This window comes from Aquila chrysaetos, chromosome 3 (assembly GCF_900496995.4).
Source record: "Aquila chrysaetos chrysaetos chromosome 3, bAquChr1.4, whole genome shotgun sequence".
Lineage (NCBI taxonomy): Eukaryota > Metazoa > Chordata > Aves > Accipitriformes > Accipitridae > Aquila > Aquila chrysaetos.
Window position 1 is genome coordinate 2,804,412 of NC_044006.1, and position 110,449 is coordinate 2,914,860.

Below are 110,449 nucleotides of genomic sequence, written 5' to 3' on the forward strand. Positions count from 1 at the left end.
AAGCAGTGGAGAGGTGAACAGCCTTCAACCTGTCCCGATGCCTGTTTTGTACTGGGGTACCTGTGTACTGGTCTAAGCCTGTGGAGTTCCAGGGAGGTAATGGTGGTCAGCCAGCTCCTGAGAGCGCCAAACGGGTGTTGCAAAAGAGGCCAAGACTCAACTGGAATAGGTAGAGTGCACGAGAAGGAAAACCAGGACACACGCCTGTGCCTGCTCGGACACCTCAGAGGGGACAAATGTTTGGTTCCTGAAAATCAGTGAGTTGTGAACCCCAGGAAACCCAGTCAGTCATCTTCTGAGCCTGCATCTTCTATGAGAGCACACGTAACTATAAAATGGCAACAGCTTAAACTGAACTCGCTCATGTTACTGGGATCAGAACGCAAAGGCGACAGCTGTGAAGGGACAAAGAAATGTTTACCCAGCAGAAAGGAGTTGGACATGGTAACTGTAGTAGTGATCCGTTCTCCCTCAAGTCAATATGGTATTTTCTGGTCTACAGACTCCGCTCTTTCTACCAGCTTTTGCTGATTGTGCTCAGCTTGAAGTTCAGAATACACATTACTGCTTTCCATGGTGTTTTGTGTGTTTCTAGGTCATTGGCCTCCATATGCTGTCAGAACAGAGGGCCAAAAACCTCCCTCCAGAACCAGCATATCCTGTTTACTTGAAGTAATCCCAGCTGAAAACTTTGCATCCAACTCACAGAGCAGCCCTTAATGCAGGACATTATGGCAAGAACAGACACAGCATATCAGTGGAGTAATACCAGTGACGTTACCAAACCCAAATGTCCACTTTTCTGTGTAAGAATCAATAAATTACTTCTACAAGGCAAGTAGGATTCAGTCCTGCTGACCAAGAATATAATAAAAGATATTTTCAATTTACATAAAACTCAGTGTGGTCATCAATCATCTGAAGTACTCACATGGCTGTTTGGCCAGTGAAGCAAACTGAAATCTGAATGTGAAGCATCACCACCAGCTGAAGGATTAGTCAGAGGAATCTCACTTCTTGGAAAGGAAAACTGCTTTAGAAGTTACCTTTTTCTCCTGCGATAAGTCCCTTTGTAAACAAGCTAATAAAAATCTCAGAGTGCAGAAGTCTATTTGCAACCACTTCAATTTCTGTTATATAGTTCTCTTTAAATAAAGGAGGCAAACAACATTGTCTTAAAACTGCTCCCAATTCAAATAGATCTCAAATAAGCATTTAAAGTTAGACTATGAAACTCCAACGAAATAGAAAGATGATACACCCGGTTTTGGCTCTGTCATCAACACTGGCAGCTTCCTTTCTCCCTCATTACTGGCAGTGATGAATATGCATGACAGCAGCACATCAGGACATACGTTCATGCCATTAATGTCAGTTACTCTCCTCCAACATGAGAATTTCATACTTGTACTTTCCTACTTTCTTAATTATGAAGCATCCCATTTTGAGTTTACTCTGAGATGCTAACCATACCAAGAACTTCCTTCATTCAAAAGGCCACATAAGCTATACTAATGCACATGGGTTTAAAATTAACTGAAGTCTCCTGAAAAAGGGCTAAACGCCATTCTGCTCCATATCTCTTTGCTTTATTATAATGCTCTTTAGAAGATGACACTGCAGTTCAAGTCCGGTACCACTCTACAGAACAATGAATAGTGTTCACTGAAATTGCCATTCCTGTGAACTTCACAAAAAACACATCAGGAAAATTAAAGATACAGTACTCCATACTGACCAAGTTTCTGCTGGCATGAAAATGAAAGAGGGCTCTACAACTAGAGGTCACTAAGCCATTACAATCAAACTCTAATAATGGACATCAAAACATTTCTTGATTTCTGTTTAAATCACTGATTGCTCAAGCCTTTCTGAACAGGGTTACTGAAATTTAGTATTGCCAAAGTAAGTGAGAACTGAAATACCTTGGTAGACTGCTATTCTTCAAGAGGACCACTGTATCTTTAAATGTATCCTGGATTAAACAACAAAGGTTTTACCTACACTCGTTAAATTATTGCACAGATCATTACACTGATAAATACATTATGAACCCATGGAATGTTACACAGTCTGGCCTGGAAAATAAAAGCAGCAGCATTATCCTTGAGGTCTGAACTATGAGGGAGAGCTGGCCAAGCACTTCTTGAAATGTTATAATTTTTAACAGGTTTCAAGACACAAATGAAAGATTTTAAAATAATCCCTAGCTCCTAGGATTAGTTTCCTGGTTCAGGAACACTCTCTAAGACTTCCGCTCTTTTGCAAGCAGCACTTAGTTTGAATATCTTGGAAGTTTTTCTTATTTCAGACTACCTGTAGGAATCCAGCTGCTCTGTATTTTCCGAAGTTGAAGCCGTACAAAGGAATAAACCAGTCTGAAACGCTAGGAAATTTAAACTAAACATTGCAATGTCCAGTTGTTGCAGTAGTCATTTCACTTTCTGCACTCTCTCCTGGCAATTTGCTTGTAGGACTTAAATTTTTTATTAATACACGGCGTGGGATTGAAAGGAAAGTGGAGCCCTCTTCATCCACCAAACAGGTGAAGTACACAGTGACACTAACGCCTTGCCAACCCACATGCTCACTTAGATTCAACGGCCATATCTTCACTTCAGATAAGCGGCCTCAGCTCCAGCAGGCTGCACTCGGTACCTCTATTTACAGTGCTCACAATCAGGCCAAAAAAGGAGGATTTGAGGAGAGGAGGAGGAATTAAAAATAAGTCCAATTCATAAACACTTGCTCCACACATGCACCTTGATTGCATGCATTCCACCAAACTGCAGAAACTTCCCAGCCATCTACACTAAAAAAAGTAAAATCCAATAAAACAGAGGCTTTGCAGAAGAAAATGGCCCCATTTCATCCTCTCCTCTGGAAGACACAGTAAAACTTTCAGATTCAGACAAGTCATAAAAAAATACCAATTTGCCTGTCAAACTGAGACCAGTTGACACACTAGTTCTGTGGCTGCAGTTACACTTTTCTGCCATGTTATTGGTTTTTAGTATCTTCCAGTAACACCCTTCTGGGAGGTGTAGCATTTTGTTGCATCTCTACAGCACTGCAAAAAGAGAGACAGCAACTGTTCTGTCACCGTCTCCTCAACTGGAAGAAAAATTGTTACCCAAAGCTTCTGCCTGAGTAGGGCTCTGGCTGTTTAGTTTCATTTAGAACATAAAGACTCAAGAGATACAAAAATAAAACCAGAAGAACAAACAAATGGCTCATGCCAATTGTAGCTGCAAGTGATATATAAATAAACCAGTTTTCTCGTAGGCAAACCACACAGCTGAGGAGAACGTACGCATACACATCACAATACTGTTGATTGAATGGTCCGAAATAAAGCTTATCCCGCTACGAGCTATTTCAGGAGATTTATGAAAGAGAAACTGTAATAAATTTGTACACAGGAAGCTGAATCAGCTTCACATCACTCCAGACAGACACCAGCAGTCAGACAGTGCAACCCATCGGATGCGTTTTGCCGTCACCGCTACTGCAACACTTCACAAAGACTAACCGTTAGTCGAGGACTAGGCAGTGCCACTTCACATACATTACACAGCACCGCCTTCAAAGTACATGCATTACAGTTTCATACTGGGCAGCAGACAAATGACAAGTAAGCAACAGAGGTGTATGCATAAAAATACAAAGTTACGTTTGACATGCAATTAAGCTATGACAAAGGTATATCTGGAACTGGAGAAAAAGCAGAACAAAATCCTTGTTTTATAGTCAGGCTGTAAACTTCTGCCAGTGGTACCACAAGCAGCATTGTAAACCAAGATCTCTCGTGCCTTCGGCACTTCCAGAGGGTCAGCGTGTCAGCAAGAACGCCTCGAGCGCCTCGCATGGCTCAGCCTAGAGTAGTGCTTGGGTCGCGAGCAGCACCGGGTCCTGCTGCACAAGCTTCACAGAGACCACGCTATCAGGAGAAGCAAGGGGAAAAAGAGAAATCCCAACTCTTGCAGGACAGGACCAGAGAAGACTAGAAAAATATTTTGTTCACCATCTGAAAGATCCTACTAATAGAAATACAGAATCAGGCTATAAATAGAGCTACTTCTACTTAGACTTAAGCCTTTAAAATCTGCTACTTTTGAGGTGATCCATGATTTTCCTTCCTTTTTAACCTCTTGATATTACTATAAGCTCAAAAACCTCTGTGAAGAGAAAAAGAAATGAAGCGTTATTTAAGGTAACTTTGACAACTTAGGTTGATTGTTTGCTTGAACAAATTAACTGATTTCAAAAATAAAAGGCTTTTTAGGCATGTATTAAGATTTACAGGGTCCACAGTAAAGAACTCCATGCTGGTAGTAAAGCAGACTACGTAACGACATCATGATTTGAAGTGTTCAAGTGAGCTGATTGGGTTTGGGCTGAGTGTACATCTACAACACACCCCCAAAAAATAAAATGGGATACATAGGACACCATTGTCATTAAACTCACAATTCTTCTGTAGAAGTTATGGTTTGTGTCGTGCAAAGCAATTCGTTGGGTCAAAACTGAGACATAACTGAATCTTCTATTCCATTCCTTAATGCTGACAAGGAGTTTCTAAAGTTTTTGAAACAGTGTTTCTTTAACAAGATCCAGGAAGAAAATGTGGAGAAATACACGATAGAAACAGAGATACAGTTTGATATATTAAAGATTAATTTGGAAAACATCTGCTTAATTTAAATTTTACTATTAAATCCAGACATCTACTCATCTTGAGAGGGGCTTGCTGCCAGCCTCTCTCCTCAATGTTCTCATATTTTCCACCCATTTTTTCTTACAGGAATCTTTTTTATGAATTTGTTTCACTGCCAAGTTGCCAAACTGAAGTCCAAAAGGCCATAAGCAGCAGAAAGATTTCATTTTTATCAGAACAGATAAAATAGATGGGTAGAAGGAAGAAAGAGAAAAAACAGACTATACAAAATACTCAAACTGGGTGAAGGGTTCAGGTAAGGAAGGAGAACACCACAGCTTTACATTTTATCGTTGTTGGAGAGCTGCACTGTGCAAACTCTTAACCCATTGAGCAAGAATGGCAAGTAGAGCTACTCTGAATATCCCTTGATAGCTCAGGTCAAAGCTATGAGTTTACACAAATAATTATCTAGCTCTAGATTCCTTATTAATTCTAAGGGGAGAAAATCAGTTTTAAAAGACTAAAAAAAAAAAAAAAACCAAAACCTTCATAAAAGTTTAAAAACAAATCTCCAATATAAAGTATCGTAAAGACCATCTTGAACTGCCAGACTTAATATCATCAGAGCAATCCATAAGGCATTTGAACTAGATCTATTCAACTGCAGTTTGCTTATTTAATGGCTATCTTTTAAAGACACACCCTGTCCTTTGTTTGCATTAAACACCTCAGGTCATCTCAAATTATATGAAGACTGGATGAATATCTATTAACCTATACATGCAAGATTGTGCCATGAAAGTGTACTTGCACTGATTTTTTTCCTTTGAACATTCATGTTAAGAAAGTCACTGTAACCAGCTTCAATAGTGCAAGGAGATTATATTTATCACTATCCTTAAAAACCGGAGAGCCACCTTTATGTAATAAAAGATTCAGATGCTACTTTTTTTTTGTCCTAAACTGGGATAGAAGAAAGGAGAATGAATGGGAAGCACAAAAGTAACAGATCGGTAAGGTCAACCAAGATACTCCAGTTGCGTGTAAAACTTTCTCCCCTCAATGAGCCAGCATAGCCTCCCTTTCCTAGCTGTGCAAAACAGGGTTAACAGAGTTCTACCAGTTCTGGTTATCCCACCCATCATCAGCTGAAGACGCCTTTTTTGTTGCCTTAGGAGGTTTTTTGGTCTTGCTCTCCCCTCCTGTGTTTTCCCAGTTGGTCTCCCAATTTTCCCAACTGTCGCTGTTACTGTTCTTGTTGTTGGAGACTGTTCCTGAGCCCCACACGTCCCAGCTATCGGAGCTCTTCTTCTCTGTGGAATTGTCCACATAGGTCCAGCTCTCACTGCTTGGAGATTTATGAGCTTTCGGTGCATCCGAGTTGCCAAAGGTCTCCCAGAAGCTTTGATCTACGGTATTGTTCTGGTAGCCCTCCCCTCCACTGTTCTGGTAGCTGTCTCCCTCAGCTGGCCTTTTACGGGGGGGAAAAGAAAGGAAGGTAGAAATAAATTAGTTATGACAAACGTAACAATAAATGACCACAAACAAGGAAAATTATAACGCTACTGCCCCTTGCTTAAACAAAAACTGAGGATGAAGGCAGAAGAACTAAATATATTGGTCCGAATGGCATAAGCTTATATTCTAATGAACAGATTTTTGTTAACAGCCTAAAGTACTAATAGGCCTGGGGTGGGGGGTAGATATGCATTTGGAAAAAATTTAAAATCAAGGTGCCATGCACTATTTTGTTCAGCTTAACAACTGTCATAAACAAACAGTTAGATTGAATTCCTTCCATATTACATACAGGAGGATTACTAGCAAAGACAGAATAATTTCTTCATATTTAAAAATTACCTGCTACTACTACACTGCAGAGGACATACAGGAGATAAAATTTTGTGTTTAGAGAGACACAGAAAATAATAACAAAAAAATACCTTTCAGAATTATCATCTGGTTTGCCAGAAAAAAAAGTGGTGACGTCTCGCCATCCCTTACTTCCAACTCCCTGAACCTAGAGAAAAAAAAGACACTCCATTCATCCGGACTGAACCAACACTTCTTCCAAGTCCAACAGCAAGAGCCACAACACATTCCTCCACTTGTTCAGATGAAGAGAACACATTTCATCAGAAAAATTTCTCTCATAACTTACTAATATTTTTGACAGGCAGTTACATGGTTGATGTAAAGAACATACATTCAAACATTTGACAGCATCGTGCTGCTGGAAGACGTGAAAAGTAGGCCGAGTTCAGCTTTTTCAGTCATCATTGTCAATAACCGCTTTTGAATTCTCCCCTAGACTTCCTTGACAAAAATGCTGGAATTACTCCTTACAGAAAATTAAACTTAATGAGAGCACTGACGTTTTGATGTTATGATTCATGTAACTAGTATTTACATTTCTACTGTTCTACAAAACTACTTCCACCCTGTTTCAGTAGTATTATTTCACTGCCCATGTAAAAGAGGCCAAAAGTTGAGTTCTAGAACAAACATTACTGCTAGGAGAATCCTTTTGAGGTTATTATATTGAACTGGCATTGGATTAGAAACACAAATTCTGAAGTGACACCCATGGAAGTTACTACTCTAAGTCACAGATACAGAGGATGAATCCCAGAATTCAGACTTAAAGTTGCTAGGCTCCAAACAGAACAGGTAACATCACTTATTTTATTCAAATATTCCCAAGATTTAAGGCACTAAGCTGGTACATGATAGAGCTTCCAGAGCTGACTTTCACAGTGCTGGAAAGACAGACCCTCCTAGGTAACACCATACAAGTTATCAAAATAGGTACTAGATCGTGCAGGACTTCTGTACTTAGCAGTTTTAGGCAAAACTTACCACATTACCAAGCCATGATAGCAAAAGATGACAAAGAAAAAAGGTACAGAACATTAGTAAGTTTAACCGTACAAACGTAATGCAAGCTGTCTCCATATTCTCTAGCAGGTATTTTCTTTTTGTATTTGGGACACTGGCTGTCTTGCAACTCTACATCATGCCCTCGGTGAAACTATTGGAGGACGATCATCATACCTGTAGAGCTTTTTAACACCCCAACAGAAGCACTGCATACTGAAAATTACACTTTCAAAATTTCTGTATTCAACACAAGCAGAGACTAAAGCTGCATTGTGATTCTGTTTCACTACAAACTCTTCATAAGAATATGGAGACTGGCTTACTGTTTGGCCTCCTCAAAGGCAGGCAGGCCACTTCATACCTTGCTGGCCAACTGTGATACCCCCATGGTGACCTCCTCAAATATTTTCCCCTCTTTCACCTATGTGAATCAAAGTATTGGCAATTAGTCATTAAACAACGTATTATTGAAACCTTAAGACAAGTTTGCTTGTGCTTAACAGATAAAAACAAAAAGTGTAAAAAAAAAAAAAAAAACCAAAACCAAAAAAACCACGAAACTGAAAGTTAATCAAAATATACTTAAGTCAAAGCTAACAAAGTTAAGAAAATGACATATAAAGTCCAGTGATCTCTAATGGAGTGAACCTCAGTCCTTCAAAGTTTGTGGGAATTTTCTACTGATATACATACAGTTTGAGGAAGGTATCATTACACTAATGCCGAGCATAAAAACACCAATACAAAAATCCGCAAATGTGACATTTTATAAATACATTTTACTACAACATTTGATTTGGAGAGATTAGAAACCTATCCGATCCATTTTATTCTCTATCTTTTATACATGCTTATCTAAATATTAAAAAGGCTTTGAACTTTGGTCAACCAGAATACAATTAGTGCCTTTCACCAATTAATAAATGGCAGCTGTTCCAAAGCAAGTGACTTTATATAACCATATACGTGCCAGGTAGTGATCACTGAACACTTAATTCAGAAAGTAACACTTATTTAGTAACATTTATTTAGACCTAACAGCACAACATCCCAAGGGAAACAGACCTTTTTTTATTATAGAATGCAACATTCCTCATTAAATTGTCCTACAAAATAAAAATCAGCTCAAGGAAATGCACCCTAAAAATAACCCTGAAAATAATGCATCGAAGCACTCTGAAATAAGTTGTGGATAATTCTAGGGAATAGGAAACCAATTAGAGTCTTCTCCTGTGATTTGAAATGCTATGTAAAGAATGTTGAATTAATAAAGGTAATGCAAGACAAATTAATTTGTAATGTGATTAAACAATTCTTTTCAATTTGAAAATTAATCCATATCCCAAAGTGGTGGTACTGCTTCTCTTGCAAGAGCAAAATTAGTCTGCTTCATCAAAACGAATATATTTTGGGAAAGGTACGTAGGTAAGTAGAGCACCACATTCTCAGAAAAGACTTCATCAAAATTTTGGAGCTGATCCAAAATTCTAGAAGCACAGAATAAACGCACACCAAATGGGAAAGATGTAAAAGTACATTTTTTTAAACATATGAAACAGGAAGGCAACATTTGACACTAGGGAGAATCTTTGACTAAAATTTCTAGTATCAGTGATCACTAGTCACTTATGAGGACGGCCTTGCTGTTTTTATATGCCCACTAGTGACTATCTGTATTTACTCAGGTCAGCACGTGTGCTTTCTTCCAACTGCTTGGTTGGAAGTGCCATTAGCCACATGTTTTTGGTCACTAAAAATTGTAAAGGGAAGGTGCAAATCTGCTTCAAACTAGTTTCCTAGAAACGACACAGTAACTAGAACTGCTAATCAAAATTTTACTTTAGAGCACACTTTGCGTATGAATGCATGAAAAACTTGGTTTTAACTGACTACCAGAATATTCTGAACGAATACCAAATAAAGGCTGCAAGAACATGTTGCTTCTATTGATAAACTGACCCCATTCATCTTAAAATATATACTTTGCCCCAAATTCTACTGCCTCTAATGAGGCAGCAGATGAACTACAGTTGCTCGAAGATGCTTAGCTGAATTAAAACAATACTGGCAGGCAGATGGGTAAAATACTATGAACTTAACACTCAAAGATACTACTAATAGTTTGGGGTTTTTTTTAATAACTGATTTTTATATCCATTTAGGGTGCATTTTCATCTTGTACCATCTTCCATTATTGAAAGCATGAAATGTATAAAATAGTATCTAATGGGGAAGAATACAGACTCTTGCGGACATGGGAAAGTTTGCTGGATGGAAATACCCTCATTAACCCTTCTTTGGTAATATGCTAGCTTTGAATTATTTGATGTTTCCCCTTTGCTACTGTGCTAGTATATGAAAAAACAGAAGGACGCACTGACAAACTGGGCAGTTGTGGCAGGAGGAAACAATCACTCCCTAAGTCAGCATAACCATGTTCTGCAAGTAATTTACTAGTTCCAAAGTTACCTTTTCCTGTGCAGGTTTGAGAACATTTTCATTTAATGTCTGACCTAACTCTGATGCCTATTTAAAAGCAAAACAAAAACAAAGTCAGTTATATTTTCCTTTTTAAAAACAAAAAACAAAAAACACAGCCAACGTCTCCTGCAGGCTAATTTCTCAGCAGTATCTCCAAAAACACATGAAGCCTTAAGCTTTGATTCATACAAGCAGAATGAGCTGAAAAGCACACGCAGTACAGCGCTGCAGAAAACATTAAAAGAAAATAAATTAAAAACAGATGCACATGGCAATAGGTTGTTGGAGATGCCCAGAGTCCAAGCAAAGTCTGATCTTGCACTGGAAGCAGAAGCAATGGTTCAACCAGCAATAGCCTAGAAGATGGGCCCCTTCCTTGCTAATGCCTGCAGCTGAGTATTTGGAAGAACTGACCTCATCCGCCCTTATTTTTCCTTACTAATGGAATTACTTGCAGAGTTAGATCTTTTGGGCCAATTTTTCACCAATTCTTCTGTCTTGTAGTGCTGCAATTGTCATCTATTAATAACAGCCCAATTGTTTCCTAGCAATACACAAGAGGCAAAGCTGAGATGGAAGACTTTTGTAATCTTTTTTACAGCTCCAGGTTTGCAGGGAGAGAAAACAATGAACTTCAGAAATCTATTGCAATCCAGAACAAGTACAAGGACATTGTACTTCAGAGGCATCTTACAAAAATGTAAGCCCACAGTATAAGTCACAAAATTACTCTCATAAGATGATATTGACACAGACAGCAGGGTTTGCAAATGGTTCATTTGAAATCATTCCTTTCCCTACTACCGTAATAAGCCTTTGACTGATTTAAACTTTTCTTCAGAATTGCTGTATTATACTGATTACCTTCTGAATTAGCCCAATTAATCCACAAGGGCCAATTTGCTTGCGAGGCAAACATTAATCCTAAACATTAGTAGAGCCTAATGAAGTTTCATTTCCTAAGGGTTTATATCTTATCACCAACATTTGTGAGGGTGTGAGCTTTCATTCATATTCTTCCTGGGGATGGAGCACCTTGAGCATCTTCCCTCTACAGATTCCCAGGTGTCTAAAAAGCTTTTCCCTTAGCCACAGCACTACTAGGATCTCCACTCTCTCTACCCAACCACCATAATCTCTAATACTTCTACTCCTCATCAGTTCAAAAGTTATTTGAGAAGACAAAGGCAAAAGGTAACCCCATTTCCACCTAGTAAGAAACATGAATGCAAGTCACATAAGGCTTGTTTCCAGTGGAAGTGAGGCTAAGATGTGTTTAAGAAAAACAAGAAAGGGGTTTTTTAATTTTTTAAAAAAATCCTTCAGAGTCTCTTAAACCTGCCAAACCGTTTATGTTCTATAATAAAGAGTGTAATACACTAAGACTAACAGTTCAGGTATACTAAGTGAAGTCATTGCTAGAATCAGGAATAATTCTCATATTATCCCATTTATTCGGCCACATAATTTTGTAAATACGGAAAGATTTGGGTACAATTGTGTTTCCATCTGAATGCGCTTCTTCATCTTTACTATTGTTGAATTTAGGATAGCATCCCAACCACCATTATAAACACTACATAATGGGGCATTTATTAAAGAGTCTGCCTTCAAACAACACCCCAGGGTAGTTCTTGGTATACTGCATTCCTGGATCAGACATGCAAACAGAAATCCTGAAGTCATCTGTATTTACGAAGAGCATGGACAAAAGTACAGTGTGTTTTCTGAGAGTGCAGAGTTTGGATATCTCTATCCAATTTAACCTATTTTAAATAGGTTTGAAGAAACATTACCGTATGAAACACACAACATTATTCTAAACAGATTTGACTTAAGGCAAAAAAGAAAAGACAGCTCAAGAGCAAATGCACATATTCAGCACGAACAGCGACAAGGAGTCCATGCACAAGAATATATGTGAGGGTGTTACCGGCTCTGGCTGCTGCTTGTAGCCCCAAAACTTTACCCAGACAGCAAAAGAGAAAGAGCAAGGAAGGTAGAAGCAGCTTTTAGCAAAAAATTGGCAGCATTTTTTCAGGCAAGTTAAGTAGCATGAACCTTTTCCAACTTTAACATCTACTGACAAGACAAACAGTGAATACGTTTGGTCACTGGACACCAAATACACTTTTAAACAACATATTACATCAAAAAGATGTTAAATCTGTTCTACAGAACAAAAGTTCAGATGTTTCAGGAACAAAATTTAAGCTTCAGTAACACCACTTAGACTCTAGAGCACCATGTTACTGTGGTCCTTGTCAGTAGATGTGATGAGCTTTTACACTTAATATTATATTTACATTTGGTAATAATACTAAAAAAAGAACAGTTTTCTAAAAGGGAAACTCCCAGAAGGGGTGAAAGAAGACTTGTAGGACACTTAGTTTTTCTTACGTAAGCCAAGCAGCAAATACTTTAAAGCTTCTACGTATCAAGTTTGAGTGCTTTGACAAGACATTTTTGTTGCAAAACATGCACAAGTTTGGCTTGCTATTTGGAGTATTAATATCCTACTGCATACATATGTCTGAACACCAACACCTGCAGTTTCGCATTTGTTTTGAGCAATAGCACCCTACCCATATCAGAAAGCATGCCAGGGTAATGCTATACATAGAAGAAGAGTTATAAGTCAAAGTAGAACTCCCTATACCATATATTAATATATGTAAGCCCTCTCTCACTCAGAACTCTGGCACATTAAGAATCCTATTCTTTTACACATTTTCACATTTGAATTTAAAACTTTTCCATGCAAACAGATCTTGCTGATGTCAGGGCTCTGGGTAATTCATGTCTGACTATCTCTCTTTTAACCCTAGTTTGAAAGAGGAAATGTTTTTGTAATTGCTACTTTTTAAAATACACACAAGCAAGTTAATTTAATAACAATATTAAGCAGTTCACATTTGTAGTATCTTACTAGGCTTTAGTGATGGAAAGATGGCTTGCATTATATTTTATCACCAAGAAAACTACTTCAAAATAGACCACATTTAAGGTTCACAGAAATAAAATAAGTGTATTTTAAGTTTGCAAGCATGCATGAATTAAAGCATTTAATTCTACTGCCTCTCCAATACACCTGACAGTTATACACAGCAGAGTATCACTGTTTATTTCTCGCTTAATTTGATCACTGCAGTTGATTGCAATTCCCATGGAAATAAAAGCTAGAACCTAAAAATTACTGTGCACTATGAAGGAAAAACACAATGGTCTGTTGATAATCAAGTCTAAATCAATTGGTGCAGGCAAATACATGACATTTAAAGCCAATTACAGTCAATAAGACAGAGCTAAATCTATAACCACCTTTTGACTTGCTTGAGATCCAAATCTGGTAGCCTGTAAAAAGAAGCAAATACATTCAAGTTTACTAGGAATAAAACCTTTGATTTTTAAATACACGCATTTAGAAATGCCGCATGATCCTCTCCAAGATGAGTGGACCTTTGGCAGAACTTCATAGTGAACTGAGAATATCCGTATCGCCACCTCTGGCATTCCAGATCGCTCTGAGGAAGCATTGGTCTTTCTCAACTTACAACAGGGGGAAGAAAGCGTCTTCAATATAGGCTAGACCTTGGTGGGCCAATGCGGATTAGTACCAATACTTTTGTCTCTCATAACGTCACCCGAAGTAAGAGAACTGTTATGCTCTTAAACTGTTTAAACTTAAGAGATAACTGTTACGCTCATAAAAGTTCGGAAAAATACTACGCAAAACTAAAAAAGTTGTAATGCATTATTTTCACAAAAATATTTAATCTCTTTCCACCATCATCTATGTAAAATGTAGTAAATTTTTATTTCCTCTGGTTTTAGTCTACAGTTAGTTGAATGATTGTCATCTAAGTGCATGAATTTGCAGAACATGCAGAGCGTGAAGATCATGCCTCAGTTTTTCCCAAAGTGTCCCTCTGGGCACAACCTCTGCCCAACAAGCTTTCTATTTAAATTGACAAAAATGCTGTAGTTAGAGAGAAGTCAAAGGAAGGAAAAAATATAAAACCATCAGCAGTTTGTAACTTGGTATTAAATTCCTGCCGAAGAATGCAATTTGGCCTTACTTGGCATAGACTGAAATTTCTGCTTTATAACAAATATTTTTGAGTTCTTTCTTGATGCTTACATCCGGTGGACAAATTTACAAAAATGTCCATTCAGAAACGTGAGAAATAGTTAAGACAGAGATCTGCATTCAATATGGATCTATTTTATATGCCATAGGCAAAGATACACAAAGAGCAGGATTTAGTTTGTCTTGGTAATACTTTTAAAGATACATCACTATTAGAACACTAACAGATTCTCTGAGTTTACAAGAATTACACTGAAATACATTTTGGTTACTTACACCCTCTTTAGCAGCTGAGGCAATTTTGCTTGCTCCAGTCGTGAAACTGCTCCATCCCTTTAAAGAAAGTGAGAATGTCACAAGCTATGTGAATAATAATAGTGAATAACCAAGTGCACAGTATCACACGTTCAATTAAGTCAAAATGTTGTCCAATACAGCTCATCCTGTAGTCATAAGAACTACACACTAGTAAGAGCAAAAATTATAGTCTCTCACTTAACTGTAATATAGCAATGAACTTCCATTATTTATGTCAAAACAGCTGCAATTTGAACAAAGCTCAGTGCTTCAGATGTTATTCTACTAAAAATGGCTACGTGAAAAAAAACTCCTTCCCACCCCCTCCCCCCCAAGAAAAGTTAGAGAACAAAAAAAGACATTAAAACCTTAGTAAACAGAGATTGGCTTGTTAGCAAATAAGCATGGAATGGGGGAAAAAAACCCCAAAATTAAAAACAACAAAAAAAAAAAAAAAAAAAAAAAAAAATCAATGAGCAGCTAAAATATATGCCTGGAAAAAGTTGAAGAGCAAACAAGAATCAGTGCTCAAAAACATGAGGCAGCAATTCATAAAATGCCCATTCAGCAATTTTTTGTTTCATAATAAAGCTTCAATCTGCTTCTTCCCTGCAAAATTTATCTTTAAAAACAAAAGAAACAAAGCTTTATTTTGCCTTATTGGTTCTTGGAAGATCTGAAAACCACTGGCCGTTTCTTAAAAGACTTTTCTGTAATGAATCAGAAAAGATTTCTTCTAACTACTGATTGTCAGACACTGATTAAGAAACCAGCTAAAAGAAAGTGGAGTGGGAGAGTGATTCTAATGATTTAATTTTATTTTTTTTTTTTTGCAAAATCATTAAAAATCACTTCACAACTGCTCAGATTTCAGTTCTTGTAAGTAACTCATTCATCCAGCATCTGCCCAAACAAGTAAAACAAGTGGGGAAAAACCCCACCATACTTGAATGGATAAAAAACAGAAACAAATTTTAACATGTCTGTGGTTCTCCTTGTATACAATAATGAATGAAGAAACAGATAGAAGTCTTTTTTTTCTTTGCAGATCATCATCCCCTAATTTTAAGCTGTGCGACAGAATCTTGTAAACACAGTGCTACGAATGCAAGGTTAATATCCTTGTCTACCACTGCCTTTTATCAATTTGATTTCCATCAAAGTGTAGATATTCTGTTTAAAGTGTGGATGTTTTGGTAACATGTTACCTTTTGGGTAGATTTCCATACAAAGGCCGTGAATGGTAAAAACTTTTTCTCATTATCCCTTCTACTTAATTTGACTACACCACATATTTGGGTTGAGGAAACATCTTTTAAAAAAAGCAGCAAAAAGTATTTTTTGCCTATCCTTTTGAACTCTCTTCATTAATTACCCTTCTTGTCCCATGCTGAAACATTGAAAGATGATTATGTCACCAATTGCAAAAAAGGCAAAGTGATGTGTCTTGTGGTTTTAGGTTAAGCAGAGTCTCAAGGGACTCAAGACAAAACCTAAACCGCCATTACATCTGTTCCTTACAGATCAAGTTGGATAGCATAGTCAGTGTGAGTTCTCAGAAAATGCTCCTTCTATGTAACAGCAGAAAATAATGTATATACATAAATGTAGCATGTGTGGAAAAAAACCAATCATACGCAGTGGAAGGAAAATTGGTTTCCTCACCAGGATGAATATGCATGCAAATATTCAGTCTCACTATAACAAACAACTTAAAATTGCACTGTAGTATGTATCTGTGGTCACAAGGGGGCATTTTAATCATGTTTCAATGGGATCATGTATTCAAATAACAGTTGACAGTAACTTGGACAACACAGTGTCATCTCTCCTTTGCTGTCTTAGCATATCTGCAATACATTATAGATGTGGTTTCTAACCTGAACTCTCTGGCCTACAATCTATGACATACCTAGACATACCTAGAAAATATCATCAGACGTATACTAAGCACCCTGTGGGATCACCTGGAATACTGTTCAAAGGCTCAGGCATTAGCTTTTTTTATTATACTCTAATGAAATTATTTAAGGAAAAAAACAACAAAAAAACCAAACAATGGAACCTGGTGTGGATATTCAGACTGACGAGGCTCTACAGAAAACTACTGGCCACTAACCCTAGTAGAAAACCTTACTGTATTTCAAAGTGACTCCAAATCCCAAATATTGTTCAGCACTGTTACTCTGCAGCCTATCAAAGCACCAGTATGTCTCTGACTGCCTCCAACTTTATTCCCATTTTCCTTCAACAATGCATCTTTCACTATCTCTACTTTAATCATGACAACTGTTCAACCATATGCTGTTATCTCTTCACACCCTGTCACAAGTATTTCAAATGTTTTCATCACTACTCAGGGCTTCTGGCACCCATGTACACACACATTTCAGTTGTTTTCCACTGAACATACCCAATATGGTTAAGCTATTTAGAGTGTTACCAGCCTAACTGCTATTCCCAACAGGTAATTACTTTTTTTTTTCCCCTCCAAGCCCTGTTGAGTAATAATTCTTAATCCATTGCTATATCCTAATTTTATTATTTCTATGAACTGATACCAGACATAATTCCTAAGTTTTGCTCAAGTTTCTCCCTTCGTTTTGCCTTTTAAAGTCCACTGGTATCTTCTTCACACTGAGAATACAACCAATATTCTACATCCCTCTGTATCTACCTGCAGCCTTTAGTTTCTCTTCTCCGTTTATATTCTCCCATAACAGGATAAAATAGAAGAAAATAGTAATTCAGGTCACAGAAAGCTTCAAGCAATTCCTTACCGAGTACAATGAAGACATAGCATTATTCAGGAAGTCATCCTCTTTTTTCGGAGGGTTTACTGTGTTTCCAAACCCCACGTAGCGATTCTCTTGGCCACTACCATAAGAAGATGAATAAACAGTATCTGTATTAGCATGCATTCATTAAAACCATTAAACAAAAACTGAAAAGCATGGAAGAATGAGAATTGTTTAACAGACTTCAAAATACACCTGGAAAAAAGTCCTAAAGCACCTAGCACCCAAAATACAAAACCCCTCACTTCATAAAGACATAACACCAACAAGGATCCACTGGGGAGTCCTTGCAAATTAACGTGTCCCCTACGCAAGCTAATGCGGTCTTAATGATTCTCCAGGTTTAACAGATCACTGATATCAGAAGTCTGAGTAAATCCTAATAAAGTGATACATGAAAACAAGAAAAGGAAAGAAAAGAAGAAAATAGTGTTAGCTTTATAAATACCCCTGTTTAACTCAAATCACTGTAAGATACTATACACACTAAAAATTCCCCAGTTCGGAGCCCACCACAGTAACATTTTGAATTACAATTTCTTTCTTTGGTGCTATTCAAACATTTTTGTTACACGAATGCACTAAGAGGCACTTTCCTTCATCTTATTCTTTATCATATGTTATCAAGGTATTTTTAATAGTAAACAAGTGTAACTGTTAACTAATGAATCAGGACCACAGTTGTGTGGATGTTATACTACATCCAAGTCTTTGTTATGCTAGAAAGCCAGGCACTCGAAAAGTTAATAAATACTGCATTACCCTTGGTAAGAGCTGACATCATCATTTAACCAGTCTTCAAACGCCTTGTCAGAAGAGGCAGTTGCAGTCTGAGATTGTCCAGCAGAACTACTGAAATGACAGATTTACGAATCAAACTGCAGGCAGCAAAACCCACTAGCTCAGCAGTGCAGCTTGACATACATCATCATAATACAGGTGCAAAATTGATTATTTCTTTCGCCTATCAAGTAGGGAACTCTAATGCAACCACTAAAAGCCACTGGAGTATTGAATGAATAAAGCAAGAGTAGACCTAGACACAGACAATGCTACTTAAGACTACAGCTAGCCCCTGAACTTGCTGAATGATGGTCAGGCATGAAGCACTTGTTTGCTTGATTTACAACTGCTTTTTCAGTTAACTCGATTCTTTAGTGCAAAGAATAACAAACACTACATGCAAAAGCAGAAAAACAAAAGTGCTGCGGTCCAGCTTTGATGCTCCCCTTAGTAATTGGCAACATAAGGAAGCAGCCTGTTTCTTCTTCCCTGGCATTCAGTCACAAACTGGAACGGCACTGCAGTTAAGGTAAGGCTGTGACACACTACGTGTGACTGACAAAATGACTAGTCTCAGGTGAATTACAAGTCAAGATAAAAACAGCATGGCTTGTCCTCTGCTCTTGCCGACTTGTCTCTGCCATGGTTTAAGGTTCAGGTGAAGGAGGTGGGAATTATTACAGAAATTAAAGCCCTGCTACCTCATTTTCCTTAACTTCAGCAAAAGAAATGCTAGTTCAGACACCACCATCAACAGAATAGAACCAGCAGGCATTCAAACATCAGGTTTTGATCCTGCTGTAGCTATATCAGCATTAGATAACAAGAATACATACCGATGAGTGGAAGAGAGAGACATTTTAGGCTGAGGTGGGGTCCAGTTCCTGGCAGGAGAAGTTTCAATGGACCACTCCTTGCCTTCAGCTACTGTAGCTACCTAGAAGAGGCAGGAAAATAATCAACAATGCTAGATCAAAGTTTTCAAACAAGTTATACGCTGGTCCTGTAAAGTGAGGACTAGTCATTTTTCCAGTTTGCTGCCAGCTACATAGACCAGTTAATTTGTGTTTTCACAAGAAACAGATTTTTTTCTGAATCTCAGGCTAGTAATGTTGAACTGAACACTGGTTTTATTTCAGGCAACTGATTTTAGGCAACTTCTTCCAAACAGGTAAATTTGGTTTGCAAAGGAAAGACTAGATTAGTAAAGAGATGGAAGCACTAATCACGGAATAATGGAGGAGAAGAAAGAGGTGGATTTATACTCTAGCATAGGGTGGCTAAAACACATACGCAGAATTTAAATGTTCTCTCTGCCTCCTTCAAACAAAGGGCCTGAACTTCATCTCTTCACTCCATACCGCTCCTCAAATCCAAGTCATAACTTCAGCAAGTTAATATAAAATTTCCAAAGGCCTTGCCACAGAAACTCCATAGTTTCCCGTTTCACATACCAAAAGGCCTACAGCACAGAACTTATGAATTCTTTGCTTTCGTCAAGATATTCCACTTTAGCCAACTGCCTCCTATTCCCAGCAACTTACAAAGACGCAGAGAGACAATACATACAACAAACTTCAAAGCTGCATGGATATCCCAGTGAGCACAGAACGTACCCTCGTACCACTTCCATGGTAGGGTCAGCATAAAAATACAGTATCTTTGAACTTGTGAGCTTAGAGATTTACAAGTTGCTTGTCATTTCATTTTTGGAAATTCCAAACCTCCATGAAATGATAATGCCATTACAATTACTGATTTATTTGTTCATAGGCCTGCCAGTGTTTGGCAAATTAATTTACCATTTTGTTACTACATACACAACAGATTTATCAACAACCACTTCAGATAAAACTGAACTGCTGAAGTAGTAAACTGTCTACTGTGGACTGGGACAGCTCCGCTGACTAACTAGTTGCAACAAATTGCAGCAGTGAAAATCTGAGCCACCTCAGCTAAATGCAGAAAAGAAAGTTTCTAAAGAAAATGCTTGCAAGAGTTGGGAAGAAGCACTAAGACTTATGCCTTTCAAGAACCCTTTCAGAGGTTCAAAAGGTTGCTACTTTTCCTTCCCCCCTTCAAAAACAAGTGCTTACAAAGTACTTCGATATTTTCAGATAGTAGGGGATGAGGACACACACACAATTGAACTTACCTGATCTCTAAAAAGTGCTGCAGCTTTGCTGTTGTACTTCTCTTGCATTGACCAGCAGGGATCATAGTCATCTTGAGACTCCAAGAACTCTCGAAATTTGCTATTACCTCCAGCCTTCATTTTCTCCAGCTCAATATCCTTCCATTTGTCCATGGTTACAGAACGTACAAAACTGAAAAGCAGTTTTTAAAAAAAAATAAAATAAAAATCAAAGATTGTTATAACTTCCTGCTATAACAGCAGGGACAAAAAAACCCCACAGCTTATCACAACCTATCTCAATAGTTGGGAGTATAAACATGTTAAAGAACAGTCTCCAAGTATCGAAAGACAGATCATCATAAGAAGGTGGTCAAATCCTCACTGAAATAAGCTAAAATCATGCCATTTATTGGCACTTAAGAGACAGTCAACAGAAGACAAGTGATGGAAAAAGCAACTTTCTTCCAGCCCAGAAATTAACCTAACCAACTACATAAAACAAACTTTTCCCATACTTCTTTAGTCTGCAATTTTCTTTTCCTGTCTATTTGCACAGTTACACTTAAATGACCTGCGAGGAAAGCTCCTGTCACACTCCATGCTTCTGCTCATAATGACCATCAGGTACTGACAGCTTCAACTGTTTAAAACAGCCTAGCCTATAACGTCACCTCATCCCAGGGCATTTATGACTGCAGTTGGCATCTCAACTCTGCTTTGAGCCATAAATTCTTGCTACTGCTCATTAAACTATATTATAAAAAAACCCAAACAAACTAAACCCCACCAAACAAAAACACAGAAAACCCAAACAGTGCCCTGTTGTTAAATACAAGGTCACAGGGAAGAAAAAAGTGAGACATCACCCTCAAGAAGGCTCTTTAAAACTTGTATCTTGACCAATTTCTTTCTTTTTGTCCCTAAAGAAATACCCTTCATCACATCCTCATCTCAGTAATTTCATTTTTTCTTTCATGTAACATATGAAATAGTTCCAAACCCTCATTTCCTATGCAATTTCTACTCACTAATGAGCTTCAAATCACACCTTGAAAAGCAAACCACGTACTTCTGAATGGCCTCCTTGCTTTGGTGATTTCCCTCCTAGACTTTCTCTCGCTTTCTCATTTGAGTTAACTATCCCATGCTCTGCCCCTGTTATATATACACACACTGTAAGTCTCCAGAACACATAACAGTTCTTATTCCATAGATTCCCATCTCAGTCAAGTATGCTTCTTGGAAAAAACAAAAACTATCATTACAAAAAAAAAAAAAAAAAAAAAAAAATCTCCTGAACAGAACTGTTTTATACATTTGCATACACTACAGAAACATTCTGTAAGCATACTGTGACTTTTTTTTGCTCAACTCTCAAGCTGCTCTAGCACTACTTCAGTTTTAATTGATAAAGATTATACAAGATTAAAAGAATAGAGTACAAGGACTAGCACAGTATTACCAAACACCACTGCAAAACCTCAAGGTGTAGCTAGAGACATTGCTTTCTAGAACTCAGCATAACATAGCTGCACTGGTGCAGCACACGCCCCAACTAATTACAGACAAGGCACAGAAGGTAAAGCTCACTTTGGAGAAGAGCATGAAGCAAAACTGCCAGTGAAATGTTGGAACTGAGACATGCTATACCCTTCCGAAACAATACATTCTGTTCACAGCCATAATGCACCCTGAGGTAACCCAACTCAGTCCATCATCTGCTTGAAAGGCTGACCTGAGGTGAACTCCCAAGCCTCGGTGTTTTCCTGAGCACTCAAGACAGATCCAAATTCCATAGGTCACACTCACCCACTGGGGGTTAAATGCACCACATTCAAAACAGACCTGCGAGAGAAAAACAATTATCTGTAACACTCAGCCATCACTTGTCCACATGAAGTATTCACAGTACAGCTCAAAAAGTCAAATCATGAGAATGTTACAGGCACAAAATAATTTCAGAAGGGAGAGTTCTTTGTGTTTGGCAACACCTTCCCTGACAGCATAAGCTTCCTTCAAATATTTATTTATGCTGCATGAAAAGAAATACTCAGTAACTTGCCTGACTTGGATTATAAAAATTACTGTACCAACTACCAAAAAACAGCGAGGAAATACAGATGAGCAAAGTAAACTAACGAGCAAAGAATTCAACTTGATTTCATTTCCATATGTCTTGAAGGAGGAGAGAGTAACCAAACTGAATTCTTGAGGTTTGCTTGGCAAAATAAAGATGCAACATGTAAAGTTTGGAACATTTATTCAGTCATACTACAGTTTGGCAGTAAATGATAGCAGATCTAAACAGAGGTTTTTCTTAAAAATAGCTTTATTGCTCATACAGTGCAACAACTTAAGTTCTTATGATCGGAATCACCATTCAAGGTTTAATGGATTGATATAAATAAAACTGAAACTGTCCATGGGCTATCACTTTTAAGGTAGCGTATAATCAAGCTACTTGAAATAGACCATTTTAATTAAGCTGTACCCCAGACTTCACTTATTCAAGAGACTCTAGGGGTTACAGCATTACTAGAACTTCTGAAAGACTTGTGCCAAATATGCAGCAATGTATTATAATACATATATGAATAAAAGTTACTGGAACTAACACAAATACGAGATATCCAAATGTATATGTTACCATTAGTTAGCCATACTAGTGCTATAAAGACGATAGCTGTAGTAGACCACAACATACATCTGGAGTAGGTAAAAAGAGACTTCAATTCTACAAAACTAATCTAAAGAAGATTATAATTTTTCTTACATTGTTCTCATCTTGTGCTCTGACTTCCTTGAGAACTTTCCTTGTTCTTGGACTTGCCATGATTCTACAAAAGGAGAAAAAGAAAAACAAAAACTAAGTCACATTCAACGATTTGATATTGGTAAGATGTTCAGTACCTTACAAGCACATCTCTATGAAAAAGAGCTTGAAGTCTAAACCACTGAATCACAACCAATCGCAGGGGAAACAACAAACAAACAAAACACCATAAAACCCACAACCTTACTTTTCCATTTACTTTGCACGTTTTGAGGGATTTAGTCATCTTCATTCGTTCATTGGAAAGGTTTAATTCAGCCATAGCTGAAAAGGGGGAGAGGGGTGATAAACATGGGAACTCTTCTATGGCATACGTTATATCAAAACAGACTCTTACTTGATGCTGCTCCCAGACCCATCCACTACCCTTTCTGAAAGCACTTAATAATCATGCATGATTACACAGGCTCACTTGCATACAACTAAACAGACCTAAGCAAAAAATAGCAGAAACTGTTACACTTAAAGAGTGCTGAACACATTGCTAAAAGAGCACTTTACTAGAAGATACAAAAAATAACAATTTTCCAGCAATATTGAGTTTGCTTATCAATTGAATTCTAAGCAAAGGCGGCAATTATTGGGAACTTTTACACAAAATAGAATTCTAATTCCAACAGTCATGTCTCACTGGCAGACCACATCACCTTACTCTAATTTTTATGAAGCATGAAATGCAGCAGCAGGGAGCAGTGTCAAGCTACAGATAAAATTCCCATTAAGAAAAATATGTGACTCACACACAGCACACAACCTGGAAAAACTGAAAGGACACAAACCACTCATGATTAAAAGAAATACAGTGTAGGGTGCAGCATAAGACTGCAATTTAGATAAAAAATGAATTCACATTTCCAATTAATTTGGTAGTACAATATTTTAATTAACTTTAAATAAATAACATCTCTTCTTCTTTTTTACTTCCAGTCCATCCTTTCGTTTCTACTCCAGAAAACAAACTTGTAACACGTAATAAAAAGCAAAGAAGTCACCAGGCTGACTAGAGACCGCACCAACTACTAAATGTCAAGCTTATTGGTCAGTCAAGATACAAAGCAAAAAATAGCAGGCCAGTGTTTTCATCAAATACTGGTCTGAGAGGCAGAAACATCTTTATTCAAGTCTTTGACACTTGTTCACTGTGCTATTTGACTTAACAGTCATCAGTCCTTAGATTATCAGTAGGATTAACAATCTTGCAATAATTTTAGAAGGTAAATGATTAAGTGTTACATAAAATTGCCGCAACCCAGTAGGAAATGGAGGGAGAACGTATCTTTAATTAGAAAAGCAAGGCTATTTTAAAAAGAAAAATGCTACAGGTAAGAAAACATTAGATTTGTGTGAATGTGACAACATCAGTTTCTTAGACATCTCTAAAGCAGAACAGCCTTCCTGTGAACTGCAACCACAGTGGTACAATAAATACAATGATACACACCACCAGCTAAGACAACATGATTCAGAAAGAAATTAGCTCAGCATTGTACCTACGTATTATCACTGTCAAAAGCAGAAGTCATACGTGGCAGAACTCACTGCCTTTTATCTAAAGCACTTACTCCTTTGTAAACATCTTGTTGACAAATACATAATTCTGTGTAATTTAAGGGACAGTGTTTTCACTGATGTTTAGAATATGGTACCTTTCGATCTTAATTTGTACTAGACAAAACAAGTAAGTTGTGAAAAAAAGTGTTTTAGACTGGAAAGGTTACTGTAATTAACAGTAAGATCTTCCAGTCACCCTGCATCAAAATAAAACTGAACAGAATTATTCTTATCAATCGTCAAATGGAAATTGCGTAAGTTTCAGAAAAAGGAAACAGAAGTGTGGCAAGCAACCCTTGTGTAATGAAACACACTTTCTCCAATAGCATTCCAGTAACAACATTAAATTTTACATAACTTACTCATGTGCATGTGAGGAGGGAGGTAGCGCTACACATAAAACATGTTTGCTCATATCCTAAACAGAGGCCATAAACACATTTACATGAATCAAAGTCCACATCTTCAATTCCACTATTTGTCACTGACAAGAGAAGGGAAAATTCTTCCTCTGCAGTACAGAAATAAAGTAAATAACTTAGCAGTAATAGCCAGGCAGACAATTGTGCATACTTTGGGCCCTCCTCTTTGCCATTTTTGTTATATTCTCTTTGCATGCCAACTCCCTTTCCTCAGGGCTGTATTTCCCCAGCGACTTCTTGTACATTACCAACAAGTTACAAGGTCCCTCTCTTTGGCTGGCCGCTCGTCCCCCTTACTGCTATCCTTCCTTTAACACTTTTTCCTCCTTTTTCCCAGGGTTTCCTTCAGAATAACAAACAGAGGCAGGCCTTCCAGAGCAAAGGCCTTCCAGCCTCAACGGCAAATGATCATTGCTGGAGCTGAACAAGAAAGCCTTTTCCCACTCCAATTCTGCATATGCCAAGAATATTCTATAGAGCAGAATGAGACATCCATCCTACAACAGCCAATATCCACATCATTTACATACAGCACGAGTTTCAGATCTCCAACTCCAAGCTGACAGAGGAAGCAATTGCCTTTGGGTCTGCCATAACTGTTTTTTTGATAAAAACTTTTTAAAAGAAAGACTTTGGTCAACTGCAATCTGAATACATGCCCACTGCAGAAGCACCAAGTTCCCTGACCAAATCACCACGTCTGTCTAGTGGGAAGGCAGAGCTTCATCCGTACAGCATCATCCAAGAAAAGGAGGCAGTAACTAAGGCCACCAGCTTCTCACCTTTCTCTCCTCCAGCAAAGCATTTAGAAATGAAGGAAAGGGGGACAAGGAAATAGTCACGCTCTAAGCTTCCTAGTAGGTAACGTCTTTAGAGGTGCCTAGTCTATTTTCAACTGTATTTGCCCACAGAGTTGTAAGTGATCAAATTATCATTGTTTACCACCTAAAAGCTGAGCCCTACTAGCTGACTGGGCACACAGCCATTGTGCTGTTTAAGTTTCAGGAGTAAATACTAAAGTAACAACTGTGCAGCCCCCTTAAGCAAATAGGTATTGTTTTGCTCTGATGTAAATGGACATGAGCAGTAAAGAAAATGTTTAGTTTAGGAATAAGTTTTCATTGATGAATATAAATATTTTGGACTAAGCGGTCCAAGGTGGAAATAGACAGCTTCACACAGACCAATCTCACGCCCTTCTTTCCCAAACAATCTGTTTCCAGAGCGAAAACTACACACGCACCATATGAGTTTTCATGTTAGGAATCTTTAGCTTGCTAAAAGCAAGCAAAAAGGCAGAAGTGGCACTAGACACTTTTACGTGGAAACGAGCTATAATAGGACTTTGCTCCTCTGATGTAGCAGCACATTCACACAGCCAACCTACAAAGAGCTTTGCAATTCAGTATACAAAGATTAAGCGGATGACGTGGTCTGCATGACTTCATGGTCCTGAAACTTCCCTATGGGTCTGACCAGGGCAAAAAGGCCACAGATGCCTCGTCAGCTGAAGAAACGCTTTGAACCAAACGCTGCCACCCATCTCCACCGAGCAGGCAGGGTTGACTTTCACATCTAAACCAGAGACTGTTGCATACTTTTAAAGTCGTGCAGTTTTGCGTACTCGGAAGCGCAGCCGCCTTACCAAGAGCTTCGCAGGGGATGCGAGGAGGGCAATTTCTTCACGCACACCTGCGATATCTGGATCCAAGCTGAGTCCTGGAGGCCTCCTTCAGAACATGGCCGGATTCCCGGCGAGCACACCGGCCTCTCCTTTCTAGGGGGGAAAAAAAAAAAAAAAAAAAAAAAGATAGAAGAGAAGGGAAGGAAAGGCGGTGGTGAGGAGAGGTTCAGGCCTCCTCCCCGCCTCGCCAGCCTGGCACTAGCACCTCCTGCCTTCCCCCAGGGGACCGTCCTGTGTGACAGCCCGGGGAGACGGGGTGGGGGAGCCGGGCCCAAGCGGGGCGGACGCTGAGGCACCGAGCTATGGCTGAAAAAGCTCAGGGCCGAATCTCTCCGAGAAATAACGGGCAGCAACCCGAGAAGGAGGCGGGGGGGGGGGGGAGAGAAGATGAGGAAGGGGCCCGGTAACGCACCGCCGGTCCCGGTCCCGCCCGGCGCCTCACGGCGCAGTCGCTGCTCCCCACCGCGGCCGGCGACGTTGCAAGGCCGCAAGGCATTGTGGGTACCCGCCTTAACCCGCTAAGGCCCGGCCGGGGGTCGGGGTTTCGGCCGAGGCCCCGGGGCCGGGGTACCCCGGCCGAAACCCCGACCCCCTGAGAGAAACCTGAAGTTATTCAGGGACGAAACAGTCAAAATATTGTCTTCTCAAACTTTGGTGAAGAAAGGGATTTGTTTCAAGCAAGCTAAAAGCCGAAATAAAGCTTTAACGGGCAACTTCGGCGTGCCCCTCCGCTCGGTTTAGTTCCAGACTGGGGGGGAAAAAAAAAAACCACCACAAAAACAACGCTGGGTGGTGGTGTTCTGAGGGGAGGTTGCCCTAAAAGTGAAATATATCACATTATGGGATCTTTTTCAGTCAGTTATTTCTGTGAGCTGAAGGGGGGGGGGGGGTTGCAGCTGAGGCAGCGGGTTAGCTCCTAGGCCCAGGGAGCGGTTTATGCTATCCCTAATTTCTTTTTAATCGTCAGCTGTAGGCACAGAGCAATGCTTTAGCATTTACATACGAATCCCACAGAGACAATATGCTGCTCCTTTCAGCGCAACTCCTAGTCGGGCCTTGGTATTTAATAAGTAGGCTATTATCTTACTATCAGCGCGTGAGAGATTAACAGGAGCCATTTTCATTACCATTAATGGTAGCTACATACATAACCCCCTTACATCAACGAGAAGATAATGGGCGCTTAAATGTGCGTGCGTACAAAGGACAGAGGGAGGGGTACGAAATATAAAGCAAACTCATCTGAAATTATTTGCTCTTCCAGTTAAGGAGAAAGTGGTCTCTCCTGATAAGCACCATTATTTTCTAGTAAACATGAACCAATGAGGTTCCCATTATACGGACGCTGTATTACGGGGTCTAATGAGAATATTAATCTTAGTGTTTCCATGTAATTTGTAGATAGTCCAGTGATTGGTGTCGGTGGTGGTTCTGGAAGGGCGTGCGTTGTACATTCAATACTTGGGCTCACAGCCTCAGGGGAGCAGTGTTGGGCAACATTTTTCATCCATTGTGGTGCGGGGCCAGGAGACTGATGCCTCCCGTGGTCTTAATTTACCAAACATGCACGTTCAGACTCTTATCTGGGCAGCAAACTCTTGCAGTGGCAGCTTTGTCTTGGATCAGAATTGCTGTCACCAAAGAAGCACAAAATAGTGCTTCTGTTTTCACTATAGTAAGAATATTGCAATTTGCCCTCAACCAGGAGACATCTTTAACCCGTGATGTACAGCAAGCAGCAAAGACTTACCTACGCGAGTGAAGGCTGCAGGATGGGGCTATCTGGTTTTCAGCAGGAATGAAGGGAAGCCACAAACAGTCGCCTTTCTTAGGAAGCAAATAAATGCACGCCATTCCCTGGCAAGTCCAGTTTGCTCCGTTCCCGGAATTTGGGATGGGTGCATAGCTCTCTTCCCATCTCTGCAATGTGTGACAAATACCTATTCTAAGAGAATAGATAATGCCAAGAAGAAACATTTACAAAGGCATCCTGCATTGTATTCCCTACTTCTTCCCTTTCTACAGTTACAAACTGATTCTAGCTTGAAACTAAATTACAAATATTTTTAGCACAATTGCCATTGTTTTAATTGTTATGCCCACTGTCAAGCACATATGAAATGTGAAGATAAGCAACAAATTACAGGATAAAATAATAAAATGTAAGGCAGGCATAGTCTCTTTGAGCTGTTTTCCAGGTTGAGATTTTTCAGATAGAAATAATTTTACTTGGCTACAAAAGGATAATAAACATGTAAAGGGTAGTCCGATTTGAGAGCACAGAAAACAACTAGAGCCCAATTCTGCAGAGATTTCATGAATATGTGCATCATAATTGCAGCGAGGAAGACTAACAGCAAGTGAAAGGTTATTAACATAACCTACCTAGTGTGCAATTTTGCTTGTTAGTTAATGATTCTGAATGGCTTTGAAACTTCTTAGGTGAAAAAAAAAAAGTCTCTGGAAGAGGATTTAAACCAAAGAGCATTCATTTTCGCTTTTTCCTCTTTTATAGATTTCCTGAACCCTTTCTAATCTATTAATAAGACTTGGTTTTGGCTATTAAATACTGCAGTCCCTGACACAAATGAAGTGGCATTACCACTCAGTTTAAATCGCACATAAATACTTGAAAAATCCTCTTCCAGAATAGCTGACAGCAGGAGCATGGGCTTGGGAGGGATTCCTCATAACTCTTTAAACAGTAAAGGAAAAAGAGAAACAACAAAACCCTGTTTTGACTTGTTTATTAACACCTATGTGGGCTGAATACCATACTTGGTACTCGTAGCACTTGCTGTGGACTGAGAAGCCATGGATTTTTATTGCCTTTTTCTCTCCCAACACACCTGAGATTAGCCACTATATCAGAGTAATGTGCAGGATGTCACAGTGCTTAAATTGAGGGAGAAAAAAAGAAACATAGATACCCTTGTTAGATAAATCTATTTAATGAATCTGAAGAGCGAGGAGCAAGGAATAGACCTGTTTGCATGACAAATGTCATCATTCAAGTTCTGCATTGTCATTACTTATGACTTATGTGACTATAACTGTGTGAATAATACTAAAACCCCAAACTCAGCCCTTTATAGCTCCATGAGTAGTCTCGTTAATTGATGGGAATGTGGTAACACCCTTTTCTTGGAGGGTTTTTGGGGACTTCTGTGTGTTGCATGCTCTGAATAGCACCCTGTGAATGGTAAGCAGGTTGTCACCTGAGCCACCAAAGACTCAATCTCATTTTTAACTTAATAGGCTTGAGAACTCAGAGTGACTTCGGGGGGGGGGTCTTATTTTTGTAAATCTTGGCAGAAGCTCATTCCTAACTAACATTATGTCACCTAACAAAAAATATTAGAAAAGTAATGTGTGAAATATTTTCTGCCATGGGATGAAACATCAACCCAGTTGTTATTAAATGTTTGGTTTTGATTATTATTTATTATGCTGAATAAATAAGATTTATTATTAATTATAGCATTCAGGGCTATTGATATTCATTGCATTCAGCAGGCGCAGCATAGCAACCTTTCCCAGCTACAATGAATATTGCCATTAGGTTATAGAAATGCCACATGCACTTAATAAAATAAGTGAACGTTACTTTGTCCTTCCTTTTCAGCTAAGAAACCCATGTATAAGGGCTTTTCTGATATGTTTCCTCAGTTAACATGACACTGGCAAAATCCGTAATTCCATCCAATTACCAGTACAGCCCTACTGGTGGTCAGGCAAGAGAAGCTAGAGTCTAGGCAGGAGTTTAGTCCTACAGCTAAAACAAGGAGTCCTGCCTACGTTATGGATCACACGCCATAGCCTCCGGCGCTGAATTTCATGTCCAGCTCTTCAAAGCACAACCAAGATCAGGAGAGTAATCAACCCTCATTCTTCCACTGCATATTTATAGGAAATTCACTTCTGATTTGAGCTCACCGTGCCCACTTCTTCATGCAGCTGGGAGTGCATTTTAATGCGTGCATTTCTATCAATCAGGTTACTAAGACATCTTTTCATTATGTTTCTCCACTTCATAGCTAGAACTGAAGGAAAGCTTAAGCAGATACTTGTATTTAGAGACCCCCATCAGACCTTCTGCCTATGCACATTTTTTTCATTTCAGGAACGAGACAAAATTTGGAAAGTCTTCCTATGAGACAGCAGGAAGCCTTACCTCTGGTATTAAAAGAGCAAACAGAAAAGACAAAGCTTTTCTTTAACAAGCAGCTGTTACTACATGTGGCTTTAATTTTGTGTCAGTGTCACATATGTGCGTGTCACATCACAATTTGTATCGTTGTCAATCACAGCTACCGAAGTGATCATCTGGCATGGCCCAGGCAGGATGAAGAAGCCTGGAAGGGCTGCTAGCTGCCTGTATCTACTCGGCACATATTCAGAATGAACTTTGGGAGGCTGGTTCAAGTGTCTTATTTCCAAGGCAATTAATTATTTCTAAAGTAAATATGTGTAAAAAATGCTCCTTCAGCCTGGTGGCACCTGACCCTGCTGACTTCTCAATACACATTAGCTCTCACTGACTGGTATTGGAAAGAATATCACTGAAAACAGGGCAGAAAAGTAGCTCTGTTTTGTGTATGCATGTGTTCGAGTAACTTCTGACTGCAGGTTTCATACCACCTACCTCGGGGCAGTGGTCATATACGCCGGCTTCTGACACCGTACGCTCGTGCACGCACTGCTGTAGATGTCCTTCAAAAGACACTAAAAGAAACTTGTTATTGATTCCTTCTCCATCATATCACATGAGACTTGTTAAATTGTCTTGGGGAAGTCTGTAATTGTTTGAGAGGAAAAAATGATTCCTAAGCAAGTGGGGAAGCAGCTTGTCTAAACAAGAGTGCCCTAAGCCACTGCCCCAAGCCAGAGACTGCTCTCACCCTTTTGGCTCTTTTTTTGTCACATCATTTGAGAAATGCAACTGTTGCATGGAAACCTTGAATAATCACTTGGTATCAATACCCAGGGACCTTGGCAGCTGCACTGAATTACTTCTTGGTCACACTGCCTAGTGAAATTGCAGCTGGAAATGTGGCTGCAATCATGCCAGCTACTCAGATTGCATGGGCTGAGATGCTGGGGTGTCAGCTGTGACAGCTTGCTTTTCCTGCGTGAATTAACCCTTCGGGGGCTCCCTCCTCTCCACTCGAGGCCGTGCCTATGAAAGCACCTGCGCTGTTTACCTGGGAACACTGACATGCAATTCCCAGAGCTGCTGTGGCCCTAATCTGAGCAGCTCTTCCCAAAATAGTTCAGTAGTTGTTTCACGTTCTTGGTCTCCAGGTTGTATATAAGACAGACTGGGAATTTCAGTGAATGAGGGAGGCTTGTCAGTGCTGCTGCTCAGGTGAGGTGTTGGTACATGGCACAAGGCACCCCCTGAGACTAACAAAAATTCTGGTGGGTTCCAGGGTGTTTCTGTCTCTATGTTTTTACTTTATAGCCATGGAGAAGTAGAAAAAGAGTTATTTGAAAGGCTGCTTGCGGGATGTTATGGCAGAATTGTCAAGGCATCTTATTAAAGCTGTAAAAGTGTGAATTTGAACCCCGACTCTACTGTAGCAGTAAATGGGTGCCTGTGTGTTTGATCCAGGGGAGGAACGATAACAGTCATGTTTCGTTCGTACAAGCCCTTGATCATACAAACAAGGTAGCTGTATCAGCTAGATGTGGACAAATTGTTCACCTTGCTATTATTCCGACATACTGGCGAGCTTAGTGAATCTGCCTTCCACCTCTGCCATCCTCCACCTGCTCATCAAAGAGTGATGAGAATTTGTTGTGCAGCTCAGCAAGTTAATATTAGGAAATTACAAATGTGGAATGTAGATGACGGTGGCATAGACATGCCGAAAAGCCTGATTGGGAGCCGCCTCCCCCCAACATCCAAGACTTCACAGGGATCAGAGAGAAAATGACAGATTTCACACACCAGTTCTGATAAATTTTACAGATTGCCCTGGGCTTCTGGGGAACCATTTCAAAGCATAAAAGTCATTGAGATTGTTTCCTTTCTTGTGTAGTGATGAGAACAATTTTTAAAACATTGTGCTTTGCTCTCACAGGGCTGTGTCTCTGCAATGTCTCTCACCAGGCTGCAAAAGGAGGGGAAGAGCAGAGTGTGGTTCCTTTGGGCATCACCTGCTGAGGGTGTACCACTATGGTGCTGCTCGGTTTGGGCTTCTCTGCCTCTCTGGTCCCTCTGGAGAGAAGGCGGCTGTGTCTGTGCTATTGCCACCTCTCTTAGGTCTTCTACTTTGATAGTCTTGGCTTTAGCTGACTTCAGTCTCAGAGCAGCTGAGCTCTGTAACAACTCTCTAGTTATTACCCCAGGGTAATGGGAGGTTTAAAAAACTACAAGTTTAAAATTAGAAGGTCAAAAGTCCTTACCCTTTTTTCATGATCTCTCTCTCCTTCTAGCTGTTTTCTATGTAAAAAGTCTTCACTAAGACACATGGGAATATCACAAGCGTCTAGTTCTTATAGCCAGATCTAGCTGCCCAAGGTGAGCGGTGGCAGCCTCTGGTCAGCAGCAGGTAAGTCCTGTCACTGCATCCAACATTACTCTTTTGAGGAGACAGGGCAGAGGCTAGTGCCCTTTCCTCTTCCCACCCAGGAAGATGATTTATCCTAATCCATTTGTACGCATATACAATTTAAGCATCCACAGTGTCCTGTGGCAGGAAGCCTCACAGCTCGCCTAGCTCTTATGTGAAGACTTTCCAATTGATCGTTTTAACTGTCTCCCCTGCGAAATACTACTGTGCGCAGTGGAAAGCTGCCATCAGTCAGATGACTGGCAGTGGCTTTTACTTCTAATTTGTGATGGAGAAATATGATGTGACATGCCACCTTGGGAAGGCTGCTGTCTGCCCTGAAGCAGGGGAGCGGGCTGGCTGATTAGCTCATAAGGCCATAAAGCACTGGGGCAGGCACGTTTTGCCTTTTGGATGTGGCATTGATAAGGTTGGAGTACTCTGACACCACTGCATTTGATCAGACGTCTGTAAAGGCACTGTGACCCAGATGAGGTTATTAAAATGGAGAGGAGGTGAATGTAAATGAACTGAGCAGAATAATGCACCCCATGTGTATCGTGGGATGCAAGACCATCCATAGCTTTCAGCAGCTGTGACAATTACAGGGTTTGGGCTGTGAAGAGACCTGTCCCCAGCTAATACTTTTAGCCTCTATTGCTCATCTTGATCTGTCAGGGCAAGGAGGCTGCAGATGTGAGAGATAACAAGCTGTGGTAGGATACTGCTGCTTTGTTTCAAGCTTGCTAACTTTGCTTCTTGAGTTCTTCTGAAGTAAACTGGTGACTTCTTGAAGTAATTTGGATGTAATCAGCCAGGAACAAGTGCTAACAAGGTCCAGTTGTCTCAGGTTAATCTCCCCTAGCAGTGCAGCTGGGTCCAGGCAACCCCCTCAGCACAACAAATTTGGATGGGAAGAGGTTTCTGATTCAAGCACTGGCTTAGAACAGGGACATTCGGTCTCTGGAGCATCATTTGAACCTGAGGGGGATTCCCAGCTGGATTTCATTCCCTCCATGAAGTCAGGCTGTGACCAGCATGTGCATCAGGATCTTAAAATGAAGGGGCATCCTCAGGAATTAAAGGAGGAAAAAAGAAACAGCTAGGATCTCTTAAACATACCTGTGGCATGGCATTTGGAGAGGACTGCGGTAATGACAGCTTGACCAATTCCTTTTTCTTGGTCTTCTCCTAATGGCTGTCTGATGGAGAGGGATGGAGCTGCCTGTGATTGCCTTGCTCTGTGTACACACATCAGGTATCAATATCTCCACTGAGAATCCCTCAGACCCCATCCAAAATCAGGAGAAATCCTTCTTGACATCCAGACTGGGCTCTTGAAGCAACATTTTGCCTGTCAAAAAGCTGAGGATGAGGTTATGCTCCAGGAAGTAAAAAAATCAGGATACTGAGCAATTTTGGTGTTCTTTCTTTTTTGCTAATTTAAAGCTGTAGTTGGTTTTATGAGTTAAACTCTCAGGGTAGATGTGTATAATGGCACATGGGGCATCGCTCATGGTATACTGCACATCAGTGATGGCACTGTGTTTCAGCAGCCTCTGTGCTCATCCAGTGGTGCCTAGGATCTAAGTTCTATGTGTTTTATTCACTTAGGTCCAAATTCAGCTAAGTTAAGATTTCATCTCACGGAAATAAAGGATTTTATGGAGGTCTGCAGGAGACTTTTTGATTAGTCTGCAAAGAGTAACCAAAAAAACCAAACTTGTCGTCAGGAGATTCAAACTCAGTGCACCTTCACTGGTGTCCATAATCAAAAGAAGTTGGAGACCACAGTACTGAAGCACATGTCCAACTTTCAACTTGTGAGTAGCCCCACTAAAACCAGTGAGGCTACTTGGATGCTTAAAGGCAGATCCCCTCCATGTCCAGGCCTCCTGCTATACCAACGCAGATAAGAAATCATACGAATTAAGATTGTAAGATCAGGCTCTGCAAGTTTTAAGTCTCTCTGTGGTTTCACCCTTCTTAATAAGCTAAGGAGAGTCAGTGTGTTTTCTTTCAGATGCATGTGGAGTCCCAGCCAACACATGGTTGCCTTTTACTTAGCTTATCAAGATAAAAGTGCAGGCGGAAAAAATCCTGTTTATGTCAAACTTAGTATTTCAGCAGCAATACCTTTTGGTGTTTCACATGATGTCTCCTTTGTAGTACAACTGAGTTGGAAAATAGCTATGCTTACAGGGGGGTTTTAGAAGCAGGAGGCAGCAGAAGAGATGCAGGAAACCTTAAGAAATGGCACAAAGGCCAGGTACTAACCTGCACAGCTGCAACCCAGCCTTTCCCATGCTGTTCCCAGCAGTTTCCAGAGCATGTAACGCAAACCGGCCTAACCCCAGCCTGCTCTCGGCAGTCTTAAGCTCCTGTTTTAATTCTGATGTCAGGTTGCCTGACCCTACAGTGCAGAGCGAGACCTCCCTATGCAGTTTGTAAAGCAAGTTTCATCTACATTCATTAAAAAATAAACTGGTCTTTGTTCCTATTGCCTCCGCCATCCAAAACCCATCTTCCTGGGAATGCAAATACTGCCAAAGCTTCTTCAGTCCAGTTTTCTGGGTGAAGTAAATTGGTTTCTTCTCTGGGTGTATTCCTTTCACCTATAATAAAATGTGTTTTATTGTATCTGACTGCATTAATTGATGCCCTGGCTATGCACAGTGCACAGGTCAGATAATCGATATACTTTACCATTTAAAACCAGCAGGATTTGTGATCAATTCAGAGTCTGTCTCCTAATCTTAGGTATTCATAGTTTGCTTGCTTGTTTTTTCTGTTTCTCCCTGTGGCTGATATGAGTAACAATAATGTTGTTAATATAAAGTTTTTAACATTCACAGCACTTTAGGACTAATCCTGCTTCCTTGGGGTATAGTTAAGCAATGCTTTCCTTGAGTAAAATGGTAAGGCTTCTATCATTTCAGCTACCACCTCCTTCTCACACTCATGCAGTGTGGCATGCTTATTTAAAAGGAAAGCGGAACCAGTCGCTCACGGTACAAAGTCGCACCCTGCTTTGGAGGCAGAAGCAAAACCCTGACTTGCTTCAGAGGAAGAAGGAACAGCCTGAGAGTAACACAGCAAACTGTCACACAGCCTTTGGAGTCACTGGAGATTGCAGAGACGACATCATCATCAGATGAGTCTCTCCCAAAGCTTCTTATCCTGTTGTGTTGAGCTTAGCAACAAGTCTGTCCCAATCACAGCCCGTGGTGTGTGACCTGCTCCTCGGGCCGACCAGAAACGTGTATGGCAGGGAGGGCTGACATGATCCCGTGTCTTCTGGGCCCTGCTTCTCCTTCTGGAGAGGAGGCAATGTGAAGGTCTTAGGCATGTAAAGGAGGTGGTTGTGCGCTCATACATTTTCTCTACTCTTTGCAATTGAAGTAGACTGACTTGCTTTTCTACAGATGCAGGGTATGGCGAGTGGTTCAAAGATGGTGCTTAGGTAGAAACTCTTCTTGGAAGAAGAGAGATGCTCCCCTACATCCCTCTACTACTAGTCAGCCAGTGATTCATTCACAAGCCTGGGTATGTATTTCTTTAAAATACCCACAAATGTGCATTTTAAAGAATTCCTTGTCTTATCCCCCTTTCTGTCTTCCACATGCACCCTTGCTGACAAATTTTATGGGAAGAACCATTGCATTTTAGGTTCATTCTAGGCTTCACGATTTTTAGGGTGAGCATGCCAGCACCTGCACGGGGAGGAAGGCGATGAGTACATGTGGAAGGGGGAGAGAAACTCCTGATTCCCATCCCCTAGGATGCCCTATAGCCTTCGTGTCCTATACACACAGCTTCCCTGTCCCGCACGCCCCTCTGCCCCGGCACATACCCGACACCCCCGGCCAGCGGCAGAGCCGGCACCACCTGGGGAAAAGCGTCCCATCCAGGGGAAAAAAAAAAAAAAACCATAAAAATCAAAATCCGGAGCCACTCCAGCAGCCCTCGGCGGGGGCGAAAAGGAGCTGCCCCCAGCAGCTGCCTGCCTCAGCCTCCCGGGGGAGGGCTCGGGGCCGGGAGCATCATCCCACCGCGCCTGCGAGGGCGGTGGGAGCGAATCCCAGCAGCATCCCACCCCGCAAAGCCTCTACCCGCATTTGGGACGGACGGCCGCCGTCGGGGCATTGCCCTTTTAAAGCTGTGGCCCCACTTGCCTCCTCCCCGGCTCCCGGAGGGGCTCCGGCAGCCGCCGCGACCTTCCTCCCTCCCTCCCTCCCTTCTCCCTCCTCCCTCCCCGCTCCCGGCGGCGGCAGCTGCGGGCCGGGCCGCGGAGAGCGGAGGAGAGAGCGGAGAGAAGCCCCAGGACGGCAGCGGGACCGCAACGAGCCGGGCTGTCCCTCTCCCTGTCCCTGTCCCCGCTGCTCGGGGACCATGGGATGCTGCACCGGGCGCTGCACCCTCATTTTCCTCTGCACTTTGCAGCTGGTAAGTGCAGGCGCTCCCGGGGGTGGAGGTGGTGGTGGTGGGGGACGACACGGTGTCTGCTCCCCGGGATGGGAACAAAAGCTTTTCCACTTCTCAGCACCTCGGTGCCCGCTGCCCCGGGGCTGGTAAAGGCTCCGGTCCCTCCTCAAGTTCGTCTCGGAGGAAGAAGGTGGAGGGATGTCAGGCTGCGCTCCGGGAAAGGCTTTGCTGCGCCGGGGGATTTAGTGATGTCTAAAACTCGGAGAAACGCTTGGGGGGAGGGGGGGAGAAAAAAAAAAAGAAAAAAAAGAAAAAAGAAAAAAAAAAAAAAGAAGTTCTCAATTCCTAAGTTTGTGCTTTAAATACAACTGGGGGGGAAAAAAAAAAAAATCACACCGTGAAAGGAGTCCCGGCGGGCTCGGTGGCGATGTTGCAAACCAAACCCAACTCCATACGTGCCGAAACCCACCGGTACCTTCAGCCTCTTTCGTGTCCCGCTGCGAGAAAGGGCTCGCCTCGAATCCCACCCTGCTCGCCCCGAATCCCACCCTGCTCGCCGGTACGGGAAGGGTTTGTGCTGGCTTGGAAGGAATTGTTTCAAACCTCCTCGGGATGAAGCGCTTAGATAGAACGTGCTTATCAATAACACACGTATTTATTTAGGAATAAACTTCCCGGTGTGCAGAAAGTGTCGCCCCTGATGGGCAGGGGTTCCTCGTCCTCATGACATCTGCGTACATGATAACATGATAAACAAAGGTCTGGTTGTTCCCCGAGTGGCTGTGCCTCCAGCCTGGATCTGGAGGGTCCCCTTCTTGTCAATAGCTAAAGGGCTCCAGGGCTCCTCGAGCCTTAAAAAGGAAATGACAGCATCTATGTATTTAATTTCATTTACTTCTTCCAAATTTGCTTTATTTTGCAGCATTAGCAGCGTGCAGGAAAGGGCAGGCTTCCTGCTAAGTTCTGTTGAATAGTAAGCTAGTGCCAAGGGGTGAGGCTAGTTAAAACTCTTTGTTTTGGAGTTGCTTACTGTGACAGCGGTCTATTTTCTGCGAAGGGACAGTGAGCGGGCACTTTGCTGAACGTGGGAGAGAGCCTCTCGTTAGAATAAACCTGCTAGTTTTTAAATGTAAGCCATCAGCCTAAAATTGAAGGGGAAGAGGGTGGGAATGCAACCCTGTTAACTCTGACTAGCACAAGTGGAAGATGCGGGTGGAAGATTTGACTCGTAGTTAAACAAAATACAGAATACAAGTGGTGGGGTTTTCTTGCACAAAGCATCTCGCTAGGCATATTTATGAGTGAGTTGAATGGCTGGGGAGTGTATTTAGTCTCCTGGATTATTTCTTTTGATTTTTCACCCGTGATCACAGAAGAAAGAAGCTGTACCCTGTATTACATTAGAAATTGGCATCTCAACACTCACTGTCTCTTAAACCCATCACTATGTCATCCTGCTTTAAAGCACACACTCACACACACTGGGGGAAAAAAAAAAAAAAATAAGAAAGAGAAAAAGCCATGAGCTGCTGGTGCTGTGCTTATTTCTGACAAGCGTGGGAGTTTTCTCGTAACCAAGATACAGGGACAAAGAACCCCCAGCATTTTATTTTCCTTAAGACCCTCCTCCTTGAAGAAAAGAATCAGTTTGGCTCATTCTTAAGCAAGTTTGGATGCCTCGGCCGTAGCAATTTCCCATGGCACTTGCTGGGTGAATTGGTAGAGCTGGAAAAATGTGAACTATGGTGAGGGAATTCCTGGAGCCATGCTCCGGTGGGGGTGAGGTCAGGAGATCCTGGCCAGTTCCCAGCAAGCGCTTGGGTGAGGGTGCGATCCAGCCTGGTGCTTTTTTATTTTTCTTTTTACTTTTTTTAAGCAAAGTTTGTCTGTAAATCGTCACATCACTTCCACATCAGTACAGCCAAGTGACCTGCAGGACTCGCTGCTGCTCAGGGTGGGTTGTGTTAAGACAAAACACTGAAGCGATCAGGCCAAGATCATCAATAAATTATAATGACGTGAACTTCCTTTGTTCCTCCATGTCTCTGCTTGGCTTCATTTGATACTTTGAACCCTTCACAGTCTTCCCTGCATGTTGCCAAGCACCGTGTCTCCCGCTTCCGAAGTCCCAGGGGTGAAATCCTGGCTCCTCTATGGTCAGTGGATGCTTTGCCTCTGAGTTAGGTGGGGAGATGATTTCAGCACTGGGATTTCCCACTTCAGTTTTGCAGCACACCCCTGTGTTTCTTTATGTATTCTCATGTCTGTTCCTCAAGGCTTCACTGGGGCTTTTTAGAAGTGATGAATGGAAACACGAAACAACCACCCCCCAAAAAATCAAAGTAGGAATTCAAGTTGCAATGCTTCATAGAGATCATTTTGTTATTAGGTGCAAGTAGTTGAGTGAGTGTGTGGGGAAGCGTTTGCACCCTGCAGCCTAAATGTTTCCCTGGAAAAAAAGGCAGAAAACAAACATATTCATCATTGCACTGTATGCTCCCAAAGAAAAAGTTTGTGATCCAGTAGGAGAGCAGAACAACGTGTGAATTCAAGGAGCTGCTACACAATGCGAATACCAACTAGATCTTCAGCCCCCCACGGGCTGAGCAGTCATGGCAGAAATAGAGGAGGAGAGCTGTATGCGTCTGTCTGAAGAAAATCAGGGCTGACTCCCCAGCGGTTTGCTAATCAAGGGGGGAGGGAAGGCTGTAGTTGGAATAAATAATTTGCCATGTTCCAATTTTAGGTTATTGTTTCCTTAAAACATCCACGTTAGGCTCTTGCTTTGCTGATAGGTGCTGCAGGGAGGCTGCGAGAAGGTTCTGGCTCTCCCTCCCCCTGATCCCAGTGTGTGTCACTGTCCCTAATCCTTCCCTTCTTCCCAATCCACCCCTTTCTTCAACAGAAGTTTGGGTGAATGTTGGCCCAGGTCAGGGCCACCCTGCAGATGAGCTTACCCTCAGCCGTGGCGTAGCGGAGGACCGTCAGCAAGGTGATGGGGTGTTTGTAGCCCAGAGTTTGTGCATCCCAAGCGTGTCGTCACCTCCCAGTTCTCGCTTTGCCCAAACACCTCTGCCATTCAGGTGCTGATGTTACCTACAGCGGCTTGCCAGCCCTTGCTCATCCCTCCCAGCCTTTGGGCAGTTGCATATTAAGAAAAATGAGCAAAACTTAAACGAGTCGTAAGTCTTCCCCAGGAAAAAATCAGAACTCTGTAAGACAGCCCTTGCAGAGGGTTAACGAATGTCCCCTGTAGAAATTAGGGTTGAAAAAGGCTTGTCAAGGGCAGGATTTCTGAACCCGAGTGGTATGACAGAGACCGTCGCACCCAGCAGGACTGTGGACTGGGTGGGTCGTGGCGAGAAACCACAAGCGAGGACTGGGTCTCAAGCAGGGAGATATTAAAAAATCATTGATTTGCTTCTTTCCTCTCTGCCAGCGTGAGACTGCACCCAAACGGTGTATTTTCTGGAGCAGTAAGTGATTGTGCAGTGAAAGCACTATGTGAATTTATTTCCACCGAGCATGGAAAAATTCTCTCCCTCCCCGTGCCCTGTCCCAATAAATCAAACAACTGTAGTTTCTTTACATTCTGTCCGTGGATTGAGAGCTCAGATGCCAAGCAAAGCCTGGAGACAATTTTACAGATACATTATAAATCCCCCTAGAATAAGAGCTTCTAATGGAAAAAGTGACTAATACTTCAAATGAGCACAGAACAAGGCGCCCTGGGACGGGACTGCATATTGAGACTAACCAAAAGTAACTATATACCTTTATTTATTTATTTTCTCGTGCTTTCTTTCTCCCTCACTCCCTTCTCAGCAATGCCTTTTTAATCTCTTACAGAAGGGGATGACCAGTTCTGGAAACTATTTGAAACCAGCACAGATCCTTCTCTAACTACTTTCTTGTAACTGAAGCGGTTGTGTCAGTTTGATCGAGGCATAAAGCGATAAAGAGCACGCAGGGGGTGAGGGCAGAAGGGAAACGTGGCAGACAGGCAGGTGGGATTGCACGGCAAGTCAGGCAAGGCAGGATCTGGGCAAAAAAACCCCATGAATTAAAATAGGTGGGCTCGATCAGATCAGCACACTTGGGCTGCAAGAGGGAGGGTGGTAAAGCATCTTCCTATCCAAGGTAAGGAGCAAGCAGGATTGCGACACGTGGAGGCTGTGGAGATTCCTTTCTTGGCTTTCTCCTCTCCATCCCAGGAACATTTTGAACTGGAGGCAGGGTGGGGAGAGCAGGACCCTTCTCTCCCCTCCTCTGCAGCTGCCTCCGGAGCTGGGGCATTTCGACGCATCTCCTGAGGGAGCTTTGAGCTCACACAGCTGTGGTACGGCTGAGCACAAAGCGTTCGAGGCAAGAGCAGGTGCAAGGGGAAGCACAGTGTCCCTTTGCTCATCACGCTGCTCAGGACACCTCCAAAATTACCTTGTGTTCTCCCCAACTGTTTATCTCCTCCACGTTTTGTGCTTAAATTATAGTCCCTCTAGGGAAGGGACTATCTTTCGTGTATACGCACAGCACCTAGCACCGTGATGGCTTGAACCTTTCCTGAAGTCCTTGAACAATACTCCAGGCTAAATAATAACGTAAGTCTAAAGACTACGTTTGACAGATGCTGTCTTCTCCGTGTCTGTTCCAGACAAAGGAAAATTAAAGCTGTGCCAATAATAGAGCTCGTCAGCATTTTCCACTGAAGCTGACTTTCAGTAGAAACCTGGGGATTTGACTAAATGAATATTTTCATGAGAAGTATCTGCTTTCCATAGACAATTCTGAGTTTTTCTCCCAAGTTTTGGCCAGAATATTTTGGCGAAAAATCAAAAATGTGCTGGCAAATGTTTGCTGTGCTGGCAAACATTTTTAATTTTGGAGTTGTGGAGCTTTTCTTACAAAAGGTTGAATTTTTGCATGAGATTTTTTTTTTTTTTTTTCCCCTGAGCAGCTGGAGTCAGCACCGCTGTAGCACAGTGGTCTAAGCCCAAGAGCAGCACAAGGGAAGAGAAGCTTGGGGTACATGTTTCAGACGTGCCCCGTTGCAGATTGTGCCTTGCCCGGCAGCCCGCATCCGCGTTTCCCATCGCGGTGGCGGAGATAGCAAATGACTCACAGGAACCACGTTTCTTTGTGTCCTCTAACCAAACCCATTCAGACCAGGAATGAAATTTGGCAAAAGCCAAGCCAAAAGGCAGCTGAGGGCAGGGTGGTATTGAAGTCAACTCTTCTTGGAGAACCGGGACTTTATTTCAGCTGACGCAGTATGTTTGCCTGACCGCTCTCTGATTTCTCCCGGTCACTCTCTACTCCTTTGCTTTCCCCTTTTTCCTCTCTCCGAGCACCAGGGCCATGCAAGAAGAGAAGGACCTGATTTTCTCCCAATGGGGAACCTCTCCCCCGGCTGGTGTGGGGTTAAGGGAGCTGACGTTTCTCCATTGTGTGCTAATAATATACGGAAACTCGGATCATTTTGGCTGGGGTGCAAAATGGAGTTGTTCCAAGAATTTGCTCCAGGGGCCCTCAAGCAGGAACTCTTGGAGAACAAACTGGATAACAAAGGCCAGATTATGATCACTTTTCCTCCAGGAAAACTCTGGAATAGCCCATCACTTTTTGAGCACTTAAGAAAACGCGTATGATCTAGCGAGCAGTAAGTGCCCCAGCTGTAGCGCTCTCTTTTCCCATTAACAAAACATTGGGTTTGAGGTCAGTAGAATGGAACCTCTCTTTCTTACTAAAAAAACCCAAACAAAAGCGAGATAATTTGTGATTTACTGTCCTTATGCTTGTGGGGTTCCCTTTGTCCCCACTCCTCCTGGGCTGCAGTAGATATGATAAGCACACCTAACTGCATAGGCTGTGTCTCTGTGTTTAGGTTTGGTAGAAAGAGAGTTTTCAACAAAGTGGAAACTTTTATCTCAAAAGTAGTGCATTCTTCTCCCATTCCCCGTCTCTAGAACACGAGGAGGGAAAAAAAGACATTTCTGGGCAAAAAAATGAAAATACTCTGGCGTTTAGCAATGTTTGCTGAAAATGATGGGGGGGGTTATTGTGCCAAACCCCAAATATTTTGAACTTTTCAGAAGTGTTTTCAAGCTTCTGTAAAAAAGCTGAAAAGTCTCACTAAAAATTTGTTTTGGTGGTGTTTTTATTCTTTGGAGTTGTGCAGTCTGGAAGTTCTCAACTTCCAAATATCTCTGAGGTCATCGTGTCTCCCCAAAACCCAGCTCGTGTTGGAGTTTAAGGGGAGAAGTCCTCAAAGAGAAAGCACCGGCTTGAGCATTGCTACAGGGTACTGCCTTGCCAAGCTGACTCATCTGCCCATAGGCCAGTGGGTTTTGGTATTTTTGTTGTAGAAGGAAACTCAGTGAATAAACACCCTGCAGAACTGCCAATCTGAGGTATTTTGTAATCATTCCAGAGCCATAGTATTACCTTAAAGCTCATGAGATTTCAGGAAAAGAATAAATGACTTCTGCTTTGCTTGTTTATTGAGTTTGATAAGGGTCAGAATCTTACTTCATCATCTCCTTGCCAGGGATAATAGTAGGGATTACAAAAGCGAGGATTAATGGTAGTAAATGGTAGGGAATCAGTAATAGGCAAGTAGGTAGTAATAGTAGGGTTGAGAAGAACTGAAATGATTGAAATGTCTAGCAGAAATCTCTGAGATGGGGTTTCAACAAAAGTACTGCTTCTCACCAGCATGTCGGAGTTGTGTTTGACGTTGAACACAGAAAAGTCAATGGTGATGTTGCTCTGGCTTCGCCCTGGGTTAGCTGAGCCCTGGGCCCACACCCAAAAGTCCTTGTGAAGTGAAGAACAGAAGTTTTATTTTGCTGTATGTCCTGAGGTTTCACAGATGAGAGAGGAGGGAGCAGCGGTTCTCTGCTGGGGCAAGATCAATAGCTCCTCCCTTGACTTCGCTGTAGCTCATTAACATCAACTGTCTTTTCCAAGGGATGATTTTTGGTCTCATTCCCACAAGGACTTAATTGCCATTTTCCTGGTGTCTGTGGCTTGTTCTCAGCACAGCTGCTTCTGTGTCAGGACGTTAGGCACAAATATGTTGTTTATTAGGGAAGCGCACGTCCCAGATTTTCTCTCAAAGGTGAGGATTCATGGAAATTAGGAGAGCAGCTTTTCTGATCCCCCTTTCTCCTTCATCCTGGATGTTGTTTGGGTGAATCTAGGTTTAGTAATTGAGATGTCAGATTCCCTGACACCTCTCGGTTGAAAGGATGATGGTGTGGAAGCAGTGACCTCCGCAGCCGTCTGCCACGGCTTAATGAAAATATACTGTGGGAATCGAGGCAACAGCTTGTCTTCATCACCTGCTTGGAGAAGGCAGACGTCAGGAGTTGCTGTGCCAGCTTCCTTTGCCACCTTTCAGCAAATGGCCAGCCCTGCAGGCAGCTTCCCACCTGCTCTCCAGGCTCTCTCAGGCCAGCAAAATATCTGCTTTCTTCCTTCTTTTTGTTTTTTTTCTCCAGTTTTTTTCATCCAGTGCTCAAAACTCTAGAAAACCAGGACCATCACCATATTTTTTCTGCACCAATGGAGCAAGCACACAGATGTCCACCCAGACCCTGATTTTCAGAAGTGTGGGAGCACAAATTGCCACCCCGTTACGGCAGCAGGCAGTCTCACTGCAGAGTGATGGGAACGGCTGGGGGATCCAGCCTTTATGCCCTTTCTGCACTTTGGGGCAGCCCCTCACCACCCTCACCACTTGCTCCCCATTGCACTGCCCTCAGAGGAGACAAGAACGCAGCTGAGGATCCCACTGATGAGATCCCTGGAGATGGGATGCCTGGAGCAGGGTGAGCCAAGGGCTCCTCATCCCAGCTCGCTCCATCCCACATCCCGCAGAGTTGCCTCTGAGCTCGGTCTGCCAGGTCTAGGAGGGCATTGCTCTGTGACAGGATCTGTTCTCTCAGCACAGCTCTCCAAGTCTCTTTCCCTGTCGTTGTGCGACATGGGACATCGCTGACCTGAAGAAGGTAGGTCAGAATGATGCAGGACAGACTCTCTCCTTCATTAGCGAGAACTTGGGCAACCAGTCACCTGGTCAAAGATATGGAAGAACGGGAATTGAGTATTACTGAGGATAGTTGGGTTACACTTTTCCTCAAGGGCTAAGTACACTTAATAAGAATTGAATCCTGGTGCTCAGATGAATACACAGTTAGAGCAAATATACAAAGCCCAGGAAGATGCTTCCTGTGACCCCTCTCTGGGGAACAGGGACCCGTCCTGTGTCTGTGGTGACCCTGACAACAGCCTTGGACACATTAAAGTGTCTGGTGCTGAATTATATTTTCCAAGTGCTGTTCTCTGGAGATAGTTCATCTGTAAGCACCTTTTCATCTGAACAGGGAAGGTGAGATGGAGGACACTAAAGAAGGGGATGGAGCATTTTATTACCAACACAGAACTTATAAAATATTGAGTGTAACCTTGCATGGAGTGCTCTGTATGGTGTGTTCATCCATCACAGATAAACAGCCTCACCACAATTAACAGTTTGTCACTGTCTATCTTCAGCTCCACCTGAAAATTACCTCTGTAGTAACCAGAGCTCAATCTCAGTACCAGGACGATTAACCTACCTGGAGATCAGGAGGAATCTAAATCCTGGTCTTACCCGGATTTGTTCATATTTAGGAGGTTTGGGCATTATTCTACAGGACTACAGTAAGAGCATTGCCCTGCACATTTAGAAATGGCTGCTTTGTGTTGGGAGTATATTGGGTTGTACTCTCAGGTCTACAAGCAAATTTTTCCCATACATGAAGCTCAGCAGATAGATGGTCTTTTTGTGGAGGGTATGTGGCAGGGTCTTTGCTTGATGTTACTGCTATGGTCCAGATGCTCAGGAGTCCCTAACACCATGCTGTGGGGCTTGGGAGCATCCTTTCCTTCTTTCAGAGATGCTGGACTCTTGATACTCCATCAAGAGGGAAATAGTCGCACTTTGGTGGAAGCACCACATCCAAATGCTCCAAGGACCAGGATGTAGTCATGGGCACTTAAAAAAACTTTTCTGCTTCCCTGAGAAGGAATTATTGAGTGAAGCTGACTGGAGGAAAAACTGCTGAACCAAAGACCCCCCTCAGCAGGACAAGAAAGGGCTGGCCTGGCCTGACTGGCTTTGACCTTCATTTAGAGCCCTTGAAAGCAGTCGAGACCACAAGTATGTGTTTACCAGCTGACAGGTTCACAGAGATAAGGTCTAGGTCCGCAGGCTGATTAACCTCTTGGAGAATGACCAAGACCTGAGTCCTGAGTCTTGGGCACACTATCGCACCTCCCCAGAACCCAAAACACCTTTGAGGTTCTGGGCCAAACACCTCCTGTTCAACTGCAGCGCAGAAGAACTTCTCCTGCAGCTCTTCCCTGGAGGACAGTGAAGAGATCATCCAGATCTCTGGCCAGATTTGAAGACTGTGCATTTAGATAGCTTGCATAAATATCTGAAGTGCTGGCTACTTAGCCAAATCAAATCCAGTTCCTAATTTCCCATGGCTACTGGTAATCCGTTAGCAGTAGATTTCCATGTGTGAGATGAGAATGGGCTCTGACAGGCGGCTGGCATCCCTAGCTCTGGCAGACAACGCACTTTTTGTGATATCATTGTGGGAAAGGCAATACACCTGCTTGTATTGTATATGTACAGAATTAGGGGAGAAATCTGATTATCCTAATTACTCAGAAATGCTAAATATGTGCAGAATACAGTTTGGCTAATTAGCCTGGGAGATTGCTGGCTGTTCGGCAGGGAGGGGAGTGGGTGTTGGGAGAAGTGCGATGGGAGTTCGCAGTCTGTTATGTGCCCTTTGCTTTCCGAGCATGTGGAGAAAAGTGAGCATGGGGGTTTGGAGATGCGATTGCCAGCCTTAAAACAAATTACAAAGCTGCGAAAGGGCAATTCTTTTTCAAATGTCTGCAGCTTTTTAGGATTCTGGGTCTTCAAGTTTCCCATCTCATTATTCTGAGAGGAGACATTCAAGGGAAGGATGGGTCTGCCTCGCTGTGCAAACAGCTGGCGAGAGCCGCGGCACGACACCTTCTCAGAGGTATCTGTTCTGCGTGCTCTTTATCCTGCCTTTGTGCTGACACAGGCAGATTCTCAAATGCTCTCAGAAGCCTGAGGAGACCATGATGGTAGTTGGTTCTGTGAATGGTGCTGCTTCGTTCGCATTTAACGGGCTCATTTGCACCGCAGAAGTGCGTGTTAGAAGAGGTCTTCTGGCCCAAAATCCAACCTGCTTTTCCCAGAGATGCAGAAGAAGTCAGGTAGATGCCAGGCAGGGTGGAGGGTGGTTCATGCCGAGTACACCTCAAGGTACTAATCCCCAGGTGTCTAGATCCAGAGAACCAGGCTGGTTCCGCCAGCTCCACGCTGGACATACACCCACCAAGCAAACCATGACACTGTACGCGAGGGCTGCCGGAGCCACACCGGTGTGAGGTTGGGACGGCTGGCACACACACCTCGGAGTGTTCTTGGGTCCTACAGTCTACACAAAGCTCTGCCATCAGACCGGAGCCCAAACCCAGATCTTCTGCATATAATCAGTGCCCAAAATGCACGTTCATCCATTGCGTCTTGTAGCCATGCTTCCTCATGTCTTTAAATAGCCCTGCATGGCTTTTAGTCCTGACCTAGCCAGAGACTAACGTCTACCTCATGCTTTTCTGGAAAGGTTAACTTTCCTGCTCCTAAGTCATACTCGGTGCGCTCAGGATCAGTCCTGCTGTCAGTTTAAAACAACATTAGCTGGGAAGTTAGCTATGAGAAGCTACAGAAGCGTTGGGGCTTCCAGGGCTGCCACAGAAACAGCTTAAAACTGAGTTGTGTGACAGCCTGAAAGAATAGATAGGGTGATATAAAAACTCTGCCGTGGCTTCAGACAATAAAGACTGTGTCTCCCTTCTGATGAATAATGGCTCTTTGTTTTATTCCTTAGATGACAGGGCTGTTACAACTGCTGAGAACTATTCCGGTGCTAAATATATGGCTGTGTAATAAAGGCTCTGCAATCTATGAACTGGGACTGAATGGATACTTGAGTGAATCATTTAAAGTACGATGAATTTGTGAAGCAGCTCATAGTGACAGGAGGTGGAGGGGCAGTAAACTCCTTTGCAGATCGCTTAGCCAAAGGATGCTTTCCTCACATGAGACGTAACCCAGGTTTCATGGCTGCCAAGTTTTTTCCTCATGGTGGCTCCCATGGCCATGTAAAGTTCCTCACTCCCAGTTTTGGACACTAACCTGCAAACAAAGGGCATTTCAGATGGAGTGCCAGCGTTTGGTGGTGAGACACTGTACAGATTTTCTAGCAGAAATCCTAGAAACTCAATCCTGGCAGACTCGATGGGAATGCAGCAGTAAACCCCATGTTTAACTGCAAACCAGGGCTGAGAACTCGATGGATTTTGTTGCACCCCATCAGAAATAGTGATAGTCTGGAGCCAGCTACGATAAGGAGGAAAATGCTGCTTCTTACTGCTGCAGTGTTGTCACGCTAGTGGAAGAGGCAATGCACAGATATCGTTATCACTGTTCTGGAGTTCACCTCAGAGTCTTGCCAGATTAAACTTGAAATTACTTAATGTAGTGGCAAGGATCTGAATTTCCATAGTGTGGATTAGCACTTTTCTATTTTAGCTAATCCTTGCAGACAGACCTGCAAGCAAGAAGATCAAAAGACTTGAAAAAAATGGTCAGAAAGTTTGGAGTAGGGACAAGCCAAAGATGCCGTCATTTCAGGGATGAGGAATCGTCTCGTGCCTCCAAGGGGAACGATAACAGCAGGGAGGCAGGGCCATGTGCAGATGAAGCTTTGGTAACACATGCTAATAGAGGGCAAGGTTTTGTCCCCTTTCGTGACTGGAGGAGACCCAAGAGTTTGTGAGTGTCCCACGTCTGAGCTGCTGTCCCACAGTTTGGGCTTCAGTCCCTGTAAGGTCACCAAACCATTGCACTTCGGAGACATGACTGCTAAAGATTTGCTGCAAATGAACTTTGCTCTCCAGAGCTGCCAAAGTGGCATCTATTGACCAGCCTCTATTTTAAAAGAGGGGGGAGAAGGGGAAAAAGAGAGGGAAAAGAGAAATTCAGCTTTGCTGTTGAATAAACCATGAGCCATTGAGGAGCTGCGAGTCGGCAGGGGCAGCGCAGAAACGAAGGGGACGCAAACGTCACGCGAAAAATGAAGCGCAGGAGGAGCCTGGCCATTGTGCGACACTCTTGGAAACTTAATTGGAGAGTCGGTTGGTGGGAGGCCAAAAGATGTATACAATAAAACAGAGACACTCGACTGGACTGAAAATGCAAACAAATTGGGTAGCACAACAGAAGAGATAAATTATGCTCATAAAATAAACAATGGCTGAGTGACACTGGATAAACAGTTACATATAATAACACCACTGTTTGTCTCAGCCATCCTAATTGGGAGGCTGGGCAGCATCCGATGAAAACTCTGCATTGCACATTTTCCCTTTATAATGAGGAAGATTTCCCTCCCCTCTGAAAGCCTCCTCCCAGTCCCATTTAGCAGCAAACTGAAAGGCCTGGTTTCATTCCACTTTCCCACAGCAAACTCATCCTGGCAGGAACTGCATTAAGGAGAGCAAGTAGAAAATGATAATAAATTGAGGACTTGCTCTTATTTCACCTTGTGACAAATCTATCCAGTGGGTGACTCGGGGAGGGTGATAAGAGCATGGACTGGGCTGCTGCTTTCCTTTTGACGCTTGGTCATGTGGAAAATAACCCCATTCTAGCCCTCACTCAAAAGAGCTTTCCTTTAAAAATAATGCTTTTTAAAAGGCACTGAATCCTTATTTACACTGTTGGAAAGCCAGCAGCTCGCCTCCATCAAAGTGAACGTCACGGGTCTCATTTCATCATCTACTTGGACTGAGGAGCAAAAACAAAGGGGATGCCACACAAAAAGTGATACAGTCAATGCCATTCATACGAGTGGGAGAACTTGTTAAACCTTAGCTTTTTTTTTAGCATGATACTGTATTGCTAATAAATCCCTGATGAGAATCTTTTGTTTCATTGAACTCTGCTCAAGTATAGCAGGAAAACACAGCAGTGCAGGGGATGGTGGGCATGAGAAAAACACGGGCTTAGTGACTTCTACCACAGCTCAATCTCACGCTTTGAACCTGAGATTCTCCAGCCCGAAGCACTTATTTCCAGCACTCAGTCTAGTTTGTAGGAGAGATGCGCTCTCACCCTTTAATGACTACCCAGAGCAGATTGCACTTCCCAAGCCGCTTCATCAACCCATGAAAGAGAGGCTGATCTTCAGCCTCAAATGTGTCTAAACTTTTCGCCAACTCCATCCTTAGGTATTTACTTGATTAATCTGAGCACTTCATGTGTCTCTGTTTTCTTGCTTTTATTGACCTAAGAAAAATGGAGCTGGATGTCTGCTTCCCAGCCTGTAATGCTCGTGGGGAGATTACAGCCAAAGAAGAAACCCAAGAGGTGGTGAGCCTTCCTCGCCTCCAAGAGCAGCGGGGACCACGCTGCTGGGGCCGTGCTGAGGGCACCGGTGACTCCCAAAATGTGGGTGACAGCTCAGAAGTCATCTGGGGTCACACAAAATTGGCTTTGCCTCCTAAACTGGCTGGAAAACTGAAATATCCCTAGTTTACATGTCTTGAGGGAGGCAGGGGAAGCTAACTTTGTTACCTGTAATTACTAAGGTAATTAATCAATTATTTAAGTACGACTGATTTTCTTCCAGTGAAGCAATCAGAAGATGAAAGTCAATAGTGATTGATTCATTTTCTAGCCGCTTTGTAGAAGGGAAGTTTTTTGTGGGGATTGTGGTTATTGGAAAATTCCTGCAATACCCCGAAAGCCTCTGACAGTCCCTATTTGTAACAAAATAGTCATTTTCCTGTTTGTTCCAATTTAAAACCTTTCCTGTCAAAAGCATTTTACTGGAACCAGAAGCTGGACCACTAAATGTTTTTCATGTCCAAAATACTCTTTTATTCCCAGTTCTTTTTCATTTTGTGCTTTCATGACAGGCCTGGAAGTTTGCTAGTACATTCATTAGGGGACAGTTAATCAGTATTTCTTCACTGATATTTATTTTTCAGCTGAAAAAAATGGCTACATGTTTTTGATCTATAGTTTCTCAAGGGAAATTTTTCTTTTGTCATTTTTTTAACTGAAATAAGCACATTTTTATGTTCGGTTGTGTTTTTGACAAAGCACAAACAACAGAGTGTTAGTAGTGATGATTAAAACTCAGCTGTCGCAGTATGGGTCATTTTATACTGACGATAGCTTGCATGAAATGCAAGCAAACCACTTGGCCCATTTGCAGCCTAACTCCTAAAATACCTCCAGCTTCTAATTTGCCTGAAAACTTTCTGCCTATTGCCATGACGTGCAGAGGGGAAAGTCTCCTGGGTCAGTTTTGATATATAAACCCAATCACTTCTGCAGTATTAGCTCATCTGCTCTGTCCTGACTTCCCAGCTGTTTATTAGACTAAAGTTACATCCTCTGGCTGCGGAGGGCGAGGTAAGATTAATAGCTGAGATGAGCAGCAGTGGGGGGTCTGGCAGGCGGACTGACTGGGCATCCTTTACTGGGCATTGCTGGGATTTGGTCAGAGCATCAGTAGGGCTGAATTTGGGGGATGCAGGCACGGGAGCGCGGTGAGTTTACCTCTCCATTTCCAGAATGTGACAGTGATGGGAAAGGTAAGGAGTTTGGGCTGGTGCTGCAATCATCATGGGGAGGTTCCCAACCTAAAATGCCACCTCTTTTTACCACTCTGGGCAGGGCATCCAATAAAAACACTATTGCAGTGATGATGCAGTTTCTGCTGATGCAGGATGATTAGTATGAAATATTAAAGAAGCTTTTTACAACTACAACCCAAGTCTCCAGCTATCCTCTGTGTAAAATGAGGGTGTTATTTCTAATTCCACTATGTAGATGGGAAGACAGACAGTTAGCAACTATGCTGGAGGGCTTTGGTGGAAGGAGCAGTAGCAGAGTCAAACCCAGGAGACCGATCCGTATTTAGGATAACACCGGTTTGTGCTGCCGTTTGCGGGAGCCGGGCTGGGTGTCAGTGTATCGATGCCCAGATGCCTCCGTGTTGTTCCCATGGGATTTCCTCTCCTGCTCCGTCAGACCCAGATTTTACAGAGCCCTTTAGCACGTGAGTGCAGCTGGACGGACGCTGTGCCTCAAGTCAGCAGATGCTCCAGCGCTTCACTGAATGAGGGCTTCTGTCTTTCTCAAGGAGCTGCTGCTCACGGCATTACAGTGGGGCAAAAAGCATCATATGTAGCTGCTGGCAGGTGGAAAGGGAAAGCTGCAAAATGATGGGAAATCCATCCCTTTGCCTTCACATGTTGTCTCTCCTTGCCCCCCCCCCGACAGCTTCACAGCTAGGTATTAGGAAGCAGAAGTGCTAAGAGCGCTTCTTTGTGTCCTGGTGGGGGAGATAAAATCTTCATTGCCACTTTGCTTTCCATGAGAAGGAGTTGCTCTATGAAAAAGGGTCTGTTTTTACAGTAATTGCCAGTGGAAATTTCGGGGTGGCTGTGCTGTCTCCCCTCCTGCTGCAGGATGATTATAAACGGGCTTTTCTTCTAGGAGCAAAGTTGCAGCAAGACCATGGCAGATCCCAATTGCCTATACTATTAATAATAACAATATCATTTTCTTTCTCCCCTATTTCTCACCCACCCTGCGCTTCCCTTTTAATGAATTCTTGCTGTAGACTGCGCAGTGACACCAGCCTGATTTGTAATGTAAATAGGCAGCCCAGTGTAAAGGCGACCTGCAAGAGCACCGCAGGGCTCTAATTATAATTTTCATTAAACTCCTTCTGTTTATGAATATCCAAGCAATCTGGCATTGCAGCAGGAGCAAGAGGAAATTAAAGCAACGCTACCACTTGGCTACAGTGTCAGGGAGCGGGGACCCAGCTGTTGAGCAGAAACTGAAACAGGGTTCCTACGGACAAAGTTTTGAAGAGTTATTTCGGCTTTGGCACCCTTCCTCTCTCGAGCTTTTACCCCAGTTGCAGAGCTTGCATGTTTTTCCTTCAGAGGATCTGGCTGGTGCAAGTGTTTTACACGTGATCTATCTGTGACCTAATTAAGGGGATCAGCTGCTAGAGCTCCCAGTGCAATGTGCAGTAAGGAGCTGGGGGAGAGCGGTCGCTGAGCAGGACGGGGTGGGTGGAAGGTGCGGAGCAGAGGGAGAGGGACCATGGAGCAAAGGGGAGAGCAGGGAGCTTTATCCAGCAAGGCCCAGGGAGGTTTTCACAAAAGACCAGCAACGCAGAGACCATTTGTCCACATGTGCTGGGGGGGCATCCTGCTGACACGCAGAGCTATGCAGAAAGCGGGGCTTTGCTGGCCATCGACACCAAGAAACTCTCATCCTCATCTTCCCCTGGATGAGAAAAACAGCTTCTGGTGGCTTTCTGCAGGTGTTTTGCCTTCAGAGAGGCATTTTTGTAACTCAGGCCACAGCTGACCCTTTGGGAAGAGAAAGCGCTGCAGGTGCCAGCCATAAATTAGACTTGCAGGGAACACTGAATTTGAACACTTTTGTTCACAAAGCTGAAGGCAGGGATGTTCTCTGTGTCACTTGGACACAGTGAGTCTTTCTTGGGCTGTGTGTGGACAGGACAGAGGAAAAAATGAGCTTGGCTTTTCGAGCCCGAAGCAAGTTTCTTCCCCCTTTGGGAAACTGCCAGTAGCATATTTAAGGTCATAATCCAACTTTGGGGATTTTGGGGTAACCAGAGGCAAAATAAAATTGCAGTTTGCCATAAGTGCCTATAAAATAGCAAAGATGATAGCCATAATTTTATCTAAACTAGGTGAGTCCAGCTGGTATCTCATGGGCTTTAAACACCCTGTGAATTTTGGTCCGGCCCCTGAATGATTTTAAGTCTTTCTAGTGCACTTGAGAGTTCAGGGGAATCTCCGAGCTGTTCCCAAACTGCTGCTCCTACATCCAGGAGACTCTAGAGAGCTGCAACATTAGAAGATAGGCTGGACTGTCCTGGCCCAAACAGTGCTTCAGTACAGCCTTGTACCTTCTGTGCAAGTCCTGTCAATGTGTTTGCTCTCTCCCTCCAGCAGCAGAGCTGGCTCTTTCAGCGAAGCAGACAATGCTTAGGATAGCAGGTCCAGAGGGTATAGGGTATCTTGCCTATACCCAACAACCCCTTGGATAATTTTTAAGTATTTTCACTTTTTCCCTGCATCCCTGTCACGTGAATAAGCCCAAACTTCAGCTAGCCTTCCTGGCTGAGCAGAGGCAGGGATCACAGCATATAATGCCCTGTTGGTAGGAAATAAATTTCTCTATTAGAAAATTAAATTCCTGCTGATCTCCAACACTGCTCTGCCTCGCGGCCTTTATAGTGTTTAGATGGCTTCGTAAATGATAGCAGATCTCCTGAGGGAAATGGCTGGGGAGTTAATGGTACGTCTTTAATACACTTCACTCAACAGGGAAATTTGTGCTACGGGTGGGAGAAGGTCCCCCCAGCGCTAAAGCTGTCTGCCATGCCAGGATGCTGTTTGTGGGGAGCAGCAAGGATGTTTGCCCACGATCATCAGTATGAGGTGGGCTAAGATAGAGTGGCACATCCTGCAACAGGCGAGGGAAAGCCAGGACTGCCACGAGTGTGGAGCCTGAGCCTGGGATAAGGCTGTGCCTTACGGAGCATCTGACTGACAAAAATGTCAGGCACTTGTTGAAGAAACTCAGTATTTTTTATGTCTGTTGCAAATACAGTCACGTCCCCTTCATTCCAGTGCTCTATTTCTCTGTTAGAAAGCTGGAGAGCCAAAGCTGAGCTATGAAACTGAGGGAGGAGAAAAAAGCTGGGGTGGGGGGAAGCACTGTGGGCACAACAGATTAATTTAATTATGTTTGGGAAACTTAGGTTTGAGTGTTGATGTAGGCTACAAATAAAACAAGTTTGTCATTCTTGTCAGAGTGCTTTTTTTGCCTGGATCACAAAGGCACCTGCTTATTAATTTAGCTTGATTGCTAATCTCAGCAATCAGCAATCACAGCAGCATGCGGTACTTAGATGTTATCAGGAGACACAAGCAGGAGCAAAGGGAACAGAGCAGCTCCAGTATCTGATGCTGCTGCACAGACACCTCTCTGCATCCCTGAGGTCTGAGCCCTGAGGTAAGATATGATCCAGGAAAACCAAACAGGCCAGAGGCTGTGTGGGATGTACAGAGCACAAGCCTCACCAGGCATGCAACTGATCCCAATTTGGGAGAAGTTTAAGCAATACAAGGCAATAATTTTACTGAAACATTCCTTCCAGGAAGCGGTTTTTTTCCTGGGAGCTGTATTCTGAGCACCATTCAGAAAGTGAGTGCTGGGCAACCTCTTCTCCCCTCTGAAATGTTATGTGCAAGAGCCAGCTAATTAACTGTACTACTGACCACCCCATTTACAGGGTTGTGGAGCAGGAGAGGGGCTGCCACGCTTGTGCTGCGCCCGGGGATGTGCCATTTGGTAGGGACCGTGGACCATGGAGTCTTGCTAGAAAAAGTATTGCCAGCTACTGCCTTACACCCCAGCACCTTCTCTCTCCTTTCACATATCCCTGCTGTTTTGCCCACTATGTGACCCAACCCAACACTTGGAGTAAAAAGAGGTTTGTGTGCATGAATGCTTGTGCATAGCCCATGTCTTCAGCTGAGCAAGGCTGGTGGCTATACGTGATGTACTAGGAAACCTCAGTCCTTCTGGAGCCGGATCCTCAATTCCAGACACAAACACTGCTTCAGTGCCAGTCTCATCCCTTATGTTTAGCAAGGATTGTGCCTTTCCTGGAATGCTAAGCAGCATTCGGGCGCGTGGGACTGAATAATGACATATATTTGCAGCTACGATGTTTCTGAAAGGCGTCGGCAGCAGAAAGCATAGGGATCAAGGTCAAAGCAGCGGCGCTCCTGAGAGCATCGTTGCCAATGCACAAAAATGACACCGGGAGGGGAGAATCCAGACCACAAAAGTGCCAGGCCAGGGGGAACGGGGAGGTGAGGACTCAGCACCGGGCTGTTTAACGGCAGGATGCTCCGGGCTTCAGCAGGGGAGTTCTGCTGAACCACACCGAGGGCTTAAGCCTGCCCAGGCTCTGCACAGGATGGTACTGGGGTGGGAGAAGTCCTGATCCTCAGCTCTGGCATGGTGCAGTCTGAAAGCTGTATTTGGTGGAGCGCAACGCCCCAGGAGCAGCCAGTTTCTGCTGCAGGGCATCAAACTGGTGTGGGGCTCATGCCAGCAACGGGGACTTCTCCAGCTGCCTTGGGGGGGCCTTTGGCAGGCATTGGTCTTCCAGGCCACCGCCGTGACCGGACTTTGCTTCTGAAACATAAATGATTTAAAGATATAAGGTCTGCTGTTGGAGGCCTCGCTAATGGCTGTGTGAATAGAAGGGGTTTCAGCAGCTTCTGGGGAGAAAACAGGCCAAACGGAGCAGAGAATGAGGCTTATTGTATCCACTGGCCGGAGTAACCAAAGATGTCTGAGAGGCAAAGTGACAAACGGAGACCTCCTGTGCAATTAGTCTCTTGACCTCTGTGGTTCGGCGAGGGTTGCTGGGAAGGGAGCTGTGGATCACAAGGCCCCAAGGAAGGTTTCCTTGACAACACTTACTGAAGAAAAATGAGATTTCATGAATGCAGTGGGTATTAGCACGTGAGGTGCTGACTTTAGAAGAGACAAGGACGTGGCTCCTAGCAGAACGAGCCCCTTGGTTAGGAGGATGTGCAGTAGTGGCTCAGTGAACTGCTTTTTCAGATAAACTTAATTAAACAGCTGTTACAACCATTAATATTTATTCAGAAATGCAGTCACTGTGGTAAAAGCATACTTATTGTTTAATTTTTCTACCCACAAAATCTTCTCCACCTTGAATAAGCACTGGCACAGAAGGGAATTTTCTGCTCACTGCTGATAGTTTCACCACACTGCAGCTTGGGTTTAGGATTCTTTAGATGCAGCATTGTTTCACCATTTACAAATGCAAAGCAATTGTATAGAAAGACTATGTATAATAATATAGTATAACATCATAATACCAATAATACCAATACAATAATAATAAAGCAGACAGGTGTTTAGTATTGCCAAACTTAAACCGTATGGAAGAACCAAAAATAAGATATTTGTGTTCAAAACCTGAATAGATATATTTTTTAAATGATACATTTGAGACTTTTTAATTTCTTCCTGCTGTTTCAGCGAGCTGGACTTACTTAAATTATCATCCTTATATGATGTCTCATAGGGATAGCAGCACTGTGACTTTGTCCTGAACTCAAGCCATCAACCATTGCATGGCCAAAATACCTCAGGAAATCAATGCAAGTTTTTCCTCAGGAAAAGACCCGTGACCTTTTTCAGTGAAAGTCTTGGCCACTCCGATGGTGTTTGCACAGGAGACAAACAAAGAGCATCTTCTTAAAAAGCAAAGCCAGTTGGCAGGAAATCAAACGCTGAATCAACGCGCCGGGCATCAGCCCGGCAGCCCTGAAGATCACGGGAGCGCGGTGGTGACCGAGGGCTGCAGCTGAGGCTCGCTCTCAGTTCAGGCTAGAGAGAAAGTAAATATAGGGGTTTAAGTTGCAAATTTCGTCTGTGTTGAAGCTGCAGATATGCACGCGGGGGTCCAAGGCAGCTGTGTACACCACTGAAAAAGGGCAGTGCAGGAGTTGGAGCAGTCTGTGAGGTTATGCGTCCTTATAGCAGTGAAAGACAAGGAGTAGCGAAGGAGATAAGTTGTGTTTTTAAAGGCCAAGTGGACAATTGTCTAGGTTTCTGGGTAAAATATTTTTTCTTTTTTTTTTTTTTGCAGGAGTATCTCCCTTAAGTCCTGGCTGGCCCATAGCAGTAGGATCAGCCTTTCCCATTTGCTCCATTTATTGCATGCTTGTAAATTTATTTCTCACATTTAATTTTAAAAAGAAATCTCTTATTAAAGCTGACCTCGGAAAGTGTAAAAGCAGGTTTGCTTGCAGGAACAGATACATATGGTCATATGTGTGTGTGTGTGTGTGTAGGCAGGACACCCTCTTTGTCTATCTGTACCTGTCATTGGGCTTTCTGAGCATCTTTCCTGCATCTCTATGAGTCACGTCAACGTCTTGAAAGCGATATTAGTTATTTTGTGTCCCAACTGATTTCAGAAATGCAGTGAAAGACACAGATCCAACCAAATAAGATTAAAGGCTTTAAAAGCTTAATAAACTAAGAAGAGCAAATCTAGCTGATAACATGGCCTTGATAGTAGGCTATAAAGGATGGGGAATTAAAGAATTATAGGTAACTGACTTGTTCATCAGCATCCCTTCTTCCTTAGCAGTATGGAGGCACAAGGGGAAGAGGTTGAACTCTCCAGCTTATCAGCGTGACAGGAGCAACAGAAGACAAAGATGAGGGGATAGAAAAGATTTGAGGGACCAGAATTTAAACAAGCACCTCCGAGCCCATCCTGAATCAGCTCGGAGTGTCCTGCTGGCATTGACATCTGCCAGTGACGCTGTCCTGCCAGAGCCAATGGAAATGCACCTGGAACGGTTTGAACCCCCCAATAATAAACTGTTCCACATTTTGAGATATTTTCTAAGACCATTTTTCTATTCTGCAGTGGGCTCCATCAGGCCACGCTCCCCTCCAGCTCAGGTACAGCTTCCCTCCCTGGTGAAGTTTTAATGGTGTAAAGACCTTGAGAATGTCCCGTCATGCTGGCTTACAAAGCCTTTCTTTGCTCACCGTGTGTGAGCTATGTGATAGGACTCTGTAAACCGCAGAACATCTTCTCTGCCTTTCTTATCTTTCCCGGCCGTATAAATGAACGATGGCCCAACAGAGAGCTTTGGCTTGTTTTGTTTGCCTGGCTAACAATCGCTTCACATGGTTATTTGCTATTCCACTTTCACTCAGATCAGCAGAAATGTGGTTTATTTCAGGAGGGAAAAGTCTGCCACAACTATTCTGATTTTAGTACCACAACAAATCATTTACTCTAAAGAATGAAAGGTAAAAATGTTCTATGGGCTAGAGAAGAAAAAAGAGCAGAAGGAATCCTATTTTTAATAAGAATAGTCATAAAGAAGAAAAATTTGTCCTCCCTGATGGAAAGGTCCTGTCAGCTTTGAATGGGCTGAAACCTGTGCCACAATCTGTGAAATTCCTCTTTACAACCAATATCTCTAGAATATAATAGGCTTTCTCAATAGAATAGTGTGAATCATCATAAAGAATGCTACAGCAAGGATATTACTCTGCAGAAACTTGGCAGCAGCAGAGAAAGATGGCATTTGCCCTGCTCAACAAGAGGGATCCAAGAGAGGTTCTGTACGAGGGTGCAGATATATCAGTACCAGCAGGCAGGGGCAAACCCTGACCCTGCCATTTCTGAGCCAGACTGAAGGAACCAGGACTGAAGGTTACCACGACGTTCTTTACATCTCAACCCCAAATCAAGGCCAGCTTAGCACAAACATCAGCCCTGTTTACCTGCAAATCTCAGCAGCATTTAATGGGGAAGCTTTGCATACAGACCTGTAGTGTAATGAGTGAAATGGTTGTTTATGTATTTGTTTTTAGCAAATATCTCCTTTATTATGCTAGGTTCCTGGGGGAACAGGGACAAGCCCAGGGTCACTTCAGGCTACATTTCTGACGGCTGGATTGGAGCACAGACTCACTACCTGCGTGTCAGTAATACAGCATTAGAATTTCATCGGTAGCATTTGCGCTTGTCATCAAGACACATCTTATGGAAAATTGCTTTTATTTTTATAAATGAGGAAACAGCTTGCCTGAGCTCACACATCACACAAAGGCGTACCGACCCAGCTCCCGCTCCCCTTGGCTGAACCAGCAGACAGGCACAGCCGATCTCTGTACCAGCTGAGTCACGCCTGCAGCTCCCTGGGACACAAAACCATAAAAAGATGCAGAGAAAGTGGCAAAGGAACATAAATCAGGACAGAAACAACCTGGAGACAAGAGCAGTTGCAATAAGGAAGGGGGAAGTATGACACGAAGCTAACTTCTGGGATCATGGGGAAAAATCCAGTGTGGCCGGGGACCGGAGACCTCTCTAGGAGCTGTGCCCCAATCTGAAGTCAGTGTAGATTGGCAAGTCCGTCTCCAGGACGGTTGGGTACCTCTCACTTCATAGACCAATGTCCTCCCTGGTCCAAACAAGCCAGGAAACATCAGGAAGCTGTGGAAGGACAACCTTCCCCCTTTTTATACAGCCCTAATGGCAAATGTTCATCTGTGAGAAGAAAATGCTTTTCCAGACATGGATGTCTAAGTGGGAAAACTCATGGCGGAAGGCATGGGTGGGAAGGATCTGTCTTTATCCCCCTTTTCAGGGCCTGAAGGCAAGAGGCGAAGCTGAGCGGGGCGTTATCTCTGCGGAACACACCCCCATTGTGTCCCCTCGGCTAATTGATGCACTGCGGTGCTGGCTCCTGCGGCACATACTCCCGCGTTAATGTAACGCACAAAGCCAATTAAATGCCTGATTGGATGAAGCGGTCACAGTCAAGTGACCCATTGCCAACCAGTCAGGATTCAAAATTTCCAAATATCGTTAAGGTATGTGCGTTAATCCCCTCCTAAAAGATTAAGCGTTTAACCTATTACTGCTGTTTCTGATGAGATACAGAAAATCTGCTGTGCTCGGGGGGAGAGCAGGCTGAACGGTGAAACGAGCAGCGCTTGCCCTGTTCCAGCCCCGGAGCCCCGCGCGTGGCCGTGCAGCACATCTCACAGCATCTTCTAGGTGGTTCAAATGGATCAGAACAGGGCAGTGTGTGTTGCTTCAAAGGGAAGACTAATTATTTTGCAGAAGAGACAGATTTGGAGACTGCCTCCATTCCCTCCCCACTCTCTCTGTCCCCCTTTGCCAGTGAAGAGACATGTCAGAGAGGGAAAGCTGCTTACCACCGCCCTGATTGATCTCCCTTAACCAGGGCTGCTATAAGTTTCTCTGAAATACAGATTTTTGTTGAACTTCCAAGGTAGTGTTGAGAATTGCAATACCTTCCTAGCCCAAGAGAGGTGTGAAGGTGATTCCCCCACTGGTCCAGGAAGAAGGAGGAATAATGGTCATTTAATAGGTGTGGCTTCCCTCATCGTGTGGCTTGACTGGGACCTGCAACCGCTCACTTCCCTAAATGCTTTAAGCCATTACAGAAGCTCCAGTGCTCGGTCCCCAGCTCCATTTAAAAGCCAAGCCAGGAAAAGATGTCACATAGCTGATGACGCACAGTGGACTAGGATCACACACGGTTAATGCTTAATTAGTTGTTAAATTAATATTGACTATCGATGGTAAATTGCAATGATTTATTCAGGTGAAGATAAATATGAAATGTCATAATGCAGTCCCAGCGTGCTACTATGATATTTAAACACACTTTGAAATCTTACCCTGACAGGGAAATCTCCTGCTGTGCCTTAGCACTAGCAAAGCCGCTGGTCAATGGGAGGAGGTTGGTTGCACTGCGTTAGTGAAGACAAGCAAAGAGAAGATCTCTCTGCGTAAGGCCGGGCACTGGGGAAAAACCTGCAGGAACTGTTCTGCCCACTCCACTGGCTGTTTCAGCTATAGACATAGTATTTAAAGGCTGTGGGGATGTAAAGACTAGCATGCAATTGCATGTTTACTGTGCTTTTTCAGCTGCATGCATAACACAGCAGTTTAGATCCAGGTGACCAGCTGTTGCCTGATACACAGATGATGGCTACAGACGAAAAGCACATTTTTATTCAAATACGATTTGAAAATCAGGCACAGCACTTCAGCACTAATGGAGTTTTACTTCTAGAACATAGCACTAGCCTTGAACCATGTTATTAGCGCTGGAGAGGAAGACAGCCTGTCCTCCTGGAAAACCGATGTGTTTGCAGAATTTCTTTACTGCGTGGCAGCATTTTCTGTGGGGTTAGGGTGGAGGAGAGAGTTTCCTCCTCTCTCTCACTTTGATGGATGTGTGCTGGAGAGCAGAAACATGAGAAGTGTCAGGAGTGATGATGGAGTGATGGTGAAGGCTCTGACAAATGAGCTCTTGAAAGTCCTGCTGCAGCCATTTCAGATGTTACTGTCCCGCTTCTGCCCTCTGCCAGGGCCACCTCCCCATTGCAAAGTGCACAGAACAGGGAACGTGCTCCCACTGGAGCTCACTGGTCTGCATTAGCTTAGCCATTGGAGGAGATGGGATGAGTACAAAGTGGAAGGGGAGGGGGTGTGTAGACACATGCTCTGTCCTACTGACCTTGTTCAGAGGCAGTAAATTGCTTTGGGAATGGAGTAACATCTTCAGCTGCTGCAGTGATTTGCTCAGGAAGCACGTCAAAGCCTTGAGAATAAACATCATGAGTCCAGAAGCTGTAACTCCCCTTTTCCTTCTCCCTTCCAGCTTGCTGCATTAGAGAGGCAAGTGTTCGATTTCCTGGGATACCAGTGGGCCCCTATCCTAGCCAACTTCCTCCATATCATCATCGTTATCCTCGGCCTGTTTGGCACTATTCAATATAGACCTCGCTACATAGTGGTGGTAAGTAACAGCCGCTTTGTTCGGAGCCATTCGAAGCCTTTCGCAGCCTTTGCTCTGGTGGAATATGGCAAGCGATGAAGAACTGAATAAAGCCCTCGGGAAATCAGGCACAAGCATCGTAAACAATTTTAGCAGGAGGTGCTGTGCTTAGGAACGCATTGTTCAGGGTGCCGCATTTTTACTGTACTTATGCCAAACTTGGAAGATTTCAGGTAATTATTACTGGTACCAAAGTTACACCGAGACACTGCACAACAGAGAGGGAGAGCTAGATGCTGGACAAACGCATGGCAGAAGCTCTTCCATTCCCTCCCAACTTCTGCCCCTGCGTCTCTAATCAGGCAAGGGACTACCTGCGTATGGGAAACAAAGAGAGGAGGAGAAAACGATTGCAGTGCTGACTCAGGGCATTTAACTGCACCCAGCTGGATCACATATATACATATATAAACTAATTCCAGTGACTTCCTAATGTTTATTGCTTTTGTCTCTCCCTCCCCATTCCCTTCTAGTATGCCATCTGGACTGCAATTTGGGTCACCTGGAACATCTTCATCATCTGCTTTTACTTAGAAGTGGGAGGGCTCTCAAAGGTGAGTAGGAGCTTTATGGGTGAGTGCTCAGGCTTTGCATCAAAGGGGAAGGAGCTTAGCTGTGAGATAAGGAGGGGGGTGGTGGGGGGCTGCCTGGGAGCAGGTCCTGCCCTCTTGCCTATGGAGAGGGCTGCCTTACTAGGGAACGGAGGAGTACTGCTTGATTGTAGGGTAAAAATGGGGAGCTAATGCTGATTTCTGGAGCCTTTTGCTGGTCAGTGCAAGTGGTGGCTGGGATGAACCCTGCCCTCGTGGCAGGTAGGGTGCCTTTGCTTTTTAAAGGTGAGAGCAAGCCTGGCAGCAGAGTCAGCCTGAGGGGAGGTGGGGGGTTGAGGGCCGCTTCCCGGTCACGGGTGCAGAGGTGGCTGAGGAAGGCTATGAGATAACCAGGTTACAGCTGATCCCCTCGCGATCTGATAACACCTCGGGAAGAAGGTGTGTGGCTTGGAGGGGAAGGCCCTCGTGCAGCATGGAGCGTGCTCCCTCTGCCAGCCGGTCCCAGGGAAGAGCTGCCGCAGGGACGCAGTCTGGCTGGCCTGACTTGGACTTTGCTGTAGCTCCAGACCTGACCAGCTCTTGGTATTTTTTTGCCTCCCAGTCCTGCTGAAGACCTAGTGCACGTTAGCAGCAGGGGTAGGTACCTGGTTGTTGCAGTACCAGGCAAAATATTTCCAGTTGCGCCTTTTGGGAGAGGCTCTTCTCTCTGGACAGAGAAACCAGAGGGATGCTGGTGCATCTTCTCTGGATGCAGCCTCAGAGGGGATGTGGCTTCCCTGTCTTAATTCTTCCTTCTTAAATACAGCGGTAGTTATTCACGGCTATTGGCCAGGGGTAGTGTGAGATAATATGTGAAGTTCTTTGAAGACTAGATAAGCTAAATATTGCTGTCTGCTTAATGAGGGGTGAGTCAGAAATAATAAAAATGGGAGGCAGGCCCTAAATTAAGCCTGGGCTATAAGCAATGAATTACTAAGTGTTGCTGTAGCTTAGCAGACTTGGAGTGATTATAGGATAGAGGTTCATTTCGGAGCACTCTACATCTGGCCTAAATTCCCAGGTCGTACATCTAAGTTGCAGTCATAATTGGAACTGCTCTATGTTTTTTTTATCAGGCCTACAGCAAGTCATGAGTGACAGCTTAAATCCTTTGCAGATAAGAAAATGTAACTTCCTAATTCCTCAATTAATCTCCATTTCCTCTCTCAATTATCCACAGAAACTTTGAGGGAGTTCTTGCCCAAACCAGTGATTACTCATGGTCTGAAAGCTCAGCTTGAGATGATCTTGGTGTTGGCTGTGGCCAACTAAAAAAGAATTTTAAGTAACTATTTAAATGCTCCCTTCTGCGGAGGAAATATTGGCTTGATAAACTGCTCTGGGAGCTTCTCTGACAGCCAGTGTTTGCTTCCAGCCAGCTGATTACTTGTGTTTACTAATCCCAACCTGCCCTGCAACATGTTGGGTTGCTGTTCTGCAATTCAAACAGCATGGCAAACTCCGCTTTCTCCACTACAGAGGAGCTTCATCTCACAACCTCGCCCTGTGCTGTGGCTTGTTTTAGTAAAGCTGGCACACAGAGAACCTTTATTTAGCCTACATGATGATTCTTGTGACTGGGGACTATTTTATGGAATTGGGCTGCAGTATAAGTTGCTATCGGCTCAGTGGACTTCCCTCTAGAGCTGCAATGAGAAATTCATGCTGTTGGTTTGGTGGCAACTGGCAAAAACAAGAGAGTATTTGTGCTCGTTTGCTGGTAAAATCCTCTACAGCCTTGCCGCTGTTCTTAATGAGTTATTTTCATTTAAAAAGGCTGTCTTGTAAGAAAACCTCACGACGCTGCTTTCTTTCTTCCTTCTCCCCTTAAACTGAAGTTATTTGGGTCTTTGTAATGGGAAAACAAACCCCTCACTTCCACATGAGAACAAAAGATACACTTGAAACAGGAAATGAGTTTTCTGCAGGACAGCGTGGTGCTTTGCAGGCTGGACTCAAGAGGAGTGTTGCTCTCCCGCTGCATCTCTAGAAACCTGATCCAAAGCCAGCCGACATCTGCAGAGTCTTATTGATCTCTGTAGTCTTGGGATCAGACCGCAGAAGGACACCCGGGCTTGGATGAACATGTGTTGAACAGACTCTCGGAGGGGGCAAGGGCAGGGCAGTATCAGCGGGGGGGTTGCGGCAGCGCTGCTGCGGAGGAGCAGGTACCTCTGTGTGCCCTCAGGGGTCTTGGGAGGAAGCTTTAGTTCCTAATAAGAAGTCAAAGCTTGTAATTAGTCTGGCAGTAAGCAGGTAGATTGCAAATATTAGAAGAGGGGCTTTGGTGGAGGGAGGCTGATGGAGCTGGTCAGGTAAAGACTAACTCATTAACTACTAGACTAAGCATGAATATGCTGGAGAGTGTTTCAGACAGGGCTGTGTTCCTGTGCAAGTCCCTGAAGTGGCTGATAGCTCTGAGGAAGGTCTTCAGGTGCTGGTTCCTCTGTGATTCCTGGTGAGCCTGTGGGAGAGAGCTGGGGGAGTGGGAAAACAGCCTTCCTGCCAGCGCTGCGCTCGCCGCTCTGTATTCCCGACAAGGGCAGCCTGCCAGGGAGATCTCTGTCAGCAGCTAGCTAATTTATAATGACAAAATGCAGAAAGGGCAGTAAGCTAGAAAGAAAGGAGTTTGTTAGCTTGGTGGCTGGTAATGACAGCCCAGCACAACTGAGATGGGTGATAACTCAGGTGGGGTGAGAAAGGAGGCAAAGGATGCAAGTGTTTCTGCTGTAACAAGTTTAGGAAAAGCCCGAAGAATTGGAAAAAATTAGGATATGGTTATGGGCACTTATTGCAAATAATTCTTTGTGCTCTGGTGCCTAGATCTGATTTCACAGTGGTGAGGGAGTGCAGGATGCGAGCAGGGAAGTGCTGTGCAGTGCAGGGCTGAGGTGAGCACGGGCGCTGCTTCTTGTGCCCCCCTTGCTTTGGGCACCTGGCTGATCTAAGGAGCAGAAACCAGGGGCACCACGGCTGTGGGGTGTGTGAGGTAAGGTCCCACGTCAGCCCAAAAGCAACTTGGCAAAGGGGTTAGCACACCATCTCTTAGTTATAAACTCTGTCATCAGTAGAATATGGGCTGATAGGTGCATGGTTGTTGAACTGCAATTTGGGGGCTGGCTGTTTGCTTTCTTTTACCCAGCAATCGCTTCTCCACTGACTCTTTCCTCCGTTGGGTTGTCGGCCCACCACTTCTCACCCTCTCTTTCCTCCTGTCTTTCACATCATTTCCTAAAGTGTTCTTCCTCCAGCAGTGCTTGCTCTCTCCTGGCCATGGAAACCCTGAGAATGGCTGTTCTGGCCAGCCCTGCTCAGGGTAGTTACAACTACTTACTAACCATCTACCTCCTAACCACTAGTTATAACTACACTGAATTTTTTTTTTTTTTTTTTTCAAAAAGGAAAATGTTCTTTCCTGCTCTGTGAATCTATTCTCTACTTCTTGGAAAAGCTAAACTGGCCTGATTTCTATGTTTCTATCCTGTCATTTTTTTATCTTGCAATCTTTTCTTAGTAGGAGTAAGAGTGTGAAATATGGCACAGCAGAACTTCATTAGGTGGCCAGACGCAAATGGATCAGCATAAGCGTCTAAGAAAGCACTTCCCTTATTGCTGCAAGGGCCTCCCTAAGTGTGTAGCCTGTGCCAGCTTTCCCGTAAGTGCTTTGCCAATAAGCAGGCAAGAGATACAGCAATCTGGATTTGAAGGGTTGCTTCTCAGCACTGGCAGTGAGATGGTGCCGTGCCTCTGAGCGGCTTCTGGCAGCGTTGCCTCGCTGACTTGCTCCGCTCGCAGTTCTGAGCGCACTTGCAGCATCTGGGGGAAGTACAGCATCTCTGAAAGTGCTGTCCCACTGCTCTGCGGTGGGGTTTGCAGCCGAATTTCCAGATTGCTGTTCCTCCTCCACTGCTCTGTTCCTGTTCCATCTCCCTCTTTTCTCTTTGTCCATCTGGCCATTTGGTTAGGTGAACTGTTGGGAGCTATCTCTGAAGTTTCTAGGCTGTGCTTGAAATAATGTGTTAAGCTTCTCCCTGTCTACTCGAGTGTGAAACACAGTCCCTCCTGCAACCCCCCAGTCTGAGTTAATTATTTAAATCCTGCTGGTAAGACATATGAGCATCTGTCTGTCCAGCTGCCATGCTGATTGACTCTTCATCACGTACTTGAGAAACGTTCAGAGAGGTTTGAGGAATTGGTGTTGTGTATTTCAATGTATTCCTTTGTCTTTTCCCTCTCGAATTATTCATCTTGGAATGATGAATTACTTTTTTTTTTACCCTTCCTTTATATTCTTTCTTGTCTACCCAGTGCTTTGATCTGAATCCAGAGCCATGGTGGTGGTCTAAATCTCCTCTTAAAATGGAAGCAGCCCTTATTAGTCAGATGGGGGGTTATTTGTCTTCCAGATAATCTGGATGGCGTCTTGGGATGACTTTGTACCTGGAAAAAATACCGTGAGGGGGATGGATAAATGCATGCGTAATTACAACTGTCCCTCAACTCCATCTAAATTTAGAAACTGGAAGGCTGGGATTTGGCCTTTAAATGCGGTGGCATTGTCAACGGGCCTGCTGAGAGACAATGAAAGTGGTTGTCTGTTGTCTCAGGGTGATACAGCTATTCAGCACACATGACTAAAAGATAAACATTATATTTCCTATTTTGATAAGGAATGTTTCCAACCGAAATGATTTAAAATTATTCTGCTGTCAAGCTCTGGAGGCTCCCATACAGGGTTCAATTTGTTTCCAGAGCCACTCTAGTGCTGGCTTCCCTGATAATTAAGGAAATTTGGGGGGAGGTGGTACAGAAGGCTGTTAACAACAAGAAATAAAACCATTTCTGATAGTGACCCTTCGAAAATAATTTCAGAACAGCTTTCAGAAAACTATTTTAGAAAAGGAACACAGCTGGCCCTGTGGGTGTCAGAGGTAGGTGTGAATTTCCCTGTGGGACACAGTGGAGTGAGGCTGGGAGCGGAAAATAGACTCTTTAAAATGTAGGGACTACAGTTTAGTGCTGTTGTCTTCCTTCTCACGCTGATGGCAAATGGATGGCAACCAGGTGCTACAACAGTTCAGAGTGATATGTGATTTTTCTGGCTGGCCTTCAACATGCTCCTGAGAAGGAGCTTGTATTGCTCTTAGCTCATAATTCTCTTCAGGCTGAAGGTTAAAGAGGAAGCGATAGCCCTTCAAATAGCAGCCTGTCAAGAAACAAGGGGGAGTGCAGTTACACACAGATCATTCTCTTACAGCAGGGCTTGCTCACTTCTGGGACTGATTAACATCTTCCAACCTGCACACCACTTTGGGGAGTATTTCAGTGTGTTTAGACTTCAAATGCATTGCAGAAAGGTTTTGGGAAACAGCTGTTCCTAAACTTTCTTGCAACTGGTTCTTTTCTCCTCAATTTAGTGTGCTGTTCCTATTTTGTAGTTTCACTTTTCAACCCTCTCCGAGCAAATGAAGCTGGCAAACCGCAGGAGACATCCTGGGATTTTTTTTTTTTTTTTCCCCCCCAGTCTCCCAGCAAGCACTGAGCAACTGGAGGTCGATTAAATGATTTTCTTGAATGCTCTTTTATTGTGCCCGACAGCACAGGTATCCTCTGAGGACATCCAGCCAGGGACACAAGCAAGGGAATGGCATTGCTTTGCATGTTGAGACCCTCTCATTTATGCTGCCCTCATGCCCTGCAGTGCTCCAGACAGATGCTTGTTCAGAAAGGTGTCTCTGAACGTGAGGGCATCCATAATCCCAGTGTGCAATCAGTACTCATTTTACATCTGTGAGATGGATGGCTTGTGTGTGAGTTGTCGTGGTGCTTTTAGAATCCAAATGTGCTCAGTTTTTCCAACCTGTTCTTAACTGAAGTATAATTTTTTTTTATTATTATTATTTTTTCACAGAGCTGGAGTGTGATTGTAGGCAAAAAGCAGTGAGTGCTGGTTAGGACCTACTGTTCTCCACCTGCCCACCTCCAGTCCAGCACCTGTTCTGCTTTTTCAGGCTTAATTCACAAGCAAGTTCAGCTTCTGCAGCAAATTTAAGCCAGAGCCAATTCTGTAAGGAGATCCAAGAAGGAAAGCAGGCTGTTTCTTACTTTGCCAAATACACATAGATGCCTCTGTGAGGAGTAGAGAAGGCACTGAAGGGGCTCTTTGCATCAGTGAGGCAGAAGGTTTGGGAAGGCACCATCTGTGAGTTGGGAGAGGGAAACCCTGGGGACCGAAGTTAAGAGTAGATCCTGTGGTGCCCTGTGGAACAGCTTTGTTTCTGTGCTAACTGGGGGAAGCCCCAGGCAAAGAAACAGCAATTGAATCCTTTTTTTTTTTTGAGGGAAAGATGATTCCTTTCCTAACCAAAGTGGTGAGTGGCTTGTGAGAGGGAGAAGAGCATAGCAGCTTGGAGGGCTGGCTGTCTCCAGGAGGAAAAGCCATTCTGGGGAAGATCCATGTATCTCAGAACATGCAAACTTGGGAGAGAAAGAAGCTTTGCAGAAAAGATGTGGTTTGGTGGATATGTGAGATATACGTGGGCCACTGAAGAGCAATGCCCAGCAGAGGGAGCAAGCCAAAAACACTTCTGCCAAAATTGTGAGAAGCTGGACGAGAAAAGCATCTCTAGAAATGTAGCTAGCACAGCACCTTGCACTGTGTGCATTATCCTGTAGCTGCCAATCTAATAATTATTCCCCATAGCCTTTCAAATGCAGACAGCTCCATTTAAACTCCCAACTGTTCATAGAATTTTCCCTATTGTCTTTGCTATTCAGGCTGCTTTTGCACTGGTGCCATACTTCATCTCCATGCCCTCCTCCATCTACTGTAAAGCACATCCCATCTGTTGCGGTGATTATGTCAGGAGTTTGGCAGCTGTCATCTCACTTACTTGTCCACATTTCTTAACATGTGCTTCCTGCAGCATATATTAATAACAGCTCTGCAAACTCTTTTTGAGTACCTGTGGTGGAGTGGAGGGTACCTACACAATGTGCATAGCAGGGCACTTGGTTTTTATTCACAGGTTATTTGGCTGTCATTCAAATTTTCTGCTCCTGTAGCTCAAGTTTGCCCCTGGATACAAACACGGACGCAGAAAAGTGTATCGGCAGGACTACCTGGCTGGGCTCCCTGTATTGGCAGTGGAGACAAGTGCTCTCTCCAGACGGTAATTCAGAGCAGGAGCCTGGATTAGCTGCTCTGAATCTGTTGTTCCCTCTTGACTCTACAGGGAGCTGAGGCAAAGGAGCTGCCACGTGATGCTTCCCATGTTAAGAAGTGTGAATGCTCCAAGCTCTGACTGCTGCTGTTCTGGGAGCCACTTCTTTCCTACAGGGACTGTGTAGGACCCTGACATGAGCACTGTGAAGTAGTGTATGGATAGGTGCTAAAACTTCTAGTAATGGTTTGGTGGTGTGTTTATATCCAGTACCTATTTCTACCTTGTAGATACACATAGATTCTCTGCCTGATCCATTTCATAATCTATCCTTCAGAATAAAACTTCCAACCCCTTGCCCCATTTTGTGGTCAAAAGGGGTTGTTGATTCTGCATCAGAGTGACCCAAGAGGGCTGCTGGGGCATCTAGCACTTAGTGCTCACCTGTGAAGTGATGCAGCTGATCTATTCGGCCAATTCTGAGTTTGTCTTTTACTGTCTGCAGGGAGGGTTTTGCCATGTCCTGTAAGGGCAAAATCCCAAAGCTCTCACTCCAGCAAGAACCACTCTTTTCTCAAGTGTGAGGAAAGTGTTATTTTTAAATGAGCACCTGGTTGCGTACCAAAATCCTGCACTACATGTGTCGCATTTCACTATGTAATCCCCACAATGGCATGATTTAAATTATTGAACAAGTACAGATGAGAAGAACAAAACAAAAAGCCTCTCCTGGGGGAGTGTTTGCAAGAAGCTGCAATCATCACTGTGAGGTCTGCTCAGCTAGGTAATCTGACCTGAGGCTGAGAGTGTGTCAGGTCAACAGAAGGTGTAGAAGCAACATATGTGAAGAGTGTTGAAGGAAGAGAGACAGAAACGGTAAGGGAACTTGTTAGATGTGTTAAAAGCTAGGAACAGAGGAAGATCTGTTGGGTTTTGAAACTCACTTTAGGGTTATGAAGTTCACATTTCTCAGTTATCTGTGTTGATTCCCATGCTGGGAAAAGCATACCCATAACACATGGTTCTGACAGGATGCTTAGTGCTGCCTTGTTTACCTTTTTCTTCTAGCTTTGTAAGGTTAATCTCCCAAACCCAAAACTTGAGGGTTCTTTTCTGGGTGCACGAACCACTAACAAAGTGGTCTTGAGTCTGCAGTCTAGAGACTGTCTTTCTGATTTAGAAGCTGCTCAGTCCTGCTTCTGAAGTGTGCTACATGATGGTGAGATAGCTTTGTTGGAGTGCTGCAGGACTGCCTCAGAAATGGTTCCCACCACGGAAGCCTGCCTGTGAAACACTTACAAGGAACATAAAGCCAATGTATTTTGACCTGTGCTATCATTTCTTGAGGGTGGGGATCTTAGAAATTTCAGGTTTTCCATTGATTTTAGTATGACCTCCATCTGACAGCATATCAGACACTCTTATAGTAAATGGAGATCTCTTGGCAACTTTTCTCTTTAGGACAGCGAACTCTTGACATTCAACATCTCCCGGCACCAGTCATGGTGGAGTGAAAATGGTCCTGGCTGTGTAAGGAAGGAGGCTTCAATGTCTGGGATCAAAGGGCTGGATAGCCATTCCTACATCTCTGTGATAGGCTGTGCCCTGGAGTATCGGTACATCGAGGTCATGCACAGCTCCTTCCAGATCCTGATCGCGGTGAGTATGTCGCTGACAGTCCTGCGGGGTAGCAGTTGTTGAGGGGATGCTGTTTGGTTTTATTTTTTCCAGGCACAGAGGCTGGCCCATATTTTCCAACCCATTTTGTATCACCTGATTGCAAAAGCCTCTGTAAGTGTTTTTTTGTTTGTTTGTTCTCCTGTTCTCTCTTATGAATGATGTTGCTTGAAAGAACTGGAAATGGGTACCAGCAACCTAGCACCTGAAGTAATGCATCACATGCAACAATACAATAACAAATCATTCTGTATCCCTGTTGGGGTGTGGAAATTAATGTTTTGATAAGGACAGAGACCCATCTGAAGAAGGATTTCTCTTATTCCACATGACTTAGCAATGGGTGGCAGAGCACATATGTGCACATTTGTTGTAAAGAAATAAAAGGGAGAAGATCCTTATCTCCAGAAAATGAAAGAAACTTTAAGGAAGCAGAAACCAGCAATTTTCTTTCTGCTGACATCTGAGATATATGCACTAAATGTTTTCATCAACTCTTTCCTCATCAGAGTTTTCCACAGGCTTTTTAAAGTATTCTGCAGTAATTCAATGTCCTTAACTTTCACTGTTAATTAATTGTTTTTCACTTGTCTGTGAAATTAACTGAAACAAAATGTCCATTGTCCCCCTTACTTCATAGGTGCTCTTGCATTTTGTAGCTGCATTAGAGTTAGCAGCCCACATCTTTCTAATCCGCTTTGGTTTGTTACTTTGTGGTGAATGGCTTTAAGTACAGACGGATGTGGACTGCTGAAACGTTCACATCTCAGCTTTCAGTTTTGGCTTAAAGAAGAGTAACTTGCCCTGATTAAATGTTAAAGGATAACAAATAGAGAAATTCCAAGCTTCTGGAGTGCCAAGGACTTCTCTGCACGTTTTTGGTACAACTTTCCACTGTCTTGATCCTGCATTTCCTATTAGCTGGGATGATCTGTCTGACACGGTGAACTGCAGGGAGGGGGGAAGACTCGGACTCCTTTCTTGCCATGTCACAAAAATGAGGCAGACGGAGAAGCTCCTCTTTCCTGAGTTGGATGAACTCCCTGGTGCGTGTGCTGGCTGTTAATATTTGGTTAGTTGTCCGTCAGGGAAAATGATCTGCATTAAACTGCCTGCGAGTTGCTTCGATGCATGTGTATGAGAAAGGCAAACCTAGGTATCCAGAAGAATAGAGCCCGCTGTCTTTTATAAAGGGCCGTTAGCTGGAATGGCATTGATGCTGCTGAGCTGGTGCTGTTCCCGAGTTTGGTGAAACAATTGACAGACTTTGAAGTCAGAACATCCCAGACTTATAAAGTGCAGAAGGATGTCACTATTAGCATCCTTCCTAAACGCCTGAGCTGGCATAAGCCCCTGTGCCCCAGGCTAGAGGTTCAGCCAACAAATGGTCCTGAGTTTGTTTGGAATAGACCTTTGTTTTGTGACAGCTTACTAACTTGGGCACATGGCCCTGAGCTAAGTGATCACACAGAGTCTGTGTCTCTGGGAGTGTTTTCTCCTTTGCTTCTTCCCAAAGGTACATGACAATATTCTCTGTGCATCTGCAAAACACCACAAAGGGCCAGATGGGGAGACAGAGGAGGGAACTGTAAGATAAAATAGGATTTAGGTAAATATTTTCTTTCTCCTTCTCCCTGAGATTTAAGTTGCAGTGGATTTTTGAATCCTAAACTCTGGAAATGTGGCTAAAATATTTGTAGGCAAGAAAACTGTATGGGCTGAGCTATGCAGAGTGAAGTAAATTTCTACTTGTCCTGTAATAAATGTAGAATATTGAAGCCCCAGGTCTGTAACTCCTGCCAGCTCTGAAATGCTCATATAATTTTTGTCATGTAGTGGAACAAATAGAGCTTCTCCTCTCTGCTTTGCTGAGGTAAGGCCTTTTCACTTTCTTACTCAGACCTTGCCTGAAAACAGTCAGCCAGTTCTCTCCCTTTTTAGTCTCTGAGGGTCAAACTCTTTGATCCCTGCCAGTATCTTTTTCTGTTCTCTTTATCTCATTTTAAGGCAGATTTTATTACAGGCTGCTGTCCTTCCCAGAGCGCCTGGCAGGTACTGTGCTGCAGACAGGCAGGGAGACCAGATCGATAGTACAAAAAACACGACTGGGAACTTGAAGGCTCAGGGGATGCAGCAAGGGACATGACCTAGTTCCCTCCTTGTCTGCCACACATTTGAGACCGGAATAGTCAGTTCCCTGTTAAGAAGGGCAAGGGACAGGCAAAATTGTGCTTTCTGTAGGTTTTTTTTTTTGCTTTGCCTAATGGTTTTTAGAAGTTGTGGGGTGGGGGTGGGGGTTGTGTTTGTTTTTTTTTTTTTTTATTCCAGACATGGTAGTGTGAAATCCATGTACTTTAACTATGCAGTACCTGGCTGTGGACATTTTGGCTGTTTTCTGGAAATACCAGTTCCTTGAGACTATTGAGGAACTGTAGTGCACCGTATTGTGTACTTGGGGTAAGGCTCACTGAATTTGATCTTGCATGCCAAAGGAGAGGGAAAGCAAACCTGATCCCATATGGTGAGCACAGTGTTGGCTGTCATCTTGACTCCTGCTGACTATATTATCCTGCTCCTGGGCATACATTTGAAGATACATAAGGTCTCAGTCTGCTTTTGCTCAGAGCTTGTCTGTACTCCTTGAAGGCAAAAGCAACTCCTTTAATCTGGAATGCTGTCAAACTTGGGCATACCGGTCACCATGCACGATACGGGTAGCTGTAGGGCCCAGTATGAAAATCTTTCTCAATGCTTTAGCACAGAACACACTGAGGAAAAAGCTTATTGGAACAACATCTTAAGTCTATACAGGTATAAAAATGTCACTGTAAAACTAATCCTACCAACTCTATTAAGAAATGCAACAGCAAGAAAAGAAATCTGCTTTGTTTTTATCTTTGCAAGGATTCATCTTGCATCTCCCCAACTTGCCAGCCAGCAGGGAGAGGAGTGATTTCTAGTTCTGAAATACCTGGCATAGCTCTGGGCTGTCCATATGGTAGTTCTGGGAGTGGGGAGGGTTAGGCTTTTCCTGAGGCTCCATTGAATGGGATGAAAATTGGAAATATCTTCCCAACTGAGAGAACTCATTGCCTGTCTGTCTGCTGTTTTCACTCAGACTGACAGGTTGGAAGGTTCCCAGGAAGGCAGCAATGCAAGCCTTGACAGCAGATGTTATGTGAGAAGCAACGCGCAAGAGATGCTTTGCTGTTGGCAAAAGCTAGATTTTCAGTGGTTGTAATTGCATCCAAAGAGTAAAGAAGGTCAAGGAATCAAAGGATTTTGATTGCCTCTTTGGCTATCTGGTCACAATAGCTCTTTCACAAGCTGGCTTTTTGCTTTCTTGTAGCAGAGATCTCTTTATTTTCCCCCTCTTGCATTCATGAGAGCATACACACTTCATTAGCTCTGATTAGAAGTGAAACCTAGAATACATCTGCCCTGAAGGAGGAGACTCTGCCCATATTCTCTGTGGTGGAAAAAACAATGGCAAGTTTTTTTCTATTGAGAGAAGAGTTGAAGAGCTTAGAATCTTCACTAGGACAGATGCAGACTAAAGCTAAGATCTTACACAAGCGACAGTACCATCTCCTAAAATTTGCCTTTCCATCCTTTGCATGTTTTGCACACTCGCAGCCAGCTGGTCCCTTTCTGTAGATCTTGCTGTAATTCAGTCTTTCTGGCTCCACCACTCTAGTTCAATGCTGCTGTTTCATGAATGCTTTTCAACTCACTATTAAAAAGTTAACTTCAGATGACTGAGGGGCAGAGGGAGGTACAGACTTATGTTTTCCGCATTCCCTTTGGGCACACTTGTCTCTTCGTGTCTTTCCTGCTCTGTTCATTTGCCTGCAGAATGCCTGGGACATCCCAGCTCCATCCTCTTTTGTTCAGCAGCATGTGCATTCCCAGGCTGTCTGACAGGCTGACTGAACACACCTGCCTACAACATGTGTTCCTAATAAAAAGCTTAATTGGATACTTCTGCAGCCTGGAGGAAGCTGGTACTGAACATGCAGAACAAGTAGAGAAACAGCAGCAGAGGCTAAAGCCCAAGAATGTTCTTTGGGGAATTAGAGCAATAGCTTGGTGTCATTTTACATCACTGACATTTCCCCTCCTCTTTCACCTGCCCTATGTAATTTGCAAAGATCTAAGAATTATTGCTATTTCCCTGGGACAGTAGAGCTTAAAACCCTCTTTTGTATTGAAATCAGCAACCAAGATGGCACTTTGAGCAAGAGTGAAATTACTTCCAAATTCTTGAACTCTCTGAAGCTTTCTGTTCTGTGTTAATTGCTGCTAAACTTGGTGATGTTTGGGGGCTTGATACATCTTCATCAAGGATGCAGTCAGAAGGGAACTGTTGGTGTCCCTTGGAGTCTGCTCATCCCACATTCTAGCAGACTCTTCCAGTGAAAAGGACTGGACAATAGGAGTGGCATTTCTCCTCTAGCTATATTTCATTCCTAATTCATGCAGAAGGTGAGACATGGGGAGTCCCAGGAGTTCATTTCATCCCTGAGGTAATAAGTTTAATTACAGTTTACGTCAGCCCATATAAAAATGCAATTCATATTTATGTTGTATGCCTCTTCCCTTCTTGCCACTGAAATTCTCCTGTTCTGGCCAGGTCACAAGATGAGCAAAACTTCTTTGAATAAAAAGTGCCATTAAATGAACAATTTTTTATTGATGAAACTCATGTAAAGAAGGAATGGAGTATAAAGTCAATAAAAAGTAAATTTTAAATACTCAGCAGGTAATTTTGAAACAGAGCCAGGAAATAGAAGAAATAGAAAACCCTCCATTCCAATGGAGCTGGAATTAGAGATTTAGGGAAGTTCACTTAATTTTCTAGCTTTTGGCTGGTTTGTTTGCTTTTCTGAATGCAAAAGGTCACCTTAGTCATAAAAGGAAAAATGTATGGGGTGAGAGGAATGATAGAGAGTTATGAGGCATTAATTTCTGTGCCAAACAAACTTCCCAGGTCAATCTTACTGCTTGCTCAGTGCTTCTGAACTGTGGAAAATTTTCAGAGGTTTAACAGGTTCCCCATGACAGTATAGCTGATAATCATTCATGCACTCTGCCCATAAATGGGGCAGGTGAGTGATTTTCATTGTTAATACTATCAGGAGTTCTCTGACACAGATATCGCATAAAGTTTGTGTGTACGTGTTAGAGTGTAATAACAGTGAGTGGATTTAGGGCTTCCACCTGGCATGGTTATTAACCCAAAGTTCCTACTCTGAGGCATGATGGAAAATCTGGGGAAAGAGAAAGCCTTTCTAGAATTCCCTTGGAATCAGGGCACACATTCAAGATGCATCTTTCCGGCTTGGATATTTGTGTGTATGTAAATTGCATGATTTTACCTTATATCCTGTAAAATGTAAAAGGCTGGATCTTCAAACTATAAAAATGCTAGAGCAAGTACAAAGATTGTGTGTGACCACACTGCTAATTTCATCCTAGGGCGAGCGCAAACGCACTTATTTTGGAGACCAGAGGGTGCAGACAGGTGGTTCGACATCTCATTGAATGCTGGGACAGCTTTAAGCTGAAGCACTCCAAGAGCATCTATAAGTGTTAATGTCGTTGGCTACCGCAGCCCAGCTGATGAGCGCTAATTGCCGATTTCGCAGCCGAGCCTTCTCAGGACGCAAGGCAACGGGGAGCGGGCGCGGGGGCTGCTTCAGCACCACGGCCAGTTCCCGGGCCGGGGCCGCAGCCCTCCTGCCCGGCCACCAAACCTGCCCCAAAACACCACACATTTCAGGGAAAAAAAGAAATCCCGGGGTTTTATGTTAGCACAGCACAAGCAGTAGAAGAGAAGAAAAATCGCTGATTATTCTGATTATTTTATTGTTGGTTTTTGGTGTTTTGGGGTTTTTTGTCTGCCTTTAGAAAGCAATGTTTTTACTTGGAGCTAATTCTGAAAGTCAGCAGGTAAAATTAGATTGGCCGTTGCATGTGGCCTCGCGGTTAGTATCACACCCAGAAGGATTTCTTTATTTACTTTTTTTCTGCATGAAGTCTGCTGTAGCTCATTGAAACTTAGTTTGAAGCAGCCCTGGTTTCAAAAATGCATGGCAGGGGAATGAGTGAGTCCATAGAGCTGTTACTTCTCCACTGAGGCACTGGGGCATGTTTCCATAAGGCTCACCCAAGAGGAAAGGAGAGAGCTGGCTTGTCTTTCAGATGATTATAGAAAATTGTAAAGGAAATACAAGGTTTAGTGATGCTACAAAAACATTCTGTTTCCTTCTAACAAGGTGTGGTTTGTCAGGGAGAGCTGGAGAAATCACAAATGCCTTATAACTCCCCAGTAGAAATCTCATTATCTTGCCTTTTGCTTTCTGGTGTGATGCATTTTTCTGTCATATTAAAAATGAATGGACTCTACTTTTCAAGCCCTACCATGCATCATTCTGTCTTCCCTTAGAATGAGTCACTGTATGTTACATTCTAACTCCTGTTCAAAAGAATTGAGTTCACAGTGGAAAACAATTATGTCTTACAATAACTTTACTAATACAGTTACTGTCAACCGAGATCTCGCTAAGTGGGGTGTTACGTAAAGATGTAAAATGAAGGATGGAGAGGATATTTGATTAACAGGGAGAAGGCAAAGCAAAATAAAACCCTGCTGGATCTAGAATGCTTAACTCCCGTAGTACCAGAAACTTGTTTCTCTATTCAGGCTGAGTAACAACTTGCTACAGAAACTGAATGAGGCAGTTCTGATGCTTTAGAGCTTCTACAAACTACCAACTAAGGACTGACTCATCAGGCTACTTTAAATTGCTTTTTTTAATGTTCCCTCTAGTTTTCTGCTGTAACGACTGCTCTGAGCAATGGGTTGACATGAGGGCCACACCATGCCAGGATGGCTGTTATTTGAGAGGCACCCTATTGTTTTACTGCTCCTTCCCTGCTTCTGTCTGGTTCCCAGGACGTGGCAATTTAGAGCTAACCTATGCAATTTGTAAATTAAGACCACTGCTATAGTCTTGTCTGTTTCTCACTGTGCTCTGGCCTGTTTACTTTGCAGGCCCAATGCTTGATTAGTCCATGCAGAAGTGTTTATTCTCCAAAGAGAGAAAGAACCTTAAAAATTGTAGAGCTAGAGTAAGACTGGGATTTCTTTCCAATGACTTTTTGATCTCCAAGCCTAAGTTACTAAAGATTTCAGTGTCTCTGAACGTTGCTGCCAGTACACCGCCATTTTGATGGTTAACTAAGTTTCTATCTCATCTGCATAAAAACTACTTGCATCTTGTTGGTAGCTCTTGCACCAAAGTAATTTCTCTTCCCTTTCGTACCCTTTATGACAGGAATACAGAGCTGATGAGTTCTTGTCCGTGGACCTCTGTTAATAAAACCTACCCCTGTATGTCTGTGTGTCTGTCCTGTACATAGTCATCTGTCTAAAATGTTACATAAGGCACTCTCCTGCATCCCCACCACTTCTCAGTGTAAACTTAGCACAGTAGTTTCAGTGTCAACAAAGCCAGTCCATGTCCTTGCCAACCATCCTAGCAACAGCGGGCTGCCTCTCTGAAGGTGAGGATGGGTCTTGCAGTTTTTAGTTTTGAGCCTTGAGTATGCTCCCAGCAGTGTCTTCCCTTAAGCCTACACCTGCATCCCCTGCCTTACAGCAAATATGACTTGGCTCCATTACAATAATGCTGCCAAGCTGAGAGTAAATATTGGCTGTTGAAGTCATGCCAAGTGGGTTTTGACCAGCCTCACAAGATTGATGCTAAAATGATTTATTCTCTCTATTTTCCAGCTGGTGGGCTTTGTCTACGCCTGTTATGTTGTTAGTGTTTTTACAGAAGAAGAAGACAGCTGTAAGTATTTATCAACAGATCCATTGGCAAAGGTTTTACTAAGTTTTACTTCTCTCTCAGATATTTGTCTATCAGGACCAAATTGCCATCAGACTTCTTTCCATCTCTCCAGCTATGTGATATGGCACTACCTACCTTTCAGGGATCAGCTATTTTTACTGTACGGCTTTTTTCCCCATGTGACTACATGTTAGATGCTGTCATCCTGCTATGCTTTCAGAACAAAAAAGCTTGGATTTGACTTCTCGCTCAGACTAAGCTTTAGAGAAACTGGTTAGCTTCTTCTGTTCTCAAGCTTATATAGCTTAAGAACAATGCTACTGAAATATTACCATTGTAATTAAGAGTATCTACAACAAAGAATACAGCCCAGTACTCAAGTAGGCAACCTGCTGAGCATGAGTTGAGCATGATGAGCATGAAGCAGAGCATGAGATTTCTTGCCAAGGACCAACCTGACCACTTCACTTAAAAGCAGAGGAAGTACTGTATTTGAATTACAAGGAGGAGGAAGGAGCTGACTCCCTTGTGTTTGGTATACAAATCTCTTAAGTGTCATGCATTCACTATGACATGTGTCAGAGAAAAGCAAAGACGCAGAGGAATCACTTGGGTCTGTGGGATCTATGCAGATATCTATAACCTGGTCCTAGATTACTTTGCCCTTCTAAAACTCCCTTTGAGACCAATAATTTTACAAAAAGAATGGATGCATAGGTTTGATTTCTTTGGTAATGTCTTGGGTCTAGGCCAGTTTATTCCAGGTAAGGATCTGATCCAAAGGCTTTGTATCCAAGTATCACTTCTTTAAGACATTAACTAGGTTTGTGCAAGTAGCTTTGTTGTTTTAAAGAGCAGCTGGCATGGATGTTAGCTGAAAAACAACAGCTTTGAACTGAATGTTTGAAAGTATGTGAAGAATGTTGATTTCATAGGGGCGAGATGAGATGTACTGCTTATCTGACTTGTCCTCATATTTTTCTGTTCCTTCCTGTGTGGCTGAACTCATTCCACTGGCTTTATTGATCATTTGTTTAGCGCTTGGCAGTGCACTTACTTAGCGAAGGTGCTACATTATAAGTAATATTTTAAGTTCTGAGCCCCTTTTAAATAAAGTAATAACTTGATGGAGCTTGTTTTTATAGTAGGGATCTGTTAGGAGAGGCAACCACATGGAAGGAAGGATTATCTAGAAATGCAGAGCTGTTAATTTCAGGATATGTTTGGTTTTTTTTTTCACTAACAAATTCCTTTTCCCTTCCAGTTTCCCAGCTTGGAGTTAAAATGCCAGCTTGAATAATTAACAATGACAAACCATCAATATTTCACACTCACAGTGGTAGATCCTTCCAGTGACCCGAACAAATTTGAGCTGCGTTTTAATTTTCTCTTCCATTTGTGGTTTCCTTTAAATGTTGCTTTGATATGCAGCATGAAGTAATTATAAGTGCTGAGGCACATTAATCAGGAAGCTCATGCTAACGTGATTTTCATGAGAAAACACAGCAGTAGGGATCTACTAATGCTGAATTGTGGGCAAGAATATTTTAGATGTGCTAATGCACTGTAATATATTGCAACAATGAACCATGGTTAAGATTTTATTTTTAAGTGACTTGGATTTTGAGTGCTTCCATGGTTGGGTGCTCAGATGATAGGACTTTAGTTTGTTCAAGGTACTAGACAGTTACTGAAAATTGCCATTCTTTAAGGTTTCCTAATTTAGACATTCCACAACTGAGGTAGTATAGTTAGAATCTATTTTTTAAAACTGCAGACTGTCTTGATTTTAAAATACTCAAACATTTTCAAAAGTGTCTGAGAAAAGGTCAAGTCTCACTGGAACTACTGGGAATTATCCCCCCAATTAACTTAGAATCCCTACAGATTTTGCCCATTAACTGACAGTTGTTCCAAAATCACAGTATCAGCGTGAAGCTATCCATCAAGATGGAATTTGTGAGAATATGTTGTCCTTGGGTTTCTAAATATTTTTTAAGAGGGTTTTTTTTTCACTTCCGATATATTTAGTAAATATTTTTTCTATTGTTCACTAAAAAATATCAAAACTCTTTAGCTAAAATTTAAAATAATAGTGCCACCTTCAGGAAGGAAAAATAAACAGGCATTTATACAGTTAATAAGACTCTCCAGTTATTTTTAAATGGTATTTGGACGGGATGGCTTTCACACTTCCAAACAAAATGCACTAACTTGGCACCAAAAAGTGGTCTAAGCTGGATCTGTTTTAAAGGTTTTTGCAGGACCTGCTAGGTCAGTCACAAATCGCACCACATCATACCCCTACTGACCTGGCTATGTTGGCCAGCTCAGTAATATAGACTTGGCCTAATTTCAGGGGAGCTGAGAGAGACTTGGAAAATTATTCTATGGTTACTAAGGGAATTGCCACTTAAAACTTTCCTTCTTTAGTTACATTGCCCTTATGTGAATACTGGAGAAGGGAAGCATTGTTCCTATTTGTATACAATTAAAAGAAACTGAGTTGGCAGAGGGAACGTGAAAAATATCAGAGCTGAAGATAATGAGGTATTTGCAGTTTTCCAAAGCTGCTGCTGTCTGTCTTGCAGGAAAGACAAGTGGGGCAAGAAAATTCCCACTTCACTATATAACCTTCATGGGGATTGCTGTGCTGCCAACTTCTCCGCTGGCATTCACTCATGAGCTATTCCCCAGCTTGCTTCCTTCAGCACACTGCTGAATGGCTGAGGCTTTGTTAGCTCGGTTCTCATGTGAAGTCACAGCATGGTGGCAATATCCAAGGGGGCTGAGGGAGGCTGCCTTGTTTTTCTGGAGTCTTTCGGTAGCTCTGCTTGAAGTCTCGTGTTAGCTGAATCTCCTCTTTGACACACTTGCGCATCCCAGAAGATCCTGGAAAAGAGGTCTGTACAGGCAGAGATTTCCACCGGGCAATCCATACCTGCAAAATCATTTTTCTGTTCTCTCACTAATTTTTATGTTATGCCATGACATGCACCAACTTTTTCTTTCATTTCCTTTCAACTTTCTGGCCATGTTTGTTTGTTTATTTGAGTTTTGATTTTTTTTCAGTTGATTTCATTGGTGGATTTGATCCATTTCCTCTCTACCATGTCAATGAAAAACCCACCAACCTTTTGTTCAAGCAGACATACCTGTAAGTATCATCTCCTGTGCTAAGAGGCTATGCATGCCTCTTAGTTTGATTGCTCAAGGGTGCCACAGGTTTGGGTTTTTTCCTCCTTGCAGGTTGATTTCTCCAGCAGGCTTTTCAGGCATGGAAGGACTGAACAAGTGGACAGCAGAAGGGATGAAACTGCCTCTGCTCTGCCCCAGGTTGCCGGGGTGAAGCTGGTGTTGCCATACTTGGCTTATGGCAGTGCTTTTCAATAGGAAGCATTGGGCCAGCTATAGGATGTTATTGTAAACAAACTACTGCATGCCTTTTCCTTGAAGAAAGCAAAGAGAGGCTTTTCAGCAGTGAATGGTGCCCAAGCAGGTAAAGGTAGGAGCTGTGAGGAAGGATGATTCAGCCTCAGTGGATGCTGAGAGTAAGCCACAGCAACAGCAGAATATGATTCTCGCTCTCAGGGTTAAAGTGTGGTCTGTCAGGCAGAGCCTCAATGAAAGATCTTTACTGGGGTAAAATTTATGCAACATCTAGTTATTTAAGCTATATTTTAGCTCTGTGGACAGGCAGCCATAACTGAACTCTGACCTATACATCCATGCAATTTTGATCATTGGCCCTGTCTTTGTCATCCTCCAATAATCTTCGCATGGTAGCACCACAAAACTTGACTCTGTCTTGGGTACATGGTCTCCCTGTATCTGCTTGTACTTCTAGGGAACCTGTAGGGTACAAAGCTAACACAGCAGTGAATTAAATTAAACCGAGCATTAGGTGGTTTGTATGCAGGATGGCACAGGTTTGCTCTTAAGTTTGTTTTTTGGGTTTTTTTTAAATTCTGTTGCCTACAAGAAGCTTCTATGTGTGGGCCAGCCAGTTCAGTTGAGAGCAGGGAGCAGACAGGGGAGTTGCCCACAGCACCTCCTCTCATACCACTAATAGAGATCCATTGTTGAATTCCAGTTTCTGCCCTCTGATAATCCCTTCGCACTGCTGAAGGCACAAGATCGCACTTTCACACTGTCCACTTAAAAGCTGGTTCTTAATGAGATTCTCAAACATGAAAGCCAGTATTATCTGTTTAAAGCAGCAGTAAGATCTGAATTTTTGATACTCTTTAAATTGAGCTGTAAGGTGGCAGTTCAACATGCAGAAATTTTTTAAAGCAGCTGCTAAGGGAGGTTGTTTGGGGGGGATAATGTTACCAGGCGGTCCTGCCAAAAAGAGGGATGTGAGGATGGGGGAGAAAAGTGGGGCTGAGGGAAGAAAAACTGCCCCCAAATAGATTTGTAGATGTTCCCTCTAATGTAGTGTGGACTTATTACCCACTTTGTCACTGCAGCACAAGACCAGGAGAACAAGTAATTTTTGCAAAGCAGTTAAATTCCCTGTAACTTTGGGGGTTCTATGGCACTATTAGAAAGGATGTTACGGGAGATTAAATATTGATTTCCTTCTCATTTTGTCACAGTGGGATGGAATTTTCCATAGTCTGCAGAAGCTGTGCAGCTTTAAGCAGGTCCCTGATTTACTAGCTTGATGCAGCAGTGTGCTGAAGAAACATCACACTTACAGTATGGGGTTTGGGCTGCTTTTTTCTTAAAAAGACAAATTCTCTTTGTGAAAGAAGCTAGCACTTATAAACAAAGTTTTCTGTATGGGGAGACTGTAATGTGAACAGAAGCTAGCAACGTAAAACTTCCTTACAAGGGTCTCAGTGAGATGGTAAGCTGCTACTGAAGTACACAGATAATTTTGTTGTTCTTCAGTCCCGTTCTTCAGACCATCAGTTATCTATTGATAGCTTCTGCCAGCACAATATAATATTTCTTTCTGGCTAATGGGAGGTGAAAACAGCTGCTGAGCAGTAGATAAGGTGACCCTCTATAAATTTCACAGCAGCCACCAAATAGCAATTTTTGTTTGTTTATTTCAGCCTAGGCTATTGCCTTTCTTCCACATGTATGAATGGGAGTGTGAGGAGGAATGGATACTTGACTCCCAACTAACAATGCCATGGATTTTTGCAGTCTGGGGCGCTGAGTGCCAGATACCCTTGTCCTGCTGTGAAAATCATTTCATGATGATTGAAGGCATTTTCTCTTTTTATATCCTGTTCAAGAAGAGGCAAAACAAATAATGTACCAAACTTCTTTCAATTTTAAATTTACAGAAAAGCTAGGGGTCAGAAACAGGGGCTTTCTGTTTTTAACTCCTTTTTGTTGGAGGAAATGCTGAACGAAACCAAATCTATTCTACAGCTACTGACTTAGAGCTATCTGCAACTGTGAACTTTCATTTTAGGATGGCATCACCCCACTGTCAGTAGTCAGCTGCTCCCCTGGTAATGCCCTTGCCCTGTCACCACAACTCTAACAGGATCACTTTCCTTCATTCCCTAAAGGAATTGTCCTATTCACTCCAGTTTTGTCTTTCCTTTTCTGATGAGATCACACTCTTTCCTTTCCTCCCAATGTGGCCTTTCCCTTGTCCTAGCTTGCATTTTTCCCTAGTCTTTCTTCTTCTCTCCAAATTTATAAATTTTCATATATCTGAAGGCACCACAGGACAATAGCATTGACCTAGACTGATGAGCATAGCTTAAGTCCAAGACCAACCCCCATAACCTCTGTATCAAGCACACAGCCTATGAGTTAGATAACTTTTAAATATGCTGTCATGGTTCAAAGATATTAAAGGGAAACTGCTGTGTTCCTTGGCAGCCTACTTCAGTGGTTATCAGCTGTTAAATTCAGTATTCAAAATGTACGCACCCTTTCTGGCCTTTAGCTTCCATCCACTGCACTGAAAGAAGTTCTTAAATACCTTTGCCTCCTACTAGGAAGAAAAAACATCTCCCCAGACTATTACTGATAATGAGTACTTGCAGACCACAATCCAGTTATCTCCCAACTTTATCATGGTAATCTACTGACCTCCTTAACTTCAGTTGTGAGTCTCCAGTTAGTGGAAAACCTCACAAATTATCAAGTCAGGTGTTATTTTTCTTTTTCAAAAAAGCCAACAGCAACAACAAAAAATCAACCTATAATTTTGTACCGTTGCTTGCAAAGGCATGATTTAAGTGTGCTTCATCTTAATTAGCAACTCCAACACTCACACAGCAACAATAATATTCTATAAATACAGTTATTTCTATTTCAGGTTCCACAACTGTTTCTGTTCTATATTTCATTGACTCCAGGGGGGGTTTGGTTGTGATAGTTCCTATTTCAAGCCACAAGCTTAAGTAAAAGAGACTCAAATTATCATGAAAATGTTCTGGAAGTTTTACAATGTAATAGAATTACCCTTAATCTCACTGCTGCTTACCAGCCAAGGCACTGCACTAATTATTTAATAATAATAATATTTTAGGAATCTTGATAGAAGATGCATTAAAGTCTTCAGTGCATGAGTTTCTGGGTCAAAGTACTTAGCCAAAGGATAATAAATCACTTATTGAAAAACCAAAGTTATTCTCCCGAGGCCAAAAGAGAACATTTCCAATGAGGTTTCAGGAAGGAAAGGCTGAGTTCTTACCCCACCCTTAGCTAAAGCTCAAATTCAGGCTCTGCCTGCTTGCACCACTGTCTCCCCTTTGGCTGCACAGCACAGGACATCAGCTCCGAGTTGCTTTTCTTCTTGTTCACTTGTAGTAACAGAATTCTTGTCATGTGAGGCAAGGAAGCATTCTTACACTGGTAACTGTGAAAGGGTTAACTAAGACAGCTTTGAAGTTCCTGACTAAAGCTGTTATCTCCAAGTACCCTGCAATACCTGCCAATACAGGAGGTGGCCCTGATCATCACGATCATTTGTCAACAGTTCCTGCCTGCTGCATCCATTCACTCTTTTGACATCATTCTCTGAATGTTTCAGAGAGAAGCACTGTGCAATCTCAATTATAAAGCAGAATAGTCTCAAAGCATGATTTTGAATATGATTTAGCACTAAATCAAGAACACATGAGATGACAGGACATAGCCTCTATTTATTTGCTATAGATCTTCCTGCCTCTTAAGACTGTATTTATAAGGCCAAGCAGTGAATTGCACAGTTGTGAGGCTCCAGTCCATAACACTCACTGTGATCTGGCACCCCAAGTACTACATTACATTAATGGCTTAAGAGCTTTAATTTGATTTTGGTTGTGTAGCCAGATTTCACTGACTTGACTTTCCTCAGATCTACCAGTGGAAAGGGCCATATGGTAACATAGGGTGTGACTTTTATCAGATGTAGACTTCAGTATTGACAGGATAGCAACAGGAGTTATTGGTTAATTGAATGATCTAAGGCTCCAGTTGGTGATTTCTCACTTTAATACTCCCTAATCAATTCTTTTGTGGTGCAGTCTGTCTGCTAGCCATAGGCATGAAGCAGCTGTGAGCATGCAGGATTAAAGGACTAAACCCCATATAACAGTCATCCACTTATAGGTTGAAAGTAGGTTCTTCAATAGATCAACTGAGAGGTACAAGTACACAAATAACATTCCTCAAAAAAAAAAAAAAATCCAGATTGAAACACTGGGGGAGGGAGGGGGGAACTCCTTTAGGATTGATTTCCCCCCACCCCCTCCAAACTTTGTTTGATGACCAGAATACTTTACAAAGGAAACTTTTTCTTAAACAGGAAAAAAATCCTGCTTTGTTTTGAGGAGAAAAAAAAAAAAAAAAGCAAAACACAAAACAAAATGCTTCTGCTTTTTTTTCTAGGTAGACTTTTTCCCAAACAAACAATTTGCTGAATATCAACATGAATTTGCAAACTGTTTTGATCAACCTGAAGCTGCATGTTTAAGAGGTGATGTTTCAGCTGAAAACATTCACTCATCTTTACTGCTGGCTACAAAAGTAGATCTGCTTATACTGCTGCATCTACACAAAAAGCACATCACTGCAATTTCAAGAAGCTACTTTATTCTAGAGATGATCCCTAGCTTTTAAAATTCCTAACCAAATTTTATGCAGCTCCAACTGCTGAGGATACATAGATCTAACACTTTGGCTCATATCTATTCCTTAGTCTAACTGCAGTACATTCAGGTCTGGTATGTGCATAGCATTCTTTCCAGACTCAAAGACTACTTAACCACATTACTTCTGGGCTCTCAATCCTATTCCTCATCTGTAGTCAATCATATTTAAAAATCCAGAACAGGAAAAAAAAAATTTTTGTCCTCATTATTTCCACACCAACTCTGCTATCTGAAGTATGCAGCTTAGTACCTGCTCCACACTGATGCCCTGCCTTTGCTTTCCCCCCCACCTCCAGGCCTGCGTAAATAAAGAGGAGCCAGAGGATGGACAAACCTTGCACTCCACCATCAAAGGTGCTGCAGGAAACAATCCCACACGGCCTGGATCTTTGGCAGAAGAAATGCAGGATGGTGAACTCCATTCCACTTTTTGTTCCTGGTCTTCTTTTCAAATGCAATGAATGTATATTGAAGAATGGCCATGCCGTTGTTTTTTAATTCTCCAAGTGCCCTGACGAACCGTTCCTACCATAGTCTGGTGGTACTAGCCGATAAATGGCACAGGCCTGAAGACCTCAGGCAGAGCAAGTTCACCGAGAGCTTCTCTCAAGAGATACAGTTGAAGTCGGAGCTGCTTCCTTGCACCATGGATCCATAAGGAAGGAAGCACTGCATAACACCCTGGGACATTTCATATGTTCTGTAGTTAGCTTCTTCCCCTTCTCCTTTCCCTTGTTCTGAAAAGAGCCTAAATCCCCTAACACAACTTCATCTCCTCCCTGCCTGTATAGAACTAGGTGGGGGCTATTTACGTTTGAGTTATTTAGGCACTTTTTTTTTTTTTTTAAGTTATAGATGAGAGCTCTTCCCTTCTTCCCCCAACCCCATCCAGGATTCCCTTCCTCATTCTCTATTTGTTAGACATGGCCAGCACCTTAGCAATAGGCATTTGTCCTGGATTTCCATGTTCTGTGACCTAACTCCTATAATGCTGAACAGCTAAGAACTAGTACAAGCAACAAATCTTTACTCTGCATGGAGCTTAGCCCCATGTCAACATGCCAAGCCATTCTCAGAGCAGCTGTAGCTTACTCTGGGTTTGCCCATCTACAGTAAGTTAACACTGGCGTAGCCAAATACACAGCTGAAACCTGCTGCAGGACACTGGAAAAGGCCTAGTTCTTCATGGATCATAGATGGTTTTGTACCTGCCTTCTTCACCGAGCAGCCACGCTTATTCCAGGCACAAGCCTGGCAACAGCCTGATGGAAGGGGGTTTTTGTGACAGGATAATTTTGAGGGGAGGGAATGGGCTGAAGGAAAGGGGGGAATATAAGTGTAATTAAGTTGCATTAATAAGCTGCAGCAATTAATTAAAAACCAAACAAAAACCAATGTCAGTTTTGTTAGCTACATCTCCCAGCATGTTAAGTATCAAGCAGAGAAAGAGCACTTGTCAGCCATCAGTGGCATTTTTTGGCTGGTACATTCCAAGTGCTGTTGTAATTCTTTGTCTTGCCTAATCTGTTTGAGATTACTCGGCATTTTTAAGTAATGCTTTTCAGAAGAGTCAAGATAGAAGCCATGCTAGGGAGGGGAAGTGTGAGGGAAGAATTAAAAGAAATAAAAACAGTAACTGCTAAGTCAAAGACAGAATGATGCACCTTTCTTTGTCCCATTCCAAAGGGCCCAGGAAGAAAAATCCTCTTTTATAAACCCAAAAGTATAGGTACTAAGAGAACATTTTTTTGTTTCTGTGCAACTTCTATTCTAGGTGCCCACTGCAACCTAACATCCTGAGTTCTGATCAGGTGCAGCTGCTAGTAAAAATATTGTCTTCTGTAGGTATTTTTTTCTTCTTTTCAGCCAGTAGAAGCCACAGCTTCTGACTGAGCAGAACAAACAACTGACTGTTGCTGGTTTGATACTATTTTTTTTCTTCCTCAGATAATGAAACAACTCAGCCCTTTTCAAAACAGCTCTGCCTGACAAAACATAACTACGTCCCATATTAGCCAATACTGTGCCACTACCAAGTTAAAAAAAGTTATAGCAGAACACAAGCTACTACACCATTTAGACAGCATGCATCACAGTGTGCATCACTATCTCTTAGCACTTTCTCCACCTCTTCTTTAATTCAGTTCATTTCTCTATTACACTCATTCCAACTTGCCTACCTGATGTTCCCTGGAGGGGCAGAAAAAGGAATGTAAGAATACTTATCTACTAGTCAATGAGATTGTTCCATGAAAGATTTCATTTATTTGGGGCTTTTGAAATTAATCTTCCCTTTCCTTATCAGAAAACACAGACTTTACACCATTTGGTTTAATAGATTTCCTCAGAGAGAAATGTTGTCCATCAGATACCAGCATTCTTTATTGGCCTTGTTTGAGAGAAATCAAAATCCAGCACAGATGGTAGAGAAAGCACAGTTCAGCTTTGAACAGCTGAAACATTTCACTAGTAGTTTCAGGAAGGAATTCTTCTAGATGGTAATATGAAGTCAGAAGGAACTCTGAATTATTTTGAGGTCTGCATGTTTTTAACACTATAGCTCTCAAACTGACCAAGCCTTGATGCCACATTTACTAATAAAACTGATCAAAAACACATGCCAAGTACTCTAAAGAGACTAAGCATCAAACTATGCACTTAACAGCTTGACTTTAATATACACCGGTAAAGATCAATTAAATAAATACAAGTATGACGACTGAGTAGCTTCATAACTACCACTCTATGTTATGGTGAACACAGGTAATTAAGTATCTTTTAATAGAAGTAAATTTTCAGGTAAGCCTATAATATTTAGTATCAATGGCCACCATAAATCATCAAAAAAAAAAGTCAGTCTGAGAAGAAAGAAAATAAGACAAGCTAGCAAGGATCATAATTACCTCCTCTAGTTTTCATTAGTAGAGCCATTCATCCTTCATGCTCTGACAACCCTTCCTCCTGGTCTGCTTGTGCTAGACCTACTCTCCAAGTACTGCAAGGTCATGCAATGACCCTGTTCTGTTAGGGTAGGGACTCAGTCGTTTGCAACTCCAGCATGCTGGAAGAGTAAGGAGCTGCTGAAGGTTTTGCTCCAGTGGGTTCCCTTATCTCCAGGTTAGGAGTGCCCTCTATTGGGGATAGGCATTACTTGAGATACTACAAGTCAAAAAACAACATGTACCTGTTTCTGAAAGGGTATCTTCCCACAGAAAAAAAAAACCAGCTCCACCCTTCCAGATGTGGAAAAGCCACAATTTTCAAAGTGTTAAATCAAAGAAGCCCCAGAAATAGCTGGTATATTTACAGCCTTGTAGACCTGTTGATGCTCAGGCTAGGTTCCAGCCACACTGAGCTAAAGTTTAGGAGGAAATAACACTATTCCAACACTGAGCTGGTTTTGTTTTCCCTTCTCAGATTAGCGCATCTACTTAAACTGTAAGCTTTTGCTGTTACTTATAGAGGCAAAATAAAGCCAATGATAGCTCGAACGCAGACACAACACCCGATTTGGCATGGTGGTACAACTCTGTTCTGTGAAAGCTGCTGTCTGGCAAAGACCCATCAATCCCTCCAAGAGCTGGAGTGTTTAAACTGTTCAACTAGTAATTTCTCTCATCTTTGCCAAGAGCTGCATTAATATTACCTTCTTCTGAAGGCAAGGATAAAGAGATCTGCCCTCCCACATGGCCCAAACATAACCAACACCTTAAAGTTACTCAGAGACAAGCCTATAACCCTGTTCAGTATCCAGGGCTAGAACCAAACAGAAGCAACTCCAGAGCCACTGCTCCAGTCTCCACAGATGTATGGAGCCATGTACCAAAACTCTGTCTTGAGTTCAGATACAGAATTACTCCTCACTTACACAGCTTCAAGTATCAGGTCCTTATCTTCCTGCATCCTTACCACTTATTTTGCAGTTAAGAGTCTGGATGACCCACGTGCCATCTTGTGAATTCCAAAGGAAGCTAATGGATGGCAAGAACAGTTGCTTCTCTTGCTCATGTCCATGTAGTACTGAAGGACAGAAGTTAAAGTGATCTACCATCTGATGCCACTCTAACATCTTAGGACACCACCACACACACTCCCCCAGTAGGGTATTATACTAGAATCAGATACTCATACCTCTGTAAGATAAATAAAAGAAAAACTTTTTATTCAGTGAAAAAGAACAGTTAATTTTAAAAAACATATTTCCTTCCCCCTGCAGTTAACAAGCTATAGTATTGACAAAACTTTCTCTTTTTGGCTACATGATAGAATGTTCCATTTAAAATAAGAATCATCAGTTTAGCCAGCAAACAGCGGTCCTAAAAAGGTAAGTTTCCACAGTTATCTTCTAGTAGGATAGGACCCAACAGCCAGGGAAAAGGCTCTGTAAGAAGCTTCCATGAGATCACCTAGTGACCCTGACCAAAGAGCCTTTCACCTTCTGCCTAGGGAGGTCAGCTGAGAGTAAAGAGGTTGGAAAGTCTACAGCAAACCAGGCTTTTCACATAGTTATGTGGATTAGAGTATTACTGAAACATTCTGTCAATTGTTGACAATTTGACATGGGGGAGGGGGAAGACAGCAAGGAGTTCAGAAGAAAAAGCTAGATTCTCCTTCCCCCACAGTACATTGCTGCTGAGCATTCTCATCTCAATGGAACACATTTTGTATAAAAATACTCCCATTTTGACTCAGACTTACTGAAGGAAGCCATCAACCCTAGCAGAATAATCTCTAAAAAACTGCTAAATGAGGGGAAAAAGAACCAGAGACAGTCTACTGAAAACAGCCCTTGATTTCAACACAGAGCAGGGATTCATTTGAGAATGCAAGAACTTAGAGAAGGAGAATCTGTCAACAAAAGCCTCTTTCTGGAGGACAAAAAAACTAGCAGAGTTTTTCTGGAGCAGTGCTACAGCAAGATCAGCAAGAGTACAGCAAACCAGCAACTCTTACTAGAAACTGTGCATAGAAGGCACATTTAGTAAGTTTTTACACTTATGCCAAGCTACCCTGCAAATAAGATTGTTCCAGTATCAATCGAACTTTACTTATTTTCCTCCTCTGATGTGTTATTAATGAGTTGTATAGACTTATCTCTCCCTTTAGGCACATCACAGTTCAGGACATGAAAGTCCTCACACTTCCCCGGATGACTGCTCTGCAGATAGGACACAATCTCAAATTAAGGGCACACTCTCCACAAGCTACCAGGTGGCCACAAGGAACAAACACAACAGACACATCTCTGTCCATGCACACTTTGCACGTCCTTTCCTCTTGCAGGCGTCGGAGCTGTTCTTCTGTGCTCATCCGAGGCTCATCTTTACCAAAAAAGAAAAAAAAAAAAAAAAGCCCAAACTGTTAGTATTATAACAGCTCCAGAGTGCCAGTCCTGTCGTATTAGGAAGTCACACTGCAACTTGCTCATCATTTTGTTTAGAGACTGACTGTGAAGGCGGCAAAAGTACCTCTCAGGCAAATTTCATTTAAACTGAAAAACTACAGCTATTATAAGACTCTGGCTTATCTACACAACAATCAGCTTATCTACACATGTTGGACTGAGCAGGGACAGAAATCAACATCTTTTTACTGTAATATGTAAGTTATCCTGATAAACCAAGTTTTTTGTATAACAGTCTGCTTCACAGTGGAACTCCAGTTCCTGAATAAGGGTCTCTATGTTCAGTTACCATTCAAGCTAGCACACATTCCCCTTCAGGATTAAAAAAAAAAAAAGAATTAATATAATGACCAATGATACCATTACTATCAAAATCATTCCAATTATGCCTAGGCTTAATTTCACCACCACTGTAAGCGCAGTGCACCTGATTCCTTTTGTCGCACAGGTTGCATTTCTTCTCTTGAACTTGATGTTTCAGTCTCTCTCTGAACAGCATCTGTATAACCAGGAAAGAAGATGGCATTAAATGCTACACCTTTCCTCCCTCTTCAGACAGTGCTGTTTAAAAAGATGAAACGTCCTGGATTTCAGTAGCCTTAGGTTAAACACCTCTACTCCACTGTTAGCTTCACACACTCAGCCTGGTGAAGCTGATGTTCTCAGCGGTGCTTCAGTCACTATGTCTGTTAACCTCCCTACCAAGACATGTCCACATCACATCATCTCCTCAAAGTCAGTTTATCTATCAGACAGCAGGAACCATCAGCTGCTCATTCCTGCTCCTGTGCTACTGTTTAATCACACTTTTGGGTTTGTGGAAAACTTTTTTTTTTGCCTTAGCTGAAGAGATGGCAGACCATGATATGGAGACAGGAGCTTTGGAAAACAGGCTTGCTACCAGAGAAAGCCTGTGTGGAACTGCATCTTCAAAATAAACTTCACTTGGCAAACAGACTCTATAAAACAGATAACACAAGACAGATGTAGATAAGGAGAGTATATATTATCTAAACAAACAAAATGTATGGCTATTTCTGATCAAGTCATTGATTCAATTTTAAATAGGCCCGGAGTACTCATCCATCCTAGAAGCCTTGCTTCAGACAACTGCCTCTGTCTGCATCAGATGTGGAGGCTTGTGGACAAATTCACATCGTGCAGCTGTCTGCTACTGCAGGTCTAGGGGCAGCAAAAAATACCAAGGATATCTACACTACAGCCTATTGGAGGCAGATATAGTTACTGATATCCCAGTAATCACAGCTCCTTCAGGTTTCTTTAAAGCAGAACCTCATTTGTCAGCCTCAAAAGAAAGGCAGGCTTGGGTACATTACTAGTCTTAATTCCAGCCTAGGAAGAGAGAAGGCAGACCCACAAGACACTCACAACAGTGCTCAAGATGAAGTGAATAAGAAGTTAAACAACCACCAAGAACGTGGGTGTGCGAGTCAGGCATACCTCTGCTTTCCTCTGCACTGCTGCTCTCTTCCCAGTCTGGCTGAAGCAGATGAGAAACCAGTTCAGCCTCAGAAAGGTAGAAAGTCCCAGTCAGCATGTATTTATTCTCTACCAGGCTAGCCACCCATATGGGGTCAAAGCCCATCTGCAGCACATTCTGCACTACGGTAAACTGATCCAGAGAAGGAAGAGCCTGCAATTTCCAGTTCCTCAGAGGATCTGTAAAGCAGTGAGCAGATACTTTATCAAAAAGGCAGAACTTTGGGCCAGAAGTATGCCACTCCCTGAAGCTGTATATATATATAAGTGGCATCAATATATTCTAGAATATTCCTCAAGCTATATAGATAGCTAGATCAACAGCCAGATTTAGAGTTTTTACTCCCAATTATAATTCACAAGAAAGTCATCAAAAGCAATTTTGTAAAAGCCAAGAGACTAATTTTGGATGGTTTATTCCACTGTATCTGTCAACAAAGTCTCCCATGTTTGGCTCCAGTCCAGAATCCTTATCTTCATTTTCACATCCCAGAACAGAAGTCTTGAAACTGCTTTCATGAAGATCAAGTGGAACATCCCAATTGAAGTCTCTCCTACCTCATAATCTAGCTCAACCATTCATCAGTAAAGACAGAAGTGGGAAATTCAGCTGGCAGTCTGTTCAAAGGCTTAAGTCTCTCAAGCTCATCCTATCAGATAGGCTTTTCAAGAGAATGAGAAAAAACAGTTTTTCACAGTTATGGGAGCCAAGTTTCACCTACTTGAATTTCCAGGAGCAACTGATGTATGGGAATAGATCCCCACAATCAACACTTTCATGAACAACTAGACCCTCTAGCTGTTCTCTGGTCTCCTATCGTATGTTTAAAATGCTGTAATGTGAAAGACTCCGCAGACAGACAACAACATCAAGAGCATGCACAAGTCAAAGGAAGGTTAGGCAAGCACCCAAAAGTCACATGATTATCCAGACTAGCTTAATGTCTCTGGTCTTAGACTAAGAGGTCTCACAAGAGCAAGCAATTTTGTTTCTTGTACTAGAAACCATTTCCTAAAAATAAAGTGAAACAGTTTCTAGAATATCAAAACATCTTACAAGCACCATGTCTACAGAGTGCAGAGTAGCTGGGGTGGGGTAGGAGGAATAAGACTACACCACTTTCAACAGAACACAAAACACCATGCAATTATAGCACTGACCTTGGGAAGCAGGGGAATCTTGTTCAGTCTGATCCCAGGAATCTCTCTGAAAATGTCACAAGATAGTCACAAAAGAGAAGCATGTGTTCAAAACTCCCCCTATCTGCCAACACCCCATCCACTATACACAAAATATTCATGGCTCACTGGAGATAGCAGGGTGCTAGAAAAGGACTCCTGAACACTGCTAACAAATTCTCTTCCCCTTGACCGCAATAAAAATTCACACCTGTAATTAGAAAGATTTAAATACATTAGTACAGGATCTCAAGTGAAAGTAGCAGTAGTTTGAATTTTAGAAGCAAAGGGTGCTATCGGGTTGAGCAAACTGCTATATTCATTAAAGAAGACAGAATATCATGGTCTCCCCCCCCCCCCCCCCCTTGCATGAAGGGCAATAGTAAGAGGGTCACGATCCCCCCTCTTAATTCAGTCTTTATGTTTGGCCCAAGTTGAGCTCAGTTGCAACATCCTTTGGAACAGATCACAGGAAGTCTGACAGTTCACAGAAAAACACAAGAACTGCTGCAGAAAAACAAGGTTTACAATATCTTTCTTTGTATCTCAGAGTAGTGAAACCAAAGCTATTCTTTGGCATCAAAGAAAGTGATTCTAATTGATCTTTTAGATGGTGAACTAGGTCAAATTAGAAAATCTCAGGTCTGAACTGTGCCATTCTACCTGAGCTTGAACATTCAATTTTGCTTTTAAAGTGAGAGGGTCTAAATATTTAGGCTTTGTCACTCTATTTGTACAGTTCTTCTCTAAAAACTAGTTACAGCTTAGACAACCATCATCCAGTAAGTTTCATCATTAACACAGAACACTCCAGTGATAAATCAGCCTTTGGAATAGAGATGTGGCAATGCCTGAGAAGAAGCCTAAAGGGACTACTGTCCTGGAGTCAGCAAACTATTTTAAGGGATAACATATGCAGAGAGACACCAGACACACATCAACTACTTTTTGGGGAGGGTGGAAAGGGAGAAACAGGAGAGGAGAGGCGAGGCAGTTGAAGATAGGATGATAGGTTTTCATGCCCATCTTTGGTTCTTCCACACGTGAGGGGATAGTAGGAGGAAGGCACTTTTGGAAGACAGTACAGACTAAGTAGAAAACTTGTTTCTACGTTGGCCATCTTGACCCACTACTAGGATCTGAAGATGGTCCCTTGCTGTGCAACTTTGACCTTGAGGATTCAGAACCCTTCTCTTGAGATTTCAGGGATTTCCAGAAGGTTACAGACTATTGCAACAGTTTATGTAGTTAAACATGATTGAACATACCTGACTAGCTTTTCACCTGCTTTAGCTAGGTAGAAAAACCTAGAACTAAGCTAATAACAGAACCTGGAAGCAGCACGTATTACCAGTATGCCTGCAACTCATTTGTCTCTCAACTGGGGGTACTTCTATCTTATGAAAGAAGAAATCACAGTGTGGAATGCACAGTAATCTTTTGGTCTTGCTACAAGGGACATGTGTCAACCAAGACTAACTTACCCCGGATACCATTTGGCATGTTCCCTCCAAGGATCATCTCCAAATGACCAGTTCCTCACACCTCCATCACAGTAAAAACACCTCACTACATCATCTTGTCCTGAAAAAGACATCAAGAGATTATTTGACACCTGAGACATCATGCGCTCTACTAGCCCCACATGAGAACCTGGGGAGAGATTAAGCACAAAACACAGGCTACCAGACAGAACTGATGAGCACGTGACAATTTACCAATGCTGTGCAAGTTGTATAGGGGCAGGAAATCCAATGGGAGTTTGAACTTCCAGAGCTGCAGCTGGATGACATGATTCCAGAACTGGGTCACAAGCTAACAGGCAGCATGCATGTGAGCACCATAGCTCCCGTGTATGCACATACCTATCCAATCCCTTCCTGTCTGCATTTAGAGTAGAGCTGTAATTAATTATACCTATGAACATACTTTGTCTCCTAGCCACAATCTGCCATAACAAACAGCAAGCACAGTCAGACAACGTACACAGCTTCCATCTCATAGGTATAAGAATTCGCCAAAACATGTTCCCAGGCTACCCAACCTGCTACTGTGCTTCTCTTCACAGAAATCACAGGGGGAAAAAAAATAAAAGCCGAACACAGTTAAGAACTGCCTACAAATGCCCTGCCCTAACAGCAATGAAGCAATGTTAGTGAAGGCTGCCAGTGAGTTGGGTCACAGACATGATCTTCCAAACACTCTCATGTAAGAGCATTGTTTGGCTTAACTCGAGTGCTCAGTTCCAGGGTTCTCCTGCTCAAGTGACCACAGAAAAGTGCCATGTCAGGCTACTGCTGCTGCCTAATGAGTCCCCAAAGTAACTATCTCTGCTGGGCTTGCGAACAGCTGCTCTACACGTGATAAATCGAGTCCAACACAAAACACACAGGTTTTTAGCTGCAGACACTGTTTTATAGTTTATTCTGTGTTCCTGGCCATGTTGGTCTTTTGTGTGCCTTAAAAATTAATAAGGCAAAAGCATATAATGCTCTTCCATTTAGGCATGCATACTGTTTAGCCCCTGCCACTGTGCTCCAAGTAGATGGGTACAGATTCTTAGTATTAACTGGATTTATAGCAAGATCCAGGTTATGCAGTTTGAGTGAAAATCTTGCAGAAGTAAAGAGACATACTAGCAAACTAACCAGTCACTTCCTCTAATTCAAGCTAAAAGACCAGGAGGTCAGTTATTTAAGCAGACTTTCCTACCACATGTTATGACAGCTGGAAAAAAGCCGAGATGCAGCATGGTGAATGACATTTAAGGCTCTTTTTTACCATTCCCATATTTAAGTACTATTTGTTGGTAAAGAAGTGGAGAAAGGGGCAATTCAGTTTTACTTCAAAAATGAGAGCGTGAGGTGTTTGGGATGCACAGCTTTGTTTCTGCTAAAGAGAGCTTTATTTTACGGACCCTGCCTGTCACTTCCTTCCACATCTGTTTGATATGCAAATACAAAACAACTGGATTCCTTCATATGGAAGGAGTCACACTTGCAACACACAGAAATATCACTACATTATTAGCTTTCAAAAAAATAGAAGGATATTAACATACTGTAAATATTTCCTCCAACTGGTCATTCCAGGGAGGAATACTTCTTCAAACCTATTACCTAACCAGCTAAGCCTTCTCAACGGGAAACAATCATGTTGTATTGATATTCACATGCATATGATAACAAGAAATATTGCCTGTTTTCCTCAAAACAAGAAGTATATTTTTTATTTCTGTATTATAAGTCCAGGTCCTTATGGCAACAAGCCACAGTGACAGCCAAGTGGGCTGACTACCTACAGGTTTCACTCAGATTTGTTTTTGAGAAGATAAGGCTTCAGTGCAAGACAGAGCTTATACAAAACATGACATGCCAAGTGCCTTGAGTTCTTTTAGAAAGGCAAGTAATAAATAGGCTCAACGGATCTTAAAGCACACACTTTTCTGCCAGTAGAACGTCTGTTAAAACACGCCACTTTTTCCACTCCTGTTGCTAAGGGAATTGACTTACTAGTGGACCCCTCAGTACTCAAACAGGAGTTAACATAGAAGTAAATGCTGCACAAGCATCAAGTGAAACAGCTGAAGGAAGGATGTAGTTTCTAACTACACTACACATACTTGCAAGTATTTGTGCAAGCAATAAAACATAGTAACACCTTCAAAAGTTAACTTGAGTAAGAGTTAAACATTTACGCAGAGTACCTACCTGTATAAAAGAATCCTGCTCTAGCCAGTTGCTCAGGATGCATGTCAGTGTATTGCGGCCAGTTCTGAAATGTAGAGAGTCTCATCTCCTCTGTTACCATCTCTGGGTATTCTGGTTCGTTGGGCAGGGCTGTCTCCTCACTGTCTATCCCCTGCAAAAGGCTGAGGAACTGCCCATCCACAGTGTCAAAGATTTCCTGAAGAGGAAGCATCTCTTGGTTCCCAACATCCTCACCACAAATGAATTTACAAGAAGGGAAGAACTTCAGGTGCTCCGCTATTGGGCAATCACCAGGTCTCCAGTCCTTCAGGACACCACCACAGCAGAAACACTGCACCTCATCTCTTGGGCCCACAAAGAAAAAGCCAGCCTTGGCCAAATCTCGGGCAGATACAGGCGAGGTGCCTGGCCATCGCCAAAAAGTCCTCAGTCTTCTTGCTTCGTTCCTCATGCTGGATTCAAACAGGTGGCAGCGGGCAGCCCTGCGCTCGATCTCCTCTGTTGGTGTCACGTCCCCCATGTTCTCGTTCTGAAAGAGAGCATGAGATAGCCCAGAGCAGTCAGCTGGATTCCCGGTGTCAGGCAGCACTCACCCTGTGTTATTTGTTCCTCATCCCCGTGCGTATTCCGGAAAGCTCCTGGTCTTGACAAAGCTGAGCTTGTTTTGGAATTGCAGCCCAATCAGAGATCTGGTGCTCCTGTACTTTGCTGTTGAACTTTTGCTGAGCCCACACTGGTGTCTGAAGGGAAGAGACCAGCACTTTCTGAGCCCCTCTGCCAGTTTACAGGAGAGATGCTTGTGGGAACAGATAGTCGAGGGGGAGGGCAAAACCTGTGCTGCCTCTCTTGCTGAACCAATCCAGCTTTCAGCATCTGATGTGTGATAAATCCCCAGCCATTTTTCTCAGCTTTTAAATTAACATTAAAAAGACTCTGCTTTTTTTTTTTTTCCCCTAAAAAGATTTAAGAAGGCATGCCATAACAAAGCAGAGAACAGCCACACCCAAACAAATAGTGTGTTATGATGTTCATTTTGCAGCCAAACACTACACAGAATATCAGTAGATTTTTCATAACCTTATTATGCTAATTAAACAGTGACTATATAGAAATATCTCTATAAAGGAGAACTTCTCCAGGACACAGACTAGAATAATTAGGTCCAGTTTCTATAGGGAGGTGTCCTTAAATCAAGGATTAGGCATTGTCTGCCTGTGCTAGTTCTGTGCAAAAGGAAGAGTGAAATTAAAGAAGTTACTGAGCACCCAATTATCCAACTCCTCATCCTACTTAAGGTAATAGCCCTTCCCTGTGTGAGTAAACTAAACTGCAACTCAGCTGCTGCTTGTAATACTTTCTATATGGCTGGCAAATACACTTTCAAAAGGTCATACAATTACACAACTGAGAAGCAGGATCAATTTAACTAATTACTCCAACAGAATTCCTTTAGAGTGAAGTCACTACACATGTGACTAAGTGGTAGGTGCAACCAAATCAGGGTTTGTTTTTGTGGTTTTTTTTTTTTTTTTTATTAAGTGCCCTGAAAATCCCTTCACCATCTAACTCAATAGGTCAATTCATCCCAAGGAAATGCTAACTATCTACTGGTTGTCAGAGCTAAGCATTATAAGCACACAGACCCAGAAAATCACACAGGCAAATATTAAATCAGGAAATAAAAAAATATACACACACCCCCCCCCCCAAAAAAAGAAAAAAGTATTTCAAAGCTGGTACATCGTATTAAGAGAATAGATAACTACTACAGTGCACTCTTGAATAGGCATACTGTAAAAAAAAAAAAAAAAAATCAAGTGGAGACCACCTGTATAGCAGCAACTTTGCAGTAAACGCAGTCAGAAACTGTTAAAAAGCACTCGGGCCTCAAGCATCTCTGAAGTACTATTCCTTTTAGTTAGCCACTGCAGTACATTTAGGGGAAAAAACTTACAGGGTGCTTTAGTTGCAAGACCTGTAGCTAGAGTTAACAAATCTATCCTTCATAGGTATTACACATTTAGTGAGATTTTAAAAGCAAAAGCAAGCTTGCTCAACCACATGCCTCTCACAGTGAAAGGTAGCAAGGAAGAGAAAGTTCATTAGTAACTCAAATTTTCTTCTATAATCATAATCACAGAAACCAGAGTTGGAGGAAAAGAAGGCTCTAAAAGTTTTAGAAACTGTGCTTTATTCAATACAATAGTTACTCAAGAACTATGTCACTGGTATAAAGAAAAACCCATACAGAAAGAAAGAGCCCATTAGTCACTGATACACAGCAGAATTTGCAAGCTAAGCAAACTTACGAGCATGCAATTTTTTAGCCTGCACAGCAGATTTTGCTCTTAGAACACAGAGAAGCAACAGAGAGACTTGCTCATCAGGCAGAGCTCCACAATATCAGTGTTGCTCTCATCTTGGGTCCCAACAAAACAAAAGCTATTTTTCTTAAACTATGACAAATGTTATTTTCTACCTAGAAGGTGACAGAATTATCTTAGCCTACTTCCACTTCGGAAGTACACATCAGAGCAAGCTTCACAGCAAAACATAAAAAAAGAAAATTAGTTTTTCCACACAGAAGTTTAACAGCTGAATCAAGCTTTTTTTAAGTAAGAGGTGCAACATAGGAGAACAAATATATTTATCTTTTGTTTATGAAGAAACCCATTATGGTTTACCTGCATTAAAGACATCTATATGCTCTGCAGAAGATGCATTAACTTAGCTAAAAAGGTCTCTAAACCAAATTCATGTTTTAAATAGTTACAACACCACTAAAAGCCAATATTATCCCACAATCCCCTACTTACACCAACATATTAATACAGTTCCAGAGCAACATTACAGCTAATATCAACAATTCCCTGTGACTAACACAATAAAAACTAAAAAACAAACCATTTAAAAAAAAAAAAAAAAAGACATTTACCTGCAATATGCTAAAAAAAAAACCCCAAACACTTTCAAGAAGTGAAAACCTCCCAACCCTACAAGCATCAATCTATCCTCTTCTCTTCTAGGCAATGCAGAGATCCTTCACAAACAAGCAAAAACCCTTCCAAGGTGTAAGTGACCCCACCTGACACAGAGGCCATTTCTAATGCTTCGTTTTCCCTGATAGGTTGGGTTTGTGCTGAAATTCTCTATTGGCTAAACAGTCTGAATTTTTTCTTTATAAGTGGGAGTCACCAGGGAAAGATAAACAGTTAAGCTCAAACTCCTTCCAGAAAATAACTGTTTGGGCCCCTAAAAAAAAAAAATATATATATATATATATAACCAAGCGTTGTGATCTTGTTAAAACCTACTACAGTACCAGTCATGACATCTTGACTCCTATGACATAATGATTGCAGTCCTATTTTGCTATAGTACCTTTGCTCCTACATCCATGATTTTTTCTTTAATTTCTATTGATACAATAACAGAGATGAACATAATCATATTCTGAAAGAAGACTGTCCAGATGTAAGTTATGACATGTCAATTATGCTGGAGTATGTCATATAGGGGCATGACAGCAGTTCCCTATAAAGCAGGTGATAGCTCTCTTAGCCCCTGCAAACATGCTGTGACTCTATAATAATAGTATTTCTGTGTCTTTTTCAACTTGCTCTCACACGTGTTTTGCATCTTACAATTTTTAAGAAAATGTACTATAAAATTAACAGATAAATAGCAAAAAGAATTTACTCAAGACAGCTTGAATAGATTGCATTGCCTTTACTTTGGGAATAAACACTCTTTTGCTACCATTGCATCTTCACATTTTGAAATCTTTCTATTCCTTTGCATTCCTGTGGTCACAATTCAGAATGAAGGATTTTAAGGCTAGTTTTGAAAGGTGTAATTATTTGAAAATGTGTTTTCTGCCTGAGAAGATGCATGCAGCTTATTCTAAACTATGTGCTTGACAAATTGTAAGTTCTCCATGTTAACATAAGAACACAGGTGTTTTGTTTCTGTAAAAAATGATAGATTAGGATTTTTCTTTTAAGAAAAAACATCCAGAGTCCTTTTCTTACAGGCAAAGATTTTAATTAAAAAGAACAGTGTTGAAACTTTTTTTTTCCAATTAAATACGGGTTAATGAAAATCCCTGAGCAGTAGAGGGCAGTGCTTATGTACGAAATTTACAGAATCTTGTAACAAGCGAATGTGGTTCTTTTTTTTTTGTCCAAAATGAATTTATATGTAATTGCACACTATCTTCTGTTCCACAGATCCTGTTCTTTATAAGTCTATATTGATTTTTGAAGAATGTATCCTAAAAATATAAGATAGAGAGTTAACAAAATCTCTGTTACACAGGCTGTTTGGGGACTCTGCTGATGGGTTGTAGCAAATCACCTGTTAATAGATAAGAATGATCGATAGTTCTGATCTCATGAAGCATTTTACAAGCAATGACCTCATCTTGTACTGCTTATAACCACCTTGTTTCTCAAATGTGATCTCAGGAGGTGTTGGGAACATGGTAGGCTCCTTGACCTGCCTTCCTCGCAGCCGTGCCTTGGCCTCACCAGAAGTCTGCAAGCAGCTTTCAGGGACGCTTTCACGCAACGCTTAAGAAATCTGCCCATGGCACAGGGTAGCACTGATTCACCGTAGTGTTGTGGTAAAGGTGTACTGAATTGCCAAGGCTATACAATTCCACTTGTTCTAGGGGAGCCTCCCCCCAGGGTAACTGCTAAAGAGGGAAAAGCTGTATAAAAGCTCAGAGGAGCCGAAAGGCAGCTTCTAAGTTAATTTACAAAATTTGACAAATTCTGGCAGTGATTATTAGGGGATTTTTGTTTACATAACGTTCTTGCATCATGCAAGCTTCAAGACAGGTTACGGGTTGGTCTTCTGTGGGGATACACTTATGTGATTTTAGGGGGAACATTTCACCAACAAAGAAAAGCTCAGAAGGACTAGTGAGATGACTGTAGCAGAAGAAGATAAAATGACACCAAGTCTGGTGCTGAGAGCAATTTAAAGTAAGTCACCATGGACAAATGATGGGGTTTTACTTTAGCACACCAAAATTTCGAAAGCTAGTAACATATTCAGTAATGTGCTGTGTGCAACTAATATTGATCTTTTTTAGCAATTCATATACATTTTTAGTTCCTTTTCAGAGAATTAAGATGTCCTACTGAACTTCTGAACACTTCTTAAAATGAAGAGTGTAATGAGCTAACGACAAACAAGTGTGAGAATCAGTAAGCATCAACCAGGAGTCCAGGATAGATCAGTGATAACAATCAACAGCACCATCATGGTGCCCCTGTGTGAGAAACTATTAACTTCTGCATTGCTGAGCTCATTCCAAGTATAACTGGAAACCAATACTAGACAGTGATTTCAAACACTTTAAGAGGAAAGGAATGTAAACATAATTAATCAAAAATATGTTTGCTAATATCAGCCTGATGTGGAAGGAAAGCAATCAGTAAATACAAGGGCCAGAGTATAACTGGAGACTGCATCATAAAGAGCTCGAAAGCGCTGAAGTGACTGGAGCCCCTGGAAAAAATCCAGCAGAGTTCAGCATCTCTAACCTCAAGGTTCTACACAGCTGTAAGGGAATGAAGCTGTTCTGTGTGGTTTAGCTCAAGGAAGACTATTGTGTTTCATCAAAAAATTAAGAGTTAATAAAAAATTCCTGAGGAAAGAGGCTTTTATAACAGGGGAAAAAGGGTATCAGCTGGTATTATCGAAGAAGCAAAGAGACTGGGAACACAAATAGAGGTGCCATAGCTTGCCGTTGCAACTGATGTGTAAGGGGGCTGGATACCAAGGAAATTTATGGCATAATTCCTATTTCCACTTGCTTAGAACCACTATGAAGACAAGGATCCATTTTTCAGAATAAAACATTCAGACCTAGGGATGTAACTGCTTTCCAGCCTGAAGCAGAGTAAGCAAAATCATTGAATTTCTAGCCATAGAAGTAGGTGACTGCTTCTGTTTCTCCATTTAGGGCCTCGCTTTTTCTCTTCTGGCTGCCTCTTCCTCATCTGTTGTCCTTCATCTCCCTTCACGCTGAATGGCCAGCTGGTATCATCCTGCAGCAAAACACCTGCACTCTGCTGCTCTCCTAAGAGTTGCTGGCGCTATGTTTCCTGCAACAGTAAAATCTGTGAGGGTGCCTGTCTGTTCAGCTGCCTTCCAGTGCAGCACTGAGGGCCCAAAGCACATTGCTGTCTGTTGACACAAAACTCCAAGGCATCCATAAAACAAATCCGCTGCGGACAGGCAGCATGATCCAACCCTGCAAATAATGACAAGATACACTGAAAACTGACTGGTCACACCAGAGACAAACACAAAGTCCTTCCCTTAGGGCAAAGCTCAGAAGTCTCACTTTGCTTTTTCATCCAGCTCAAGGTTCTTTCTTTTACCGTAATGAGTACTGCTATACATCTAAAGGGGTCTTCTGTGCCTATGAATGTTTCCCTTGCTGCACCCTCCTCTATGGATTTTTCAATAAAAAAGAAGAACAAATTTAACATAATAATAATAATAATAATAATAAATGATTTATTCCTCCAAACATTAAAAATCATTAACTCAAGAGGCCTGAAAAATGTTGCTATAAAGTAAATACTAACTAAGAACTAATGCACAGGTGAGTAACAGATATACGTTTTGTGAAGTGATTTCCTAAGGATTCAAACCTTTCAATCTCCTCCCCTAATTCTTTCTTCTGGCCTCCACTACCATAGCATCTGATTGCCTCAAAACTTTATGTATTGTAATAGTTAGGAATAGCTTGCAACATGATTCATGAAAGTGCTCAGAATCAAATACTATTAATATACCAGCCCACAGGAACAGAACACAGTACATATCAAAAGAAACATCTGCAAAGCACAGCAGATATTCAAAAAATCAATAGAGGAACTGACCTTAAAATCCTACTGTGATTTGAAAGAAAAGCAAACTAACATGCTAGTTCCTTGGAACGAGGAAAATTAAAGTGTTTGTGCCACAAGCCACTACTGTGTTTTTATATTGTTTCATAACTTTATGATTTCAGTGTCCAGCCTATTATAAAAAATATTTCTGCTCTAGAAGATAGTGTGGGTTGAAGACTGTTTAATGCTTTTTCAAAAGGTAACTGTTTGTAGAAAACAGTTTTTTATTTTTCTAAATGGCTTTTGGAGCTGAAAAATTTGAGTGTTATTTTTTCAAGGGTCATTTTTTCTCTTTATTTGGTTTTCTACCCCTTCTTGCCTTTGCCAGTGAACACAAAACATCATGGAGGAAAAAAGAAAAACAGAACAAAACCAAAACCCACCCCTTTTTTTGTTTGTTTCCCACAACATTCTGAATACTTAAAAAAAAACTGTAAAAATTCAAGTCTGCCCCAAATTGAATGAACTGCTTTCAGTTTTCAGCAGGCCAATGTGATATCCAAAGAGCAAGCAGAGTGCTTAGAGGGCTGAGCAGCAGCACAGGGATTAGGAATATGAATTACAGTCTGAGGAGAGAACTGTATGGCTAAGTACAATTCCCACAGTGAGCATGGAAAATGTGAATGATATTCCCTTTCTTCCTCCCTTTCTGAGTAGGATCTGGCTGGTTTCCCCAAAGATCAGTTGTACTTCTCCTTCCTCTCTGTTCCTGCCTCTCCGTCTCACTGACTCCGATCACTTCCCGATTCCTTCTGATTCTGACATGGAGGAGCCTCACACTTGTGCTCTATTCCCTCCACCTACTCAAAGCCTGGCAGGAGGTACAGGAACAGAAGACATGTAGCCTCACATAAACTGGGTGGCATTGCTACTCCAAGTTGTTCACAAATAAAACTAACAACTCTTCAGAAGAGATTGCTATCAGCTTGTGACTAATGTACATTCCAGCGTTCAGCCATTAATTACCTTTAAAGAAGGATTTGTCAGGCATTGTTATGACCTAATGGAGCTCATCCTGCTTTTTAATTGGTGTAAAATCAGCCATCAAGAAACATGGAACATCTGATTTTCCAGTTAAATTCTGCTATATTTTGGAATCTGTTTTTATTGCAGAAAAGATGTGCCTAGCTGCCTGAATGTTGCTTGGAAGACAGGCAGAAAGATCTATTCTAGAGCTATTCACACTAGCAATCATGTTTTTCTCCATGCAAATTGACTCAGAATAGGTTTTTGTCCCTGTATCAATAATCAATAGCAAGATTGAAAGATGAGGTATGGCAACAGATCAGCCTGAAGGACACTGCGAAAAGCTGAAGTGAAAAATGGGTGACCGTATTCTAATAAGTAAGTAAAGACAGACTGACCTTACAATTTAATGGAAACTACATGATAGCAGCAAGAAAGAGTTGCCAATGATGAAAATCAAGTGGGAGACATGGTGATCAGTCATTGCTCAGTTGAGCTCCTTGCTACAGCTTTTCAGTAAGTTGTCTTGCAAAGAACAGCATGTGTGATGATGATGTCAGATGATATCTGTTCACAGGCCACACTCTTTGCATATGATTTCCCTTCTCATGTTTTCACAAACACAGTGTCAGTGACATGAAAAACAGGAGAGAAGAACAGATACTATTTCTCTGTGTGTCTGCTTTTATTTTTCACCCTAAAATGATGGAAATTAACACCGGATCCTTGCTTTGACTACATTACATGGGGGAGCGGGGTGCAGGAGGGAGATGATTCCAGCATGGCAATGTTCAATTTTACCCCCCTGCTCATAGCAGAGAGGGCTGCATAAAATCCCTGTAAAATCTAAAATTTAAAAAAAAAAAAAAGTATTCTGTAATTTACATATGAACTCTTCTGAGATTTCAGAGTGTTAGCAAAGGAAAAAACAGATATCTGTAACTTTTTCTTATACTAGAAGAACATACCACCATATTTCTCTCAACAAAGCCAAAACCAAACAAAACCCTGTGTTACCCCCTAGGTTACAGTGTTACACTCCAAGAGTATCCCGAGTTGATTTAATTCTGAATATTGCCTCTTATCTATATGCTTCAACGGAGACTTCTCGTCTTACTGGTTTTGTTTCTAAAAGATTGTGTACTTCTCAATGGATAGGCAAGATCATTCTTAAAGTTACCAGGAAGAAGCAATAACTCACATTTTCCAAACGCAAAAGGAGAAAAAATATTCCCACAAACACAGACTTAGGCACATACGTACATATATATATATATATATATATATATGCCTGTCATGCTCTGCCTTTAAATCTAAAAGAACAGGTATAGCCTAATAGGTTTAGTCCCCTGTACCTTAGGATGCTGAAGCAAATACACTTCTAACATTCTGCCCACATACACTCATGGCTAGGATGATTCATAGTCACACAGTTTCTATATCAAGACTAGTGAACATACACAATCACATGGACTTCAGAGCAGTGCCCACCACCCAAGTATCCAGGACATGCCTTTCCCTTTTCCTTCCAGAGAGGTGTTCCACTCTCTAGCCATGCTGCTCACTTTTTTCTCATATTTGTTTTTGAAGCACTGCTCTTTAGGTAGCCTTTCCAGCTCATTCAGGGATTCTCAAGAGCACAGACTTACTCTGTCCATAGCTATACCATATGGCAAATGGAATTAAGATAAAACAATTATTACTTGCTACCTAAGCCGAAGAAAGAACCCAAAGTACCTCCAGGTGCTGAGGATTAATACAATACTCTTTCTTCCTTATCTCTGGGTGACTGATCAGAAAAAGGACAAAAGACAGTGGACTATTCATTTCAGATATTTTATTAGAATAGTAAATAAAAACTAACAATTTCCAAACGTGAACACAGAGAAGACTAGTTTTAATTGCCTCTAGAGGAAAGGATGATTGCATTGTTTAGTATCTTTTGTGAGGACTAGAATTTGCCACTTTTACCCCCAAAATTAAGCATGGAGATGTTACAAGTAAGACTTGTAACTTCTGGAACTACTGTCTGTTACGGCAGAGTCTTAACTACTTTGGTCAGAGCTCTAGCTACTTGTGAACGCACTAATGAGAC

General features: G+C 42.5%; 3 protein-coding genes across 15 annotated transcripts; 1 reads left to right on the forward strand and 2 right to left on the reverse strand.

Annotated features, from left to right (window-relative positions):
• Positions 1–1,567: 1,567 nt before the first annotated feature.
• Positions 1,568–27,098, reverse strand: ARFGAP1 (ADP ribosylation factor GTPase activating protein 1). Of its 10 annotated transcripts, none has more exons than XM_030007802.1 (15): positions 27,029–27,098; positions 26,578–26,709; positions 22,900–22,963; positions 21,862–21,971; positions 20,145–20,316; positions 18,826–18,926; positions 17,969–18,055; positions 17,189–17,285; positions 14,388–14,444; positions 13,343–13,375; positions 11,955–11,984; positions 10,010–10,066; positions 7,902–7,961; positions 6,604–6,680; positions 1,568–6,131 (listed from the first exon to the last, which is right to left on the reverse strand). In XM_030007802.1, the coding sequence occupies exons 3-15, from the start codon at positions 22,957–22,959 to the stop codon at positions 5,777–5,779; spliced, it is 1,296 nt and encodes a 431-aa protein (XP_029863662.1). In that variant the 5' UTR covers positions 22,960–22,963; positions 26,578–26,709; positions 27,029–27,098; the 3' UTR covers positions 1,568–5,776. The 10 variants fall into 10 exon arrangements, with proteins under 10 accessions (XP_029863662.1, XP_029863660.1, XP_029863664.1 ...); XM_030007800.1 differs by having other exon boundaries at positions 17,969–18,058; XM_030007804.1 differs by lacking the exon at positions 11,955–11,984.
• Positions 27,099–37,241: 10,143 nt separating this feature from the next.
• On the forward strand, positions 37,242–91,401 carry NKAIN4 (sodium/potassium transporting ATPase interacting 4). Of its 3 annotated transcripts, XM_030010003.2 has the most exons (8): positions 37,242–37,619; positions 63,105–63,242; positions 63,755–63,835; positions 72,496–72,693; positions 80,510–80,570; positions 83,643–83,727; positions 88,422–88,509; positions 88,981–91,401. In XM_030010003.2, exons 1-7 carry the CDS (start codon positions 37,566–37,568, stop codon positions 88,423–88,425), a joined length of 621 nt encoding a protein of 206 aa, XP_029865863.1. In that variant the 5' UTR covers positions 37,242–37,565; the 3' UTR covers positions 88,426–88,509; positions 88,981–91,401. The 3 variants fall into 3 exon arrangements, with proteins under 3 accessions (XP_029865863.1, XP_029865865.1, XP_029865862.1); XM_030010002.2 differs by lacking the exon at positions 88,422–88,509 and having other exon boundaries at positions 37,244–37,619; XM_030010005.2 differs by lacking the exons at positions 83,643–83,727; positions 88,422–88,509.
• Positions 91,402–92,820: 1,419 nt separating this feature from the next.
• On the reverse strand, positions 92,821–101,373 carry BIRC7 (baculoviral IAP repeat containing 7). 2 transcript variants are annotated; one of them, XM_030010000.1, is made up of 7 exons: positions 100,478–101,373; positions 98,252–98,351; positions 96,897–96,978; positions 96,750–96,795; positions 95,550–95,768; positions 94,516–94,587; positions 92,821–94,005 (listed from the first exon to the last, which is right to left on the reverse strand). In XM_030010000.1, the coding sequence occupies exons 1-7, from the start codon at positions 100,995–100,997 to the stop codon at positions 93,803–93,805; spliced, it is 1,242 nt and encodes a 413-aa protein (XP_029865860.1). In that variant the 5' UTR covers positions 100,998–101,373; the 3' UTR covers positions 92,821–93,802. The 2 variants fall into 2 exon arrangements, with proteins under 2 accessions (XP_029865860.1, XP_029865861.1); XM_030010001.1 differs by lacking the exon at positions 95,550–95,768.
• Positions 101,374–110,449: the final 9,076 nt, after the last annotated feature.

Bases quoted from the DNA above. Each gene is read 5' to 3' on its own strand.
- ARFGAP1 (XM_030007800.1), bottom strand. From the start codon at position 22,959: ATGGCAAGTCCAAGAACAAGGAAAGTTCTCAAGGAAGTCAGAGCACAA. The intron at 14,445-17,188 runs GTAAGGAATTGC...CTTTCTTTAAAG, and splicing joins CTATGTCTTCATTGTACTCG to GGATGGAGCAGTTTCACGAC. The intron at 13,376-14,387 runs GTAAGTAACCAA...TTCTTTTTACAG, and splicing joins CCTCAGCTGCTAAAGAGGGT to GCTACCAGATTTGGATCTCA.
- NKAIN4 (XM_030010002.2), top strand. From the start codon at position 37,566: ATGGGATGCTGCACCGGGCGCTGCACCCTCATTTTCCTCTGCACTTTG. The intron at 37,620-63,104 runs GTAAGTGCAGGC...TCTCCCTTCCAG, and splicing joins TCCTCTGCACTTTGCAGCTG to CTTGCTGCATTAGAGAGGCA. The intron at 72,694-80,509 runs GTGAGTATGTCG...TCTATTTTCCAG, and splicing joins CCTTCCAGATCCTGATCGCG to CTGGTGGGCTTTGTCTACGC.
- BIRC7 (XM_030010000.1), bottom strand. From the start codon at position 100,997: ATGGGGGACGTGACACCAACAGAGGAGATCGAGCGCAGGGCTGCCCGC. The intron at 96,979-98,251 runs GTAAGTTAGTCT...TTCTAATTACAG, and splicing joins CATGCCAAATGGTATCCGGG to GTGTGAATTTTTATTGCGGT. The intron at 96,796-96,896 runs GTGAGCCATGAA...TGACATTTTCAG, and splicing joins CTAGCACCCTGCTATCTCCA to AGAGATTCCTGGGATCAGAC.